The sequence below is a fragment of the Canis lupus genome, chromosome 19 (assembly GCF_011100685.1).
Source record: "Canis lupus familiaris isolate Mischka breed German Shepherd chromosome 19, alternate assembly UU_Cfam_GSD_1.0, whole genome shotgun sequence".
Classification (NCBI taxonomy): Eukaryota; Metazoa; Chordata; class Mammalia; order Carnivora; family Canidae; genus Canis; species Canis lupus.
In genome coordinates, this window is record NC_049240.1 from 36,561,059 (window position 1) to 36,705,237 (window position 144,179).

Consider the following 144,179-nt stretch of genomic DNA (forward strand, 5'->3'; position numbering starts at 1 on the left):
CTTTGATACCAGCACTACCAGAGGACATATACTTTGTTCTTTAGTTCCACACTCAAAGTTTCACAGAAATGATTAATATAATTTTAAGTATCCTGTTTCATTCTAAATAAAATCTAAAGTTTACTTCCCAATTCTATCTTTATATTAAATACAACAAAGACACTTTGTTCTTTAACGTTTAGATAGAAGTATACTAATCCTATGTGTATTTTCATGGATAATGAAGTTTGAGTGTTCAATGGTATTAATGCTCAAGTTCTAAAAAGCCTATAAAACATCTTCTATTTTATTCTTCTATAAATAACTGGTAAAATTTCAAGTTCATAAGATATTTTCTACCATACACATTATAGAGATTTCAATGAATCCGACAGAAATAGAAATCATATAAAATACATAAACACAAAGTAGAATGACACTGCTTCTAAAAAGAAAAAAAAAAAAAAACATTAGGAAAGGTAATTCAGTTTTAATTTATTTTCATCACTTTTTCTTCATGATCCAGATATTTTAAAATGCAAAGAAAATTAACTTTCCATGATATGTCAGGGACTGGCACTAAAAAAATTTTCAGACTGCAAATGAGTTATACAAATGAAAATATCAAATGGAGATCCAGTTATCAAAATGAAAGCAGTCAACATATTAAAAGTTCACAATTATTTGTTTAGAGCACATAAAAAAGTCAGCTTGCTAACCAACTGTTGTGATTTTAAAGAACTATTGCAGAGGTTTGAAGAAAATAGATTAGTTAACTTATAAAGAGATTGAAGAGCTTGAAACAAGTATTAAAAAGAAATTTGTGCCTTTATTAGAATGGTGTTAGGCTTTAAATATACCAATTTTGGTAATCAAATTATTTATTTTTAATAAGAAATGACACTACAGAACTGCAGTATTGGTCCAACAGTCTTGTCTTTACTTTTCCTTTAAAGCAAGAAACAGGATTCGAGTAATCAGAAGCACTAGCGGGCATCAGTTAATCCAGGATACTAGCTTCTTAGTTCCAAAAGCACTTGCAAAGAAAACCATTGGGGGTACAGGGGGGTGGAAGCCATTTGTAATAACTGGAATCCCATGAGTGTGTGTGTACGCCAAGCCTCATGAGGCTGTTTTTTTTTTTTTTTTTAATTTATCCTTTACTTGGTCACTTGTTTTTCCTCAAATACTAGTTTTTCTTTGACTTTTTCCTCAAAGTATAAAAAGTATGAAATATAAACAAGCTCTTGCATTGCACACTTGGAAGTGTACAACTCAAGCATTATAGAGCTATCTACATACCGATAAATCCCATCAAATCTTGGATAATTCAATAATATACAAAATATTAGGGCACAGAAAGAACTAAAACCCACTTCTTTTTGTTACACATAAGTTTCAAATATTCAGTCTAAAGAAAAACACTTAAATCATTTTGGCTCTCCTCTACATTCACATGTTGATATACTTATTAAAATATTCCTGTATAATTATGTTTGGTCTTCTTATTTCAAGTCAGGTTTAAAACCTCAAAACCAGCCATCCAGACAAAACAGGTAATCAGAAAGATTATTTCTTCCCCACCTCCCTAACCCCAATAATTATGAAATCAATTTTACGACATGACTCCAAACACTGGATTGTGACGACAAATGCTAGGTCCAATTTCTTCATAATCCTTTTTGGTGTGGCACACTTGGTAGAACTCAGGCTGAAAATAAAAACATGTATTTTTATAAAGGTCAAAAACATGCCACCTCTTGATATGCTTTAAAAAATAGATTTGCTAAATCTAAAATGTATATTATTAGCCCACCTCAGTATTTGAACAAAGCTTAAAAATTCTAGCAACCACGACTTAAATCAGCTGTAAATCTTTATCAGAAATTAAAAATAGCATTTAACACATGTCCTAACACACATCACCCTACTTCAGCATGATTCTGAGGATTGAAAACTGATTCTCAGCACCTCAGACTATTCTGCTGAGGTTTTCCCAACCACACTGTATAATAAATCAATACTTCAAAAAAGTAGCAGTAATCTAAAATATAGATAAGGGGCACCTGAGTGGTGGAGTCACTTAAGTGTCCAATTCTTTAGGCTCAGGTCAATGATTTCAGGGTCATGGGATCAAGCCCATGTCAGACACTCTGCTGAGTGCTGAGAAGTCTGCTTCAGAGTCTCTCTCCTTTTACCTCTGCTCCCTCACTCCCTCCCCATGTGCACTCTCTAATAAATAAAATTCTTAAAATAAAATATAAACTCCTCTTAGTCATATACAAAAACTTCTAAATTAACTTGCCTTCCTCACTCAAGGTATAGACATAGGCTTGCTCTCTCTGTTAACTTCTCTCTCAAGAAGCAAATTTACAAACTCATTAGGTTATTTGGCACAAATGGAAGATGAAAACTAAGGAAGAAAATAGCTTTTACCTCCTATTTTTCAATGGTTTTAAAAATATAAGTTTGTACAATTTTCAACAATTCAGATAAAAGCTCCTTCATCTTATTTCCAGGATAAAGCACTGATATTTAATAGGTTTAATACTCTTTTTAAAGGGTTTTAAGATGTTCTGGTTTGGGGAGAGGGCTCTTAGAACAATTCACTTTACTAAACTTTGAACATCAAACTCCCTATGCAATGATCTTAATGTTTTTAAATATTTGCACAGAAAAAACTATGACTTTCTGATATCTGTATCATCACAAGATTGAAAGAATTTTCCCTACAGATAAATTTTAAAACTCTAAATGCTCACTCTAAACTGTCCAGCAATCAAAAAATAAATAAAATTGAAATAACTTCTACTTTTTAAAATACTATGCACATATATACGTATCCAATTTTAAAACTTTCTCATGGTAAATACAGATACAATTTAAAGAAATTTCCCTTGTTCTTCTAAATGGTAGAAGTACTGGTGAATTATTTTATCTGGGAAGAAAAAAATCAAATTTTAAATGTAAGCTTTATCTCACCGTGGAAGCCAGCATCGATCCTCCAAACCAAACTGCATATCGCTGCATGTGATGTGTAATGACTTGTACATCAATAGGTTTTGGCTAAAAATAACATAGTAAGAGCATTTCAACAGTAAATTCAAATAACAATTTCTGTATCATTTAACTTAAATGTATATACTTGAAAATGGAATGTTTCACATATTCAAAAAAAAGTAAATTAGAACTTTAAAAGAGGCAGGATGCACATAAAGAAAACAAGAGAAACAAATTAAGCTAATTTTATTTAAAAAAAAAAAAAAAAGGAACCACCACACTGAGGTGGGAAAAAGGACTAACCCAAGTAACTTGTAAACACAGTACTTACTAGACTATACCCCCGGTCTTAAGATAAAAGCTAAGTAGGGGCATGTAGGTGGTGCAGTGGGTTAAGCCTCTGACTCTTGATTTCTGCTCAGGTCATGATATCTAGCCACACCTCAGCCTCCGTGCTCATTGTAGAGTCCATTTAGGACTCTCTCTCGCTCTCCCCCTGCCCCACCCCAACTTCTCTATCTGCCTCTAAAATAAATAACTATTTTTTAATTTTTTTTAAAAGATAAAAATTAAGTAAATATTGAACTCCAGTTAGTATATTTCTCACAGTGGTATGGATTAACAATTCAGAAAGTACTATATACATATTCCAGTTCAAGAAAAACAGAAATATACTGTAGATAATGGAAGTCAAATTTCTGTCACAGAATAGCATTACAAATATGGAAAAGTGGAAGGCTACAATGAACTGGTATTCTGGAACCAGTAGTATCACTATTAAGAGTCTTTAATTTATGTATATACAAAACTAGATATAGAGGAGTGTGTCTATGCATGCATACAAAAACATCCTAGTTCTGACTCTCAAGAAGGCCTGAGGCGGTAAGCCTCAGTAATAATGAACATACCTAGTGCCCAAAATTTTGTTCCTTAATAGCATTTTCCACTAAAAGGAACAAGGGTGCCTCAGGGGGAAAAAAAATAGCTGATTCTAATATTGGAGAATGGAAAGTACAAGATGAATCTGAATTATTTTGCCATGTCAAAGAGTAGCAAAGAGCCTAAAGATTCCTAGGGCCACATCAAAAGGACAAAAAGTCACTTTTAATGGCTCTCAGTAGACAAATCTGAGAAATTCTAAGCATCAAAATTGAATATATTAATAGTATTAATGATTATGTTGACACAATATCACAAAGATATTAATGAATCTAAAGAATTAATGAGCCTAAAGAATAATATGAGAAATCAGGTTTTTACAGAGGTATTACTGAATGAATAAGAAAGGAAAACTCTTCCTTAAAGTAAAATAACACTAAAGAAATAGAAGGAATAAACAGCATTTGCAAAATACCAGTTGGCAACTATCACATAATGGTAACTATTTTAGGAAAAAAAAAGTGCCTGTTAAAAACAGTGGTTGAACCATTTGCTTCAACGTGGATGGAACTGGAGGGTATTATGCTGAGTGAAATAAGTCAATCGGAGAAGGACAAACATTATATGGTCTCATTCATTTGGGGAATATAAATAATAGTGAAAGGGAATAGAAGGGAAGGGAGAAGAAGTGGGTGGGAAATATCAGAAAGGGAGACAGAACATAAAGACTCCTAACTCTGGGATCAAACTGGGGGTGGTGGAAGGGGAGGAGGGCGGGGGGTGGGGGTGAGTGGGTGGCAGGCACTTAGGGGGGCACTTGACGGGATGAGCACTGGGTGTTGTTCTGTATGGGCAAATTGAACACCAATAAAAAATAAATTTATTATTAAAAGAACAGTGGTTGAAAGTTTGATAAGAAACAAGATAGATGCATAGTTTGAAAGTTATCTTCCCATAGAATTCTTATTACACATAAAGATCTTTTTCTCTTATCATTAATGTCAGTATGGTGCTGACATCACTGAGCAAAAAAAAAATTTTATTTCTTATTTTGAAATGTACAAGAATCCTAAAAATGTTAAATTTTTACTTTACTAAAATACTACATTCAAAAACAGTGTGTTTCATTTCATGTATCTATAAATGAGTCCACTACAAACTAAGCAACTACTTAAACATACTTTTTTACTGCACTCCAAGGGATAAGTTTAAGATAATCAAAATTTAGAAGCTGAAAACAGTCAGCTGTCATGCAATTTCTAAACAAGCAGCAAACTCTAGAGGATGTATTTTACTTTTAAGTAATTTTGAATGACTAACAGTCTCAGATGAAACCCTCATTCTTGATAATTTTCCAAGTTGAATAAAATGTGTTTTTATTTAGCAACGTATCCTCTAAATCAATGTTTTGCTTCAACATTCTGCATTGAATAAGGATGAAACATAACATTTACTTAAAATCTGTCTCATAAATATAGACAGCAGACATTTAAGAATTTAAAATTAATTTTTATTTTGACAGCATATCTGAATTCCAGGACATGTAAAAGAAAAGTTATTTCTGCTAAACCACCAATCTGATTTCACACTATGAGGCTGTTGTGGGGGAGGCTAGAGTGAGTCTATGCAAGCAGGCTTGACCCCACAAGATCAGCTTCTCTCTCAACTCGATTTTGTTGTACTACTATAGGAGTATTTAAAATTGTGTGGATGTCTAATACTATTCCTGAAGAAATATTAGGAATAATACAGATATATAATATATAATAATAATAATAGGAATTCTTCTCTATATATTGTATCTGTGAAAGAGGTATGAAAAACTGTCATTCACACAGACTAAGAATATTTTCCAGAAATACTGATAAGATCCTAAAGGAATCAGATGACCAAGAATATCATAGATAGGGATCCCTGGGTGGCGCAGCGGTTTGGCGCCTGCCTTTGGCCCAGGGCGCGATCCTGGAGACCCAGGATCGAATCCCACGTTGGGCTCCTGGTGCATGGAGCCTGCTTCTCCCTCTGCCTGTGTCTCTGCCTCTCTCTCTCTGTGTGTGACTATCATAAATAAATAAAAATTTTAAAAAAAAAAAAAAAAAAAAAAGAATATCATAGATATTCTTAAATGATTACATATATGTAAGTCCTTTAAAACTATATGTGTTTGTGAATACATGCACAGTTAAAAAACATGAACCAGATGTACATTAAATTTATGACAGCAACTACCCTCAGGAGGAAAAAGAAAGGATGGAAACCAAACAGAGAAAGGAAATGGTCTGAGGAAGATAAGGTACTATTTTTGTAATATTTCATTTCTTAAAATAAGATCTTAATAATCAATTACTTTCCTTTAGAAAGCCTGATAGAAGTCCTCTTACTTTCCTAAATAAAAGAGCAAAAGTTGGCACACATTTCCCACCCCCATTACAATAATCAAAGCACCCTCAACCTTCCACCAATAACAGAAAACCAACCTTCAATCTGCCACCACTCAATTCCTCACTTAATTTCAGTCTGGCATCTACGGTTCTTTTCAAATCTCGTTGTAAGCGACGTCCAAAGTCCCTGAACATGGTTGAACCTCCAGAGAGGACAATATTCTACATTGGTGGAGAAAAATAAGTAAGTATGACTTTTATTTTTAAAGAAAGAGAAAATTTTCAAAGACATAAGAAACAGTACTAAAATCCTATCATAACCTTTTGAAGAGAGCATTTTTAAATTTAATACTCAACAATGGACAGAAAAAAGAAGTTTTTTAGAGATGACCTTCAACAATGTTGATGTAAATACTGACCTTGTAGAGAGGACGTCTGACATCAATAGGACAATTCTGAATTACTTCATCTACAACTTCTGAGATAGGTTGAGTAAAGTCTGGATTAGCAAACTGAAAGGTAAGTAAAGGTGGATATATGATAGAGATTAGGTCACTACTAACGTAATATCACAATAAAAAACTAAAAAAGTTTTCAATTTAAAAACAAAAACAAATTCTGGTCTCTAACTCAGAATTAAAGACTAAATTCAGAGATTTCAGAAGAAATCAAATTACAGTAATGATGATATATAACATTTCATAAACATCAGATAGCAAAGGTAAAACCACACATATACTATAAGATGGTAAAAATCTGTAGGCATGCACATAAGCAAAGCTCTGAAAATCTGAGTGGATCAACACATTCGTAGTTGAGGTCAAATAAGGAAATGTTCATTCTTCTCATTTCAGCTTTTATACTCTATTCTTCTCATGATCTGTTTAGTGCCACAGTTTCCATATTTTTGACGGTGACTCTGCTATTTAAATGGTCCTTAACCATAGTAGTCCCAAAGTGCTATTTATGATTCCTAAGCTTAAGGCTGTGATATAGGGCATGGAGAAAATATAGTTTTGGATAAGCTTCATTCAGGCATGAGTTACAGTGCTGCTATTGGCCTTGGGATCAATGCTAATGAATAAACAATATATATTAAATAGTGTATTTTTAGACAGAAACACAAAACGGTTCTTTGATAAGAAACTTTTGTATGTTGACAGAAGTGCTATAATGTAAGACTCACAGAACCTAACCTTGCATTTCCCCCTATCAACAATGGTTCAACATTCACTAATTCAGCATTCACAGCAACTTCATAGAACATCTACACTGTGAATATTGAGAATAAATTGTATATTTTCATGATGATATGTCATAAATTATTTCTAAATAGCTGACACTCAAAAGCAAAATTCATTTTTTAAAAAGGAACTTCAAAAAAACTTGAATGACCCCAAGTATGTAAATCCTTTAAAAATATGTTTTTGTGAATACATGCACAGTTAAAAACACGAGCTGGGTATACACTAAATTTATGACAGCAACTACCTTCAGAAGGGAAAAAAAACGGATGGAAACCAAGAGAAAGGAAAAGGTCTGAGGAAGGTTAAGGTACTCTTTTTGTAATATTTTATTCCTCAAAATAAGATTTCAATATGATAAATATTAAATTATTAGTATGTATTTGTCTGCAATGGAAGGTACATGTGATTACACAAAACTTTTCAGAATTTTTTACAGATTGGATAGGTAGGTTTGAGATGGAAAGCAGTTTAGCAATTTATTACGGAAAAAGAATGAGTTTAATAAATTTTTAGAAACTTAATTTTTATATACAACAGACAAAGGAGAAATATACAAGGAGATATAATATTGAGGAAGGTTTACTTTCTTCCCCATCATTTATTTTTATATGCATGCCCGTGGCCCCCCAAAATCATACTGTATATTTCCTGAGAGGAACTATAAAATACAAACAGTTTTTAAATACTAGATCTCATTAAACTTGTATTCTGAAACAAAGGTCTGATTTTCAAAAGTGGCCATGTATTACTCTTTAAAATTGGAAAGGAAATGGTAGGTGGTATTTTTCCTAGCTAAAAATAAAAGGTCAAAATTTAGCTCTAATTTGTCAAAATAAACAAGTCTAATTTTATTGAAATGTATAAAATTTAAAGTAACTGTCTAGAAAATGAGTTGCCAACCATGTCTCCTGGCCTCCCATATTCACCATTAGATTGTTTAATGGGAGAGACAACATTCCTTTCTTGGTTAAACTGATTCTATAACTTGACTGATAACTATTAGGCAAGTGTTAATTTTTTCCAGTTTTTAAAATTAGTTTGAAGTTATTTAGAGTCTGGGCGTACAATGAAAAGAGATTTAAAGTTACTTAAATGATGAAACATAATGACAGAATATTTTAATTCAGATAAGGTAAAATATCCATAACAAAGATTCTACTCACTTCTATGATCATAGTAAGAGAAAAAAAATGGCAGTCAACATCTATCTTTTTGAAACATGCTGATGAGTATACATACATAAGAAACCTTCACAGGGTTACAGAATCCCTAGGAACAATGAATACCTAAGAGTGAGTATAGAAATGTGGTTCATACTGAACCTTGAGAACCCAACCTATAGACTATTTGTTCTACCCATCAGAGATATTCCATATGTTGTATTTCTGTGGAAAAATGGGAGAGTATATCTCAATTTGGCTGGCTCTGTATGCCATTTATAGACAAACTTAGTTTACAGGCAGGGATAGCTCAGTCTACAATTAACTAAAATGAGCAACAGAATTGGAATACTGAAAATTTTGTGATCTGTAGAAACTCTCTAGGTTTTAGACTATGAAATTTCTTTTTTTTTTTTTAAAGACTTTTATTTATTTATTCACGAGAGACAGCAAGAGAGAGAGGCAGAGTCAGGCTGAGGGAGAAACAGGCTCCCTAAAGGAGCCTGTTGTGGGATCTGGGATCACGCCGTGGGACAAAGGCAGATGCTCAACAACCGCTGAGCCACCCAGGTGTCCCTCGACTATGAAATTTCTAAGGAAACTTAAGTTCTCAAAACTTGCTTCTATGATCCTATAATGATACTTCAACCTGAGACCCTGTCATGAGATCTAATCCCCAAAATACAGACGGAGAACACTAACAATTTGATAGAAAGTATGTTCTATAATATCTTAATATCTTACCAACTTATTAATACAGAACTTACAAATTCTCTACATTGTCCTTATAAACCTTCAGTATTTACCTGAACAATAAACACACAGACAGAGGAGTGGGTATGCTCAAGAGAGTAACCCTCCCGTAATTCTTTCTCTAAACTTTAAAAGCAGTTTATCACTATAACAAGAGCAAGTAAAAGGCAGGAATATGGTCATTCATTCAATCTTGTGCCATGCCCTTCTCACAGCAATTTTTAATCAAGAACATACAAAAGAAAGAATTTATACAACTTTAAATATTCACATCACATTATCTGGATCTACCCACAGATATACTAGTTTAGAAACAAACGAAGTCGCATTTGAATACATCTTTACAAAAAGCTCAGGGACTATTGTGCTATATAGAATCCCAGGTGAGATAAGTAAATAATATGTAGTGAAGAAGCAAATAATGGATATTTAGTAACAAACAAATGAAAGAAATGAGTAAAAATTGTTGTAGGTTATTTAATATTTGACTATGCTTAACTTAGGGTCCCACTAAAAATATTTTGGGGCCTTTTGTTTTCATTTTCAGCAAAAGGATTAATCCTGCCTCAACTGTTCTCTGATCATGTCTTAATACTACCACAAGTGGCTATCAAGGGAGGAGGATCTTTTCTCTTCCAAAAAATGTATAGAGACTACACTACACCTAAGTAAACAAAGCAGTTCAAATAGCTTTGTCAAAAAATTTTTAATTTCCTTAAAAAAAAAAATTTCAAAGTGCCAAGCTCATTCCTAAAAATTTCTTTCAAGCATTTGTGATAAATTTAGCAATTCAAAAAATAAATATCCTTGCTCTTTCATACAATTTATCTTCAGTGTCCAAGTTTAGATACCTACGCTTTCATCAAGCCAAAACAAAAGAATGCATCTTTTCAAATGACAGAGGAACTCTGACATAGAAATATCTAGAACTACAGAAAAGAGAATCTTAAGATTCACTTGGGAAGTGACACAGTTCATATGATACAAAAAAAAAAGCTATTCTGGAAAAACATAGTGAACTGAGCACACATAACTCATCTCGTTCTCTCTACTAAAAGCACCAATGAAGAGAATTTTTTAAAAAGGCATAATCCCAAATGTATGGAGAGAACAGAACAAGAAGAAACAGCACCAAAATTTGGCAAACCAGAATCTGAAAAGCAGATGGACAAGACCATGCACTCCCTCCAAAACACTTAGTAAGTCATCACTAGGGAAAGCCAAGAATAAGGCTATTTTCTATCACCAGCAAATCGTGCCCCCCACCCCCACCTCACAAAGAACTGGCTGTACCTATTAGCACTCAAAGTGAGGCAGAAGAAGGACAGGAAAGAACACTGGTTGAAAGACTGTGAAAAAAGCTCTCAGAGTCACAGATCCCAACTAAAGAAGTCTATAGCAGATGTAAGGGAAACCCATGAAAATTAGATACATTACCAGAAATGAATTCATTAGAAGGTTCAGAAGGTAAAACTGAAGAAATCACCTAGAGAGTAGAACCAAAGGACCAAGTGCAACTAGAAGAGAAAATAGCGTATCATAATGTTGAGGGAACAAAGGGACAATCTATCAATATCTGGAAAGAAAAAAAGTAGGTCCTATATAAAATTTAGAAATCAGAACAGTTTTTACTTCAAGTGATAGAGGGAAGCAACTGAGCTAAGGCTTCAAAATGCTGACAAAAAATTATTTACAATCTAGAATTCTATACCCAAATTATCAGACAAGTATGAAGATAAAATGAATACATTTTCAGGCATGCAAGATCTTGAAATTTTCATCCTTTATTGCCCTTTTTATAAGGAACCCCAATGGGAAATGATCTCCACCAAAATAAAGAAAGAGAAGATATGGGATAGAGGAAAGAGGGTGTTAAGTGAGAGACAATAGGAATCCTCACAATGATGGTGAAGGAATATGACAACTCTGTACCAAGTGCTGAAGGAAACAGGTTCAGATTGGGATGTAATACATGCTCTGGAAAAGTAAATTGATGATAAAGCCCTTTGCATCTGAATATCCTTGAGAAGGCAGTTCAAAACTGGTGGGTAGAGTTCAGAGGTGAATTAAGGATCATTATTTTAAAACTAAACAAACAAGTTATTGTTTTCCATGGAAAACAAAATATAGGATAGGAAAATATTTCACAGTAAACTGCATGACTTAGATCTGTTTAAAATTTGTGTTCACAAAAATTAAGAACTGAAATGTTTACCTAACTGAATTTATAATGTAACTATTGGGACAAAAAGGTATGGAAGGGTACTATTTGTCATGGCAAAAAAGGAAAAGAAGAAAAAGCAATCCTCTTCTTCTATTGCTGGAAATTGATAGAAAATGCCTAAAATTGAAAAAACTTGAAATTGTAATGCAACCAAAGCAATTTGTAGCTATGGAGGCAATCACCAAAAGAATAAACTTAAAAAAGGTTGAAGTGCTTACCTCTGGGGAAAAAAGAGAGAGAGAGAGAGAGAGAGAGAGGGAGGGAGGGAGGGAGGGAGGGAGAGGGGTATGCAGGACACTTCTAGTTTTTGTTAGAATTTCAATAACGAGGACTTTTACAATGTGCATATGCATAACTGATTTTAAAAAACAACTCTGAAGAAGAGAAAAACATGGATTTCTCACAGAAAAAATCATTTACAAAGAAAAGATGCTACAGAGAGTAAAAGACGTTCCAAAGTTTTAAAAAATGAAGAAAACTTGGTGTATCAAATAATAAAGATTACTTAAGAGAAAAAAATTGTATATGAAATATTAGCAACAAGGTAAACTGACATTCAGACAACTATCCCTTTCCTAAGCAACACGACACAACCAAAACACCCCAGTCTACGCATCTAATGTGTCAAGGTTTGAAGACTGTCACATCAGCTGAGGATTTCTGTAAAGAGTACTCCACTCAAATGCTCTCTTTAAAAATCAAGATTATCTCTTATCTCTCATGCTATTACCTATCTTGTAGTAATGATCCTATTCATCTAAGACTCTGGTTCTGGATCTTCTGCAATTCTCTAATTCCAATCTTCCACTTGGAGGTTTAATATCTCTCTCCAGTATTTTAACTTCAATTGATGTTCCTTAACCAGTGACCTTTAATTCATTCTACTTCAGCAGCTCACATAAACATGGCCCCAGAGGAAAATGTGACCTGACTTCCAGCTACCTGGTTACCTTTCTATCTTCTTAAATCACTACTGAAAAGACAAAGGAAAATTACAAGGAAGGATAAATGTCCAAGGATAAAAAGGGGAGATGAGTAAACAATGAATAAAATACTTCAATCTTGTTTAGAAAACAAACAAACAAAAGGAATGTTACATCCTAAGTGTTTCCAGAGGGGTATATTAGTAAGAAGTCAATCTGTTCACCCTCTAGAACCTTCAAAAGTCCCAAATGTGAAAGTATAAGAAACCACCCAAGGAACAGTAAAACAAGGGTTTTTTAAAAATTGTTACATTTATCTATACAGAAATAGTGAGACTCCAAGATCCCTTCCAGATCTTGTAAAAAAAAAAAAATAGACTGTTAATTACAACCTTAATGAATTACTAAAATAAATGAACATAGAGAAAATGACACAAATGAAGAAATAAGGCGGAAATTTAGGAAAAGCTCAATTTTAAAAGAAAAAATAATACTGCCTCAAAAACAAAAAATATTAACAGGTATAACATCATATACCTGTTATACACACATATACTGTAAAACTAATGATTAAGTTAATAGCTGTAACATAACACACAGGCTGAGGGAAGAGAGCCTAAGAAAAATATCAACTAAACTAAAAACAAGTTAGTAGATAAATTACTTACATTGATAGGTCAAGAAATAGGACAAATATTTGGAAATGTGGAGGTAATTACCAAGAGTGCTAAGTAAGAGCTAATGAATGCTCTGCAGAACACAAAAGGAGTGGGAAAGTAGGGGTGGGGGTTGAGGAGCTACTGTTTTGTTTTAAGCCTATTAGTGTTATCTGACTTTTAAAACTATGTGCCTATATCCTTTTTATTAATTTCTATTTTAAAAACTGCAAAGAATGTGCTGTCTAAAGTATTAAAACGCTCATATACCTGTTTGACCACAATGCCTTATCTTTCAGGTGCTCACTCCTTTGCTCCCAATTTACAACTAACTATATGCAATTCATTACGACCTCCAATCCCTGCCCCTATTCCTCACTATCCCCTAAGTAGATCATGCCTTTCAGATTCCGATTCTTCTCTATGCTCCAACACTAACCTCTGCCTGGTTAAAATGCTTTGCTCCTTTCCCACAACTGTCTGAGAGGAAACACAGTTAGAGGACTGAAAGTTCTGGGTCTCTAACTTCTATAGTGTCCACACATTAATACAGTCACCCTCTCAATTCTCCTCAGTACTGCTAATAGAAGTTACGGTTTTCTCCCAGCCCTCAAGTTTATATTCAACTCATTCTCCCAACACAGCAACTTAATTCTCCTTCATGAAAAATAAAATTATGCACTATGACAACAAACTCCTGAAATACCTGCTTGCTCCTCTACCCTTTCCCAACTCCACATCTTCCTGTACCCATACTTAACTCTTTACCACTGGAGTAACACCTCTTAAAGACAAAACTTCTGCCTTATTCTTGCAATTGACTTCTTAACAGTTCTGAGTAGCCATGCTGCTTTTCTTTCAGAGTCACCTCCCAGGATGTCCACACTGTCAATTCTCAAATGCAACAAACTGCCAATAATCTGGATGCTAAAAACCCATGAGTACTTCTAAGTTTCCCCTATTACCTCAATGTGGCAACTCCCACCATTTAACCTCCCTCCTTAAGCATTCACTTCTCTCAGTGTGAGCACGCTCCCTTGGCTTGGCTTCTCCCCTTCTGTATCCTTCAATCATCTTTGTGGGTTCCTCCTCCTCTATCCACAGTGTTGGTGTTCAACAGGACTCAATTCTTCCTCTTCTCATCCCACATCTTCTCCCTGGCCAATCTCTTCCTTTAGCCTATATATGGTGATGACTTCACATCTATGCTCACTCCAGTACGCACAATCCAATACAAAACCCTTAGAAGCTAAGTGTTCATTTTTGAACTTTTTAATTTTTATTTATTTCTTTTTTTAAGGTGGGGGGCAAGAAGAAGAGAGAGAATCTTAAACAAGTTCCAAACACAGTGTGGAGACCAATACAGTGCTCGATCTTACCACCTGAGATCATAACCTGAGCCGAACTCAAGAGGTGGGATGCTTAACTGACTGAGCCACCCAGGTGCTCCTATTTTTTGAACTTTTTAAAAGATGCATAATAAACTCATCTATTTCTATCTCCCTCATTCTTCCCCTTCAGAATTCCTAATTTCAGTGGACAGCACAACATCCAGTTGTTCAAGTTACACATATGGTAATCATCACAGATGCTTCATATTCTTTCTTTATCTCTCACATCTAACTAATCAGGAAGTCATGTTGATTCCACTGCTTTTCTCTTACCTCTTTCTCATTCTAATTGACCTGCTGACATTACTTATCCTTCATCTGGAAACTGCAATAAACTCACCTGTTTATTTTTTTTTTTAAGATTTTATTTATTTATTCATGAGAGAGAGAGAGAGAGGCAGAGACACAGGCAGAGGGAGAAGCAGGCTCCACACAGGGAGCGCAACGTGGGACTCAATCCCGAGACTCCAGGATCACGCCCTGGGCCGAAGGCAGGCACTAAACCACTGAGCCACCCAGGGATCCCCAACTCACCTGTTTCCAACATAATTCATACCTGTTTCAAACCATCCAAGCCAGTAAAGTGAGAGTGACCTTTTTAATACTGTACATAATTGTCATTTACAATAAAGATTTCTGCACAACTACAGAATCCAGTAAACTCCTTTCTCTAGCATAGTAGTCCCTCATGAATACCTATCTGACCCATTTCCCATCGCTCCCTTCCTTTACAATTTTATTACTTAGCTCTCTCCTATTCCAGATTTCTACCCAGCCTATCTGCTCTGCCAGAAATATACTCCCCTAACATACCTGACAAATACCTATTCACCCTTGAAGTCTCTGGTCAACTGTCACCTTCTCTAAGAAATATTCCTAGTTCTCCCAAGCAGATTTAGATGCTCTTTGTTCCTATGCCCTTCGCAAACCCATGCATTTATTAAAGCAACTATACTTGTTTAGAAACTCATCTCCCTTATTCTCTGAGCTCAGTAAGAGCAATATAAAATAGTTTTTCATCTTTAAATATTCCACGCTTAAACTCAGACCATGAAAATTGTATTCACTTACTATTTGCTAAATGATTTTTTTTTTAATTCTTATTTATTTATGATAGTCACAGAGAGAGAGAGAGAGAGAGAGAGAGAGAGAGGCAGAGACATAGGCAGAGGGAGAAGCAGGCTCCATGCACCGGGAGCCCGACGTGGGATTCGATCCCGGGTCTCCAGGATCGCGCCCTGGGCCAAAGACAGGCGCTAAACCGCTGCGCCACCCAGGGATCCCTATTTGCTAAATGATTAAATAATACTGTAAAATAACTATTTTTAATGCCAAAGAATCAAATAGGCATTTAGTAATTCTATTAATAAATTTCTTATACTAAGTTATTGGAAGAATTTTTCATTATTAAAAGTACATATTTGTTATATAATAAAACCTGTATGTTACTAACATTTCAAAGAGACAGAAAACTATTTTACTAGTAAATATTTTGTTATGATAGTCAACTAATGGTTCTTGGTTTAATGGTCATTTTATATGGGGGCACTGGTAGTTCTAAAACTTTTCCCAAAATATTTTATTTTAATGGTCATAAGTTTTAAAGGTTCTCCTCTTTCCAAGACCCACATAAGCCACAAATATTAAAAATACAAGTTTTAGTTTTCTAAATGTATTAAAAACAGTAACTTGTTTAGCCTATTTCAACATAGGCAAAATTTCCTCTTAAAAATGATAACTCACTACAGCATTTTAGTATACAAAAGAAAGGCCCTAAGATTAACTCTTTACTAAATTTCTTCTAGATGACTGATAATTTCTGCTGAATATTTCAAAAGAATTCCATCTTTAAAAAAAAATATTTTACCTCTGGATGAAAAAAGATTTCGGGTCCCAAGAATCTCTCATAACCAACATCAATAGAAAATTCTTTCTTTGAGATAGCATTGATTCCAGTATATTGCTTAATCCACTTTGATCCATCTGTGTCATATTTGTTAAATTCTTTTACTAAATCTGGGCAGACATAACTATAGCGCTCCTAGGAAAACAAAGAAATGAGTTATTATTTCCTCATTTTATGAACAGTAAAAAAGAATGATACATTTTCTTTCAAAAGAATCAAAAGAACAAATATCTTTGTAAAGAAATTAAGTTCAAGAAAATTTTTTGTTAGGATATTAGCATATGGTTAGTACAACTCAACAACTCATCTCCTACACTTAATTCCTGGCTTCATATATAAATTAAGACTTGACCAACTAAAGAGACAATCTATATCTCAAGGTTATTTCATGAAAACATTCATTAACATCATTCAGCATTTTATACTGTTTAAGTAATGGAGTTTGCATTCTAGAGAGGAGAAAATATAACATACATACAGGATTGGAGAATAAATAATAGTCAATATAACCTACAAATTAATATAGATCTTTATTCCTTAAAACTTTTCTAGAACAAAACTGAATATGGTCTATGTAAATTAGAAAAAAAAAAAAGACTGAAAATAAAAACTTGTTCTTTACTGTATCACCTACAATGCTAAATTGTTGCATATCTGGTTATAAGTCCTAAATAAAAGTTTTCATCAAAATTCAATTCAAAAATGTCACGGGTTATAACATTCTATTTGCAACTTATGAACTCCTGAATCCAAGTCTCATTTTTTTTAAAAGAAAAACACACATTTCACAGATTTTTGTATATCAAGAATTCTAATCCAAATAGATGCAAATATTACTTATAATCAAAAGACATAAAAGAAAAAAATGTGGAAAACAAAGGACAATTTGTATGTTATTGTAGGTCCTTTTTCTCCAAACCTTGGAAGTAGGAATTCATGGAAATAATTCTTAAAAGACATTCAGCCTGAGTATCAGTATTCTCTAAAACAGATTCGAAACCTTGGTGCTTTTGTTTTTTAAACTCCACAGGCTTCCCAAAGATGTTGAAACAGTAACGTTCATGTTAATTTTTTACAGATTTAATTTTGATGCCACCCCTTGGGTGGGTTTTGGCAGCCATTTTGTAATCCCTTTACTATTAGGAAGTTGTGAGTTCCTTTTCATTCCTAATCTTTAAGAGGGAAAGAAACTCTATAATCAGGCAAAGATAGACAAATAAATAAAGTTATTTTTGCTGGGGCAGTTTTGCTTTCACATACTGAAAACATATTGAGAAACCCACTGAAATTTTTTTAGGTATGTTGGTAAATGATAAATTTAAAAAGTAATGCTAAGTATTTTGACAGCTTACATGAAGCGCTGATCTAACAGAGACTTTTATACAAATTATTAAATTATCTTAAATAGCTTTCACATTTTTCTTCTATTTACCATATCACTTGAGCCAAACACAGCACTTCTATTCTACAGTGAAATGAAATAATTATATATATTAAGAAATTTTAACAGATTTTTTTTTTAAGATTTTATTTATTTATTCATGAGAGACACAGAGAGAGAGATAGGCAGAGACACAGGAGGAGGGAGAAACAGACTCCAGGCAGGGAGCCCAACGTGGGATTCAATCCTGGGTCTCCAGGATCATACCCTGGGCTGAAGGCGGCGCTGAACCGCTGAGCCACCCAGGCTGCCCAATTGTTACAGATTTAAAAACGTTAGGATTACTATAAAGAATCCAATGAAGAAATCGAGATACAAGGACTCTGAAGTGAACTAATTATTTGTACTATAGGGAAAAAAAATCACAAAAATATAAGTTAAACTCAGTTGGTATCATTTCTTGATTCAAATGTGAAATGTGGAGATAACAGACACAGGGTTGATAATCCTGGAAAACTTCCTTATAAGAAATACAGAGAAAACATATATATAACTAAGAGTAATAATCTATAACTGGCTAAACAAAGGGTTTAAGTACTATTGTTAACCTGAGAGTTTTTCATGTTAATGTTGTAAATTTGATTTTAATTTCTAACTGAGTTACTCTCTCATTACTTTTTACCTTTACAGCCTTAGCAGTTTCCAAGGATTGTTCTGGAGGGATTCCTACTTCTCGGTCTCTCAGCAACTGCTGAATAAAATATGTTATATCTCGTCCTGCAATCGGAATGTGCTTAATACAGCTGCCAATCACATACCCTTCAGCCTAGATAAAAAAAAAAAAGAAAATTGGTAAATTAACTTTCAAGGATTTCAAAATTAACCTAAATAGCTATTAATTTCTCATTAGTGTGTTTATGTTTCCAAGTATTGCTTTATCCCAGGAAAATTCTTCTAGTCTTTATTCCTCAAAATACTGTATTGTAGAATTTGTAATACTGTACAGATATTATGAACAAGAATGGCCAGCAACTTATTCTTTTACTGGTAAGAGTTTCTAAGTAAGCCTGAAATGACTGAACATGGAAATAATGAGTTTCAGAAGTTTTAAATGTTTTGACAGCAGACCAGATAGGAAATTATTTTAAAATCTTTTATTACTTCAGTAAACAATTTAGGTAGCATTGGAGGAAATTTGACCATTAATCCACCAACTCATTTTTCCTAATGAAGTAGGCAGCAATTTCACAAGAATGAAGCATTCTATGCAGTACCATAATGTCAAATAATTAAATTCTATACAATGAATTCATAAAAGTACTGACAGGAGTCAGAAGTACAAAATACAATGTAACAAAATTAAATTTCATTAACGAAGAATATTAAGAATGTCCTCATCCATCCATGACAGAGTATTAGGGATTGGATATATATCCTCTCACCTTAAATTTAAAAACAGGACAAAGTAAATGAAATAGTTTTCAGACTCTAAACAGGCAGACAGACTAGGGCAAAGTTCCCAATGAGAAGGGAAAACAAATAAGATGAGTGCTATAAACATCCCATCTCATTTGCCTAGGAAGAGTTCCCAGACAGTGATAACAGGAGAGTGAGCCCAAGAAGAGTCAAATAGTTTCATTAAGTTGAGGGTACAGAATTTAGATTTCAGGGAAGTCAAAATGGCTGAAAGAGCTGCAGTTGACACAGAGCTCTGAGATGTACAAAGTAACACCTTAGCTGACTAGTAATCATACATTCATGTTAGGAAACCATCAAGGCCAGAGGAAGAACCTCTGGAAAGGTAGGAACAAAAATAATCCCCAAGCTTACACACAGCTGGGAATAGTTTACGTTCTCATTTAGCCAGAGTTTAAAGACCTCAAACACATGGCACTGAGTAAAATCCCCAGAAGAGTATTTCCTCAAGAGTGGATACAAAGTAGAACCAAACAGAAGATTGTTCTGGATTTGTTCAATAACAGTTAAAAGGAGCCCCTGAAAGGATCAAATGGACTCCTAATAACTATGTCCCGGGGGGGGGGCGGGGGGGACCCTCAGAAAAGATTTTTAAAAGTCCCCACATCTAGGACATAACAATGTGAACATATAGTACCCAATGAAAAATTATAAGCAAGCAAAGAAACTAGAAAATAACCCTTGACTGGGGGGAAAAATCAAGAGAAAGAAACAGAAATATCAAAGATAATAGCATTAGTAGACAAGGACATTAAAACAACTACTATATGTTCCACATGATGAAGATCAATGGAAATGTGAGCCAGAGAGAAAGGAAGACATAAAAAAGACCCAAAGAAAACTTCTCTAGAGAAAAATAAAATATCTGAAATAAAAAATACCGTAAATGTCATTATAGAATAAAGAAAAAAGTGAACTTGAAGACAAAGAACTATTCAAAATGATACAGAAAAAGAAAAGATCAGGAAAAAAATGAACAGAGCATTAGTAAAACTGTAAGACAACTTCATGCAGCTTAAGAGACATGTAACTGGAGTACCTAAGGATAAGGAGGAAAAGAAGGGAAAAAAATGTTTAGAAATAATACAGGAAAAACTTTTCAGGTATGATAAAAACTACAAAGCTATAAATTCAAGAAGCTCAACAAATCCAAGAAGAAATGGAAGGGGGAAGGAAAGAACACATTTAGGTACATCACAATCTTGAAAACAGCTAGACAAGAAATAGCACAAAGAAACAAGCATAGCACTGGCAACAGACTTATTTTCAGAAACAATGTAGGCCAAAAGACAGTAGAAGTCCATCTTTAAAATACTAACAGGAAAAAACTATCAACATATAAAATTCTACACCAAGTAAAAATACCTTTCAAAAATGAACGTAAAATACCTTTTCAAAGAATGAAAATAAGATCCAAGAGTTCACAATCAGTAGACCAGTACACTAATATATGCTAAAGGCCAGGGGCACCTGGGTGGCTCAGGATTTCAGCTCAGGTCATGGTCTCAGGGTTGCAGGACTGGTCCCATACGGATGGCTCCAGGCTCAGTGGGAGTCTGCTTGGCCATCTCTCTCCCTCCCCCTCAACCCCCACATGCTCTCTAAAATTAATTAATTAATTAATTAATTAATTGAATCCACCACTCCCCCCCCCTTTTTTAAGGCAGTGCTCAAGGCCATCATTCTGGCAGAAAGAAAATGATGCTAGATGGAAATCTGGACCTTCCAAAGGAAATAAGCACTGGAAATGTTAAGTGTATATATACAAAAAAATTTATCTTTTTCAAAATCTCTTTAAATGATGATGATTTGGTCTCAGTTGACAAGTCCTACCTCTCCCAAAATTCTTATGTTGAAGTGCTATCCCCCAATACTTCACAATGTGATTGTATTTGGAGACAGAAACTTTAAAGAGGTAAGTTAAAATGAGATGATTAGAGTGGGTCCTAATCTGATATGACTTATGTTCTTAAAAGAAAAGATTGGGACACAGACACACAAGACGACTATGTGCAGACAAATGGAAAAAATTAGACCATCTAGATAATCAACCCTGCCAACACCTTCATCTCAGATTTTATTGCCTCCATCTGTGAAAAAATTAATTTTCTATTGTTTGAGCCACTCAGTCTGCAGTATTTTGTTATACCAGCCCTAAGAGAACTAAAACCACTTAAAATGAAACAAATTAATAACATACTATAAAGTTTATAACATGTAGAAGTAAAATAGTGACAACTACAGTGCAGAAGTACGTTGTACAATTCCTATTCATAAAATAGAACATTATTTGTGATTAGATAAGTTAGAGATGTTTATTATATAGACCCTAAAGCAACCACCAAAAAATAAGCAAATGACAGTAACAAAGAAGTAGAACATAGCTAATAAGTCTACTAAAGTAGAATTGTAAAAAAATACTCCATTAATTTAAAAGAAAGTAGAGAAGGAAAAGAAAACAAAACATAGGAATATCCAATTCACCGATTTGTTATATGTTAGGATTGTGTGGTAATTTTAAAATATCCTTACCACAGGAATGACATGAGTGACACCATCTCCACTGTCTATTACTGTACCGGTCAATGTCCGTTCTCCTACTTGTCTTGAGGTCCAAGATGCAGCTAAGGCAAGAACAGCCTTAGACAAAAAGAAATATGACAGGCAAGAAAATAAAAACAAGCACAAAAAGTTAATAGAAAAAAATTTCAATGGAGTATTTAAATTTTAACACCAACAGGGTTAGGGGCACTGATCCCTCCAACACAAGCAATTAAAAATCCAAGTATAACTTCTAACTCCCCAAAACTGTAGTGTACTGTTGACCAGAAGCCATACCAATAAACAAATGACACAGATTTTTTTTTAGGTTGCATCATATACTGTATTCTTACAATAAAATAAGTTAGAGAAAAAAAAATGTTAAGAAAATGGTAAGGAAGATAAACACTTACAGTACTGTATTTATTTTCAAAACTCCACATATAAGAGGACCTAAGCAGTTCAAACCTGTGTTGTTCAAGGGTCAACTACAGTAATCTTTGGCAAGAGAATACACAATTATTTTACATTATGCAATAAAATTATTCACATCGTTTTAAGACAAACTTACAAGCTTGTATTTACTTTTAGGGGCATATTTGTATATTTTCCATGTTTTTACGAGGGCAAGAATGGGGAAGACTAATATGAAGTATGACAATACTAAGAATGCCAGGACTCTATGCTAATATGGGCTAGGCTGTATACAAACCACAAAATAAAGTGTAAGTAAGGTAAAGAAATACAAACACCCAATCACCAGTTACTCTATAGACAGATAGCTATAAACAAGTATCTCTATCATGAGATTAGTTCCAAATTTTCTCAATGCGACATGCATTCAGGAATATATAACAAGTTATTTAACCACCAAAAAAGCCATTATACACTTCTAAATATTACTATTTAGTTGGGAAACGAAGTTGGTGAAATTATATTTTTCTATGAAAAATATTGGCATGGGCAATAAAGTATAATTCTTTTAAATTTACAACTTAACACAGCTAGCCCATTTTTTAAAAACTGAATTTCATACAATCCAAGCATCAAACAAGATACATAGCCAATAATTAAAAACAGAGCTAAACTGGCTTTATTTTACCTACTTGCAATATAATAGCTGAAAGGGACCTAGAAAGTTATCTAGGCCATCCTCCTTTTTTTAACACAGAATCACACACCATAATCATTGTTACCTAAGAGAACTATACAATAGTTTACAAACATATTAAGCATTTGTGAGATGCTAGGCATCACATTCCCTACAGGTTGAAAAAATAAGAGCTGAGTTGTGATCCTGGGAAGTGGCAGAGAAGCCAGTCCATGAAGATACATTTACAAAGTAAATGTTCGAAAAACAGTACAGGGAATTATGATATACAGAATACAGAGAGGCACAAAGGAGAAGGTGGTCAAATATACCTAGTAGTAAGTCAATCAAAACAAACTATGAAATAAGGACACAACGAATGTTTCAAGGATAAATGAATATGTATATAAAATTCTTGACCTAGAAGAAACACTCGATAAATCTTACTTTCCTATTTCTGTCCCATGAGAAGCCTTGAATTATCTAAAGATCATTAATTTACTTCCTTCAACATTTCTCTTTTGCTGACTAACTCTATTTCTTATGATTTCTAAATTATTGATTCAGGAGAGAGCTATGATATGCCACAAGGTTATAAAAAATATATGTATTTTTAAGAGTGAATTAAACCAGATAAAAATTCAAGAGTCAAGCTTATCTTGACTTATGAACTTGCTTACCTGCACAGCAATGTACAAGCCTGGAACATTGAAGGACTCAAACATTATTTCAGCAGTATATTCCCTGTTTTCTGGAGTATTCAGTGGAGGTTCAGTCTATTAAATTGAATATAGACAAGACCAGATTATTTTGACAATTTTATAGGCAATTTTTAAATAAGATAATTTATGTCAAATATTTTATTTAAAAATCTTAAACTTAGAGGTACAAAAATAGACATATAGACCAAAGAGAAACTATATAAAGAATTCAAACAGATGTATTGCATATATGGAAACAATATAGTTATTCACACAAAAAAAGAAATGGAATCCCTATGTTACCCCATTAAACACTGATAAAAGGAATAAAAGACTTGGTCAAATCATCTTATAAAAGGGTAATGACAGATCCCCAGGGAGAAATACCAATGGTGTTTGCTAGTGGCAGAGTTCTCATCTATGAAAGGTTTTTTAGCAGGATGTACCTAGTCTGTTTACAACTAAAGTAAATAAGCTAAGATTCTACAAATTTATGCCATGGCTTTTTGGAAAATGTTATTTAAGTTATATAACTGTTAAGAGTATTAACATGGAGATATTTACACAGTTCTCTTCAGTTCACATACATCATTTAGAAACCTGCAGATTAAGTCTGGGCCAGAATACATTCTAATGAGGCAAGAGAACACTGAGCTGAAACAGTACTTACAATCCCACACTTCATGTTTCACCTATGCCTCATGATTAGTTAAACCATTTAAATTATTAAACCATGAAACAGGGCAAGACTTCTGATTCTTATGAATCAGATTTGACAATCTTTTTTGTTATCTCAAATATTTAAACTGAAAGGCAAACCTTTTAAACTTTAGAAAATATAAAAGAATAATGTTTTTGACCTTGAGGTAAGAATGATTCCTTAAATTTTAAGGGCACAAATTACAGAAAGAAACATGGATAACACTTGAATATATTGCCAATTAAAACATTTTTTGTTAATTTAAAAAATACTATAAAGTTTTAAAGACAATGGTCAACTTAGAGTAGACTCTGTATGTACGTAAAACCTTTTTAAAAAAAAAAGATTTTATTTATTCACTCATGAGAGACACAGAGAGAGAGGGGGAGAAGGAAAAGCAGGCTACACGCAGGGAGCCTGATGTGGGACTCAATCCCGGGACCGTGGGATCATGCCCTAAGCCAAAAGCAGATGCTCAACCGCTGAGCCACCTAGGCATCTCCATAAAACCTTTTAATAGCTAAACTACCTGATGTGTTTAAACTTATTTGAAAGAGTTTTGGAACTATGTTCAAAGCTTTGGAGATAACTTAGTGATAGGTACATATAAGATAAAAGCAAACTGAAAAAGCCAAGCCAGTTAAATTATAAACTCCAAGAAAAACAGAAGCTCTATATAAAATAAAATATAATCAGAAACCCTCCCAATAAAGAAAAAGAAACCCTCCCAATGAAAATATACAAAAAGCTAATAAGCACATGAAAAAGTGCTCAACATCATTAGTCATCAGGAAAATGCAAATTAAAACCAAAATGAAAAATCTTACACACCCACCAGAATGGCTAAAATTAAAAAGACTGACACACCAATGTTGGATAGAACATAGAGCAACCAGATTGCTAACACATTGTTGGTGGGTGTGCAAAAAGGTACAACCCCTTGGAAAAAGTTCTGAATGTTACCTATAAAACCAACCACACACCTATCCTATAATAGAGTAATTTGATATCCAGGTACTTATACAAGACAAATCAAAGTATGTCCACAAAAAGATTTAAGAATGTTTGTAGTAACCAAAATATTCTTAATAGTCAAAAACTGGAAACAGTCCAGGTAATCACCAACAAGAAAATGGATAGTGAGGCATATTCATACCATAGAATTTGACCCAGCAAATTACTGGTATATGAAACAATGTGGATGAGTCTCAAAGATTACGCTGAATGAAGTCTTACCAAAGAGCACATCTTGTATAATTTCATTTATATAAATTTCAAATATAAGCAAAACCAATCTACGCTGGAAAAAATCAGAACAGTGGTTGCCTCTAGCACATAGGAGCAGGAATTAATCAGGAAAGGACATCAGAAAACTTTCTAGGCTGATAGTAATGTTCTCTATCTTTTTTTTTTTTTTTAGATATTTTTGTTTATTTTTTTAATTTATTTTTTATTGGTGTTACTGTTCTCTATCTTGACAAGAGTTTTGTTTACACAAATGTATGCATCTGTTAAAATCAGGAGATGGCAAACAACATCATGCATCCTGTAAGACAAATCCATCTCATCACTTGTTTTTGTAGATACAATTTTATTGGAACACACTGAAGTACTGTCTAAGGCAGCTTTTCCTGTTACAATAGCAGAGCTCAATAGCTGCAACAGAGACCATATGGCATTCAAAGCCAAAAATATTTGCTATCTGGTCCTTCAGAGAAAGTTTGCCAATGCCTGCTCAATACTCATAGAATGCTAGCGTTAAGATTTGTACATTTTATAGCATGTGAATTTGTGAACTTTATATACATAAAAGAACTATAAATAATGAACTCTAGTTGGTGATATGCATGCTAGTGTACTTAGGGGTGAAATTACCCCATCTGCAACTCATTCTGAAGTAATTAAAAATATAAAATGGAGTGATGGATGGATAACCTGCTAGACGTCATAAAGTAATTATAATAAAATTAATATTTGCATCTAGGTTATGTATATGTGGGTATCTACCATAAAGTTCTTTCAACTTTATGTTTATGGTCTATAAACAATATTCACGAATTACAGTAAAATAAAATCAATGGAATATTGATTCCATGTCTATTCTATAGGGAGGGGGGAAGATAGGGATTCTATGTTGAGAAGGAGGATAAAAGGAACAAAATATCCTCACCTTTCCTACTAGAAAGCATTAGTGTCTAATATTTAAATAAATAAGAAATAGAAAACATGTTTAAATTTATGAGATAATGATCATAAAAAGCTCTTTAAAAATTTAAAGTGTTTGTCTCTAGAGACTATGAATCAAAGGCTGGGAAAGGTGAGAAAGCAGAGTGCTATTTTTTTGTTTTAAATCTTACAGCATTGGATTTTTGTAAACTATATATTGTATTTCTGTTGCCAAGAATTACCAATAAAATAAATAATCAGATGAGTTATTTAAAAAAGCAAAGAGCCATATTCCCAAATATTTTTTGAACCTTACTGTTCCTATCATAAAGATTACATATTAATTATGAAAAGAACTTTCTAAGTGCCTAAACCTTGGTGCTTCAATGTATCGTAACTATTGGAACCCAGAAGTGGATGATCTTAAAGACAATACAGCATTATAATGAAGTCTTTTAGACACAGAACAATTTAATAAACAACAAAGTATGCCCTAGTGAGTATAAATGTGATGAAAACATTCTCATTATGTTTTTTTCAAAAACGTCCTTGGTGAAATTATAATTTGTACTTACCAAAAGAAAATAATGATCTTCTGGTTCTGCCCTTAAATATTTAAAGATCACTTGTTCCATAAACCTTTCCATCAAGTCCCAATCTTCAACTATACCATGGCGAATTGGCCACTATCAAAACAAAACACAAATGAGATCTTAATATCAAAAGTAAATAAAACTACCAAAAAAGGAGAATATTAAACCAGGACAGCATTTTTCATGTGTGATTTAATGATGTAGATTATCCTTAGGAGACGCATACTTTACTATTTAGAGATCAATTAAATTATTCCAACAACATTTTCAGATGATTCAATTAAAATACATAATGTAAATGTTAAGAGAATCATCAGAGCAATCCTGTGATAGACAATCAAGAAGGATGAAGATTATCATATATGCAATTGCATTTAACAAAGAGCTTAATCTGTATTAAAATAATCTGACTAAATAAAACGTTACTGGCGGGGGGGATTGAAGATTTTATTTATTTGATAAGAGAGGGACAGAGAGCACAGGGGTGAGCAGGGGGAGAGGGAGAGGGAGAAAAGAATCTCAAGCCAACTGAACCCAACCTCAGGACCCTGAAATCATGAGCTGATCAAAAATCAAAAGCAGATGCTTAACCCACTGAGCCATCCTGGTGCCCCAAGAAGTATGGTTTTAAAAGAAAGAGGAAAACAATAGCTAAGAGACTGAGGAAAAGATTAGGAATAAAGATTGAAAGAAGCTTTATTGTTCTGGTTTGTTTGCAGCATTTAAGTCTTCCAAAGACTTAAAAATGTGTTTAAAAGAACAGATTCACTGCAGAAAAACTCTGGCCTCTTAGCTTACTGACTTCATCATCTTTAAAGATGTCTTTTTCATTCTGGCCGCAGTTTATATCTTAGTATCACTATCACATCTCTAAATTCCTGAAATCCAAATATACCCCTCTTGGATCACAACCTCCTCTTCTAGCATATTCTAGCAGCCCACAATACTCTTGATCATAATTAAACTTGCAGTTCACTGGTTCTTGTAAAATTATTCCCTAGCCATCAAACCTGAAAACACAGACACACACACATGCACACGTACACAGTTTAGATTTTATGCTCCATCACTTCATCTATACATATTTCCTTTTCTCATTCCACCTATCAAAACCCAACCTAGCATGACCCTACGTTAAATTTGCCTATATCCAGAATGTGATTACACTGAAGTCACATACATTACATAACGAGGTGGATAAAACTAAATTGCTATTCTCAAGTGAACCTAACTTTGCCTGACAACCGTTTCCCTTACTCTGTTCATCTTCACTCTTTACAATGATAATTTTAAATGTTCTCCCTATTACTTGTATTTTACCTCCTAACCCGACAACCTGGGCAGCAGAGATTATGTCACCTGTATTTCACAGAGAAAGCAGAGGCCAAAAGTCAGGAATCTAACATCCCTTCACCAAATCTATAAAACTGATTCCATACTTAATGGTTTCACTTTTTTAAAATGTAAGAGACCCTCCATATATCAATTAAATCTTTTATGCTCTGGATCCCATCCCTCTAGCTTTCTTAGGACCTGGATTGGACTCCATCTTTTTCTTGTTACTTAAATCTAATGGCTCTTTCACATTAGCATTTAAACATCTCTTCCATCTTAACTGCACAACTTGTCTATTCAACAATCTTTGCTTCCCAATCACAGCCAAAAGCTTCACTGAATATTACTGTCATTTTTTCCTAGCCTAACATTTCCAACCTACCTCTACCCAGCCTCAATGGTTCTCACTCTTCTAAAATTATTATTAAGGTCACAAATGACATCCTTGTAACTAAAGACAGTAAATAATATATGGGCGCTAGCTTATTTGATAGCTTAGCACCATTCTACAGTTTACATTCCTTCTTGTTTAGCCCAGTCTCTCTAACCCCAGCTTCTCAGTCTCCTTTCTAGGTTTTTCCCTTCTATCCAATTCTATCCAAACCTAAATGGTATGTTGAACAGGCTCCATCCTGGGCCTCTTTCCAAATACATTTCCCTAAATAATCTCATCCTTTCTAGAGGTTAATTGACACCTTCCAAATATTTGTCTCCAGCTGTCTTGTTTCTGAGCTCCAAAGCCAAATATTGCCTAGCAATGTAAAAGACAACTCTCAGGTATCTCAAACATAACACATTCCAAACTAAACTTATCATAACTTTTCTCCCTAAACCACCCCAGTCAAAAGTGTTTCTTCTCAAATGTTCTCAATCCCAACAAATAAGAGGCAAGATGACTATCAAGGAGCTGGAAACTGTCCTCAAGTACTATTTACCACCAATATCTTGTTAGCCATTCCCTGTTACTCTTTAAATATCCATTTTTTCATTCGTGGCAAAAAGTAAGATTTAAAAAAAAAATTTTAAGCCATAACTCATATACATCTAATCAGTCTTCTAGATTTAATACCATTCTACAGCAAAGAAGTAAATATAGAAAGTAGAGGATCACGTTAAAGGACAAAAGAATGCAATCATCAGAATCCAGAAAATGGGACAATTAACAAGACAAATAATAATTTTTTCCATAAGTAACAGAAAAAAGAAACACACACACAGGGTAAAGAACCTTTAGAGAGACCTAAGTAAGCAACTTGTCAATCAAATCCAAGGAGTACACTTCAATGAAATCTTGATTCAAACAAATTAACCAATATAAGAAATAATCAGAGAAATGTATTGACTGAATTGCAGATATTAAGAAAGCACACACCGTATTTAAGTGTTGTATTTATATTTTTAAGTCTTTAGCTTTTTTTTTTAAGATTTTATTTATTATTTGACAGTGAGAGAGAGCACAAGCAGAGAGGGAATGGCAGAGGGAGAGGGAGAGACAAACTCCTCGCTGAGCTAAAGCCAGATGTGGGGCTCAATCCCAGGACCTTGGGATCATGACCTAAGCCAAAGGCAGACATTCAACCAGCTGAATGTTCAGACACCCAGATGCCCCTAAAGCTCTTTATCTTTAAGAGATAAAATATTTGTAGATGAAATATATGTTGGATTCACCTTAAAATATTCAGGGAAAGGGGGGCAGTTACAGATAAAAAACAAAGGTTCGCCACAGGTTGATAACTGCCAAAGCTATACAGTTGCTATATTACACTCCTTTCTGTACTTTTATATATACGAAGTTGTCCATGATAAAAGTTAAGTGTGTGTGTGTGTGAGATATACAAACACCTAATTTCTGTTTCTAAGTATCCTCACTGCCATCACTATTATCCAAGTCACTAATATTCTTTGCCTCAGCTATAATATGGTCTCCCTGGAATCATACTGTGTTCCCAAAAAATAAAAACAGCTAACACATATTGCTCATTCATTAGGAACAAAGCACCATTAACAACTGCTTTATATGCATTACTTTATTCAAACCTCCCAACAATCCTGAAATACTAGAAATATCTCCATTTTACAGATAAAGTAAATGAATGAAACTCAGAAAGGTCAAGTTGCTGAATAATATCACAAAGCTAGAAGGTAACACAGTCAGCTTTCCAGCCCAAGTACAGAGACTCTGACTTTGATATTTGTGCTTTTAGTCACTAACATTATTCCTCTAGTGAAAACCATTAATGTTGCCCATAGAGCAGAGTTCAAATCCTTTCACATGGCCTAACAGTACTTCCAACCACCTTGTCCTGCCCTACATACCCAACCTCCTCACTTCTTTCCACCTCATTCTCTACACTTCAAGCACGTCAGTTGTTTATTTCCAGTTTCCCTTACACTTTGAAGGCTTCTTGAATATTAGAGTCTCTGCCTAAAACAACCTTGCCTACAGAATTCATTCAGCTAACTCCTGTCTTATTCAAGCCTCAGCTTAAAAGATATTCCTCAAAGACTCACCTGAATTCACAAACTAAGTTAGCCACTCCTGATATATATTCCCAGAACATCCTACATTTTCCTTTCCCTAATCCCATAATTCCTGTAATTATTTCTTCGATGTTTTCCTTTCCACCTCATTATACTAGCCTTGAAGTCAGTGAAGCCATTTTTCTTATTTGCCACTGTATTCTCAGCACTTAGTGATGTTGTTCTACACACAGTAGTTGTTCATTAATTAATAAATTATGAGAAGGGAATAAAAGAGGTACAAAGGAGAAAACGTACAAATCAGGCAAACTCAATATCTAAAAATAAGATGATGAAGGTCACAATGGGGTTTGCCTTTTAGAGTGGCTAGGGGTGCTAATGCTGGGAGTAGGCATAAAGAGAACTTCAGGGTTACAAGATATGCTCTAGATGCCGAGCTTTTATGATTAAGATCACAAACATTTTTAAACTACAAAATGGAAGACTTATGTACTTTTACTATATAGCAATTATACCTCAATAAAAAGGGAAAGAGAGGAAAGGGTCAGGAACAAGAAAAGGGAAAAAAAAGAGAGGAAGAGAGGCATTTCCAGGTGACATAAGCTTCAAAAGAGAGAAACTGTATAAGCCTGAATAGAAATGGGAGAGACATGTCTCTAGATGTGGCAATGTGGAGATCAAAGAAAGCGACTCACATTGATGGCTCTGAGATCTAATGACTAAGGAAAAGTAAATAATGCTCGTTTGAATGGGTGAAAATTTTTCTCTAGAGGAAAAAAACAGAGTTAAAGCAAGGTTGGGAGAAACCATGGAGGGAAAAAATTTCTATTGTGAAGAGATTAAGGGTATTAGGCCTGTAACTGAGAAAAATTCCAGATGGCACAACCATTGAACAAGCTGATTTTTAAAAGAAAATATTTATACAAATCATAAAAACATACCTTTGTTGCATACGTAGGTTTTTCTATTGCTTCATCACCAATAAAGAAGTCTAGGTCATCAACACCTTTCATCACCCGCCTTTGAGCTTGATCACCCACTTTTGCGGACTCCTTAATAGCAATACCTTGAAAGTAAGTTATTTATACATATCAAAGTTTGCTTTTTTTAAATGAGATAAAAATTTTAACTTAGATTTCTTCCATTGAAAAGTACTATTAAAACATGATCTAACATACTTAAATTGTTAAAGTAAATCACAGAAGTAATTTACGAAATTGATGACAAAACTTGCTTTAACACAATGAAATCTCAACTTCCATTCAGAGACAAAGGCTTCAAGTGTAAAAAGCCAAAAAAAGAAATACTGCTGTGGGAATGTTTCAATTATATTTTTTAAAACTATGTAAGATCTATTTTGATTTGAGTAAAATTACAATCCACCAAGTCAATATATGCTTGATGGACGATCAGAAAGAAAAAACTGAAAACACTAACAAATGAAAATAGGAAAACTGGAAGAAGAATTTTTTTTTTTAAAAGCTTTCTTCCTATTTGCACTATTATGGACTGGCAATTTAAAAATAACACTGGCATACGGTTCTGTTAAACTTTAATCACACATACAAAGGCAAATTTCAAATCATTTAGATAAAACCCACAATAATCCCCTTAATTAATTTTAGAAACCCAACACAGTTTTTTTTTAATTGATTATTTATTCATTCATTCATTCATTCATTCATGAGAGAGACACACAGAGGGAGAAGCATGCTCCCTGCAGGGAGCCCAATGTGAGTCTCAATCCCAGGACCCTGAGCCCAATGTGAGTCTCAATCCCAGGACTCTGGGATCACGTCTTAAACCAAGGCAGACACTCAATCACTGAGCCACCCAGGCAACCCGAACCAGCACAGTTCTCAACCTAAAACTTGCTATATATTTTTTAAGTTATAAATTTCTGAATGTGTTGAGTTAAGCAGTCATTCATTCAAAATAATTACCTGCATGCACTTAAGTTGATCTAGCATTCAACTGTTACACTTTCACTTAATTATATCCTAAATAAGATGGTTAGAAAATACTGAAGGAATGACATTCTAAATCCAATCTACTCCTTCAAAATGTTAGAAAGCTTTTCTGGTAATTTATTTGTAATGTACATATACACCCAGATGGCTCACTATACCTTTCCTGAAAAATAAAGATGTATGCAAATAACCTTGAACCACATAAACAAGCTTTTCAAATCAAGTATCTGTGCTTATCAGTGGCAATCAACTGTATCTGCTGATTCTAAGCACCGGACTTGCAGCATTAAGATTGGTTGAAAAACTCCAAAATCAAAACTCTTCTTTCAGTAGACAAATGTATTTTTTAACACGATGCAACTTCTCCTAAGACAATGATAACTAAAATTGCATATTTTGGCAAAGAGATGAAAATAGAGACTAGATACAAGGGTGATGTGCTCCTAAGCTTCAAAAGATCAAGATTTTATGGGTCTCCAACAAAGACAACACAGCCACTTAAGAACATAAAACATCAGTAATCTCATGAAATACATGTTTAATCACAACATAACACTTTATAATAGATTATAAATCATGAAAGAACAAAAGCAGCATTTTATGGGTTGAATTTTCTCCCCCAAAGGTATGATGGAAGTCCTAACCCCAGTACCTCAGAATGTGACCTTATCTGGAAATAGGGTCTTTGAATTAAAATGAGATTATTAGGGTGGGCCCTCATCCATGATGACTGTTGTCCTTATAGAAAAACGAAATCTTGACTCAGCCACATAGAGAAGCCAATGTAAAGACAGAGAAAAGATAGCCACGTGACTGGGACGATGCATACACAAGTACAGTAACACCAAGCATTGTCGGCAAGCATCAGAAGCTAGGAGAGGAAGGAGGGTTTTTCCTCTAGAGCTGTGAGCAAGATCATGGCTCTGCTGACACCTGATTTTGAACTTCTAGCCACCAGAACTTTAAGTTTCTAATGTTTTAAGACACCTAGTTTTTGGCTTTTATTATGATGGCCTTAGGAAACTAACATATACATTAGGGTCTAACACTAAACTCAAATGTAACCAAAGTCAACTATAGGTCCACAAGAGTACTTCCATATTAGTCAGCAAAAAAGCCAGTATTTGTCACCAAATTCTTAAAATAAACATCAATATATTCATACATAAATGTGGGAGAAAAGTAAAACAAAACAAAACAGCAAACCTGTCCTTCAGAATGGAAAACAAAACATGCATAAATAAAACATAAGGAAAGGACAAAAGTACCATCAAACTAAGACCACTATCATCACGTGAATGAGCTATTTCATCAGTATCACCTAAAATCTATTCTATGAATTAGATTTAGGTAGTAGCTTAAATTCTTTTTTCCTCTTCTTTTTAAATTGAAGTATAATGGACATAAAATGTTATATTAGTTTCATATATATAATGTACTCATTCGACAATTCTACACATTATTCAACATTCACCATGGTAAGTGTAGTCACCTGATCTGTCACTGTACAATGCTTTCACAGGATTACTGACTATATTCCCTATGCTGTACTTTTCATCTCCATGACTTACTTATTTTATAACTGAAAGTTTGTACCACGTGGTAGTAGCCTAAGTTCTACATCAATTCATAATTAAGTATACCAAAAGCGTATCAGAAGTATAAAGTCCAACAGGCTACTAGAGAGTTAAATTTTTTAAAAAATACATACACATATGTGTATATGTGTGTGTATATAAACAAAAGTTCCCCTTTTAAATACAATTTTGACCGTGTATTTCTATTTCATGTTTAATTTTGTTCTTGCTGTATTGATACAAAATCACTGGCCTACTTATGTCCAACGAGTGTCCATTTGAGACTAAAGATCTGCAGTTTTGGACAAGCTTAATAATTTCTAACTGGTTCTCAACTTCACTGACTTGAAACCTAAGCTGTTCTCACTACTTTGCATGTTTATTTTTCCACTTTCTTATTTTCATTAAGAAGAATACAATACACAAAAATACTCAGTTGCATAACTACTGTGTAAAAATGGTGACACTAAGAATTAGCATCACTGAGCAATGGCTCCAAAAGTTTTTCATCCACTATGTTCAAGTCTTCACACAGCAGTAGGACAAGCAGATCAGAAGTTTTGCCATATAACATACAAAAGGTAAACCACTTGAAAGTTGAAAGTACAGAAGTATGTCCATCAAGAACCAGACGCATAATCCATGCTAACAAATGAGAACACTAACAAACCAAGTGTGAGAATATTTTTTAAAAACTACTAACTACTGAAAGTCAATGGTCAGCCTAAAGGGTAGTCAACCACAATAGGACAAAACAAAAACAGTGAAAGTCTAAGTTACAAGACATTAAAAAACAGCTGAAGTCAACCTCTCCAAAATGAGATGGCATCCTTATTTTGAAACATGGACTCTCATCAGGGTTGTCAATAAGCTCAGGCCTGGCAAATGGTAATCATGTCCACACATTAAAGAATAGTCTTAATAGGTGTGGGATGGAGAATGCACTACTTAATATTTATATCCGCACAGTGTTTGTTAACAGCAGTATCCTCAGCAGAAAACTGTTTAATTATCAGCTCATTTATTTTTGTCTTTAAAAAGAGACGATTGGTAAATTTGATAAAACAGCTAAAATGAATGTTGACAGGTGTGGAAATGAGGTCACACTCATCAAACTATGTTTTTAAAACATAAAGTCTCATACAGTGTCAGAAACAATTATCTTTTTACTTTATTACAAAAATGATATTTAAATCAACTTATTTGTGACTTAAAAAAAGAATACTTACAGGAAGGGATGATAAACTGTGGTTCTGTGTTTCCAGCATATCCTAGTTTTGTATATCTACAAAACAAAAAGGAAAATTTTAAGGATTTCCCTATAAAAAAAATAAAATAAAAAAAAAGGATTTCCCTAGTATCTTAGCAATTATGAATTTATTTCTCACATTTCCATTTGCTATGAAGATTCCTCTGTGAGTAAATATACAAAATCCCATAGCTTCAATGCATTTAAACTTCCCTACTTTCCAAAGTCATACCAAAAGTATACCCAAAGCTTTTTTTTTTTTTAAGATTTATTTATTTACTCATGAAAGACACACAGAGAGAGAAGCAGAGACACAGGCAGAAGGAGAAGTAGACCCCCTGCAAGGAGCCCAATGCAGGACTCCAGTCCCAAATCCTGGGATCACACCCTGAGCCAAAGGCATAGGCTCAAGTGCTGAGCCACCAAGCAGTCCCTACCCACAGCTTTTAATAAGAAATTCCACTTCTAGAAACTGATCCTGAGGGAAAATTCACTCATATGTGAAATAACATAACAAAACTATTTGCTACAATCTTACTTATAACAGCAAGAGACTTAAAGTAACTTAATAAAAATGAAATGAGAAACCAAATATGCTAAATTTATACTGTTGTATGATGTAGCTATTAAAAAGATTGAAAAAACTCTTTATGGACTAATGCAGAACTATCTCCAAAGTGTGTTAACTGAACAAAGTAAGGAACAGAACAATGTTTCAAGTATGCTATATTTGTACAAAAGTAAGGGAGAGGGATAAGGACATATAAAATATATTTGACTGTACAGAGCATCTCTGGAAGAATATAAAGCTATCAGTAATTCTGCTGGTCTCCAAGGAGGGAACTAGGTAGGTGACAGGAAGGGGTAACACGGAGTTTTTTTATTGCTTATTTTTTCATACCATTTGAATGAATTACTACTATTCAAATTAAGTAATTTTTAAAGGTTTTGCCACAGTGGATTCAGCCTATATTCTTACAATAACAAAATAATGGCAACAATGATGATCAGGAACTATAAAAGCTAATAAGCTTTTTAGTAAGTTCCATGTTGTGGGCTGTATAGAAGATAGGTGGACTTTTTCTATGGCTATGCATGAAAACCTATTAAATATGAGCAGGCTTTAAAGAGAAAGTAACAACATTTTATATTATTCCATATTCAAACTCACTGCTAAACAGCAGGCAGGTGAACTGCTGTGAAATTCTTAGATTCTAATAATATCTGCAAATTTTTTACTAATTAAAAAAAAAAAGCTCTCTTTAGGAGATATTTTAGTCCCAAAACTAAGTTCAAAAACTAAGAATGCCAAATATGCTAAATTGTTAAAAATAAGGAGAAAACATAAACGGATCCAAATGTGATATGCTCTGACTAAACCTCTTCCAAGATTCCCCACTGCCCACATTTAAAAAATAAACAAACAAAACTTTGCAAGGCATACAAAAGAGCTCCTTTAATATTTGGCTTCTGACCACCCTTCCCAGAAGCCTTGACACACTACAGGAGTCTCCCTAACCATAGAACTGCTCACAGTTTCTGGACAGACCAACTCATTTCATGCCAGGAGCCAATATTAACACTGTTAATATTACCACTGTTCCAACTACAGAAGATGTTCTCCTCCCAATGCTGAATGCATTACCCACCCTGAAAAATTCAAGTATCAATGTCTCTATATGAAAACCTTTTTTAACCTTCCAACAGTATACTTTGGAACTGACATATCTTATTACAACAAAGACTTAAAAAGCAAGACAATCTAAAACTGAGCCACATCACCCTAAAAGTCTACTCTAACACTTACTGGAAGGATGAATACCTAATTATTTCATCTAATCCCTCCACTTTTTTTTTGTTTGTTTACCATTAGTCACCATAGCAGTTCAAGTCATTATACACAATACCTAACAGAATGCCTTATTCTATGACCCCTACAAATAGAATAATCTCTCGAAAAATTACTGCCTAACTCAGAAATCTTGAAATGAAGCTGTACTGCCTACAAGATTAAGTACAAACTTGTTCCCGTTTCTATAAAATGATTCGTTGTAATTCCTAAAGTCCCTTTCAGATAAAAAAAAAAAAACATATATATATATATATATATATATTATTCTGATGCCTTCAGCTGAATATTAAGGTTACTTCACAATAAGCCCCAATTAAAGTTTTTAAGTGTCTTCCATCACTTGCTTCCATGAACTCAGCTCAAAGCACTTTTATTACTCACTTTCCTCTAAATGACTTGCATTTTCCCCATCACATGTTATCTGTGCTTACATTGCACCCTCTCAAAAAGCTCTCACCACAACTTAGAGGACTCCTCCATGAAGTCCTTCCTGATCTTTTTAACTATTTGCCATTCAATAAACTCTATTTCAATAACCACTCTATACAAGCCTGTGGTTATTTTCATGCACATACACACCATCTCCCAAATATGGCAGTCAGATATTTGAAGTAGAAACCGTATTACAGTAGAAATTCCCTCAATGAAACTTCCATTTATCAAGTTCACCAGATTAATCAATACTCCATTCCTGATCAAAATCAAATTTCATAGGTAGAGTATATTCAGCAAACACTTCCAGAACAAACACCAAAATTAGAATCTAATGAATACAGAACAGTCATATATCAAAACAAATGAAAAAAACAAAAAAACAAAAAACAAATGTGCTTTCCCCAAAACACAAAAATAACTACCTAGAGTATATAGATTATATGAATATACCACAACATTTCATCATTTCTACTATAAATATAGTAGAAATAGCCAAACAATTTTCTAATTTTGGGAGGGAAACAGCCAAATATATTTACCAATGTTCTACTGCCCTGGATTTAAAATTTAATTAAGATTTGGAGCATTTAGGTGGCTCAGTCAGTTGAGCAGCTGCCTTCAGGTCGGGTCATGATCCCAAGGTACTGGGATTAAGTCCCACATGGGTGTGGGGGGTGTCCCTGCTTCGCAGGGAGCCAGCTTATCCCAATATCTATCTATCTATCTATCTATCTATCTATCTATCTATCTATATATATATCTGTCAAATACATAAAATCTTTAAAATTAAAAAGTTTTTTAAAAATAAAATTTAAATAAGATCTCAAAGAAACAAAATCATCTGGATACACTGGATACAAACTGCTAAACTGTAGTATTTGATGATTTTCCAATTTTAAGAACTATGAAGGGAAATGTCCCACTTTATTGACCCTTAAAAATGGTGGTTAGCCTCTAAAAATTAACTTGGCTCCTAGCTTGAACAGAAATGCTTGTGGTATAGAATACAATCTTAAAAAAAGAGAACGTCGTATCCTAAAATCTAGAAATGATTTCTTGAGTTGGATTGAACTAAAAAAAAGTCACATTTTCTCTAGTGGAGTGAGAACCAAATGATAATAAAGGATATGACTCTTCAAAATCATTCTCTTGGGGTGCCTGGGTGGCTCAGTCAGTTAAGGGCCCGACTCTTGGTTTCATCTCAGGTCATGATATTATGGTCAAGGGATCAAGTCCCACGCTGGGCTCTGTGTTCAGCAGGGAGTCTGCTTGAAGATTCTCTCTCCCTCTCTGCCCCCACCCTCACGTGTACATGCTCTCTCTCTAAAAATAAATAAATCTTTAAAACCACTCTCTTATACTATTAGCAAACTTTAAAAACTGTTTTTGAAAACTGAGCTTTGAAAATACTCAAAAAAATTAACAAAATCAAAGTTCAGAAAGTATATAGAAAAAAGTAACAAAAATTTTAGAAAATAAGGACTACAGAACTCTGAAACTTAAAAAAGATATTGTAATATTCATATAAAAAACATTTTAATGTTTCTATGTGAGTAGAGAAGTATTTAGATAGGGAAAGGAGAGATGAGAGATATAGAGTCTAGGAAGACCTAAAGAAACTATTGAGCTGAGTTATAGGAAGAGCTAAAACAGTACATTAAACGTACACAAAAAATGGTAATTCTGAAGAACATGTAAGAATAAACAGGGAAAGATTTGGGTATAGCTATAAGAAATTTGCTTTTATTAAACTTCACTTAAACTTTCTTTATATAAGAAAAACGACAAATGATTAAAGATACTAAGTACCAAATTTGTTTAAAACTTTCAAATTAAAGTTTTTCAAATATAAAGTAGCTTCCATTAACCTAATTCTGTCAGATTTTACACCTGAAATGGCTAATTTGATTAATACATTTTTATACTGCAGTCTCAAAATTCTTGATAGTTATCACAGAGAAGAAGCTGTACAAGTATATGAGAGAAGAGTTTCTCTCACTTTTTCTGACTTAACTCCTTTTTCTCAATTAGTTGGCATTTGATACCTTGAACTCTCTATAACTTAAGGATGTGTTCACTGTATTTAAACTAAAAGTTCTTTGTTTTCATTGACACACACAAATTCAGATTTTATAATAATGCAAATACATTTCAAATCAATCTAACTTTTTCATACTAAGACTTTCTTAAACTATACATACAAAACAAAACAAACAAACAAAAAAAAACATACATACAAGTTCCATTTCAGGAACTGAAATGAAAAAGTTCTTAAGATGGAGGTGACAGTTGTAATACAACGTGAATATAATTATGCCATTAAGCTGTATACCTAACAATGTTCTTATGTTGTGTATATTTTATCACAATTTTTTAAAAAACTAAACTGTAGCTACCTGGAAAAAATTCAACTGGGTATATATCATATATGGTAAAGTAATATAAATCTAAATGCATCAAAGATTAAAAAGGAAGAAATGTTAAACATAAACTTTAAAAGAAAATATAGGGTAATTTATTTATAACCCTGGAGTAGAAGAGGCTTTCTAATTATAATTTAAAATCCAGACATTAAACACTGAAGATATTTCAACTATGTAAAAATTAAAAACTTCTTCACAAAAGCATACCAAAGTAGCCAAAAGAAAAACAAACTGTCTTGTTCTCAAAGATAAAGAATTAGTCCCCCTAATATATATATATATATATATATATATATATGATACTCAAATGGCGATGATAAGGAGAAGAGGGAAATAAAGAGGAAAAGGAAGGAAGAAAAGGAAAAGACAAAAGACAGTAGCCATTTGAAGAAAGAAATAAAAATGGCTATAAATGAAAAGGTGCTTAACTTCTTGGGGTTACAAAAAATACAGATTAAAAGTACATGGAGGTAATATTCATAACGTTCACAGTTGGAATGCAAAATGATAGTTATTTTGGAAAACGCTCAAACATTAACTTACCATATGACCCAGCAATTCTACTTCTAGGTACATATCCAAAAATAAAAAAAATAGAAACATATGTCTACATAAAGATGTGTGCACATTTGTTCAAAACAGCATTATTCATAATGGCCCAAAACTGTGAGCAAAACATGTTCATCAACAAGAAAATAGATAAACAAGGGTGATATATTCACATAAACCAAAATTATTCCACACATGAAAAAATTTAAAATGTAAACCATTCTCCAAGGAAAAGTATTCAATAGAAGACAAAATGACCCAAATATTATAATTATCATAGAATGGAAAGCAGCTCTATCACAATGAAATAAAGAAAAGTGCACTTGTAATGACTAATAACATAATAAACATCACCAGAAACTCTAAAACTATATAAAGAACAAATGGAATTCTAAAACCAAACAATGGGGATCCCTGGGTGGCGCAGTGGTTTGGCGCCTGCCTTTGGCCCAGGGCGCGATTCTGGAGACCCAGGATCGAATCCCACATCGGGCTCCCGGTGCATGGAGCCTGCTTCTCCCTCTGCCTGTGTCTCTGCCTCTCTCTCTCTCTCTCTGTGACTATCATAAATAAATAAATAATTAAAAATAAATAAATAAATAAAACCAAACAATGCAATATTAGATATAAAAAAAATAAATGGATGAACTAAACAACATTACACAGGTAACAGCAGAAATACTCAGTGAACCTGAAGACAGATCAGCAGAAATTATCTAATCTGAAAAAAGAGGGAAAACAAAACCAAGAGACATGAAGAAAAACTTTATGTCAATCGTAAACAAATTTACATTTATATGTAAAATAAAAATAAAAATTATACATCAAGAACAATTCTATTGCACAATGCTAGAACATGAATACATTTTTTTCTTCTGGAAAGTGACAAAAGAAACAATAAATTGTGACTGTCTCCAGATAGCAAAATGAAGAAAAGGGAAAATTTTGTTTTCTAAATTTACACTATTTTGTCTTAAATGATCTAACCATACATGTTACTTTAGGTAAAAGAATTTTTGAATAACATTTGCCCATTATTAAAATTTTAATAAATAACACGGAAAAAATACTAATATAAACTTCCCAGCATGCCTATATCCCCTAGCCACCTAGTTGCCATCCCAAGAGTAAATCACTTACATATACCAGAGATAATTCATGCATCAACATACATATGTATTAGTCTGATTTAAAACATGTCACTGAGTTATCTGAGTAGTCGAATTATGAATCTACTTAACTTTATACTTCCCTATATTTAAAAAGAAAGTATCATTTTCTAAATAGTTTTTAGAAAGCCATCATAAAATGAAAAAGGCAAAGCTATCCTACCTAAGGTTTATGAAACTCATAAGCACAATACAGTATTTTGGAAAACTAAAGCAAAATTTTCCTTTGTGACCCAAGGCACCACTATACAGTACTAAACAGGGAGGAAAACCTTCCCTGCACAATGCAGCAATGAAAAAACTCTCCAATGCTGATTTTGGCCAGCAAGGATAGAAAGGGAATCAGAAATGGCATAGAGAAGGGAATATAGAAGAGAATTCAAAAAGCACTTTTGAAGTTATCAAAGACTTGGTGACTAAGAAGAATAGTAGTGGAAATATAATAAAGTTACAAGACAGTAATCACCTGCACTGGGAGAAATGAATGGCAAAAAACAAATGAGATTTATGTAAGAAATGGTTGGTCTATCATGGTCCTAACTGCCTCTAGGGTAGGCGAAAGCAGATTTAGGAATAGTTATCAGTAACACACTCTCACTCTTAAAAAGTAATGAAACAAATATGATAAAATGTTAGCAGGCAATAATTCTGATAAATTAGGACTATCTATTCTATGATTCATTTTACTTTTCTAAAAGGAAAGAATTCTTTTAAGGAAAGAATGTTTTCAAGTAGTAAAACCAGTTACGCTAGTTAAAAACATTAGCATCCCTTATGTTGAATATTATTTTTAACTCTGCTGGGTATTTTTTTAATTCTGCGAATTCAAGTTTTACTTATTAAAAGCATGTAGTTGGGCAGCCCCGGTGGCTCAGTGGTTTAGCGCCACCTGCAGCCGAGGGCCTGGTCCTGGAGTCCTGGGATCGAGTCCCATGTCAGGCTCTCTGCATGGAGCCTGCTTCTCCCTCTGCCTGTGTCTCTGCCTCTCTCTCTCTCTCTGTCTATTATGAATAAATAAAATAAAATTTAAAAAAATAAAAAATAAATGCATGTAGTTGATGGAGTACTTTTACTTAATATAATGGTTCATATTTCTTTTTCTTTTGAGGAACATCTCATAGCAAAAAGTTACTTGAGTATTCCCATACATTGATACTGAAACACTAAATAGGAACAAAATCTTAAAAAAAAAAATACAGTTCATAATGAACTGGAATAAAAAGCTACAAAAAAATCATTCTAGAAAAGAACAAACATATATTGAAGTTATTACAGTAAATACGGTTAATAACCCTACAGCCTATGTAAGGGATAAACAGCACTAGAATTTTAACTTTCCATATTTCTACAATCTTAAACTATGGTTTAATGAACATATAAGACCCTCAAACTTTAGGATGGAAAGAACCTTAATAATCTAGTCCAATCCATTTTTGAAAATTTCTTGGCATTCACAACTGCTAAAGCTTAAAGAATTCTACCTCAATATGACCAACTTCCACCTTTACTGTATCATCAAAGTATAGATTAAGCCTAATTATCAAATTTTAAATGGAAATGGAATTTGTAAACTTCCACTAGTTTACAAATGAATCCCACTGTTTAATAACTTCTACAACACCCCAATTTTCAGCTTAGGTAGTACAGTTTTCTTTGTACTTCTAGTGTTAGAAACTTTTAGAATAATACCGTGGCGAATTCACAGAGAATATTGGCTATAAAGATAATTAGCAATTATTTGAAGAGCATTTCCAATGCTCTTCTCGTTAAAGTCAGTGTTTAAAGTGACACAAAAAAATACTAAAACTGTTGTGTGGAAGAAACTGGACTCCTTTGTGTCAATAGAAATGACATTCTACCAGTCCTTTTAGGTCTAAATCTTAAAAGCTAACTCCTTTTCACTAATGGGGAAGAAAGAATATGGACCTTTAGGATCAAAAAGTCATGAGTGAAATATTTGTTCCACCATTTACTAAAAATGATCAGAGACTTCATTCCTAATTCATAAGGAATAAAACTGACTTCACAAGACTGTTACGAGGATTAAGAAAAGATAACAGTAGATGACACTAAGTATTCAGTAAACCCCTTCACCTGCAGGCCATTTGCCTTTATCCAGGAGCCAGCCTCCTTTTACTCCTCTACCCATCCCTATAATTATTCTTTCAAAGACTCAGGTTTTCCCGACCTCTTTGCTAGTACAGAAGTCTTACTATCCATCACCTGAAGATGTAGATTTCCATTTATATGAAATGACCACAACAGCCAAATCCATAAAGACAGGAAGTCAATTAGTAGCTCTCAGGGCTGAAGGCAGGGAGAATGGAGCACTGTTAGTGGGTATGAGATTCTTTTGGGGTTGATGAAAATATTCTACAGTTGCATGAACTTGCAAATTATACACTTTAAAAACGAAATTTTACCGTATGTGAATCATCTCAATAGACAGAATAAAACACGAAACTCAGACTTATACTGCCTAAGTTTAATTTTTATGAATCTCCTACTTAACGATCTACACAACGTACTGCTAATCAAATCAATTCTAAATGAGTGTTTCCCATCTAAAATCCTTCCAAAATAACGCAAGATATAAATAAATAAAATTAACTACCTGCTGTCCCACAGCTCCAATAGGGTCAATTCCAAGTAGGGCAATCTCCTAACTGGTAGCCTTCCTCAAATATTTTGAAATTCCTGCCTGACTTCCCTTCACCAATAAAATATTTATTGAGCATTATTAAATACTATGCATAAGGCCATAACTTGGAGAGAGAGTGAACAAAAAAGACATCTTGCCATCATAAAGCTTCCAATTTAGCTTCCGTTAACAAAGTTTCCCTTCTCTGCCATCTATCATATCCTACTTATGCTTTTCCAAGAGTCTGAACAAGTTCAGCTCCTTCATAAATCATCCTCCAAATACAACAGCCTTTATTTATCTCCCAAATTAAATACTAATATGCCATCTTTAGTTACTTCACATAGTTTCATCTCTGGAACTAAATTGTGAGCCTAAACAATAAAATATGCCATAGCTTTCTGTATATGCCATAGGATTCAGCATAGAACTGAGAATTCAAACAGTGAACTAAGTAGTTAATTACTTGCAGTACCTTTTTATAGTCATTTTAACTATAGCTGCCATTGTTACTGTATGTCAATTATTTTGCTATGTGCTTTATATTATCCCTAATTAACAAAACCATGCAAAACAGATGTTTACATTTTAGAAAACAGCACCTCACAGAAGAAACCACTGCAAAGAAATACTGAAGCTAGATATAAACTCAAGTTAATCTATCAGCTTGCAAAGTCAAGGTCTTTTGTACTTTACCGTCTCCTTTAAAAATAAGTAGGGTTTTTTTGTTTGTTTCTGTTTTTTTTTTTTTTTTTTTTTTTACAAAACAAGGTTTATTTAGAAGCAGGAGTGCTGTCCAGTATACAGTACAAACTCCGGGGATCAACAAGCCTGGGAACCGCGGTCCCCCCCAGGGAGGGTCTCCTTCGGGGTCAGAGCTGCCCTGGGAGAGCGGCGAGACCTGAGGTCGTCCCGGGGCGGCCCACCAGGGGGCAGACACGCTCCACCGCCTCGGAGGCCGGGGGCAGGGCCTGGGCAGGGGCAGGGCCTGGGCAGGGGCAGGGGCAGGGCCCGGGGCAGCCGGACATCAGACTCCAAGGGAATCCTGGTTTCTGGGAAGCTCTTTCTCTTCATGGTACTGGCTGGACTCGCCTACCATCCAGGTGCTCAGATCCAAGTCCAGCCCCGAGTCCAGTGGAATTTTCAACAAGGGATCCAAGTACCCGGGACCCGGCTGGCTTGTCCAGGAGCACCCCACCACCCCACCCCACCCCCGTTCCTTCCAGAATTCGGTCAAGGCCGCACAAGTCCATCCGTCTATACGTGTTCTCCAGGGCTCCGGGTGCGTGTCTGGGGGAAGCGGGCTGACCCTTTAACGGGAAACTACTACTTATTCCAAAACAAACCAGAGAAAAAACTAACAGTATAGTTTATCATGCTAGTTATGTGATCTGTGGCAAGTAATTTACACTGTGTCAGTTTCATTTATAAGAGACAATAACCTTACCCACCTCACACAATTTAGGTATCGAATGAACACATGTAAAGCAATTAGAACAGTGCCTGGCACACAGTATGCACTAGATAACTGTTGGTTATTATTTTTATCTCATAAATTACCATAATGAGGTCACCAAATATACTTCCTACTCTCAAAAACTTGGTTTATGATAGATTATGGCTTCATACTACCTACAACATAAATACCAAAGTAGTACAGAATTCAAGGACTTTCAGACCTCCATAATCCAGCTCCAACATATCTTTTTAATTCAACTCAAGAAGGATTTACTGAGCACCTATCATACATCAGACACTTTCACTACTTTTTTATACCATATCAAACATTTGACTACTTTTCTATACCATATTAAACATTACTATTTCCTTGTTCCATAAAAACCTAACATATCCAAATTTAACCTATACTTTTCCAACTCATTTTGTTTCCTCCCACTGTTCTCTGACCTGGTATACTAGTCTTATTTCTGCCTATTAATCCTTGAGTCATCCTTAAAGACCTAATTCAGTTATTATCTCTACCAGGAAGCCTTTTTTCATCATCCCAGGTGAAATTAAGTTTTCCTTCACCTATTGTTCCAAAAAGTTTCATTTATACCTGCCAGAGCATTTACCATATTGTTATTATTATGTACATGTGATCTTCCTAAAGGCAAGCAGCATTTCCTAATCACCCTTATGTTCCCCACAACAAAAGTATGCATTCCCACAGATACCTACTAGAGTTACTGAAAACCAATTTTTCCAACTACCAACAAAAGAGATGCAAAAGCTACTCCTTGCCTACTACCTTTTGGTTAATAACTAAATATAGACAGTCCATCACCTTCTGAAAAAGAGGGAAAAAATGAGTGCAGCTCAAATTCTGGTTTACTGTGAGAAAAAAAAAAGCTTAAAGAAATAGCCTATCGTATCACTGCATTTATCAAGTAGGTCCTACTTTCCAAATATTACATAATCCCAATATTACTAGACTGTTAATGCCTCTGTTCAAATGAAAAATCCCATACTATTCACACCATCATTAATTACTCCTTTAAAAAAATGTTCTTAATTCACACATTTAGATTGAACATTATGTGGAACTCACAGGGTTTTTGCACTTTTGGAAAAGAATGTGTTAATTCAAACAACTAGCTATTAAAGAAAGATCAAGCAGTTATCAAAACAAATTAAGGAATTAAAGGTGACATAAAGAAAAATGGGCAACATACTCGCCCACCTTCGTCCTTCTTCTGACAGTGGACATTCACTTTTTTTGCCAGATCAAATTCCCACTCCCACTCTGATGAAAATCTACCAAGGATTAAGTCTTTGCAGGACACAAAAACCTTACATCCCTTTATAGAAGGAGGGACCGGATACTGACACATTCTACTCCTGCCAACTCCTACATATGACATGATTTATATCTAACCAATCTGAGCTCAGGTCAGATTTTTGAATCCTGACTAACTACAAGACGAAGATATATTTTAGAACTCATATTGCTACCATCTAGTTGCAGCATCCTGCAGACTTCCTGCAACATGACTTTGAAAGCAGACTGTTGCTGCCTGGTCTCTCCTTTTCTCCGCTTTTCTGGTTTCTGGTTTCTCTGCTTTTTTCTGGAGCCTGGTTCTCCAGCCTTCCCATCAATTTTGTGATCACACCATATTCTTTTTTTTTTAAGATTTTATTTATTTATTCATGAGAGAGACAGAGAGAGAGAGGCAGAGACACAGGCAGAGGGAGAAGCAGGCTCCATGCAGGGAGCCTGACGTGGGACTCGATCCCAGGTCTCCAGGATCACACCCTGGGCTGCAGGCGGCGCTAAACCGCTGCACCACCCGGGCTGCCCCACACCATATTCTTTCAATGGTTCATATTAGTTATTTCTGTTGTTTGCATCCAAAATTTCTCACTTATATAACCACAAGATACATTTCTCTGGTTTCTACTTCTAATAGAATCTTCCTATCAATTTAAAATTGTTTCACTATGAAACAAAGTTTTGTTTTGCTTTTAAAATAACTTTCCTGACAAGGCAACCTGAAACAGGTAAAGCAGGCCCCTTTGAAATGCATTTTGGAAGCACTAAAATTCTCAACTAGTCTATTATCTGAATAACAATTTAATCAAGAAAAGAAAAAAAAAGGTCTCTTTGCTTTGCGACTTCCACCCTTTTTGATTAGTATGAAGCAAAATTTTAAATACTCTGAAACAGAAAACATGAGCTTCTAAAACTGTGTACTTTTTAGATAAAATGCATCAAAATTCATCCTATACTCTAGAGATAACAATCTGTTTAATACTATTTTAGAAAAAAAAAAACTACTTTCTGGTAACCCATGTGTTTGGGTTCTCTTAACTATTTTCTGACTCAAATACCAAATATTAAGTACTCAGCCTTAATAAAAATTTTTTTATATTCCATTTTCTAAGTTCAAATATTTCATTTCTGTGTCTTATGCAGGCATTAATGACAAGTAACTTTCATAATGCATCAATTATTCATCTTTAAACTGGAGCTTCAGAAATATGTATTATCTTTATTCTGAAGCTATTTGTAATTAAACATCATGTCCTTAATTAAGCTATCTTGAATTAGCCAGCAACTGACAGCTTTATCACGTTTGCTATAATGCCTATCCTTGCAATATTCAGTTAATAAATATTCTATAAAATAAATAATTCTATGTCGATTAACTTGCTTATGTTTGGAGTTAATCAAATCAATGAGTTGCTCACTAAGACCTCCCTATATATCTCATATTTGTAATAAAACTTAACATTTCTAATAAGATTTTTTTTAATGTTTAAATTTGAATACACTTCAAAAATTCAGTTAACCATTTAACCACTGATAGAGAATATCTCAACTGAGGGCAGTGTCACAGTGGTCTCTGGGATCAAACTGCCTAAGGGCTCAGATGCTAGCTCTACTACTTAACTGTAGCCACTATACTTGAGCAAGTTACTTAAGTTCTCTATACCTCAATCTTCTCGCCTTTATTTTCTTTTTGTAATTTTTTAATTGGAGTTCGATCTGCCAACATATAGTGTAACACTCAGTGCTCATCCCATCTTTAAAACAGTTATTGTATCACAGTACCTACACTTCATAGGGTTTCTGAAAGGGTTATAATTAATCATCTCAAAAACATACCTCCTTAAAGGGCTTTGAAAGGCTGATTTGTACACATTCCACATAATGTCTTTAACTGAAATTTTTTAAAAAAAGTATTTTTCTAAGATTTAAGTGCCTGAAACAATAAAAAAGCATATTTCCTTTAAAAAAAAAAAAAAGCATTCATTTTGGGGCATCTGAGTGGCTCAGTGGTTGAACATCTGCCTTTGGCTCAGGACATGATTTAGGGATCATGAGATCAAGTTCAGCATCAGGCTCCCTACAGGGAGCCTGTTTCTCCCTCTGCCTGTGTCTCCACTTCTCTCCCTGTCTCTCATATAGAAAATAAAATAAAAAGTATTCATTTTATGGAAATAGTTTCTGAACCTGTGTTAAAATGTTACGATGGGAAACAAAATTAGTTTTGCATCTGTGCCATCTAGCATACACTTTTATTACAACAAAAACTCTAAAAAAAAAAAAAAAAAAAAAAAAACACACTAAAGATTTCTGAAACATGTATTGCACCAGGCCTCAAACTACAAAAAATATGCTGTTATTTCAACTGGTAAGAAGAAACTTCAACTACTGTAAGTCATAAATGTGAACTCTTAAGAAAATGTAAGAGAATTCAACAATGCTATCAATTGATAACTAGGAACCTTGAAAAACATTTCTCAACTCTGGACCAGTCTCATTTATGAAGCATGAGTGAAGTTATTTCTCAAAGTGTTTTTCATCTCCATAAGTCTATGTGAGTTATTAGGCATTTCCCTTAATTCACTTAAGTTTCATATATATAGAGAGATATATAAATATACACACATATATATACACACACACACTTATGAATAGCATATATATATATATACACACACACACACATATATGCACTATTTTGGTGGTCTTGAAGTAACTAAACTTAAAAATGCTTAAAGAAAAACACACCATACTTAAATATACTAAGCTCTATGACTTTAAGTAAGCAAACAATTGAGTTTTATCATAGACCAATACTAAAAACATAGTTTATGATTTTATACAGTTTCAAAACCAACCCTAAACTATAAGGCATTTTGCACCCTAATTCCCTATTTGAGACTTTCATTGTCCTTGTAGCAACCCCTCATTCACACTAAGTACTGTAACTGAAAAAGTCTTAAAGATATCCTTCTCAAGGCAATTGCAGTTTCACAATGGGCAAGGCTTAAAGGAGAGAATATTTAAAGATGTAATGTTCAGCATCAGAACACAGATGAAGAAAATACTCTTGTGAGGTACGTTAGGGGTAGAAAAGAGTTAGGAAAATATGCCAGCCCACACAAATTCAAAGTTGTTCCTTTCCTGATTATAAGGAGTATGTAAGAGTGACTCGAGTTTAAAAGTCAATAGTTTGGAAAGGTTTTGAAAAAAATCTTGAAAGAAAAATTAGTAAAATTCCATGAAATGGTCCTTTGGAAAAAGGACATAATTTGTCTTTTTTTCTGGTATTAATCAATTATTGAGATATCTTTTATACATTGTATGATATAAAGGTCTACATAAAGATATAAAACCACCATCACACAAAGTAGTATTAGTCACTATCCTATTTTGGAGAACCAAATTTAAAACATCAATCCAATAACATCACCTTATCTTGTACTGTTACTTAATAATAAATGAATTTATAAGTGCCTGGTAAACTAAAAAGCATATTAATGTAGTGTTATTATTACTGAACTGCTTTGCTCTTGCCTCTTCTTTATGCCAGCGGCTATTATAGATGAGTCATGTCATTAAAGAGCCTACAAATGCCAACAGAATTACAGATAAATATCCAAATGCCTTTATTACAGGGGAATTTTGTTTCAGAAAACAAACTGCTAGAAGGTACATTTTAACCAATCCACAGTCCTGCTCCTACTCCCATTCAGCTGTTTCACTTGTTGAAGGTGGGGGAGCACAATGTATAAGGGAGACCACTGGAGGGAAATTTAGCCCTATGTTGAGCTGAAGTCTCCTCCTAAGGATTCTACCTCTTAAAAAGTGGGATGAAACAGAAGCCTGGCTGTCAGCACAGCTGATCATTCATCATTTCAAGCCTGCGCGCCCACTCATTCTTCTCATTATGATGCTCAAGAAGCTAGATTATATATTTAAGACTTGTAAAAGAAACATTAATATTCAATCTTTTTTTTCTTTTTATTTTATTAGTTTCAATTTGTAAACTGTAATGATGACTGCCACATCTCCACCTTCATTTCTGAAGTTCCTGTATCTTTAACTTCCTCTAGAATATTTCCAATTATGATCATCATCCAAATTCAATAACAAATTCAAATAATTATTTTACTTAGCTTCTTAAAACCAAACTCAAAATCTTAAAATCTTCACTGATGACTACAATCCACCCCAATCAATTGTCAAGCCCTAGCTATACCTCCATCTCTCAAATAAGCAAAAACATTTGGACTGTGCAAAGAACTGCATTAAGCCAAGCACTGAATAAGCATAAGACACCGTGTTCCTTTCCTTAAAAAATTTCAATTCAATAAAAGAGAGCTAACTGATAATGGTAATTATAACTATGATGTATCAAGTTCTTACTATGTGTCAACCACTGTGACTAACCATTTTCATGCATTATCTCAAAAACCAAACAAACAAACAAAAAAAAAAAATCCCACCCATAAGGTAGATACTATGATCCCAAATTACACATGGGAAAAATGTGACCTGCAGAGTTTGAAGTGTACAAAGTCATACAGCTAGAAAAGCCTGAACACAAAAACAGCTATAACCACAAATAAAACAATACTACTGCAGAAGTACAAACAAAAAAGAGGCAACCTTTCCCAAATATATCTCTTCTGCTCTATTCCTACTGCCAATATCCTACTTCAGAATTTCTGCAAAGCTGATGCTGAGACGGCTGTTTAAAAATCATCTAGGAAGACCATTTAAATGAATATTCCTAGGCCCAATCCTTCAGATTCTGAGTCACTGGGTATGGGGTGTTTCCCAGGCAGTTTTTTTAAGCCATACCCCTAACTCTTGTTCCATCTTCATTTGCCAGCTCATTCAACAAAGACGTGAGTTCATATCATGTGTCAAGCCCCATAACTTCATCCCAAATACCTTCTCTACATCTGATCCAACTGCATTCCATTCTGCAAATATTCTAAAAGCCCTGACAACATTTAACTCCTCTTGCAAAGGATTTTTATTTCTTATCAAGTAAAATATTTTGAATCAAAGCTCTGCCGACACACAATGAATACCTGATACAGAAAGTGCACAATAAATGTTAGTTCCCCTTCACATTACATAATCAAGATTTGCATTATGTTATTATGTGGTCCTCAATTCAAAGGGAAGGAAGTGGTGCAACATATGCTAATAGGGCTAAACACAAGAAACAGCTACTCTCCCCTTTCTGCTGTATATGCTTTCCTTCCCCTGTATATCCAAATCCTTAAAAGGAGAGCACATATCCTACCTTCACTACAACTTCCTTGACTCTTCCTGACCACATTAATCTTACTATCTACAGAACAACTATTACTACCACAAAAGTAAATATTTTGGGGTGCCTGAGTGGCTCAGTCAGGCATCTGCCTTAGGCTCCCTCAGCAGGTAAACTCCTTCTCCCTCTCCTGATCCCCCTGCTTGTGTGCTCTCTCCCTCTCAGTCAAATAAACAAATAAAATCTTAAAAAAAAAAAAAAGTATCTTAAGATTTAAGTGCAGAATCTTACCATCCTAATTTTTAAAAATAATTTTTAGCTCTTATCTCATTAAGAGATAAGATTCTCGAGAGCATATTGTATTACATATTTTCATTATAATTCTGAGCGCGTCTAACCTGCTAAGTATATAGTTAGCTTTAAGCTGACTTGGCAAGTAATCAGCAAGTAATACCTACTTTTCTACCTTTGCAAGTAATCGTTAAGTAATATTCACTAATACTGCATTCTCCCTTTACAACATAAATGAACTATCTCTCAAAAAAAAAAATCTAAATGATTCAAAACTGTCAAAGGCTCATCCTCTGTGTAAGGAGATTATTTTATAGAGGAGGGTCTCTAACACATTTATTTGCTACAATATCTTGGGCAAGTAGTTTAATTTCTCTAAACCCTAAACTTTTCTGTTCATAAAAGAGGTAATTCTCAGGCTGATGTGAAAAGTAAATGAGATAATATAAAGCATATAGCACTGGGCCTGAACGTAATTCTTAATAAATATTAGCTTTTAGCATTTCCTGATAAACAAAACATAGAGAGTAAATTTTTTCTAGAAGTTCAATTTAAGCAAATTGACAAGGAAATAAGCTAGGAATTCACATATCCACTAAATACACACACACACACACGCACGCACACACACGGACACATACATATATACTTGATATATATAGATACATATCACGTAAAAAAGATATGCACAGGAATCATTTCTCTAATTCATTAAATCAAATGCTTAAGACTAGGATTTATAATATTTTAAGAAGAGAATTAACTTTGCTAATAAAAAGCAACATGCATAGTTCTGATAAGGGGCTCAGGAGTTTCCACAGTGTATTATAAAGAACACAGGGCTTCGACACAGAAAAGCTTAAGTCCAAATAGCAACTCTTATCACCATTAAAAAAAGTGTTTCTCTAATCCTGTTTCCTCACTTGTAAAATAAGGTAAAAATGACTGTCACAAAACTAAGTAACATACATAAAATCCTGGTCAGCAGGCCCTCCACTAGTGGAGCTTTCCATTCTGTGCTTAAAAATAAATTTCTGAACTGTGTTTTACAATTAGGCTGAAAGTTCATTAGATACTATATACACACACACACACACACACACACACACAACCCAAAGTCAGTATTTCAACACAAGATGTGCATGCAGGGAAAGAGACCAGTGGGAGAGGAGAGGAGGAAGATTGTATTTAAGTAAGAAACTGACTTCTCAACAGAAGACTGTTATACTTACTTCACACAGCATGTAAAACATGACCCATGAAGGAATAAGAATTTCAGTGTTTTTTGGTAATAACAAGATACTGTGAATGTTTCTGCTCTTGAAGATGGCTTGGAGAAATAGTGTTATTATCAAATATCATGTACAGAATTCATATAGGAAATATGAACTTCCCACTTATTTCCCCCCCACACACACTCAGTTCTTCCTCATTGGTTCTCAGGGAAGATTGGTTCCCAAATTATCTGCACTAATTGCTAGAATGTGGCCACAGTATGAATTATATAAACTCCTCATCCACTGACTCCAACAAAATACTTATGCTTACATTTTAAAATTACGCTAAGAAACTTGAGTCAGTTACGGAAATTCACTCTAAATCTGAGTATATCTAGACACCAACACACAGCTCTACAATAAGGTCATATTAACTTCTGCTATCATAATGGAAATAATTTACCAAAGCAGAACGGATCAGGTAGAAAAGACATAAAGGGGAAAAGGAAATGTCACAATGTAAAGTTCTGTAATCAAGCTGAGGCATTAAAAAAAAAAAAAAAAAAAGTGTGTAAGGAGTTAGTTCCTTCATTTGAACGTTGAAGAAATGAGTGAAAATATGCGAAAAATAATTTAGGATCTTCTAAAACTTTCCAAGTGTTACAATGTTATAAGAATGCTTTAAAAAAAAAAAAAAAAAGTTTCCCTCACCAAGGTAGCAGATTGGAGGTCTGTAATTTAGTTCTTAAGCAACCAGCTAGCTCTACAATGAGAATCTCTACCCAAATTTTTTTCTACAGTACTGTTCCAATGCAGACAAAAAGTGTGTAGATATGATATCAATGCGAAAAAAAAAAACAGTTATTTCTAAATTCTTATCAAAAGGAGTTATTTTCTTATACGATCTGAGCTTAGGTGATTATCTTATGTTGAGATAAAGGATCTTTGCTGCAGGATTTCTAACTTTAAGCCTGGGGATTAAGCTTCATGTTTCCTAAGGCTTACAGCTTTTCTTGTGGGAGAACACCAAGTTTCATAGCCGGCCACTTTTTCCTGTCATCTTTTTCCTAACTTATATAATGAAATGGAATGATCATCCAGATTCAGGTTATAACTCTTCATTTATATTAAGTGGGTAATTGTAATTACAGACCAAATAGATGAATGCATTCTCTAAAGCACAAAGGAACACACAAATTATAGGTGAACAATTTGCATCTGGGGACCACAGTACTCTGAAACATAAAACTCCCATGAAGGCCTTACTTAAATATGCTTATCGCAGGCCCAAGCTCAATGAGCCATCCTCTATGTGCTAATAAAGCTGCAGGTATAACTTTCCAGGAGTTGCATTAGATAGCCACCACAAAGGACCATGAAACCTTTAGAAGACCAAAATAAATGGAGCTCTGACAGATGGTAAAAAAGGTGGGAGACAATGGGGACTCCTAATCAGTTCCATTTAAACCATGAGTGCCCATTAAACCACCTCACCTTGTGAAGTAAAACTAATGCAATAAGGTAAAATATAGTAACGTAATAATTGAAATACTAAAACAAAAATAATCCTAAATGTAGACTGAAGCCCTTGGGGACCTCCCGGACACTCAGCCTGTCTTAAATTCAGGGTTGCCCTAGCAGGAGGAGGTCAGCTAAGGACAGTCAACCTCAATGATTAATACCCGAATACTAACTCAAAAATAACCAGAATTTATTTCAAAAGGGGAAAAATGGGGGAAAAGTAACATTCTAGTTACCATTAGCACTACAATTATCCACACTAATTTTATTAACCCAATAATTTCTAAAGCATAAAATATTAATTATATAACAGTATTTCTCACTTTAACAAAACACACTTGAGGGACACCTGGGTGGCTCAGTGGTTGAGCGCCTGCCTTCAGCGCAGGGCGTGATCCTGGGGTCCCAGATAGAGTCCCACGTCGGGCTCCCTGCATGGAGCATGCTTCTCCCTCTGCCTGTGTCTCTGCCTCTCTGTGTATCTCTTATGAATAAATAAATAAAATCTAAAAAAACAAAACAAAACACCCCACACTTGAAAATTCCTTCTCACTCAGGACAAATCTAATTTTAAAACTGACCCTAAGCATGAAACTACTCCTCAACTGGATCGGGGGGGGGGGGGGGGGGGGGGGGGGGGGACCTGAGTCAAGAAAATTAGGATTAAAAAAAACAATAAAAAAAATATATATATACAAAAAATAAAAATAAAAAAACAATAACTTTAATAAGCTGTCCATCAAAACAATACATTTAGAAGTTCCACGGCTAAAAGTAGGCTGGTATTTTCCAAAGGAGAATAGGAGAATGTTAATAAATCGGCTGTTTCCACATGCATGGCTGGGATTTTTGAAACTGTTACACTAACAAAGTCGTGAGTATGAAGATTAGAGCTTTAAAAAAAAAAATAGAGCCGTTTTACGGGGAGTAAATGGAAAGAGGGGCATACACAATCCTTGATGCAACGAAGGTCTGCTGGATGATAGAAGGCAGGGAGCAAGGGCTGACACTCTACCTCTCATAACCGACTCCCCCTCGGTGTATTATTTTGCGAATTAGGAATGAAACAATGTATCAGCACAGGACGGACACACACACCCTCCCAGCGCTGCAAGGGAAACAAGTCGTTCCACGTTAAAGTACAGACTATTTCCTATGAAAACAACAGTGTGCCAAAATCCCAAAACGCCTATTCATACACTTCAACGCCGTTCTACACGTCTACACGCGACCCTGCGCACTGGAACCCCCCGAAAAGCAAGCGCACCCCGCGGCCCCACAGCCTCCGAGGCCCCCCCACCCCCCCCACCCCCCCCCGGCGAGCGCGCGGCCTCAAGGACTTTCCTGGGGCTTCCCTTCTCCCCCCCTTCCCGGAAAACACTCGCACGTCTGTGTTCAAGTCCCTACAAACTGATGTCGAGGGCCCGTAATTCAATCCATTTCAAATATGCTCAATCCTAAAAGTTCTAATACGAGGTGTTCAGGTTGGAAATGAAAAACTACCTTATAAGGGTATAAAGGGCTGAAAGCAGGAAGCGGCTTTGAGAAAACTAAGGAAGTTGCGGCGCGCTTGCTCACTAGGGGACTTTTTTTTTTTTTCCTTTTTTTTTTTTTTTTTTTTTTCTGTCCGAGGCAAGACGAGTTAACACATGACATCCTTCTCTCTCAAATTAAAATGTGCCCGTGGCTCACCGGTGCGAGCGCAGGAGGCGGGGAAGCCCGGGGGTCGGACGAGGGGCGCGCGGCCCGCCCGGTGGAAGCCGCGGCCCCGGCTCGCAGGTTCGGCGCCCGGGCGCCCCCTTCCCCGCCCTCGGCCCGAGCCGCGCGGGGTCCCCGCGACCCGGAGCACCCGCCCGGCGTCCCCCGCCCGTCCGCTCGGCCCCGGCGCGCCGGCAGCAGGAGGAGCCGAGGGGCCGGAGGCTGAGCGCCGGGCCCCGCAGCGCCCACCCGCCCGCGGCTCCGGGGGCACCTCCGGGGGGACCCCGCCGGGACCCCCGCCCCCGCCCCCGCCCCCGCGGGTGACGCCCGGCCGCACCGCGGCCCCGGCCCCGCGCCCCACCCCCGGCAGCCCGACGCCCGGCGGCCGCACCCCGCCGCGGCGCATCCCCGCGCCCGCACCCTCGCCGCCATCTTCCCAGCTCCGCCTCAGTTTCCCCACCCTCCTTACCCCGTGCCACAGTCCACCACACAGGCCGGCAGCCGTCCCGCCATCTTCCTCCTCGCCTGCCGCCGCCGCCGCCGCCGCCGCCGTCTGCTCCGTGCGGATTGGGGCCGGAGCTATCTGACCATCCACAGCCGGGCCGGCCTCTCCGTCCGGGGGGAGCCGGGAAGCCGAGGCAGCAGCGAGCAAGCAGCAGGCTCGGCCAGCGGCTACCACTTCCGCAACCCGGGCGGGCAGGCAGTCCCCGCCCTGCCCCGCCGCGGCCTCCTCCCCCTCTCTCTCCCCTCCTCCTCCCTCCGGCCCCCACCCTACAACTTCTTCCCCCCGCGCCGCCTGGCCCCGGGAAGCCAAGATGGCCGCCGGCGCCGCCGCCCCGGCCAGGCCAGGCCCAGGCCGCCCGCGCTCCCCCTTCCGGCTCCGAGCGGGAGGGGCGAGGGAGCATGCGCAGTGACGTGGCCCCGCCGGCCGCGGCGCCCGTCCCGACGTGAGCGGAGTCCGCTCCGGGCTTTCCCGGACGGGAGGGGCGGGGCGGGGCGGGGCGAGCGCCCGGGGCTCCTGGAGCTGCGGGAGCGCCGCGGCGTCCGTGCCTCCTGCGCTCGCCGCCCGGCGCCTGCCCCCGCAGCCCCCCGCAGCCCCCCGCGTCTTCTCCGGGGCCCCGGGGAAGACTGGCCCAGTAGAAAACGTCCTGAGCGGCACGACACATTCTCGTCGCTTGGAGACGCTGCTTTTCTGGGTGGAGGAGCGCGCGGGCAGACGGAGGGCGAGCGGTCGGGAGGGTTGGGGCGAACAAAGGCTTGCAGCCGGCTGCTCCGCCTTCCTGCCGGTTTCTAGGCTTTTGCACCTGTGCGTGGGGACATTGTCTGGGTCGCAGACGCCCGGGGGCAGGCCTGTCCCCGCGAGGAACACACCCCCCCCGGGAGCACCTTCCACATCACGCACTCTGCGCGGATAGTCGGTTATTCGCCGCTTTCGAATGATGACAAAGATGCCCTCAGCAGTTTAAGATTCTGCTGTTTTGCCGGCAGGATTATGCCGATGATCAAGGAGCGAAAATAATGATAATAATAAGGGGGAAAAAGGTCACATACTGGACAGCCTAGAACAATGGTTTTCAAATTTAAGTGTGCATCAGAATTACCGAGAATGCTCGTTAAAACCTTGATTGCTAAAAACAAAACACACAAAAAAAAACCTTGATTGCTGGGCCGCATCCGCAGAGTTTTTGTGTAGGAGAAGGGCCTGGTAACTTGCATTTCCAAGACGTTCTCAGGTGATGGTCTGGGACCCCACCTGGGGAACCTAGAAGTTTAACAGCTTTCCACCAGGCTTGTCTTCTGATAAATCTTCCATTTGCTTATATGGCTGAAATAAAAATATTTTCCCTAAGAAAGGATGTCTTATGCACAATGGTAAGTTGTTAGACTGGGCAGTGGGATGGAAAGTGGGTTTTTCATCCGTTTGACATGTTAAGTATCGCTCACATCCTCCATTATGGCAGGGATCCTGCTGCCTCTGAATAGTCTTTGGGCACAAAATACAGAAGGTCCCTGCTCTCAAGAGTTCACAGTTTAATGGGAACATATAAATTGTGTTAAAAGCATTAGAAGAGAGCAACAGGCTACAAGATACAGAGATGAGGGTGGGAGAATGTGAGGGAAGTAGAATATAGGGAAGGCTTCTCGACAAAGTGACATTTTAAAGGTGAAGTAGAAGATAGGGGAAAGGGTGAGGAGGAAGGGGAGCCGTCCAGAAGGGGGAACAGCAAGGGTCAAGGGCCTGAGGTGGCAAAGAGCTTGGCCTCTTTCACAAATTCAAAGACCTAAACGGTCCAAGTGAAGTGAGCTAAGGAAAATGCAATGGGAGGTGGAGGCCGGGAGTTAAGGAAGAATCACACCACAAGGATTTGCAGACTTCTCCACCAATCTTAAAGTTTAGCCTAAAAGCAGCCTGGAAGGCATCAAAGAGATTTAAGCAAGGAAACGTGGCTGCTTTGTAGGGAATGGACCCCACAAAGTAAAGAGTGAAGTGAAAGGTCTGATAATACATTGTGTGCTATAATTCAGGGATAGAATTATGTGAGCAGTAACACCCAGATGGGATCAGACATGTGCAGAAGACCAACGTAGGGGAATCATCATGACCAACTAGTGCCCAGCAATCCACAGCTACTCCTAGAAAATAGATAAATAATCCTCCAGGGAAGCTTTTCTCAGCAATTGTCTTCCAAGGAGTCCAGCAGAAATGGTTCTCTGTTCAGATGCATAGTTGTCTTTTCTTCCCCCCATTTTAGAAGATCCTAAATGGGGATTCTTTGCTGCCTTTTCCAACATCAGATATTTAAGGTCATTTGGGAGAATAGATGCCTGAAGATCTGCTGTGACAGAACAGAGACATGTGGGTCAGTTGGGGTAAACAGTTTTTTTCAGCATTAACGGTAGTAAGTCAGGAGTGAAAGGTTCTTACCAAAGGGGTCCCAAGAACAGAGGTCGCTCAGGGAAACCCACACTGGTGGATCCTCAAGATGGGTGCTCACACACAGGCCTTGTGTGGGTTGTCACAGAAACAGTTACATCAAGGCTCGAAAACTGGAGCATTCACACGATCCAAGCAGGTGCCATTATGACTGAAGAGGACCATGACGAGGTGTGACAATAGGGAGACTCCACATCCACACCAAAGGCAGTAGAAAACTTACTATGCAGAGATGTAGACTCAGTATTGCCAGAGCGTCCCTTTGTTCCAGAAAAAATGGAAAATCTGGATTTTTATCTGTTGGTAACTAATTCTCTGCAGGCTCTTTCTGACCTGTGGGAAACCAGTTTTCAACTTTTGATTTGGGAAGCTGGTTAACATTTATATGTATGTTGCATTCAAATATGCAGCTCATGTCAGCGCTAGATACTGTATCTCATCCACATGAGGAGACCTTCTACAGTGGTCTCTTTCAAGTAGTCAAGTCAGCCTTTTATAAAGGAGGTGACCCTTAGAAATCTTTGGAAGCTTCTAACTCTCGTTGGAAGCATTATTTGCACTGGTGCCTCATAATTTGTCCACCCAAACACTTTGCTTGCTTAACACCCCTCCTACTTCCTACTTGCTAGTGCCAAAATTGGTCAAACTCTAGCGCTGCTGCGGTTCAGCCTTCCTCAGCGGCACCCAGCCCTCAGATGCAAGTCCAGCCAGAGCATGTCTGACCACTTTGCATAGGCACCCTTCCTCCTCCAAATACAGAGAAGCAGAGGAGGTCAGAGCTCAAAGAGCTCACAGAAATGATCTTGTTAGACATGAAAAAGGAAAGCAGTGGTGCGTGGGTGGAGTTTTCCCCATACCCATTCTCACCTAATAGCACCCTGATTTCCTTTTAGTTCAGATCAACCGGTGCGAGTCACTTTCTAAGCCTGGTCCCCAACATTTCAAGCATTTGTGAGTCTTGTAATATCCTTCCATGAAAGCCCCTTTTTGGTTAAATTGGTGGTAATTAGCTTTCATTACTTACATCAAATTTAAGAATACTAAGTAATAAACAAGCCCAGAGAATGTAAGTGACTTTCCTAGTATCTTAGAGAAAATAGGAAACAGGACCCAGACCAAAGCCCAGCTCTTTTCTGGGCTCATTAGTTGTAACACCACAGCGTTGTTTAATTTTGACTGATATACTAGCTACCAGCTACTATGAGGTTTCCTAGAATATTTGTGCTTTAAGGCCAATGTAGCAAATGTCTCTAGACCTTAAATGTCCAAAAAATTCACATATCACTCAATCTCCAATATTTTAAAATGGCAAATGTTATTATTATTTTTAAATCAACATAAGTACTTGCTGCAATAACTATTTGCAAATTAGCGGACCAATCAAATCAAATCCACAGAGAGTATTAAGGACAAATAATAGATAAATAGTCAAGATATCCATGCAGCCCAGTGGTCAGAGGCCCTACTCCAGGCAGCAAGTTAACTAAGTTAGTTAACTTAGTCAACTAACTTAGTGTGTAGAGTGAGACCTGAACGTAGAATCAAGAGACTTGAGGGGGGGCGGGGAACACCTGGGTAGTTCAGTTGGTTAAACATCTGACTCTTGGTTTTGGCTCAGGTCATGATCTCAGGGTCATGAGTTTAAGCCCCACATCAGGCTCAGCGCTCAACACTGCTTGAGATTCTCTCTCCCTCTCACTCTGCCCCTCTTGCTTATGCACTTGAGCGTGTACGCACTCTCTCTCTCTCTCAAATATATAAATAAAATCTTTTTTTAAAAAAGAGACTTGAGTGTGAATTCCTTAATCTATTTTAATCTAAATTTGCAGAAATAACTAACCTATGGGGTTGTTGTAAAGCTTGAATTTTAAGAAAACATATTATAAATTATAGAATGATCTTATGGACAGATCAAGATGACTGTGGTTTAATTATAAAGCAATGACTCTTTTACTTATTAAATAAACATACAGATTTAAATATCCAAAACTGTGTCCTCCTTATCACAGAAGTCTTGGGGCTTAATGCTACCACTGTGCAGAATATTTTTAGAAGATCTCCTATAGACTTGCCTTCAGAACCCATGGCACGTTCTTTTAAATATCTCCATTGGTAGCAAATCTTGGCCTTTTGTGAGTAGATTGATTTTTGGAATTGGTCAAAAGTCATTTTTTTCAGCACCAAGTCCAAAGAATAAGATGGCTGAACAACTAGAGCTATGGTTTTTAGTGAACAGCTTTGTGTGACTATAAAATAATAATACTGGTTTTCATAAGTGATTTATCACCTGCTGCTGCCCATGAACTTCTAAAAAGAAGTTCTGGAAAGATTTTACTCATTGGCCACATCCCTAGGATAAAAATAAATGTTATAGTTATTATATGTTTAATTTCAAATGAAAATATATTTCATATGGTAATAATATCTGTACAGTGTTTGAAATGAGGTGAGATTCTGTGGGATTTTTCACTATCCTGTCTCCCTCACTACTGCAAAAAGTGAACAATTTATTTAAAATATAAATTAATTTGAAAGAAGATGTGGGTTAGAATCCCTTGGCCACCCCCTACACACACATACCGTATTACACACAAACCAAGTTCCAAATGGACTACAAATCTTTAATATAGAGTAAAATCCATATTCCTCACTGGGGTTTGCTAAGCCCATTGTATTCTGGTGCCTGCCTCTCTTTCCAATTTCTCCTGTCCCTCATGAGTTAGCCACTTCAGCCTTCTTGGACTTCTTCATACACACCAAGGCCATTTCTACCTGCATCTTCTCCCTGGACTTCCCCTCTAATCATTAGTTATTTCAGAATCAATTTAAATCTCACTTGCTCAGGACAGCCTTTCCTGACCACCTATTCCAAGGGAGCCTGGCCCATTCCCCCATGTTACCATGTTTTAATTTCCTAGTGAAATGCCTTGTTTATATATTGGTTTATTTGCTTATTATCTATCTCTCCAATGGGAAAAACATGCCCACTAGAATTTGAAAAGGACTCAGCTCATAATAAGTGCACAACAAATATAAATGGAATTAATGAGTTGAATAACAAAAAAAAGACAGAATATATTAGAATAAAATTCAGGAAAATATTTGTATAATCTTAAAGTGGGGGAGAACTCCTTAAGTAGAGATCCATAACCATTAATTGAAATATTTGGTTACATAAACAATTGGATTTTCATTGGCTAAAGGTTTGTCTAGAAATTATAGATTAGAAGAAAATATTTACATTACATATAACAAAGGTTAATATTCTAAGAGTTAAAGACAATTTTAAAAAGTGCAAATAAAAAATTTTTTTAAAAAGTGCAAATAATCCAACAGAAACATTGGGAAAGGCTATTAACACAAGGTCCCTACAGAGGAGTAGGACAATTAAAATGGACACATGGCACAGAAAAAGAGGCTCTTCATTGCTGATAGTAAGGGAAATACAAATTAAACAATGATACCATTTTTAACCCATCATTCACAACATCTAAAATGAGAAGAAAGGGGCTCCTGGGTGGTTCAGTCAGTTAAGTAGCTGCCTTCAGCTCAGGTCATGATCTCAGAGTCTGGGAATCAAGGCAGGCTCCTTGCTTAGTGGAAGTCCGCTTCTCCCTCTGCCCCTCATCATACATGCACTCAGGCATGTGCATTCTCTCTCCCTCAAATAAATAAATAAATAAAATCTTCTTTAAAAATGAGAAAAGAATATCCAGTGCTGATAAATGTATAGAAAAACGTACATCCATTATACACTATTCCTGAGAATGTGAATTGCCACACCTCCTATGAAGTTAGCCATCAATATCACTTTATTTATTTCTATGTATTTGTACACATTAGTCTTAGGAATCGCATTTTGGTGAATCCTAAAAAAAAAAAAAAATACTGTAAGAGGAGGGAGAGAAGATTATGATCATGAAGAATTCTTTTTTTTTTTTTTTTTTTTTTTTTTTTTTTTTTTTTTTTAATTTTTATTTATTTATGATAGTCACAGAGAGAGAGAAAGAGAGGCAGAGACACAGGCAGAGGGAGAAGCAGGCTCCATGCACCGGGAGCCTGACGTGGGATTCGATCCCGGGTCTCCAGGATCGCGCCCTGGGCCAAAGGCAGGCGCTAAACCACTGCGCCACCCAGGGATCCCATGAAGAATTCTTTTAAAAGACCTAGAAATACATTCTTCAAGTGCCTCTGTGATCAGGTATATCTGAGGTTTCTTTTATTTTTTTTTAAGATTTTATTTATTTATTCATGAGAGACACAGAGAGAGAGGCAGAGGGAGAAGCAGGCTGTATGCAGGACTCGATCCCGGGTCTCCAGGATCATACCTTGGGCTGAAGGCGGTGCAAAAACCACTGAGCCGCCCAGGCTGCCCTCAGGTTTCTTTTAACTCAGTAGAAGGGGAACTTGGGTCTTGAGAGGAACTCACAATCTCTCCCATATGTCAGTAATAACCTACAGGGAAATGTACCTGAGATTGATATTTATGTTTTCTCCTTAGTAACAACACCCGGATTTTACTCAGGTGCCTATGTGCCTCCCTCCCCCAAAAAGACTACATTCTCAATCTCATTTGCAGCTGGTTGTGGCAGTGCTATTAAGTTATGCCAGTGAGATATAAGTAGAAGTAGTTAAGTGGAGTTTCTAGAAAATGTCTTTAAAAAAGGCTTACTCAGAATACCAATCTTTTTCCCTCCACTTTTCTTCTGGGATAAAATACAACATGAATAAAGTACCTTAAGCTTTAGGAGCTCTTCAGCCACTATGAATGATTCACTGATGTTGATACTAGAAGCCATGTCCTAAGGAAAATGGAGCAGAAAAAAATGGAAGGAACTCAGGTCCCATATGACCCTGAAGTGCCATATTAGCCCTTGACCACCCACCTTCAGACTTATTTTTCATAAAAGAAAAATAAGTCCTTAGTGGTTAAGCCACCGTAATTTGGTATTTTTAGTTGTATCCAGCTGCATCTAATTCTGATTGATAATGCCATGTAATAATGTTAAATACAAAACGCAAGTTGCTACTAAGAAACTGGTAGTAATATCAGAAGGATATAAACTCAAATGCTTATGGGTGATTAGTGGGTGATACAGAAAAGCAGACTAGTGAAAGTATACATAATAGGGAATGGAGAGGACCATGTTAAATTGGAAAGTATCAGTAATATTTTTGCCACGTAGGCATGTAGAGCCAGATCTTTCAGTTTTTCATATTAAATTTTCCCCAATGTTCTGCAAACAAAATATTTTCTTTGCTGTATCTAGACTGTAGGCCACCAGTTTGTGACCTTTGATTTGTAGTGTGATCTAATATTTGGAAAAATACAAAAAAAAAAAAAAAAAGGAGCGAATAAGAGAGGAGGAAGGCCCTATGGTTAACACAAAATGAGCAAACCTTTTGGAATCTCTAAAAGTAAGAAAGAGAGCTTAATTCAAGCCCAAGTTAGGATAGCTGCCCAGGAAACACGATCTTCACAGGGAAGACAGTGCCTGGGAGAATGAACAATTTTTAACAGAGTTAAATACTTTTCACATCTTGTAAAAGCTCAACAGATTATAGATTCGCGTATAGGTAAGAATCACAAATTTTATCATAAAGGAATGCACCTAGTGGGAGCACTGATGGATATCTCAAGGACAAGATGGTTTTCTGTTAGGCTACTCATTCACAAAGCAGATATACAATGGATGCATGGTGGCCATAAATCAGGCTTTGGGTTTGAATGAAGTTTATGTATTATCACGCTGAGTTAGAAAGTTAAAATGGCTTCCCCTATATATTATTAGGACTCATCACTATATATTTCTTACTCCCCCCCTTTTCTGTGGTTTTGCTTTCTGTAGTTTCAGTTACCCAGGGACAGCCATAGTCTGCAAGCAGATGAAGCTCCTAAGGTAGTTTCAAAGGTCAGTGGTAGCCTAACACTACATCAGAACACCTGTGTCATTCACCCACTTCATCTCACCGCGTAGGCATTTTTATCACACCACATCATCACAAGACAATAAGATATCTTGAGAGAGAGACATTACATAACTTTTATTACAGTGTATTGTTATAATTGTTCTATTTTATTGTTAGTCATTGTTGACCTCTGACTGTGCCTAATTTATAAATTAACTTTATCATAGGCATGAATAGGACAAACATATAGAAGGATCAGTACTACCCACAGTTTTGGGAATCCACCAGGAGTCTTTGAATTTATCGCCCAAAGATGGGGGCGGGAAACCTGATCTCTATGGTATAAGCATAGAGATGTTACAGAAGATTGCACCTGAAACAATAGAAACCTAAGAGGGATGAGATTGAAGAGGAAGCTTATTAACTTTTTCCTTTAACTCTGTATTTTCTGTCTTGTTATAATGGATACATATTAATTTTGTAACTTAAAAAGTCTAATAAAAAAGAAGGAAAATTGCTGAAGTTAGACTGAAATTCCAATGCAAATGCCACAACATACTCCTAGAAAGCTTTCAGGATAATCCAGTCAGAGAAAGTTCAATTTGTCTTAGAAACAAGTAATTGATTTAAGTATATCTCAACTAGAAAACTAGAAAATACAGATTTGAGAGGGAAAACACACATGTTGTAGGTTACAGTGATTTTTGTTAGGTGTAGATGAACTGGACGTCACATATAAACATATACACTTGATAACTGGAGAAAAAAATGTTCCAGGAAATTATTTTCTTGATTATCTTGAATTATTTTGATTACTTTCTAAATGAAAGATAAAAAGAAGTACCTTCTTAGTTCTTTAAAATTACATCATGGCCCAATGTGTACATTGCATTTAGTTTAAGACATTATGCTATTTTATTAAAGCTAGTTCTAGTTTTTGAGCAATTCAAATTCCTAAATATTTATTGCTTTTTTTTTTTCTGCTTGTCTCTCAGGCATTACAATGCTCTTGAAAACACATATTTAAAAATGTTAGGGCTTCTTATTCAAATCTAAAACTTCATTTGGTTCCAGTTTGATGAGAAGAAACCAAATTGTGAATACATTTTTTTCAGACACATTTATTTTCATCCTTTGGTAAATCTGACAACCTGTGACAGTTCTCACATTTCTGGAACAAGTTTACCAATTACAGAAGAACCTAATAATGGCAATATGGTAAGTTATAAATCATTTAATTTGGGGGGGTTTATCCAAAATGAAGTTATCAAACTTTCTCCTTGAGCTTTCTTCCCCTGACCCCAAACCACCCTGACGTATATACCATTGCAGCATTTATGCCTAGGGAATTATGATTCTTAAATAGTAGCCAACTGCTCTAATGTCAAGTCAGTGTTTTATTCATAGAATAATAATTTTACCTGAGAGGTTTGGTATACATCCCCAGTTTGGCAAATGAGGAAACTGGAGCACAGAATTAAGGGATTTACTTAAAATCTCACAACAAACTGGTACTGAGTACCTCCACTTAAATATATCTCTAGAGATTCATAGTGATGAAAGCTACATTGAAAATCCAAACAATTATAGTGTAATATAACAAATTCAATGATGCTATAAAATCTTGGTATACAGACTGTGGAAGGAGCCTCAGTGTCCATCGGAAGATGAATGGATAAAGAAGCTGTGGTCTATGGATACAATGGAATATTACTCAGCCATTAGAAATGACAAATACCCACCATTTGCTTCAACGTGGATGGAACTGGAGGGTATTACGCTGAGTGAAATAAGTCAATCGGAGAAGGACAAACATTATATGGTCTCATTCATTTGGGGAATATAAAAAATAGTGAAAGGGAATAAAGGGGAAAGGAGAAAAAAATGAGTGAGAAATATCAGAGAGGGAGACAGAACATGAGAGACTCCTAACTCTGGGAAACGGAAAAGGGGTGGTGGAAAGGGAGGTGGGCAGGGGGTGGGGGTGACTGGGTGATGGGCACTGAGGGGGGCACTTGATGGGATGAGCACTGAGTGTTATGCTATATGTTGGCAAATACTCTAATAAAAAATATGCATATTAAAAAAAATCTTGGCATAATTTCCAGTGGGTCAAGACATTTATGGTGGTACATAAGAGAAGCCAAACTCAAATCAGCTCAAAAATAAAAATGACTTTTTTCTTTAGAATGAGCATGTTTCAAATAAGTGTGAATACCAAGAGGTAAATGGATTCAGGTATAGCTGGATGCAAAGCTAAAAAATATCAGAATTAACCTCTTTTTTCTTTTGGCTTTACCTGCCACTGTGTTGGCTTCATTCTCAGGCAGCTTTAGCTACACGGTGGCAAAAAATGGCTTATGTTCTAACAGTTCATCAACAGCAGGGCAGAGAGTATGCCTTTCTCAATGGCCCCAACAAAGGAACTGGGAGTGATTCTCATTGGCTGGTTTGGATCAGGTGTCCTTCTTGGTCACTTCACTGTGACTAGTTGGCTAAGCCTGGGTCACATACTCTACCCTTTCCCTACCAATCCCACCAAAAGAAGCACGTGGATAGAAAGTGGAGGAGGCGTAGTCACACAGGGGAAAAAGTATTTATTACCCAAAGAGAAGTAATGAATATAAGGCAAGCAAAACCAAAGTCCATTAAATTTACATTGAATTGTAAACTGATAAATGAAGCACTAACTTCTTGCTTAGTGGTTGGGGGTTTGTGGCATTTCATTTAAAAAAATACTACCAACCATCTAGAATAAGAAACTATAAAACCAGAAAGAAAAAAAAAAAAAAACAGAAATACTGAAAAATACTGTTGAGTTTGAAAAAAAAAAAAGATGCATGGCATGTATATTGTCAGTCTGTAAATGAACACAAAGCCAATTGAAAAATTAAAATGTTGGACATCTTCTAAGCATTACATTAATTTAGATGCTTAATTATTCCCTCAATCCTGCACTGGGAAAGCAATCATTATGTTTTCACAGTAGCATTTGTTTATTTTGGTTTCCATTTCACCTCTAATGCTGATGAGCTTCTGCTAACTTCACTTAATAGTATTCCATTGGAAAAAAAAAAAAGTATTCCATTGGAAGGCATATAATTATTCAGTTTATAAAGAGTAATGGCCTCATACACAGCTAATTTTTATCATAGTGTAACTAGAACTCTGCTCACTCATTTATCCATTCATTCATTTGCTCATGTGCCAGTTATGAACCAGGAACAAGGCTGGACACTAAGATTAAAGAGATGACTAATTTGCAGCCTCACCCCTTGATGAAGTCAAAGTGCAGTAAGGGAAACAGCTATATAAAAGCTAAAGTACACCATGAGAAAAGGATTTGCATAGGACTTTAGAGGAGGACCCACAACTAACACAGCTGAGAGATCAGGCAAGGCTTCAAAGAAGAAGACAGAGGGCATTCTTTCCAGAGTAAAGCAGAGGCAGGTGACAACAGTTTTGTACAGAATGACACATGCAGTGACACAAGAGCTTAAAAGAACTGTGGGAGTTTCCGAAATGGGATATAATTGTGGCTACGGTATAGGCTGTGTACAGAGTAAGAGTCAATGTGAATGGCTTTGTACATTAAGTTTGGACTTTATCTTGCAGTTCCAAAACCTTGGTACCCACACTACGATCCAGCTGACAGTAAAGAGCCATCTGGAGAGCTTGTTTAAAAAAAAAATACAGATTGCTCAGGCACTACTTCTGGAAATTTGGGTCCGGGAAGAATCTGTGTTTTAAAGAAAGTTTTCTGTATGATTCTGGAACACATCCAAGTTTGAAGACCACTGTGTATAGACAATGGGGATCCTTCAGGGGAAACTGGGGAGAATAACATGTTTTGGAAAGATAGCTCCTTGCCAGTGGAAAGTTGCAGTAAAGCAGGTCAAAACAAGAGATGGAGAGACCTGATAGGAGACCATTGTAACAGAACAAATTAAGAAATGGCTAGCACCCACACTGTAGCAGAGGCAGAGGGAGTGCAGAGGAGGTACAAGCTCAGAGATATTTCTGAGAAATGTAACCCACAGGACTAAATGATCTGTTTGATGTGGGAAGTGGTGTGCGTGGGGGTGGGTTGGGGGTGGAATCTAGTTTGTGAGGGGTGCCCTTGAGAACAGGGAGTTTAAGCAGGAGGCGTGGCTGTGTGTACAGCAGTGTGATGTTGGCTCGAGGTGGGAGACCAGGCTGGAGCTTGCTGTGGGCAGGAGGACAAGGCTTGGGACTGGGCCATCCAAGATCCAGAGGCTCAGATCAAAGTTTGAAAATTTGTTGACGATCTTCACCCAGGGATACCTCCCTTCTTTGTGTCATATGGTGTCTCTGCTAGTAGTTGTCCCTCACAGGCCCCATAGTAGCTACTTAGGCTTTCTCTCTGGTTTATAAACTCTCTGAAACCAGGGATTATGTGACTATATGTTCTCAGAGCCTAGCCCACTGCTCGCACATACTTGATGCTTATGTTTCTAGGTAAATGAATTTTATTATTTATTATTACATAATTACAGCTACTGCAGCCTCATTATATCAGTATAGGCTTAGGGTCTTGTGTGTGTGTGGGGGGGGGTATATAAACCTATATTTCTATAATTCTACATGCTTCCTTTATTGCTTTCCAAAATGCACATTTTTATGATGAATAAGAGTATGCCAAATACAGTGCTTTCTTCCAAGCATTAATTATTGCAAGATGCGTGTGTAATTACTGAACCAGGCATCTGCTGCAGATATTTAAATTCCACCAAAAAGAGCTTGATTAATAAAAAATTACTTTTTAAAAATTTGAAGCTAATTAATTAAAGACAAGGAGTAATTTTCAATTATCATGATAAGTGCATATGTATCTACAGAGATTATTTTTAAGTAGAATGGTCTGATCACTTTAAAGTATCAATCTTTTTTTCATATGGTGCTACAGAGAATAAATAAGAGAGACTCAAGCCCCAAAGAGTCACTGGCATGCAAAATAAATAATAGGATAGGAAATATAAGGCTAACTGGAAAGCATATGCTTTCATTCTGTTCATTGATTAAATCATTCCTTTTTTGTTTGTTCCCCATTATTTTTGCCTTCCTTATTGCGGATAAGTGCCTTCTGGGTACTGAAGAGGAACATCCTACTTACAGGGTTTCAAATTGACTGAAAACTCAAATAGTTACAACTTTTCTTTATAATCTGCTCTCATGAGAAAAAGCAATGACAAGTAAGCAAGTTAATATCAGCAATTCCCAAGCAGATGTGGGAATTAAAACTTCAGATAATCAAAAACTGTAAAATGGCAAAGATATCAGCGAAAATTGAGGGAAGTATTTTTCTAGATTCTAATGTCTACATTTCAAACTGGTTATTTGTACTAAATTTTTACATAGAGGTATGGAGTTGTACCTCTCTAAGCCTATTTAACCCTTTGTTACTTTCCAGTGTGTGTAAATGTTCTTGATATAGCCTAATAGTCATGAAAATCTGTAAGTTCCTATTTCCCCTGATCTCCAAGAAGATGTTTTGTGCTTTTCAACTTAGAACTTACCATATGGATGTGCTAGGTCCTTGCCCTTCTCTTGCTCTGTCTGCACTGAAGGAAGTTGGTTCCTACCAACTCCATTTGCTAGATTCAGTTGCCTATGCCCCCAAAGAAATTTGGACGATGAAAGGTAAAAAGACAAAGTAGGAGAACTGGCAGAGGAAGAGGAAAAACCAAGGTATTTTTCCTCCTTTGATTCAGGGAGTTTCTCCCACAGCAGCTGCGCTCTAAAATTCCCATTCCAGGCCCAGCCAGGATCAATAGCTCCAGGGCTCTGTTAACCCTAGGGATGGAAACGAGAGGCTTTCCTGCTATGACTGTTTGCTGGAGTGCCTATCCTTCCCCAAGTTGGCTTTCCAGTCCTTCCAATGCCTTTGTAACTAATTCCTGGTGTTAAATTCCCTCAACTGAACTACCTCCCTTGGACTCTGATTTCTAGTTGGGCCCCATCTCATACACTGAGGTCACAATACCTAGAAAGTGGTTGAGCAAAGAACAAAATGTTCATCATCACAGAAGAATTTATGTAGGTACCACAATGTTCACATCCCAAAATGTCCAGCAGAGATATAAAAAAAAAACTAATGAATGTGGTTGAAAATATATAATACAATGGAAAGTTATTTCATTTTTTTTTAAAGTCACTTTCATTTAGTTCTCTTCGTTCATTAGTAATCTCCCGTCAATAGTGAAACCGTAGGGAATGGAGCAGGGTGAACAAAAAGAATCATGCCCACGCCGAGCCCAAAATAATTCCAAGTAGATTTGCCTGCACAAAAGAAAGAAAGGGGTAATCAGCACCTAGGGTAGGTAACAAGAGGCATTTAGCACTGTTACTGCTAAATAACAATGAAGACCTCTCTGAAATCCCCAGCAGCTTTCTCCCCAGACACTCTTTTCTCTCTCTGCATTAATTTGACCTTCCCACGACACAAAAGCAGTCAAGCTTAATTGGATGGGAGATTCTAAGATAGTTGTCAGTGGCCTAAAAGGCCTGGGGGTTGAGCCACCCTTTGAAATAGGTTTTGAAATCAGATTTTGTGCTCTTTGCAAGGTTGAGGCTGTGGTTTCACCATCTTGGGCAGGATTCAGTTCATAATATCAAGCTTCCAAGCAAATCCGTTTCTGGTTTTGTTGAGATGAAGCCCAGCTGGAAGCCACATAAGGGACTAGTTTTATTCTCCAAGGAGCGATGGGCCATGTGTTATTTTCCTGGGACTGCTGTAGCCAAGTACACAAACCAGGGGGGAGGAAGGGAGCTTAAACAACAGAAATTTACTGTCTCACAGCTCTGGAGGCTGCAAGACCAAGACCAAGCTGTGGGCAGGGTGGCTCCCTTCTGAGGGCCACGGGGGAGAATGTGTTCTGTGCCTCTCTCCTCACTTTTGGTGGCTTGCTGGCGATCTTCTGTGTCCCTTGGTTTGCAGAAATATCATCCTTGTCCCTTCCTAGCATTCTCCTCGTGTGTGCAGGTCCATCTCTACCCAAATTTCCCTCTAATAGGGACATAAGTCACTTTGGATTAGTGCTTACTCTGATGATCTCATTTTAACTTGATTACCTCTGCACACGACCGTATCTGTAAATAAAGTCATATTCTAAGGTACTAGGTGTTAAGATGTCAGCAAATCTTGTTGAGAGGAATCCAATTCAACCCCTAACTCATCACGTACACAGATTAGATCATTGTCTCTTGCTGAACTTTTCTTCCCACACCCACCTACCCATTTCTTTCCACCACAGCCTTCTGGCAGAAGTTAGTGGTCAGGAGCCCATTTGGTAAACTCATTCACACTGAAGCATAATTCATTAGAATTGCTTTTATCTACTCATATAGTGTAACAGTCCAAAAGGATATGAAGCAGCAATAAGAAACCAATAAAGTTCAATATATTGTCCCTCCTGGAAATATGTACCTTTTATCAAATCACAAGGAATCATACCCATTTTTCACTGTAATGTGAATGGTAGCAACACTTGGGATTATAAGTAAAAACTTGGCTAAGCAGCTCTTGGTCTTCATTGGAATTAACATAAAAATGGCATTTTCTATTGATGGCAAAATAAGGTTATATACCATGTTGTGGATACAATGATATGGACTTGTAATTTCTTACTGAAGATTACTATAAACTTCTTCTTTAACACTAACAAAAAACATACACACTGCTGAAGGAACTGTAAACTTGGTAGATATTGCCACATTATTTACTTCATAAGTGGTACAAAATCTACAAAATTGGGAAGATATTTGAACCCCTGAAACCAGAATGGCTTTCTTTTAAGTCTGTGCGCTCCTATTATGCCTCTACCCATGCAAAAGCCACGTTTGCACTCAATGAAAGATTTGATTTTTTAAACCGAAAAATGTGGGATATGATGGCACAGCTATCACATTTAAGAAAAACTTAAACTGACACTAAGAACTAAAAGGTAAGGTAGGAAAACTTCATGTGTTGTGCTCTGAAAGAAGCTGATTCTTAATTTTCACATGCAGGATCGATCTTCTATAGTCTCTGCCAACATGGAATTAGCAAATATGGAGCCATCGTTCCTAAGGGAAACACAGGGTAAGGTACCTGTGAGGCTCAGGTCACATTTTTGTCAACCCAATACAAAACTTTGTTTTATATGTGTTTCTATCTAAAGGCACATTCCTTAATATACATTGTTGATTAGTGAATATCGAGCTCATGGCCAACAACACTATAACTCCTTCCTGAATGAAGCTTATCTGTTTTTTTCTCCTTCAGGGACATTACAGCCTTCTTGCACTTAGGAACAGTAAGCAGCATTTCAGCACTCTGCTTGGGGCCATTTTAAATGGCAAAGTTAACAACGAAAACACAAAAATGTGAAAAATTAGCACTAGATAAACCACAAAAGGGATATTTATTTTCAGTATCAGATCCAAAATAAGAAGGCAAAGTATCCCCATGCTGGACCTTAGCTGGGAACATGCACTATCAGCAACTCAAATATTTTGTCGCTCTGTTCATACCTAGGAATGACCATGAGAGTGTCTTGAGTATTGATTTTGGGGGTTATAAAAATTTTTTTTAGCGAGTAGGAGAATCCCCAAACATGGGAGTCATGGACAGTGAGGTCCTTTAATCTGGCTTGCATTACCCATAAATTAAAAAAAAAAAAAAATGACTCTATTTATCTAATAAAATAGCTATTTAAATTTGAGGTTCATATTTGTAATGTGAGACTTTGTAATGTGGTGGATAAGTATAATTAATATTCAAGCCCTATTACTGATTCTCTAAGTGACCTTGGGCAAAAAGGCTGGATTTCTGTGGACCCTGTGGGCCTAGGCGTCTTATTCCTTAGCTGATAGGCTGCGACTAGAGTTAAAAACATGTGTATGTATACACATGCATACATTCATATGGAAATAAATACAGATACTTTTTAAAGCTGTCTTAAAATTCTAATACACACAGCAATGCTCATCTTTAAACGTGTTTACCATCAGGAAAACATATAAGAAATAGTACCCTGTATTAGTATAGATGGAGAACAGTAATGTGATGGGAGATGTTTCGCTGTATTTCTTATGGTGTTTGAACCGTGAAAACCTATTAACTATTTAAAAAATTAAACTGTATAAAGAAGAAAGAGAAGAAGAATTAGACTTTAAAAAGAAGGAAGGGAAAAAAGAAAAAGAAGAAGAGAAGGAGGAGGAGGAGAAAACGGAGGAGGAAATAGTGAAGTCGTTATTACGTTGAATTACACAAAATTGCTGATTTTTAAAGATTCTGACCTACCAAAATGTCTGTTGCTTACATTCAATCTAATATTAACATCCTCATTTTAATGATAAGGAACTCAAGGTTTCCAAAAGCCGAGTAACTGCCCAGTGGCGCACACAGCTTCAGGAGACTCTTGTCCTGAACAGAGACCTGTTCCCACTGAGCAGTGTGTACGAATTTCAGGCCATAAAAATAAATGTACAAGGACTGTTTAACTCTCTTTTTTCTATATGTGACCTTAAATGCCACCAAGTGATAGTGATATGATATCAGTTGAATCAGGATTTTCTCCTCTCACCACTTCCCACTCACTCCCTAGGATTGTGCTAGCACCAGACTCAGGGGCTCTGGTACTCTCCCAGTCATTCCTTCTGCTTTCTGCTCCTTATTGGCGGGGGAAGAGATCTCTGGGATCCCACTGCCTGTACGTTGGCCTGGGGGGCACATGGCCCCTCTGCTCTCAGGAAGTATACTCACAGACCACTCCTTCTGAAACCACCACTGGCTTTCTTACTGGCTCTGCTGGATCCAAACCCTTACTAGGCTTAAGAAACAGAAAAGTCTAGCTCTGACCCATTGTACACAACCCAAGCCCTGAGTCCTTCAAGTCATTGGCTTTGAAATTTCAAAAGCTTTATCTTACCTTCAACAGACTCTTCCCTTTTTTTTTTTCAGACTTCTCTTAAATTCTTTCTTACTTGTAGTTTCAAAGTCTATTTTTCTAACTAAAAACAAACAAAAAAAAAATCAAGAGTTTGTGTTTTCTTTCATTCTTTTCTCGAGGCAATAAAGGCAAAAGAATTAGGAGCCTAAAGGGTGAGTGTCAGGGAAGGGATAGGTAATAAGAAAGAATGAATGGGAAAAGAGGAAAACATAATTTTCAAAATACCATCCTGCCACATCTATGTGTTATTCTTCTTTCAACACAACTTCTCAGGTAGTTCTCAAACACGAAAAAGTGGCACCTGAGTGGCTTAGTTGGTTAAGCATTCGACTCTTTTTCAGTTCAGGTCATGATTTCAGGGTCATGAGATCAAGCCCCGCATAGAGCTCTGTGCTGGGTATGGAGCCTGCTTAAGATTCTCTCTGTCCCTTGCCCTCTGCCCCTACCCCTGCTCTCTAAATAAATAAGTCCAAGAATTGTCTAAGAAAGTTACACAGACCCTGCTTTATTTGAAGAATACTAGTCTGGACCCATGGAAATGAGTTAACCCATATTGTTACAGTAATTTTCATTTGTGACCATGTCCATATTAAAACAAGAACTTGCCAACTTTACTAAACAGAAGGGAATTTTTTAGGCAAATAAAACCCAAATTTACTTTCCAACCGAGGGTTGAATAGCAACCTGGCACTGATTAAATAGGAAAACCCATTGTGGCTGCAGCTCTGTGGCCCTTTTGCTTTGCCTGTGAAGTAGTTCTTTTAGACACAGATGGGGTGCTGGGCCATTATCTAAGCAAGAATTTGCATAAAATGAAATCCATCAACATGATACGACAAATCAGAGAGGAGAGTCAAGCAAATGCAATTTAGACGTTATGCTGCATCTAAATCACAGAAGAGAAGAATGAGGCAAACAGTGCAATCAGAGGCATTACGCTCTCTTGTAGAAGGAACAGCAAAATATACTATATATTTCAAGTTGTAGTGGGAACTTGGAGTTTTAAAGAGATAAGGATAGGAAAAAAGGAAGAAAGAGAAGCGTAGAATAGAAGAAGGCACAATATGCACTCAGAATCACAGGAAAAGTATTTAACCAGACACTTCGAAGAAGCAAAGAAGGAACAGCAAAAAAAAAAAAAAAAAACCCACATTTCTCTGACAGTGAGAGATGTAAAGTTGGAGAGGAAAAGAATGAGAGGTAGCAGGGAGGATTTGACAGGGCACTAAGAAATTTAATGGAAGAAGAGTGAATATTTACAAGGGATAAAATAAAAATTGATTTTTTAAGTAAAAATATTTCACAGTACAAAGTCCCTAGGCATGCCATTAATGTTTAATTGAGATCATACAACTTTATCGCACTCACTATGTATTTTTCTAAAAATAGTTTAAAAGGTGCTACCCAATCTTGGCCACAGTTCAGAATACAGTTATGGAGTATCATATAGTCCCAGAGAGTTTCTTCTCCTGAAGGCTAATTCTGTTCTCTACCTGCCAAACTGAGAAAAGAAACACGCCAAGGAGCAACTGTTAAATCTGCTCTAGTTCCTGAAGGAGAGGCAAACATAACGTTTCAAGTTTCTCTTAGAAAGATTTCTCCTTGAGGCGTCTGGGTGGCTTAGTAGTTGAACATCTGCTTTCAGCTCCCTGGGTCCTGGGATCGAGTCCCACATCAGGCTCCTTGCATGGAGCCTGCTTCTCCCTCTGCCTGTGTCTCTGCCTCTCTATGCGTCTCTCATGAATAAATAAATAAAATCATAAAAAAGAGAAAAGTTTCTCCTTGCACAAACTACCTCTAATAATTGTGGGGTGCTTTATGCTTTTAGAACACTTTCGGAGGACCTCATTTGAATTTCAGTGAATTCTATCATAAAAGGCATTTCCTATATCACGTGTTTTTACATACTGCTTTTCCACTATCAAAACCAATAAAACATTAGACCTGGTTAATTCATTAGTTTCTTATACTCTAAATACTCTCAACCTTTCACTGTTTTCACTCAATTTTTCCTTTTTCTTTCCTTCTGACTACAGTTATTTTTATGCCTCTGGTCAGTTCTGTTGATGCCTCAAATTTCTAGTCTTTCACTTAGCAAAGTAACACACAAAACCTACAAGGCTTTAGAAAAAGTTCACAAATATCATAGCCAACTGTTCGGCCATTTATTAGTGCTCTGAGAGCCACTGTGGCCTTTTGAGGTAGTGGAAGGGCATCAGGGACTATCTATTAAAGTTTTAAAGCCAGGCTAGACCTGACTTTGAACCCTGGATTTACCGCTCAATAGCTAAGTGACATCCTACATAAAGTGGTGATATCCCCTTGATATCATTTATAAGGTTTCTAAGTGCACCACAATTCCTGCCATATAGTAGACATTGAATGAATATTCCTTCCTCTCCCTTACCTCCTAGAAGGACTGTTGAATTGCTGAGTCACACACAGTTTACGTGACAATGGCTGGGGTTTGATCTTCCTGACAGAAGTAGAGGTGTAACTCAAACCTCAGTGTAACCGTGTGTGCTGCTGAACTCTGACCAGCCAGTTATTTTTGTGAAACCAGGGCATCTGCTGACACTCAAGGGGATGACATAATCTCCTTCGGGCAGGTCATGAGGCACCTGCATACCATAATTCTGAAATAGCCCAAATGCATCACATAATTCCAAAGAAAACCATGCTAATTAGCCCCATAACTACATAGCAAATGCAGATACCACCGGCCAAACAACATCACTCAGACCTTCTAACTTGTTAATATGGGCCAGATACTGTTTAAGTTTTGGGGTCTAGAAGACCTACCCCCTTTCTCCTTTCCTTTTTTTTTTTTTTTTAAGATTTCATTTATTTATTCATAAGAGACACAGAGAGAGAGAGTCAGAGACATAAGCAGAGGGAAAAGCAGGCTCCCGGCTGGGGAGCCCCATAAGGGACTCCCCAGCCCAGGATAGTGGGATCACTCTTTGAGCCTAAGGCAGACGCTCAACCACTGAGCCGCCCAGGCGTTCCCCTTTCTCCTTCCCTAAATCTCATCTGTGAGGGGCTCCTACACCTCTGCCTCAGTCTGGACAGAATTCCCTTCTTTCCCACTACAGCACTTAATCTTAGGTCTCTCAGTCTTATTTTTTCTTAGCACATAAGAAAAATTAGTGTTCACCTTTGTGGAAAAAATTTGGCCTTTTTTCCCCTATAGAAGAAAGTAGAAGAAAGCCCCTGTGAACATAACACAACAGGTGTTGATTCTCTGCATAAACAGGAGAACAAAGCTGGGAGAACTGAACTAAAAGGTAGGAAGAAGTTGCTTTGACAGTGCAACTGACCTCTGAGACAGTGGCTCAGTTTCCCAGAGGATGCAGTGTGCATATATTGGCCAAATACTGCACAAGCTACCAGAAATAAGAAGATAAATAGAACACGGTCCTTGTCCTAAGGACTTCAAAGCTTAGTGGGGAAGGACAGATGAAGCACACAGTAACACATCATGATTGCGACAGAAACTAGAAAAGACTCAAAGTGAAAGTATTCTAGGGTTATAGACAGGGGTAGTCAACTGTGATGGGGGGCACAGAGGGGAAGAGGGGACAAGAGATTTCATACAAAGGGTAATACTGATACTAATTAGGATCACCGTGTTGGTTCTAGCCAGCAGTTATTTTTGTGAAAATGAAAACATTACAGTTTATTGATATTTCTGGTCTGTCCTAATTCTTGTATTTTTTCTTAAGGAGTTTTTCACTTTATTCATAAATTTATATTTTAGAAATATATATATTTCTGTCTATGTGTTTGTGTGTGCTTTATATATTGTATGGATATGCATATATGTGTTTGTACATACGTGTATTAAAAATATTGTGCTTTCTTTTATGACTCTTGCTTGCTCCAATTTCTCTAACGTATGTTAAAAGTATTTACATATGCTCGAACCGATGCTTCTCCATTGTAAATATTAATGGTGATTTCTTCTAAATAAGTTGAAATTGGAGTCAGTATGCATATATATGTATGTGTACCCCTATTCACATTAATCCCCCCAAACCTTCCTTCTTTTCTTTTTAAAACTTGCATCTTTGTTTTCTGTTCTGTATTTTCTTCACCATGTTTGTTGTCAGTATCATCCAGCCTGTAACTCAGCAACATGCCTCAGGATTCCTTACAAGAAACACCTGGAGAGGCTCAGTATTGTGATCTGAGCATGCAGCCTCTGTTCCTGCTTTCACACCTGCATGGATGCTGCAACTTCCAAATAGGTGTGCACTTTGCAAAGTGTCACTGTCTTTAGTGTGAGGAGATGCCCTACATCCCTCATTGTTCTCTTGATAGCTCTCAAGAGTTTTCCTGTTGATAGTATATTTGCTGGAGCTTTCAGTTTCGACCTGTCGAAAGCTGTTTCCCTTGATCTCTCTCTGAGTCACACTGACCTAAGGAGAAGGGATTTATCATGTTCACATTTTAATAGAGAGAGAGCTTGAAGTAGTATAACCTGATAAGTATTCCTTAAGTGGACCAAAGACTACTTTCTCTACAGCTGAGTAAGCCCTCCCTTGCTGCTGTTACTTCATTCCATACCCACCCCTGGGGAGTGGGGCAGCCTGAGTTGAAGCTTGCCTCACAGCTCCCTATTCTATAGGCCATAAAAGCACTTTGCAAACTCTAATACATTATGCAAACATACTCTATTATGGTGATTACATTAGAAACAGCAGCCCATTAAAGACTGTCTTTTATTGTAGGTCACACCCACCCCTCATTTCTTTTTTTTTTTTTTTTTTTTTTTTTTCCACCCCTCATTTCTTTATCACCATTTACATGAACTGCTTTGGAACTAAGTTGTCTTATTTTTCCTTGGAGTCATTAAGAGGATACCCAGGTGACTGCAGAGGACCCAAAGAAGACTTCAACTTTTCAGGAATATTTCTTTATGAAAACATATGATGAACATTAATTCTGGATACATTATATTTTCATATCACCTGCATTTTTTCTGCATTTATACTTGTCTTCAAAATAAAAAAAATTAAAGTACCCTTGACCAGAACTGCATACGTATGTACTCAAACACACACAACTAATGTCCAAGATCAGGGACCCAATGCTGCTAAATCAACTGGCTTCTAACTCTGCCACATTTACCTTTCTCCTTCTAAAAATACTCATTTCCTAATTTTTCTTAGTATCCCCTCCCCTATTTATGGTGAGAATACCAGCTGTGCTTATAGGAGCATATTTAAAATAGGCAGCTGGAAATAAGGTGCTAGATGCAGACATTAAGAAGACTAAATTGGGGTTCCTAGCTGGCTTTAGTCATTGGAGCACGTGACTCTTGATCTTGGGGTTGTGAGCTCAAGCCCCACACTGGGCCTAGAGCCTACTTTAAAAAATAAAATAAAACAAAATAAAATAAATAATTAAATAAACAGATGTTAAAAAAAAAAAACAAGAAGGGTAGATCTAATAACAAACTGTTAATGCAAACATGAGATTTTAATACTGGCATATCGAATTGTATATTATATTAGGATTAAAACCAGGTAAATACTGCATACATACTGTGTGTGTGCATGCGTGTGTGTGTGTAGAGGAAGTTGGATAAAATTATGAAGGAATCTGAAGAATCAAAGCGTTACTGTACAGTAATATGGGAGTATAGGTGGCTTAAAAAAATCCCTTGTAGGGATGCCTGGATGGCTTAGTTGGTTAAGGGTCTGACTCTTGATTTTGGCTCAGGTCATGATCTCAGAGTCCTAAAATGGAGCCCTACATGGAGCGTCCCCCTCCACCATAGAACCCCCCACCATGGAACCCTGCATTGAGCCTCTTGGGTGGGTTCTTTGCCAGCAGGCCGGAAGTCTGCTTAAGATTCTTTCTTCCTCTCCCTCTGCCCCTCCTCCCCTAAAATAAATAAATAAATCTTTTAAAAAATCCTTTTAACAATTTTAAATTTGTTTAGTAATAAAGAAACATGAATGTCCTTATATTTATACCTTTATGGCATTGAGTTTTCCTTTCTCTCCCCTTCTTTTAACTTTGTACCTTGTTCTGTGACAGTTGCTTCTGCTTTTCTGGCATGTGCTCAAGTGTTCAAATGCTAGATGGTATGCTTCTTCTGTTATACATTCTAGCTATAATGGATGATTTCTTCTGCAGAAGCTGAAAATGGGGTCAGTACACAGATCCCTGGCCCTTCCTTAAATTTCGTGTCTCTGAAGTGTGATCTGTACTGTTAAGCACCATAAAGATAAGTCTTGCCTTATGTTCCCTGGCACTCCCTTGCTACCTACTCAGTGTGTGCAGTGAGAAAACTCTGCTAGGAAATGTCCTCTCCAATGTCAGCTCTTCGTTTAATTCATGGATCGCCCAAACTTATGTCTGCATTGGTGCAAAATTAAAAATCAGTTTCCCAATTTTCTCCTTTGGTATATCCCATAACCGCTCTTAAGTCACCAAACTATTCCTTTTTACTCTTTTGTGGTATACTTTGTCCCTTGTGAGTCATGCTCTGGGAAATTTCTCCTTGCTTAGCAATAAAATATGACCAAAAATCTGAGAATTTAGAATTACTGGTGCTTCCCAATTCCCAGCAGTTTCCATGTTACTTTTGCAAATGTCCCTGTTAATATAAAATGTGTATATGTGTATACAATATATATGGATGCCAAAGTTTGTGTCAAAAATATAAAATCGTGTTAGAATGACAAACACTGAGTTAATGAGACAGATTTTGAAGCAATGATAAGCACTGAGGTAGAAGAGAAATAGGGGCAGTATTAGTATAGGGGCCCTCAATGAGTTGGTAATGTTTTCTCTTTTAAAAAAGGGGAAGAGGGCAGCCCCGGTGGCGCAGCGGTTTAGCGCCGCCTGCAGCCCAGGGGGTGATTCTGGAGATCCTGGATCGAGTCCCGCGTTGGGCTCTCTGCATGGGACCTGCTTCTCCCTCTGCCTGTGTCTCTGCTACTCTCTCTCTGCATCTCTATGAATGAATGAATAAATAAATAAAATCTTAAAAAAAAGGGGGGGGGGGGAAGAAACTATGTTACAATGTTAAGATCTGATAAAGCTGAAAGGTGAATCTGTTTTCTCTGTATCTATGCTTGTGTTCCCAAATTAGTCTCTATTTTGCCTATGTGCATGAACTATTTCAGAATTTTAAGAATGTCATTAAAAATTTTTATTACATTGTGCTGGTCATTTAATCTTCTTTACTGACATGTTACAGAAAACATCAGTAAGAGAATTTTGGAAGGGGAGGGGACTCATACAAAATAAAGAGTTGAGAGATGTAGGTTATAGTTACTAGAACAGGAAACAAGGGTACGTATGTTGAGAAAGGTACAGAGAGGAAGTAAAGTAAGGGCATTACCTATAATTACACAAGAGGAATTAAAAATAGTGAGACATTCATATTGTGGGGGACGGTGTAAGTGAACTCTGCACTCATTTATCAGAAGGAAGTCCACAGATAGAGTCAGTCTGATAAATGAAGAAGTGGCAATTTAACTATATTACTGAGAGATAACAGAAGTAATCATGCAGAGGAATTAAGAATGCTCTTAAAAAGTTAAACTTGGTTGCTTCTCAAGTGTGGGTCCAGTGTCTGGGTGGAAAGCAAAGAGGGCGTAGGGCTGGGATGTAGCAGCAAAGTGTTCTGGCCTTTTGCAATAAGCTCTTCAGCACCATTGACTTTTTTTTTTTTTTTATAAATGTGCCCACGTACTGCTTTGCTTTAACAAATAGCACAATGTTAAGACCATAGAACCCAAGAAAATGTTCCTCACTTCAGTCATCTGATCGAGTTAGTATTTACTTAAGTTATGTTGCCTGCAAGCTAATGAATTATTTACATCTTCATCCTTCAATTGGTATCCTAGAATGATGCTTTGGTTTTTTTTTCTGTTTCTTTTCTTTCTTTTAATCTGTACTCTGCAAACGTTTTAGAAATGGTTTCTCTATACAAAAACTTAAAAACTATTTATCCATTTATAGAAAGCTTGTTTCTGATAGACTATTAAGTGAAACAAGGAAGCCTCCTCCAATTCAACTGGCTTAAAACATGCCTATGACAACAGTGGTGATGGTTGCATGTCTTTGTGAATATACTAAAAGGACTGAATTGCACACTTTACAGGAGTTAATTTTATGGTATGTGAAATATAGCTCAAAAAATATGCCTATGAAAAAATACTACCAGGGAATAAACTGAAATGATAGCCATTGTGTTATATGTAGGGGGTGTTTTTGCTTTTACTTCCCTTAAGCTTTAGTAATGCAATATAACTTCCATCATTTCAGAAATATTTTAAAGTAGCATCATTAACATTAGTGTGTGGCATCATCTCTATGTGTAACTTTTCCTCTTAATTCCATAACACTTTTTATTTTCTTGTGCACTCTTAAGTGCATAATCATTTGCATTTTAGTCTATTTTCTTTATAGCTTGGGACTTGGTGTTACTCTCATTTTTGTTTGATTTTTTTCTTTTCGTCACCTTGATGCTGCCAAATCTTTACTTGTCATTTGCTTTTTCTGCTCTGTTTTCTTTACTCACTGTAACACTTTGCTGCTTTTCTTGAGAACTCTCCCTGAAATACATATAAATGCTTTAACCAAACTGTGACTTCATGAAAGAAGAACTGGACTTGCCTGCCTTGAATCTTTCTTCAGTCCAATCAAAGCTTGCAGGCAATCTGAAGGAGGGGGTAAGAAGAACAAGGAGAGTAAGAGGAGGAAAAACATATTTACTGAACCCCTTCCATGTACCAGGCTTGGAACATTCATTTCCTTGATACTCCCCCTCAAGCCGGGGCGGGGGAAGGGGGGCACTGTTTTTCTCTTCTTTTATTATTATTTTTTAAAGTTAAATTCAATTTGCTAACATATAGTATAACACACAGTGCTCATCTCATCATGTCCCCTCCTTAATGTCCAGGGCCCAATTACTCCATCCTCCCACCCACCTCCCCTTCCACAACCCTTTGTTTCTCAGAGTTGGGAGTCTCCCATGGTTTGTCTTCCTCTCTAATTTTTTCCCACTCAGTTTCTCTCCTTTCCCTTATGATCCCTTTCACTATTTCTTATATTCCACATATGAATCATACTGTCTTCTTTTAAGTTCAGACTCTGTGACTCTGATCACCTAAGCAACTTGCTCAAGGTCATACAGCCGGTAAATAGCAGAAGCAAGTGTCAGACCTGATTCTGGCCTAACTTCAAAACCAGCACTCCCTTGCCCTACACCTTCACGTTTAGTTAGGTCAATTCTGTCGAGACATATTGCCAAGATGGCCTCCAAAGGTTGTGCCAACTTAGACTAATGATTAGTGAATTTTCATGTTTATTGGCCACATATATAGTTGCCATTAGTAGATTTTCTGATGTATATCAGCCATTTATACAATTCCTTCTCTGAATTTCCTCCTTATTCCCTTTTCCTGTTCTCCTACCATGTTATACATTATTTATAATTCTTATTGATTTGTTGCACTTGATCTGTATCATGGCTAAGGATTTTTTATTTTCTGTATACCTGTGATTCCTAGATTGCCATTCACCTCCTGACTTTGTTTATAGCACTTTCAAATATAAATTATAAAATACATAATTGTTCACATCTTACCTTGTTCCCTGTATAATTATGTGTCTAATGTTACTCCCAAAATGATTTTACCACCCCTAGGTTATAAAAACATTTCTGTAAATTTTGGTTTTAGTAATTTTATAATTTTCTTTTCATTAAACAGTGTTCGGGTCCTTAATCTATCAGGAATTTAGCAGATGATATGAAAGGAAATGAACATTATTCTCTTTGTCTTAAACAACAATCAGATATCCCAAATCAATTCATTTCACTTTATATTCTGAATCTGTATGTCCCCTTTGTGATTTCTAAATATATACACACAGCATACATAGACTAAATTGAGATACACACAGACACACGCACACACACACACACGTCTGTCTTTAAATTTTCTAGTCCATTCTGTTGACTTACTGCCTATTCTTAAACCAGTAGCATGCTGTTAATTTTGAAATTCAGTAGAACAAATTCTATCTTCTTATAGTATCGATTTTATTTATTTACTCATGAGAGACAGAATCTTAATTATTATTTCAGCATTATATTAAAGAGTCTTGCACTTCATATTTCATAGCCTCTTTTTCTTGCATATAAAATTTTCAAACTTTACAGTTTCATTTCTCTTTTTTAATGCAAAATAGTATCTCTTCTATATCCAAGTTTAGTTTTTAAAAACCTCTTTAAAGAGAATTCATTGTTAAGGAGCTTAAGGCTTTGTGAGGAAAACAAGGTTTAGGGAAATCAGGTCATAATTCAACTAGAAAATATATATATATATAGTTTTCTTAAATGTTTATTAAAATAAAATAATACATCCATTCTGAATTAATTACTAAATTCATCTTTTTTTTTTTTTTTTTTTGCTTTAGGGGGACTTTCCAAGACTTCTCTTTTATGAAATTTCAGCAAGATGCATGACTATTTTATCACACATGATATTCATGAGTCTTTTCCTATTAGTTTTGATCACTACATTTCCAATTTTATCACTTGGAGTAGTGGACTCCCACTCGCTAGTCTAAAATGACCCTAAAGAAAGTCATTTGATAGGAGTTAAATATAACTATATATTTGGGATCTGAAGTTGTACAGGTCTAGAATCAGAATCAGCTTTGCCTCAGAATCTCTATGTGACTTTGGGCAAGTGAGGTAACCTCTCTACATTAGGTTTCTCCATCTATAAATGGGTGAGAAATAATAATAGTGCTTCATAGATTGTTGAGAAAAGTAAACTGGAATATGTAAAGTTAACAGCCAGTACTTTCCATGTGATATGTGTTAAATAAATGTTAGCAATATTTTTATTGAGATGGTTGTCAGTATCCTTACACTACAAAAAACAATGGTTCATTTGGGTGATAGAAGCAGGGATATTGTGAGGATATTCATGGAAACAGGGCTTTCAGAACCTCCCTGGAATTCAGAGAGAAGCTATGGGGTTAGGCAGGATTGTGGATATTGGCATTCATTCAGACACCAGAGGCATCCTAGGAAGAGTCACTGACCTGAGTCATTTTGGCGAGTTCAGGGATCCCATAACTGCCCTGACTCAGCAGCCCTCCATCTGCACTGCTTCATCTCTGTTCCTACTCACCAATTTCTCATCTCCCCTGTGAATACCTTTTGATTTCAGCTTACTGTAGTTTCTGCTTGTTCATAACTACTTGCTCACCTTTCCTAATAATGCAAAGCTTCAACTTATTCACAATTTGTCAGCCCCATGTCAGATTTCCAGGAGATAGAGTCTGCTTGACCTGATGATGCCCCTGTTTGGATACACTTTCTATGCCAAACCATTTCATAGGCCTCAGACACATCTAAAAATCGTTTGGGGGCTAACGCTGAGGTGGGAGAACTGGGGGTTAGGGATTAGGCAGGGGTAGGAGTGGTCATGTGGTATGGAAGATGCCCTACCCCCTCAGTAGGAGCACAGGCCTTGTGGTTCCCCCATGGGGCTATGTGGTGACCAGTTTGTTCATAGCAATACCTTGAATAAATTACATCTAATCTATTCAACATAGCCCAAAAGGAATCTATCACTCTCCTTCCTTCCATCCATAGGATTATTATTATTTAGGTTGGTTTCCAACTTGGTGTAAAATGGGGAAATTTTTGGCTCAGAGGATCTAGCAAGAATTAAAACGTAGATGCCCAACCTAGCCTTTCTTCCTGTATTACTTTGTTCTTGTTTTAAAATTATTCCCTGGGGAAAAAAATAAAATAATTCCCTAGGGGAAGCTGGGTGGCTCAGTCGGTTAAGCCTCTGAATCTTAATTTCAGCTCATGTCATGATCTCGGGGTCCTGGGATCGAGCCCCATATCAGGCTCTGTGCTAAGCTCAGAATCTGCTTGGGATTCTCTCTCTCCCTCTCTCTCTCTCTGTTCCCCCCTTTTGGTACTCAAACATAAATAAATAAATCTTTAAAAAAATAAATAAAATTAGTTCCTGTCTCTTTCCTTTCTGACCTCCATAAACTATAACTCTAAATTTGAGGGATCTAATACTACCAGAATGACCTGCTTCTGGTTTATATAACACTTGGCCCTTATGTGTATGGTTTATTTTTAGCTCTTCCAGGCTTCCTTTGAACTCCTTTTCCTTCCTTTGATTCTTAATTTTTTACTACCTTTAATCTCAGAGCTTGTGTTACTTCCCCTTCCTCTATTCTTCTGTCTTTTATAGCTTAGGCACCCTCCACAGTGCCTCTCATCTCCTTTGGGCTTCACCTCAATGGATTTCCCTGGGACCACTTTCTTCCCACTTCTTCCTGCCTCTTGTCATTGAGCTCATGAAGTTTTCTCCTCTATTGACTGAAAACAAAGGAATCTCTAGTGGTCTTGCTACTCTTCCTCAGCAAAGGTTCATCTTGGCAATCACTGTCCACTTTTTCTTATTCATTTAGTTTTATTTCCAGCATTTCCTGAAATTTATCTTCTTGTTTTTATCCAGCCCTCTTCTATTGCCCCTATATATCCTTTTTCTCTTATGAAATCAGTTAATTCCCCTGCATTCAAGGGCAAGTGAAACCAGACATTGCCTGTATTAATTTTCTAGGGCTGTTATAATAAAGTATTATGACCCACAGTTCTGGTGGTTGAAAGTCCAACAACAACATTGGTTTCTTCTGAGACATCTCCTTGGCTTGCTGTTGGCCTCCTCCCTGTGTCCTCACATGGTCTTCACTCTGTGTGTCTATGTCCTAATTTTCTTTTCTTATAGGGACAGCAGTTACATTGGATTATGGCCCATCTGAATGACCTCATTTAAAAATTACCTTTTTAAAGATCCTATCTTCAAATACTATGATATTCTGAGGTACAGGAGGGTGAGCACTTCAACATATGAATTTGGGGAACAGGGACATGATTCAGCCCTTGATATTGCCTATTCTTTAAAATACAGATCTACATTTTTCTCCTCCTCCATGTTTTCTGATCCCAAAAGTCCATAGTGACACTGTCCTTATAGAACTTGTGTGGAAGTCATTATCCCTACCATCCATCTGGTAATCAGTCGTGAGCTGTCTTGTACCATCTCTTGTTTTGCTATATTATTATGTACGATTTGTGTTGTTAATTTCTTATGTTTTATTTCCCCAAATGGGCTAAATGAAGCTGAACCATACCTCTCACTCTTTGAATCAACTGTGATATCAGGTCCAGTACTTTACATGTCATTTGTTTTCAGTAAGCAAGTGTGATAATTTTCGTCAATGTTCTCCTAAATTCAAACCACCTTAAAGCTTGTCATTAATTAATTGTTATCAGTCAACTCCAAAAAATATGTTGTCAGGATGCCTGGGTGGCTCAGCGGTTGAGCATCTGCCTTTGACTCAGGGCGTGATCCCGGAGTCCTGGGATGAAGTTCCACATTGGGCTTCTTGCATGGGGCCTGATTCTCACTCTGCCTATGTCTCTGCCTCTCTCTCTGGGTCTCTCATGTATAAAAATAAAAAAAAAAAAAAAGTTTTCTTTGAAAAAGGGCCCTGTTTGCCCAAATTAGTCAGAACTCAGTCAAGTAGGACCAGGGCAGTGATGAGACATGTTTGAGACTGATTTTATAAGGGTCAAAACCAACTGAGATTACTGGTAAGGTTTGGATAGGGTCAGTTTGGAGCAAGGTCCTTTTTTTTTTTTTTTTTTTTTTTTGCAAGGTCCTTTTTAAAGAAAATATATTTTATTTTAAATTCAATTTGTCAATATATAGTATAACACCCAGTGCTCATCTCATTGCGGGCAATGTCCTTAATAAGACTGTGGTCAGGGAGGGCTGGGTGGCTCAGTGGTTGAGCATCTGCCTTTAGCTCTGGTCATGATCCCGAGGCCCTGGGATTGAGTCCCACATCATGCTCCCCACAGGGAGCCGGCTTCTCCCTTTTCCTATGTCTCTGCCTCTCTCTCTGTGTCTCTCATGAATAAATAAATAAAATCTTAAAAAAAAAAAAAGACTGTGGTCAGAGGGTGGGTGATGGGGTTCCATTTGATTGGCAAGGTGAGTATGGAACAAAGGACATGCCTAAGTTGCAAGTCAGGCTTTTATTGGTGAAGCAGGGAGAAATCATCACTAAGGGAACAGCACCCAAGGTGAGTTTGAGAGAGAAATTCTGTCTCAATGCTCAACTAGTCAAGAATTCCTTCACTAACAGGGTGCATGGTTGGAATAATGACCCATGTATAAGATTTCATCTCTCTAGATGGCCCAGTGAGTGTAGCCTTCCAGAGACCCTTAGCTTCTATCTTACTGGAGTCTTATTCTACTGGTGCCTCACTTTCCCTCCCACCAGGCCTTGACACATCATCTCTCTGATATTTCCAAATGGCCACCAAAGACCAGAGGGCTTGATGCCTTCTCCCATCTTGCCACATCTTCATCACAAATCCTCTCCAAGCAACATGTAACTTCTTTCTCAACAGAACCCTCCCCTCTAAGTAACCCTGGGCTTACTTTCTCAAATCTGGTCATCCAAAATCATTTCTAATGCTTTTAAGTTTATTAAGCATTTACTAAATGGTAAGCACTATGGTAAATACTTTAGAAGCATCTTTTCATTACAACCCTCTGAGATAGCATATTGGTTTTCTATTGCTGATATTCTACAACAAATCATCACAAACTTATGGCTTAAAACAGCACTAATTTATTTTCTCACATTTTCTGTGGGTCAGGAGTCTGGGTACAGGTTAACTGGATCCTCTGTTCAGGGTCTTAGAGGCTAAAACAATGTGTCTGCTGGGGCTGTGATCTCATCTGGGGATCTGGTCCTTTTCCAAATTTACTGATTTTTGGAGGAGTTCATTCCTTGCAGCATGATGACGAAGGTCCCGATTTTTCTGCTATCTTCCAGCAGGGGACTATTTTCAGCTCCAATTGGTCACCCTCAGATTCTTGCCATATAGCTTCTCTACTCATGGGTTGTTAGATTTCTTCTATGTCAGTAGGAGAGTCTGTCTGAGGCCTTATCTTCTTCTAAAAGCTTATCTGATTAGGTCAGGCTCACCCAGGATTATCTCTCTTTGATTAATTCCAAGGCAACAAATTAATAACCTACTCACAGGAGTGATATTTCATGAGATTCACTGGTGCCACCCAATATTCAAGGGGGATGGGCATGCACACCATGGGGCAGAAATCTTGAGGCCATATTTAGAATGCTGCTCATCACATGGAGGTACCACTGTGACGCCCCATATTACAGATGCAAAGAACAGTCACACAGCTTATAAGTGGCACAACTGTAGTGGAATTCCAGGCATTTGGATTCCCAAAACACTGTTCTAAATGAGTGTATAAGACCACTTTTATTAGCTCAACTTCTGCCTGCAACACTGTCCTTATCCCTATTTCTCCCTGTAAAATTACATTTGTTCTGTCAATGTTCAACTGAATTCTCATGTCCCTGATAAAGTCTTTTTGATTTACCAAGCTTGATGCTGACCACAGTTTACTATCACATCTCTCATATGTTTTCAAAATAATCTGCCAATTAAGTATTTACAGGGCACACTAAGTATCAAGAACTAATGCTCCGTGTTTATGCTAGAAACCTATTGACTGCTTTCTATAACTGACCGTGGTTATCAAACTTACCGTAAAGAACACTTTATCCCTAGGCATACTTAGAAATAAAAAAATAATAAAAGATTTATTTGTTTCCACCCCCTCAAAAATACAATAAATGTTATGCCCTTAGGCTAAGAGATAAACTATATTGGAAAGAGTAAAATGTCTTTTTGAGAATTGGACCAACATGTTGTAGTATCAATGCAACTAAAAATTCAATTCCAGCTAAGTGTGTCCAGGAAAGTGGGTCCAAGAGTTTTGTTTTTTTAATGCAGCAGTTCTCAAACTTGAGTATATCAGAATCACCTGAAAGCTCATTAAAATGTAGATTGCTGAGCCCCCTTCCCAGAAGTTTTGTTTAGCAGGTCAGTAGCAGGGCCTGAGGATTTGTGTTCCTAGCAAGTTACCAGTGGGGTCTGGGGACCACACTGAGAAACACTATTCTGGAGGGAAAAACAAATAGGCAAAAACTAGAGAATAGCTAATTTTAGCTAAAGATTTAGAAGAATCTTTTCTTTTAAGCGTTGTTACTCTCCCCCAAAGGGCACTCTTTCACAAAGAAGGGAATTTTCCTTGAGTAGAAATAAGCAGACATTGGATGATTGCTCAGAGGGGAAATTGTAAGACTGACTGCTGCAGTAAGAAACGGTGTCCTGGGTCCGATCCATGAGGCCAGGACTGATCTGGGGGCATTGGTAGGGCAGAGGGAGAGGGGTATGGGATTTTTGCCAGGACACAGCTAGCAGGAAGAGAAGCCTAGGGGCTGAATCAAATGACTTTGGCACTACCTGGAAGAGAGTTTTAATTCACCAACAAGAATGGGAAATTAAAACAATGTAACTAGGAAGCAAATATTAGACTGAGCAAGGAATATCAGACCCGCACCAATCTAGAAAGGATTATGTGGCTCATAACTGAAGGGTGGGTAGAAATGCAAAAGGTATTTCAGGATGGTAATCCACAAATGCTGGGCATCCCACACAGTGATCCTATTGCACAGGTCTGGTCAAATATTTTGAGATTGAGACAACAGGTGGAAGACTGGGAGGTGGAGAGCAATCACTGCACAGAGCAGAGTTGCTCTGGAGTTTCTCCTCAGACTCACCTGATCGTCAGTCACCAAGGGGAACTTTTAACAATGCCAGACCTCAGAGTCCCAGTGGGTGTAGGGTCGGCAATGGAGGGTCACATGTGGTGGGAGAGAGACAGGAACCTGCCATTCCCAGACATCTTCAGGTTTGTAATTCATTAGCCCTGATGATCTCTATCAACATTAGTGTTTGGTAGTCGTCCTGGAAGCTCTTTCACAACAGGAGACTTGGCTCTGTGAGTTATTAATCCTTAAGCAATTCCATCCAGTTCTCTTGCTAAGAACACACTTATTTTTACAAGCAGGACACTGAAGGAAATCATAGTGCTTCTAGTTTTACCTTTTTTTTTTTTTTTTTGCATTGAGCTGTGATGTGATAATTCTATTTTCATTAAAAAAAGGCTTCTGCTTTTAATAAAATGAACGGTTTGGAAACAACTGGGTAATAGTGGAGGAGGGAATGTCAAACTTTGAAGACACACAGATCAGGTTTGAATCCCAGCATTGTCACCTTGAGGGAATTGCTTAATCTCTCAGAGTTTTGCTTTTCTTATCAGTACACGGAGAAAAATAGGCCAAGTCGGTGGTGGTTCCGAACTCTGAGGTCACTGTTGTATTTCTAGTTCTTGGCACGTACGAGTTGTTCACAAAAACATTTGCTGAATGAGCTAATAATTTATATGTAGGCAGTCTAGCACAGCACCTACTTACTAAAAGGGAGTTAGTGTTATTATTGCAAGCTACCCCAACGCCCCCTCCTTTTTTCAGACTCATGCTCAAATACTACAAGTGCTTACACTTCATATTTCAGAAAAATATCATTTAAGGAGGTGTTGAGATTTGGATGTGGTACAGTTGAGATGTGGCCAAAAGAGACTTTATTTTGACCCATAATTTTTGTAATTTTGGAAAAAATATATCCGTGTATTATTTGTTCAATTAGAGAAAACATGGAAACATTTCAAAAGTAAAACTAAGAATCTCCTTCACATTACTCCGTATATGGTCTGCCAGCCAGCTTAGGGGATCTTGGATATTTTTACTTACCGCCCGCGTGTGCACGTGCACGTTCGCGCGCACACACACACACACACACACACAAATGTGCACACATGTGCACAAACACAACCACACACAACCTCAACTTTCCATCTAATCAACATATTTTCCTTTTCATTGAACAAATTGCTTTGAACGTGTCTTCTACTGGAGAGACTTGTATATCTCTTCCTATTCAATAGTTTCCTCACCCTCTGCCATCTGAAGTTCCTTATCATGTTCAGAACAATTCTGATCAATTTATTTAAGTCTTTTATCTTAAGAAGGACTCTAGTTAACTAGTCTCTCTCTCAGTGCTGTACGCTATTGTATGCAACCTGGGCTGAGAGTGGTCTCTTAATCCTTTGTTGTCTGCCCCCAAATTCTCCATTTGACAGCCATCGGTCCTGGCAGGGCCATCCAGGTTGGGTCTCACTTGACCTACTGGTCTCTTTCTGTCATGCATTGACTCCTCAACTTCTCCAGCAGATGATGAATTCCTTGGGAGTAGAGCCTAAGCCTGTAACCTGCTTACATCTCTTTTGCCCAACAGTGCTTTAGTCACGTAGGAAGTGCTCCTTTGGATGGCAACTGGAGTTTTGCTCTTGTATTTTTTTTTTTTAATAATTGATTTAGTCACTACTTTTAATCTACAATAAATAGAAGTTGTGCCCAAGGAGCAACTTTCCATTTTTATAACAAGTAACTTCTGTCTACTGTTTTTCAAGATCATTTCTGATCAAATTTTAAAAATGTGAACATTGTAACTTCTATTGGCCATGTACTTAAACCTGTCCTGGGTTTTATTTGAAGACTCTTTTTTGTTTTTTTCTCTCCCTCTATTAATTTGGTTAAAGACTATCCTTAACTTCTGATTTGTTCTTGCAGAATATGCTGATTTTGTAGCTTATTTTTCATGACAACTAAGTCATTGGATGACTTGGAAAAGTATGTATATTGGAGAAATTTCAACATCTTCTCATCCACAGTGTTTTTTGTTTGCTTGCTTGGTTTTTGGTTTTTCTTAGTAAAGAAAGAAAGAAGGGAGACTTCTTTAAGAAGAAAGACTTCTTCTTTCTAAAGAAAGAAAGACTTTGGGAAGTCCCGGGTTTGAATTCTAGGTCTGCCATTTAGTAGTTGTGTGGCTGTGGACTACTTATTTCACTTTTCTAAGTCTTAATTCCTTGTTTGTAATAGTAAAAGAAAAAAAAACACTGCCTATTTTTAATTATTGTGAGGATTAAATGAGAAAATGACATTAAAGACTTAGCTCAGTGGCCAGTCCACAGATAATGCTTAATAAATAGCACCTATGATTATTAACCAGTTGGATATTGTGGACTTTACTCACTCATTTATTCATCCATTAATCCATTATTATAGTGTACCTGTTATACCAAAGCCATTTCCCTAGGTATTCAGAGAAAGAATTTTTCTTTCTCAATCAAGACATTCTTCCTGGTATTACTAAATGAACATACATTTGTGTGTGTATATATGTAATGTCTTTTACTACGTCCACATATTTATGCAAACAATGGTGATATAAGTACTGGCAGTAAACATGCTTTTTTAAAAATTTAAGTATAATTAACATACAATGTTATATTAGTATTAGTTTCAGGTATATTCATGCAACAAGTCTCTATACTCAATACTCAATACTCTGAGGAACTCAGAGGTGCTACATATATAGCATTTCTTATAAGACATTTCTATGAGCCTGTAGAGATAAATATAACAAAGAAGGACTGCATATAATTAGGATATCAAGACACAAAATTGCAGATTAGTGGCTCTCAGCCTGCTCTTAGCCAGGACACATCCGAGGGATTGTGATTCACACTCTCCAGTTAATCATGGTTGTGCCAACATCTGTTCTGTCCCCTATTACTCTTGCTCAACAGGATTGAATGAGTAAGTGCAGTGCAGAGATACGCATAGTTCTGAACTAAATCTTTGGAGCTAACCGGTACAAATTATTTTGCTTAGGTTGAGAAACAGTCAGAAAAGGACCATAAACTGAAATGGCTGCAGTAAGTGGAATGAGCTGAATGTGAGAACCCACAGAAAGCTGTTGGGAAAACCATGGTGCATAGGATTACATGCCTTCTAAACAGGACTGTGCTCATGTGGCTCTATGAATCACAGGACTGATACAGACAGCAATTCTGGTGTCTCAAAAAACTCAGACATCTGGAATCCTAGGTGAAGTTTTTGGACCTGAATGTTGTTTGTTGTTTCAAACAATTTTAAAACACTGTGAGACAAATAAAATATGTCAGTTTGTGGCCAAATTTACAGACCAAATTCTATTGATTTTATACCCTCAGTAAAAAAAAAAAAAAAAAAAAAAAGAATATGCAATTCAGAATGTAATTTATAAATTATTTACATGTACTCAAAAATCTACAAATTCAATGTGAATAATGCCTCCTTTCTTTTAGGAAAAAAGTAAATCTAAATAAATGTTCTCACATTTCCCTTTTGCACCAAGGTACTTGTATACCTTGGTAAGTGGTCCTGAGGAGACCACTGCCTGAACCCTGGCTGCTGGAGGAGTTTGAAGGTTGTGAGACATAGGGAAGTGAAAAGTAAGTCTCTCTTGCTCTCTCACGCCTGACACCCAAGTTCCCAATTTCCTTCCCCAAAGCAGCTACTATAAATAGTTGGGGTTTTTTTTTGTGTGTGTATTTTTCTTCATTTATTAATTTATTCAAAAGAGATGTATTAATAGCTGTCATGTACTAGATCCTTCTTTAGGAGCTTGGGGATAAGTGCAATAAATAAAACAGACAAATATAGCTTCTGTCATGGGATTGTAGTGTAGCGTTCCTCATGAGACACTTATTACATTCTGTTGGGGGAGACAGCTAATAAACAACTAAATATTAAGTATATAATTAAATGTCAAGTGGTGCTAAGTGCTATAAAGAAAAATAGAGGAGGGTGGGGTGATAGCTAATGATAGGTAGGTGGTGTGTAGGGAGGGAGGGTCCAGAGACAGGAACTAAGAAAGTTTCCTCTGGAGAGATGAGATTTGAGCACAGATCTGAGTGAGTAGCCAGCCTCATAGTATCTGGGAAAAGCACTCTAGGCAAAGTGGAAATGAGTTGCAAAGACCCTGAGGTGAGAATGAACTAGAACAAGAAAAGCATGAGGTCAGAACCAGATCACATGATGCTAGGAGCTCCGGTGAGGAGTCCAGTTTTATTTGGTGGATTGAAAAAATGCTTTAAGGATTTTGAATAGGGGGAGAGTATGATTTAATTTCTCTTTTAATTGGATTCCTTGGGCTGCTGTGTGGAGACTAGACCAAAGGATGGAAGCAGGGAGGCCAGTCAAACAATGAGAGGCTGCTAACCTAGTGTAGGTATTGGATGATGGCTTTCTGAAGGATAAGCACAATGCAGGGGAGAGATATGGCTGGAATTGGGGTTTATTTTGAAGGTAGACTCAACAGAGATTTTGATGAATTATTCTAGGCATATAAAAACATATTTATATTTGCCACACTCTCCATTTCTAAAACACAGATAATTCTTTAGTATACAAGCTTTCTCTACTGTTGATTGTGAAATACAGCAGGTCCTCTTCCCCTCACTTACCATTTCTTCCTTCCCAGAGGCAGCAGCTTCATATTCAACCCAAGCTTGGATTCTCTCAGTGACTTCCAGAGAAAAGGTATATGAGAAATAATTTTTTAAGATCTTGCATGCCCTTTAAGTCAGCTTGTGAGCCAGCACAGAGGCCTCTCCCTCAGAATACTGACATAACTCCAGCATATTCCAAGTCCATTGATTAAATAAAGCTCCAAAATATCAGGTTCTGGCTTAATTTCACAAACAAATAAAAGCATTCCTACTTAAGGGAACAAACTTTCCCACTATCAGCAAGGAGGAACTCTGTAGAGGAAGGACCAATGGGAAAGAGCAGATAAAACACAACAGCAAACTGTATGCAGCATATACCAGAATCACTCCCTAAAGATGTTGTTGTTGTTATTATTATTGCTGTTTTGCTGGGGGGGGGGTTCCTTTTTTTTTTTTTTTTTCTTTCTCATTCTTTCCCCCTTCCTTTTCTGGACCAAATGACTAGAAGGGGTAATTCATATCAAAAGAAAGAACCAGGGATCCCTGGGTGGCGCAGCAGTTTGACGCCTGCCTTTGACCCAGGGCGCGATCCTGGAGACCCGGGATCGAATCCCACGTCGGGCTCCCGGTGCATGGAGCCTGCTTCTCCCTCTGCCTGTGTCTCTGCCTCTCTCTCTCTGTGTCTATCATGAATAAATAAATAAAATCTTAAAAAAAAAAAAAAGAACCAGAGATAATACTCTCTGCCATAGATTTAATCAATATGGATATAAATAAAATGTCAGAAATGGAATTCAAAACAATGATTAGAAACATACTAGTGGGTGGAAAAGCATAAAAGACACTAGAGAATCCCTTAGTTCAGAAATAAAAGAATTAAGATCTAATCAGACCAAAATAAAAAAATGCTATTACTGAGATGCCATCAAAATTGGAGTTTTTGGGATCCCTGGGTGGCGCAGCGGTTTAGCGCCTGCCTTTGGCCCAGGGCGCGATCCTGGGGAACCAGGATCGAATCTCACGTCGGGCTTCCGGTGCAGGGAGCCTGCTTCTCCCTCTGCCTGTGTCTCTGCCTCTCTCTCTCTCTCTCTCTCTCTCTCTCTCTGTGTGACTATCATAAATAAATAATAAATAAAAAAAAAGTTAAAAAAAAAAGAAGTTTCTTTAAAAAAAAAAAAATTGGAGTCTTTAACTGCTAGGGTAAACGAGGCAGAAGAGAGAGTCCATGGGGCCCTGTCCAGTAAGATGGCGCTGCCCACATTGTTGCACCTGTTCTCCAAGCTCCTGTCTCCTACCATTCTCCCAGGTGGCTCTTCAGCGAGATCAAAGTTCTATGTTCAGGAGCTGCCACAGGACAGACTTGACTGGCTGAAAGTTGGACTGACCTTGGGCACCTCTGTATTCTTGTGGATCTACCTCATCAAACAACATAATGAAGATGTTTTAGAGTATAAAAGAAGAAATGGGTTGGAATAAACTATTGAAATACTAATACAAGATGATCCATGTTGTAATTATACCAGTTCCTTTGGATTCACCAACCTGTTGAGTTGTAAATGTGAGAGAAAAAGTTATATGTGAATATGTGAATGTATGTCAAATGAACATTTGTGTTTTGCATCTTTAAATGAAAAAATAAAAATACTTCTGTATTCTTCAAAAAGAGTGAGAGAATCCATGATGTAGAAGACAAAATGATAGAAAGTAAGGAAGCTGAGAAAAACAGAGAAAAACAACAACTGGATCATGAGGAGAGGCTTTGAAAAATCGGTGATACCATAATATTTGAATAACAGGTGTTCTGTAATATGAGAAAAGAGAGAGAGAGAGAGAGAGAGAGGCAGAAAATTTATTTGAACATATTATAACTGAGAACTTCCCTAATCTGGGGAAGGAAACAAGCATTTAAGTCCAGGAATCACAGAGAACCTCTGTAAAATCAATAAAATAGATCAACACTCCAACATATAATAGTGAAACTTGCCAATTTCAGAGATAAAGAGAATATCGTGAGGGCAGCTCAAGGGAAGAGGTCCATAACCCACAAGGGTAGAAATATAAGGCTGGCAGCAGGCCTGTCCACAGAGACCAGGTAGGCCAGAAAGGACTGGCATGATATATTCAAGGTGCTAAATTAGAAAAACATGCAACCAGGAACACTTTATCCAGGAAGGCTATCATTCAGGATGAAAGGAGAGATAAAGAGCTTCCAGAACAAATAGAAACCAAAATAATTTGTGATCACTAAACCAACACTGCAAGAACTATTAAAGGGGATCCTTTAAGCAAAGAGAGCCCAAAAGTAACACAGACCAGGAAGTAACAGAGACAATATACAGAAACAGGGACATTACAGGTAATACATGGCATTACATTCATATCTTTCAATAATTACTCTGAATGTAAATGGGCTAAATGCCCCAATCAAAAGACACAGGGAACAAAATTGGGTAAAAAGTAAGACCCATCCATATGCTGTCTACGAGATTCGTTTTAGACCCAAAGACACCTCCAGACTGAAAGTGACAGGGGTGGAGAACCATTTATCATGATAATGAACATCAAAAGAAAACTGGCATAGCAATCATTATTTCAGACAAATTCGATTTTAAACCAAAAACTGTAATAAGAAGGCCATCATGTCATACTTAAAGGGTCTATCTAACAAGAATATCTAACTATTGTAAATATTTATGCCCCTAACTTGAGAGCCACCAATTATATAAACCAATTAATAACAAAATTAAAGGAATACATTGATAATACAATAATAGTAGGGAATTTTAACACCCCACTCACAGCAATGGACAGATCATCTAGGCAGAGGATCAACAAGGAAATAAGGACATTGACACACTGGACCAAATGGACTTCACAGATATATTCAGAGCATTTCATCCTAAAGCAACAGAATACACATTCTCCATGAGTGAACATGGAACATTCTCCAAAATAGATCACATACTGGTCACAAAATTAAGTCTCAACCAGTACCAAAAGACTGGGGTTATTCCCCATGTATTCTCAGACCTCAATGCTTTGAAACTTGAACTCAATTCCAGGAGGAAATTTGGAAGAAACTCAAGTATTTGGAGGCTAAAGAGCATCCTACTAAAGAATTAATAGAACCACCAGGAAATTTAAAAAGAATTTAAATAATTAATGGAAGCAAATGAAAATAAAAGCACAACAGTTCAGAACCTTTGGGATATAGGAAAGGTGGTCCTAAGAGAGAAGTGTATAGCGATACAAGCCTTTCTCAAGAAACAAGAAAAATCTCAAATACACAAGCTAATCCTACACCTAAAGGAGCTGGAAAAAGAACAGCAAATAAAGCCTAAACCCAGCAGGAGAAGAGAATTAATAAAGATTAGAGCAGAAATCAATGGAATAGAAACTAAAAGAAGAGTAGAACAGATCAACAAAACTAGGAGCTGATTCTCTGAAAGACTTAATAAGATAAAAAAAATCCTAGCCAGATTTCTCACAAAGAAAAGAGAAAGGACCCGAATTAATAAAATCATGAATGAAAATGGAGAGATAAAAAAAAAAGAAAAGAAAAGAAAAAGAAGAGATCACAACCAACACTGAAGAAATGCAATTATAAGAACATATTATGACCAACTATAGGTTAACAAATTAGGCAATCTGCAAGAAATGGATGGATTTCTAGGAACATAAAAACTACCAAAACTGAAACAGGAAGAAATATAAAACTGAAATAGACCCATAACCAGAAAGGAAACTAAAGCAGTAATCAAAAACTTTCCAATAAGCAAGAATTCAGGGCCTGATGACTTCCCAGGGAAATTTTACCAAACATTTAGAGAAGAATTTAATACCTATTCTTCTGAAGCTGTTTTTAAAAAAAAGAAAAGAAAAGAAATGGAAGGAAAACTTCCAAACTCATTCTATGAGGCCAGCATTACCTTGATCCCAAAACTAAAGACCTCACCAAAAAAAGAGAATTATAGACCAATATCACTGATGAACATGGATGCCAAAATTCTCACCAATATACTGGCCAATAGGATCCAACATTACATTAAAAGGATTATTCAAAAAAAATAAAATAAAAGGATTATTCAAAAAAAAAAAAAAAGGATTATTCACCATGACCAAGTGGGATTTATTCCTAGGCTATAGTTCAACATCTGCAAATCAATCAATGTGATACATCATATTAATAAAATAAAAGACAATACCATATGATCCTCTCAATTGATACAGAAAAGGCATTTGACAAAAAAAAAAAAAAAAAACCAGCATCTTTTCTTGATTAAAACTCTTCACAATATAGGGATAGAGGGAACATATCTCAATATCATAAAAGCCATCTATGAAAAGCCCACAGTGAGTATCATTTTCAATGGGGAAAAACTAAGACCTTTTCCCCTACGTAGAGGAACACAACAGGGATGTCCACTCTCACCACTGTCATTCAATATAGTACTAGAAGTTCTAGCCTCAGCCATAAGACAATAAAAAATAAAAGGCATCAAAATCAGCAAAGAAGGAGTCAAACTCTCACTTTTTCTATATGCCATGATACTTTACACGGAAAACCCAAAAGATTCCATCAAAAAATTCTTAGATCTCATATAAGAATTCAGCAACACGGAAGGATATAAAATCAATGCACAGCAATCAGTTGCATTTCTATACACTGAGACAGAAGAAACAGAGATTAAGTAATTGATCCCATTTACAATTGCACCAAAAACCAAGATAACTAGGAATAAACCTAATCAAAGAGGTAAAGGATATGTATTCTGAAAATTATACATCATATTACAGAAATTGAGTAAGACACAATGAAATGGAAAAACATCTCATGCTCATAGATGGGAGGAACAAATATTGTTAAAATGTCTATGCTGGGGAACCCTGGGTGGCGCAGCGGTTTGGCGCCTGCCTTTGGCCCAGGGCGCGATCCTGGAGACCCAGGATCGAATCCCACATCGGGCTCCCGGTGCATGGAGCCTGCTTCTCCCTCTGCCTGTGTCTCTGCCTCTCTCTCTCTCTCTCTCTCTCTCTCTCTCTGTATGACTATCATAAATTAAAAAAAAAAATGTCTATGCTACCCACAGCAATCTACATATTCAATGCAAATCCCTATTCAAATACTATCAACGTTTTTCACACAGGAGGAACAAATAATCCTAAAATTTGTATGGAATCAGAAAAGGCCCTGAATTGCCAGAGGAATGTTGAAAAAGAAAAACAAAGCTGGTGGCATCACAATTCCATACTTCAAGCTATATGACAAAGCTGTAATCATCAAGACAGTATGATAGTGGCACAAAAACACATAGATCAATGGAAGAGAAGAGATAGCCCAGAAATGGACCCTCAGCTCTATGGTCAAATAATCTTCGACAAAGCAGGAAAGAATAGCCAATGGAAAAAAGACAGTCTCTTCAACAAATGGTGTTGGATAGCCACTGCAGAAGAATGGAACTGGACCACTTTCTTACGCCATACACAAAATAAATTCAAAATGGATGAAAGACTTTACTATGAGAGAAGAAACCATCAAAATCTTAGAGAACAGTGACAGAAACTTCTTTGACCTCAGTCATACCAACTTCTTACTAGATACATCACCACAGGCAAAGGAAACAAAAGCAAAAATGAACTATTGAGACTTCATGAAGATAAACAGCTTTTGCACAGCAAAGAGAACAGTTGAAAGAATCAAAAAACAACTGACAGAATGGCAGAACATATTCGCAAATGACATATCAGATAAATGGCTAGTATCTAAGATCTATAAAGAACTTATCAAATTCAACACCCAAAGAACAAATAATCCAGTCAAGAAATGGGCAGAGGGCATGAACAGACATTTCTCCGAAGAAGACATACAAGGGGCCAACAAACACATAAAAAATGCTTGACATCACTTGGCATCAGGGAAATACAAGTCAAAACCACAATGAGATACTACTTCACAGGGGTCAGAATGGCTAAAATTAACAAGTCAGGAAACAACAAATGCTGGCGAGGATACAGAGAAAGGAAAACCCTCTTACACTGTTGTTGGGAATGCAAGCTGGTGCATTCTCTGGAAAACAGTATGAAGGTTCCTCAAGAAGTTAAAAATATAGCTACTCTATGACCTAGAAATTACACTACTCAATATTTATTCCAAAGATTCAAATGCAGTAATCCAAAGGGTACCTGAACCCCAATGTTTATAGCAGCAATGTCCAGGATAGCCTAACTATGGAAAGAGCCCAGATTTCCCTTGACAGATAAATGGATAAGGAGGATGATATAGGGAATCCCTGGGTGGCTCAGTGGTTAAGCACCTGCCTTTGGCCCAGGGCACGAACCTGGGGTCCCGGGATCAAGTCCCACAAGAGGCTTCCTGAATGGAGGCTGCTTCCCCTTTGCCTGTGCCTTTGCCTCTCTCTCTGTGTGTTTCTCATGAATAAATAAATAAAATCTTTAAAAAAAAAAGATGTGATACACACACACACACAATGGAGTATTACTCAGCCATCAAAAGTATGAAATCTTACCATTTACAACAATGTGGAAAGAACTGGAGGGTATTATGCTAAGTGAAATAAGTCAATTGATCAGAGAAGGACAATTATCATATTGTTTCCTTCTGATGTGGAATTTAAGAAACAAAACGGGATCATAGGGGAAGAGAGGGAAAAATAAAATATGAAATCAGAGAGGGAGACAAACAGTAAGAGACTCTTAAGTATAGGAAACAAACTGAGAGTTTGTTGGGGGGTGGGGGGGATAACTGGGTGATAGGAATTAAGTAGGGCAAGTGATATAATGAGCACTGGGTTTTATATGGAATGGATGAATAACTGAACTTTACATTGGAAACTAATGATACACTATTTGTTAACTAATTGAATTTAAATAAATAAGTTAAAAAAGATCTTGCATGCCCTTTTAAAAACTGTTGTATTTAAATGCTAGTTTGGTTGGGTGTGCCATTCTAGGTTGTTAATTATTTTCCTCAGAATTTTCAAAGCCGTTCATCATTGCTTTATAGCTTTCTTTTATTTTTTCAAAGATTATTTATTTAAATATTTATTTTTTGAGAGGGAGAAAGAATCTGAAGCAGACTCTGCTGAGCTCCGAACCCAATGTGGGGCTTGATCCCATGACTGCAAGACAATGGCCTGAACTGAAATAAAGAGTTAACTGAGTCAATCAAGAGTCAATCAAGAGTCATCAACTGAGCCATCCTGTCTCCTTACTTTGGAGCTTTCAATGCTCCTGTTCAGGAGTTAAAATTCAATCTATGTCAAAGGTTGAAGAGACTCAATATCAGAAATAAAAGGAGAAAGCTGAAGTAATTGCTTGCTATAGTAAGGAAAAGCCATGCTGACCAGGCACATCTCTCCGAGCAGAGTAGACTGCCAAGCTTGTCTAGGTTTCGGGGGAAACATGGGGTTCAGAGACTGGTGGGCCTTGAAGGCTTCAGTTGCTATCATTTGTAGTGGTTGTCCTAGTTCTTTGGGTGTGCTTACTGGAGCGAATCAATCCCTGAGTGGTCAAAGGTAAAAAATGAAGGATTCATCTGATTTGTTGGCTGGGAAAGACATGTTCACTGGAAGGAGTGGACTTGGATCAATTAAATGAGGTTAAAATCAGTTTTAAGGGCCACTTGTTACCATGACTACAGAACAATAGCCTTTATTGTCTTTGCCTTTAGTATTTGACAACGTAGTTACACTAGATTGATTTATTTTTACTTGCTAAATGTTTCAGTCTGGAAACTCAGATCATTAACTATCTCCTCCTCTCTATTTTCTCTTTCTGGCCTTTTACTTTTAAATGCCACTATTCCCTGATCAATTTCCTAATTGTCTTAGTTTTTTTTTCTCGTATTTTCCATTTCCTGTTCTTTTTTTCTGGTAAAATTTCTCAGCTTTATGTTCCAATCTTTCTATTAAAAATTTTCATTTCAGGACGCCTGGGTGGCTCAGTAGTTGAGCATCTGCCTTTGGCTCAGGGCATGATCCCAGTTCGGGGATCGAGTCCCACAATGGGCTCCCTGTGAGGAGCCTGCTTCTCCCTTTACCTATGTCTCTGTCTCTCTTGTGTCTCTCATGAATAAATAAATAAAATCTTTAAAAGAATTTTCATTTTTATTCTTGTATTTAATTTTTAAGACCTTCTTTATGTTTTTGGAACATTCCATTTATTTACCTATTTATTTTTGGGTAGAATTCTGTTCTTTTTTTTCATAATTATGGTAGCTTCTCTTTGTGAGGTTTTTGACATTTGGTTTTTCTTCAAAACCCCTTTTTTTTTTCGGGGATCCCTAGGTGGCTCAGCAGTTTAGTGCCTGCCTTTGGCCCAGGGCGTGATCCTGGAGTCCCAGGATCGAGTCCCGCATTGGGCTCCCTGCATGGAGCCTGCTTCTCCCTCTGCCTCTCTCTGTGTGTCTCTCATGAATAAATAAATAAAATCTTAAAAACAACAACAACAACCTTTTTTTCTCTTTATTTTATTTTCTATCTTCTACTTTAAAGGTTTTCCTTGGATATCTCACAGTATTTGTACCTGATAATGTTTAAGACTGAGATACTAAAATAGTATCTGGAAACTCTGAGGATATGAAGAAGGGATTGGTCTGATGTGAGATTTACTGTAGGAGCATCAAGGTGGGCTTATTGAAAGAGAAACCTTCCAATGTCAGTATCTTTCCAATGTTTCTTCATGGGCTAGCCATATTTCCCAGAAAAGGCTCTTTCAGTGTCTTGCTGGAACAGTGAAAGTTTAGCTTCTGGTGTCTTAGAGCAGAGAAAGACAGATGTGGCATGTTCTGTCTCTGAAGTTTATCTGTATACATTCATTTAATCCCCTATTGTTAGTACAGTTGGTTCACCCTCCACCGTGCTGGTATTCTTCTACACAAGCCAACTACTTTACTTCATTCTGAAAATAAACCATCCTTCTTTGGCAGTTAGGGAGGGGCAGTTTCTGCGATGCTGCAAAGATTATTGATGTCTAGGGATCCAATTCATCCTAAAACACATTTTCTAACAATCCTCCTTATTAAGACCATACTTAGTCTACTATCCTCACTTCCACAAGGTCCTGCTGCCATTAGTGCCTAGGTCTTTGGATACTCTATCAATCATACTAGTTCTTAGTGTTCTCTGTTGCATGATTAGATTCAGTTTCTCAGTTCTGCTTATTCTATTACTATGTATTCATCTGCTTCCAGGCTACCAAAAATTAGCTCTTCTCCAGTTCTCTCCTTTCATGAAGTTTAAGCCTTAAAATATCCTGTCACTGGTTGTGTTAGTGGGGCTTTAGGAAGATGAGAGAGTAGAAGTGCGTATTAAATCTCCTATCTTCCTACAGAACTTGCTTTGCATTTTCTATTCATGTGAAGTATGTTAATGGCTTCATAATTGAATCTAGCTTATAATTTATTTGTGATAGATCAAAAACTGGTTTATGAAAGATAGCTCCAATTACAGTAAGCTTAAAGCAATGCTTTCCTCCTTAACAATACAGAAGAGAAAAAGTAATGCACTAACCCAGGGAGGGGAGACACAATTTTAAATCAAGATTAATATGCCTGGGAATATTCATTCTACGCATTTGTATGCCCTTGCTAAAATGCATATTGCATAACCACCTTAATAAAAAAAAAAATCCCTAAGCCTGTACAAACTTGCAGGAGAGATGTAGTCATGCATAATCTCACACTAAAATCTGCCAAGGCAGTGTATACTATAGAATTTATAATTTCAGTTTTCATTCCACACAGTAGCTCAAAGCTGGAAACATATGTGCTCATGAATCTTTGTCAAGTTAATCACTTTCCCCTGCTGCACCAAAAGTTTAATACAGCCTTCCTCACAACCTGTCACTAGAGTAATCTGCTTGCTAATCATAGGATAAATCACACACAAGGTAAGTTAATGTTTTTCTCTAAGTAAATGTTGCTCTGTTAATTGCAGTCATTTTTTCCAGAACTCTGCTCTTCAGCAGCCTTTGGGGGATGACTGACTTCCTTACCCAGAGCCAAGCCAGAGAACAACACACTGTTAACACTGTACAACAAAAATAAACAAGAAGGTACGTGTAGGCAATTGTTCCTTCTCCCTCTGAAATAATAGTTCCTTATGCTCTGGCTGAGATCGTGATCCAGTCTCCCCACCTCAAGAAAATCTTCCCTGGTTGCTGCCACCTCCTGAAAGTTGCCTCTGACCTCCCAGATGTCCTTTTTTCCCTGTTTACTTCCATTATCTTTCATCCCTAAGCAGTATTTTCCAAGAACACTTAGACCCTCTTTGTTAAAAGATAACTTCCAAAACAACTCAAACATAATTAGCCTCAGTAAGACGTCTTGCTTTCCCACCTCAAATCCAAACCTTCCTTCCTTTAACCATATCCCAGGTGGTGGTAATAAAAGCTATTATTGAACAGTTTTTTTGTTATGGTGCTAATTACTTTATACCATCATAATAATACAATGAAATACAATCTAGTATTATTACATGCAATTTTATAAATATGGTAACTGAGTCCAGAGAGTTCTGTAATTTGCTGCAAGAAAAACACTGGTCAATGGCATGCATGTATGGACACACGAGTGTCCAAGCACGTGAATGGTACTTTCATTCATCCAGTTACCCAAGCCAGAAACCTAGGAATCAGTATCAATTTCTTTCTTTTCCTTACTGTCCACATTCTTACCATCTTAGGCCAGGTTGCCACCATTTCTCACCTGAACCAGCTTTCCAACTATTTCTATTCATGTTCCTTATAGACTATTGTCCATATAGCCAACATGTGAATTTGATAAATTCACAATCATAATAAGAGATTCTTAACAAATTTCTTTCAAAAATTGATTCCATGCAGTCAAAGTAGTCAGATGGATAAAGATGTATCTTTATTGTGTAGCTAATACAATTAACCAACCTAATGTGTTGAACATACTTGGCAATAACACTGTCGTACCCCATGCCTGCCTCAGGCATTAACTTTATGCTGGTTGGAATACTCTAGAACTTATATCCCTTGCCCTGGCTTCTCTCCTGAACTCCAGTCCCATGTTTATAGTTGTGTACAGGACATTTCTACTTTACATTTTGAGAATACCAAATTTAGCATGGCTGAAACTAAATTCATCATCTTGCCTCCCACCTTCTAGAATTTGCTGTTCTTAATCGTCTGCCTGACCCACTCACTTAAAACACCCATCCTTAAAAAGTCAGATAACTTTGGGGGCAGAGGCTGCATCTCTTTCATAGTAACGACTTTTTGGTCCATGCACAGAGCCTGATGCATAATAGGTATGCGGTAAATATTTTCAGAATCATTGGAAGATTCTACCCTCTTACTAATTCCATATCCTTTTCTATTTTTTTGTAACTGTAATTTCCTCTGAAATCCATTTTTTTTTTAGATTTTACTTATTTGAGAGAGAGAGAGTGAGAATGAACAGAGAGAGTGGCAGGAGAGGGAGAAGCAGGCTCCCTGCTGAGCAGGGAGCCTAACGTGGGGCTTGATCCCAGGACCCTGGCATCATGAGTCAGGGGCAGATGCTTAACCCGGGTGCCCCAAATCTGTTCTCTTTCTATTTTTATTGCGACTAGTCCTCTTGACCACTCACCTGCAGAGGCAGGAGGACAGACTGAAACTCCAAGAGTTAAAATTATAAGGAATCCCAGAGTAGTGTTTAACAAAAGCCACATTAAAGGCAAAATGCTTCCTAGTCAGCAGGAAGAGTGAGACCTGGCTGCAAGGTTCTGAAAGCTGTTAACATAATTGGGAAAGAAGATGGTGATCAGAAGAGGAGCTGGTGTAAGGAAAATACTGCATAAGTTAATAATGCCAGCAGAGCCCTGTCAAGCTGTGTTCAGGATACTTCCCAGTCCCAAGGTCAGTGCTTCCTCTGGGGGCGGATATTGCCCAGTTGTTTGCAATTGTTGTTGTTGTTGTATTTAACTTTTCTAGAGCCAAATCTAACCAAGCTAAATTTCTGAAAATCCCACAACTATTCCATTACCCAAGCTCAGATTATAAAAATCATTGCTGACTCTTGTTCCCCTCTTATTCTTCATATCGACGTGATTGATCCTTTTTGATTCTCTTTCCTTTCACTCTTTTTTTTTTTTACTCTTGCCTCCTTCTTACCAACCATAATTTATCAGGTGCTTGCTAAAACACAGCCAGATTAGCCCTTCATTTGTTCCTTTCCACTCATCCTGAGAATGCTGCCCATGGAGCCAGATTCCTCATCCTGGAATTACCTTTCATTATGTAATGACATAAGAGCCAGGAGCATACAAAGATACCCAGGGGCCTCTCCATCCTGGTATTTAAAGCAGGCACAACTTTCATCAGCAAACCCAGTGCTTGCTCTCTTGCTGGTATCACTAAAACTCATAGCAGTGGGTTTCAGTCAAGTGGAATTCTCTACCATTCCCTGAACAGATTATGCTCATACCTGCACACACACACACACACACACACACACACACACACACACCACTTACCGCTCCTGCCAGGCATTGCACACTGGGTGGCAAGATGAGAGCCATTCTTCAAAGTCCCATTTCCTTTTTCAAACCTTTGTCGATATATCTGCCTTACCCTGATTCCTTCCTCCTCTGGTCTTCTTTTGGCCCAAGGGCATCTGGGTAAGGTTATTTACCTTGAAGTTCATTAAAGCTTACATTTGAGTGCCCTCTGCTTGGAATAGCTCCCTCCAAGACTGTGCACCTAATTTTTACTTATAATTTGTATTTTTCTCTTAAAAAAGATTCTTCAAGTTGCAAAAGCCTAGGGTCCCACGTAATCTGGATCTACCCCTGCATTTAGGCATTTAATTGTATTCTTTCCTTGAGATATTTTCTAATTGGCTAATGTATGACAAACTTGTTTTCTTAACTTGACTGAAGCTTCTTGCCCTGCAATGTTATATAGTGTATAGTGTGGCAGTTAAAAGGGTCATGGGTAGAAGCCCACAGATCTATATCCACAAATCACCTCTGCCACTTCCTAGGTGTGTGGCAAATTTTATTTCTTAACTTTATTGGCTTCATTTTGATTTGTTAAGTGGGAATGATTATGGTAAGGGCTGCTTTATGACTTCTAGAGACCTAACTGGAAGCACTTTGCCTGGTACAGATTTGGCATCCAATAAATATTAAGTATTATCGCTAGGGAAAGTGCTTAACTCAGTACGTGGCATGTAATAATTGTTCAAAATATGGTGGATAGTCAAAACTCCCCGCCAAAACCCAAACTATGGTAGGTATTGTTACTAACCATATTTTAAATTTCATTTTGCTTATTTTTTATACCTATAAAGTTTTCCTTGTTATTTGCCTGAAATTATTTGCAAGTATTTCTGTGTTTTAAAGAAAAGATAATCCCAAATTGAAGGGTAGTCTTCAAAATTCCTGGCTTAGACTCTTCAAAAGTGTTACTGTCTTGAAAACAAAGAAAGATTGAGACCTACTAATGCTAGTTTTGTTTTCTGATGTTGATAATCAAATATTCCTTAGTCTGAAATCATATTAAAATAATTAGTTACTAAATAAATATAGGTAATTTAGAAACACCGTGATCCATTTCTAATAGCATATAAATTGATATGACTTCCCTGACGGATAATTAGGCAATCCCCTTCAAACACAGAAATGCATGTACCCTTTGATCCAGAAATTCTGCTTCTAAGTAATTATCCTACATAGATGGTTCCATATGTGTGAAATGATTCAAATAAAATGGTATATTAGTTGTAGGTATTCATTACAAGAGAAAGGTTTTTTTAACATTTTTTTAATTTTTAATTTTCATTTATTTATGATAATTTTTATTATTTATGATAGTAACAGAGAGAGAGAGAGGCAGAGACACAGGCAGAGGGAGAAGCAGGCTCCATGCACCGGGAGCCCGACGTGGGATTCGATCCCGGGTCTCGAGGATCACGCCCTGGGCCAAAGGCCCGCGCCAAACCACTGCGCCACCCAGGGATCCCAAGAGAAAGGTTTTAATAGAGCATATGTGCCTATCAGTAATGGAATGCTTAGGTAAACTGATATACTCATGCCGCAGAGTAAAATGAACATAATAGACTGTTCTATAGGTACTTTTTGGAAAGAAGCTCAAGAGAAGAAGGGGAGTTGAGAGAATAAAGTTTAGAAAATTGGGCAGACTATGCCCCCTGCATGTGGGGCAAATGTATGTGCGTATGTATGTGTATTGATTTTATATGCTTCTATTTGTATTTTGTGTGTATAGCACATATATTTTTATACTTCTATATGTTTACATACATATTTTAAAATATAATCATATATGCGTACATTTATAATGCATACATTTATATGCATTTATAAATGATAGAAAGGCTTTGCAATATGCTTAAGAAAGTTGAGAAAATTGTTGGCTCTAAAGAGAGGACTGCATTGCTTAGAGACAGAGAATGAGATAGACTTTCTAACATTGGTATGCCATTTTGTTTTTTTGTGTTTTGTGAAATATTCAGGCATTACCTATCAAAAAAAATCAAAGATAAAAGAAAATGTAGTGTTGGAGAGCTAATCTGAAATCGTTGAAAGGAGTGAACATTTGTTAATAACATGAGTACAAGCAGATGGAGAAGGATCTTGTACCGAACAATACTCCAAATATAGAAATAGTGTACTTTTTCCCCCCAAAGGCAGAGGAACAATGGGACAGGAAACCAAAGAAAATTGGACAAATATGGCATGTTCAAAAATCTGTTTCCAGCTTAAAGGTTATCTTTGTATGGGGTGAAGATTATCATAGAACGCATTTCTCTTTTTTGCAAAACTTAAAGTGATTAATTTTATTGGTATGTGAATTAAATCTCAATTAAAAAATAAGTTAACTTTCAAGAAGTTAATGGTAATGACACATCCATACCATGGAATACTACTCAGCAATTGAAAAAAGGAAGTATTGATGCATACAAGAACTGGATGAGTCATAAAGACATGGCCCTAATTGAAAGAAGCCAGTCTCAAGAGGTTACATGCTGTAAGATTCCATTTACATGACATTCTCAAAAATACCACTGTAGGGAGGAAGAACAGATCAGTGGTTTTCAAGGGCGAGGCATGAGTGACTCTACAGGGATAACAAGATAGAGTTATAGGGGATGATGGAATTGTTCTCTAATCGAATCATGGTGGTAGTTGTGAATATCTATCCATGTGTTAAAATTCATAGGAAAACAATTTAAAAATGTACTGTATAATCATTTTTTAAATAGAGTTTAAAATGTTGGAAAACAAAAACACTCTAAAGCGTGGGGGCTTTTGCAAGAGAATAGTCCCAAAGTAGAGTTTATAATTTTTGAATTTAAATTTTCCTTCTATACCAAAGGTCATCGAGGTTTTGATGGTGATTTGATTTTGTGGCCCTCATTATCCTGTCCCCTTCCCATGATAACCCTCTCCATGACTCTCAGAGGGAGTTAGGGAGTAATTCTAGCCCTATGTTTATAGAAGCGTAGCGGCTGCATACAGTTAATTGTCATCCCCTGTGAATGAGCCAGCCAAGTAGACACTGGTGGATGGTCACAACACATGCAGTAATATCCTTTTACAATTCACTGTCACAGCACATCATAGATGCTGATATGAGGATGGCACAAAAAATAATGACCCAGGGATTCTCAGAGTGTCAGATCTAGAAAAGCAATGCTAGTGCAAGTTCCTTTCCCCAGAGCAGCTTTGCAAGGAAAATCAAGTCAAACAAGCCTTCCTGAAGAGAAAGTGTGAATACCAGGGGCCATCTTTGTTCCTGGTGATGCTACTAAATAAGTACGTTTTGATAGGAACTATTATACAACCTCCCCACATCTCACCTAAGCAATCAAAAGTTATTATCTTCTTGGAGATGTAGATAGAGCAAAATACCGACCTATCATTTTTTTTTATTTCCCCTGCTGGTATCTTTTTCATGTCCTACTTATTTCACACATTTACCTCAGACTTCATCCCAAATAACGCTAGAAGAAGCCACTTGTATAAAGCAAGATGGGCCGATGTTTGAATCATTCTTCCATGGGGGGGGAGGGGGGAAGAAATCATCCTGAAGAGGAGGCTGTGGAAGGAACTTTTTGAGGTTGAAAGGGAGGGCTCTGGAGTTAGAAGTCTTGAATCCTAACTCTAAAATGTATCAGCTGTGTGACTTTAAGTTAGTAGCTGAACTTATGTGGCTTTAGTTTCCTTTCTGTTAGTTGTAGGTGCTAAGAATGACTCCTTGAACTGTCAGAAGATTAAAATGGAAAATATATGTAATGCACCTAGGGCCAGGTCTGAATCTTAATGTGTATTCAGGGAGTAGGAACCATTTTCATCATGCTAAGTCATTTTCGCGTGTGTGAACATGAAGGGGTGGGAAGTTCTAGGAAGGTGTTTAAATCCCTTTTGGTGCTCAGTGCCTTTACTCTGCTTAGGGTGACCTACAACATTCTCTGGGCAACTCCACCTGCTTCCCTGCCTGGCTGGTATCCCATTCCCTTGCGGCCTTTGCTGATCTGTCAATCAATCTGGTAAATTAATCATTGCAGAGATACTAGTGACTTGGACTTTTTAGAAACTGATGATCTAAGAAGTATACTTCAGGCTAGGGGCAGCTGGATCCATTCAGCAGCTTTCAGGTAACACCTCTTCCCACACAGAGCCTGGGTTGTGGCCTCTGTGGGAGTTGGCCACCTTATACTAGTGGTTGTTTGGGTGTGTGGGTGAGGTCCTTCTTTTCATACTCCAGGTACCTTATGCACGTTCATGACACCCATATTTCTGTTTCCCTGCCTTTCCTCTCCCTTTTCTCCCAGATCAGAGTGGAATAAGGCTCATTAAGGATTTATGGAGTAGGGCCAATAAAGAACGTCAGGAGCTGGGCTTGGTCTGGAGAAGAAGCATTAGTAAAGATCAACTGTATGCTCTGGGAGCCTTTGGACAGCCACTGCTTCCATTGGTGTTTCATATTTATTGCTTCCTCATCTTTCAGCTGTTCTGTTGTTGATTTTAGGAAGACTGGGGGAAAGTCTTATGAATATTTATTTTCTGCCCTACAATATATTTACTATTTGGCTTGAAAGTTTAAGTCTTGCATTTCCTACATAAATTATGAATAAAAAATAAAAATCATCACCATGGCTTTCAGGCCAAATATATATTATCATGGGATGATGTATTATGTACAAGGATATCACAATAATTGCGAAGGTGGGTCTTAGAAGAATTTGACACAACACAATGATAACAGTATTAACGTGTAGCTATGGATGAAAAAAAGAATCCTTACAGCCCCAGAACCCATGAATATATTAGACTACCTGGCAAAGGGGAATTAAGGCTGCAGACGGAAGTAAGGTTGTCGATGAGTTGACTTTAAGATATGATGATGGTCCTGAATTCTCTGGGTAAGCCAGAGAATGACAAAAAATTCCTTCAAGTGGAGGAGAGAGGCAGAAAAAGAGGTCAGGGAGAAATTTGAAGATACTGTACCCATGGGAACTACTGCTTTCCTATTCTCTCTCCTTTCATAGCTTAACTTCTTGAAAGGGTTTCTGAAACCCTTCTTGAAAGTTCTCTGACAGGACTTTCTTACTTCTCATTCATGACTTAGTCCATGATGCCTGACTTTCTCTCCATGGTCTACTGAAATTGTACCCCGCAGGTCACCAGTTACCTCTCAACAGCTAAGTCCAGTGACCGTTGTTTCAGCTTGTCTCTACAGACCCCTGAGAACCCCACTGTCCTGAGATACTTGCACCCATGTTTAGCTTCTCTGGTCCCACATTCCACTGCTTCTCCTCCTACCCCTCTAGCTCTTTCTTACCAGTTTTTTTGAGGCCAACAGTTTTTCTGGCGTTTCCCTAGATGATATTTGTTATGATGGATCCTCGTCTTCTTCTGCATACTCATTTAAAAATCATCTACATCCAAAAGCTCATTGAGAAAGCATATACTGATGATGCCCAACACACAACCTTTACTCCTGAGCACTAGACCTCTGGAAGCTGTACATGGTGGTTTCACAGTCACTTTTTTTTTTTTTAAGATTTTATTTATTTATTCATGAGAGACACACAGGGAGAGGCAGAGACATAGGCAGAGGGAGAGGGAGAAGCAGGCTCCATGCAGGGAGCCTGATGTGGGACTGGATTCCAGGACTCCAGGAACATGCTCTGGGCTAAAGGCAGGTGCTAAACCACTGAACCACCCAGATATCCCCACAGTCACTTTTATCTTAGGCTCTGGCACTCTGATTTGGGAGCATGCAGTTTATTTTGGAGGGAGGTGACCCCAGGAGGCATTCTAAGGGTGTGGGAAATAAGGCAGAGAATGGAGGAAAGCCAATAGGCAGTGTGTTAATGAGCAGGTTATCCCTGTTGGCCACTGGGGCTCAGTCTCCTTGGGGACCCTCTGAGACACTGGATGGAAGACACCTCAGAACTAATGTATAGAGGGACAGGAAAGCTGAAGTATTCATTCTTCAGTTCCCAACCCCTACTGTTGAAGGTCACTCCCTGGACATTAACTCCCTGGAATTGCATGCCTGACTGTATGTGTGCTATGGCCAAGCTTACTCTAGTGGCCAAAGAATGACCTCAGACAGAAAGATGAGGAGGCTGTCTTCATCTGTAGGAACTATGTGCAAACTTGCCTGCTAAAAAAAACTATTCATCCACACTGTCCATGGAGATACAGGCCACACTTCCTAACACATTTTGCTAGACTGTCCATGACCTTGCATTTGTTTGCCACTTTTTGTTTCTCTCCCTTATCTGTGCAATTACTTTCTACTCAATCCTTTAAATATGTCATGTTCTCTCCAACCTCAGGGCCTTTGCTCATTCATCTTCTTCTGGTTAAGACCAAGTGCTACTGAGGTCACAATTACAAGCCGTTTCTTTCCGGAAGTCTTCCCTCATCTCCTCTGTTATAAGATTCCCATACTACCCTATGTGTTCTTGTTATGGTATTTCTCACACGAAACTATAGGCTATTTACCCATGTAGACCCATCTCCTGTCCCCAAGACTGAGAACTCTATTAGGCAAGGAGCTTACATCAGTCTTGATCATGGCTCTATCATTGGCACATAATACATATCTGTCAAAACAGGTCTTTCCTTCCTATGGCAAAAGCAATAAATATGTAAATTTGGCTAGCTGTTGACTCTTTTCCAAATACGCGAAATCTGAGAGCCCAAAGCAGTTTCTATATTTGAATACCACATAGCAAAGAAAGGCCTGTCTTTGAAGTCAGTGGGCCAGGAGAAAGTGTGAGATCAATAGACTTACCTCCCACCTGCTGCTGGAGGAATTTATCATAACTCTGAAGAGTATCCAAGAAGATATGTTTCCCAGAAAAATCAAACCAATGATCTTTCCAGAGCCACTACTTTTAGTAACCCAGTACAATCAGTCTATTCATCTTTCTGGTAATGATTTTTTTCTCCTCAAAGCACTCAATTCATTTTCCATTGCTGACATGTAATCCAGAAATAATAGAGGTCGGTTTAGTATAACTCATATCCAAAAGGGGAAAGTGCCAACACCCTGAAAGAAAAGCTCTGAATTAAGTATTCCCGAAAATAATTCTCAGCAATTCAAGGGATATAAAAAGGCCTATTCAGTTGTAGATGATATTTCTCTTTGTTATTTATTATAAATATGGTTCCCCCATAGAAAATTATGTTTGAAAATACCACTTTGGCACAATCTTTATAATTACATCCTAAGTTTCAAATGTGAATATTTTTTTCTGGTTCTGTTTATTAACAAAGTCCTACCCAGAGGTGCTAAAATTTGAACCAGTCTTTATAAACTGTAAATATTCGGGTGCGTAGTCAAAGCCAATGACCAGAGCCCCAGTGAATGTATAACATGAACAAGAAATAAACCTTTGTTGTTTCAACCGCTAGGATGTGGGGCTTATTTGTGTCTATAGAAGAAGTGATAATTTCCTGTCCACTCTCTGAGTTCAAAAGCAGCTGAAAGTGAACACAAGAATCAATTTGAGAACAAAATACCCAGTCTTCTGACTCCGAGGGACAGTTTGGAGAACAGACACAGATAACAGCCACAAATGGGTTCTTTAATAACTTTCTCTCAGAATTGACCCTACCCATCCCAAATTTCAGCCTGCCCATTACAAGGCCAGATCCTGATGTAGAAAGCTCACTTCATGGAGAAACTGAGTGAGAAATTCTTGACAAGAGGTAGAGAACCATAAAGCACAGGGGCTAAACTGAGCATGTTCAGTTCCTTCCTCTATTCACCACAGAGATAAGGCACATCTCCAAGGGAAGCGTTCCCACACTTCCCTGTCCTGAGGAGAGGAACTTCTTTCCCCAGGATGGAAAAACTCACAGTTGAAATAATGAGATGTTAATCCAATAAATCCCAAGAGCAAACGCTAAAAAGGGACTTAACAGAGTCTTCTTTTACCTCAAATTCATTTTAAAAATGACCAGCATTGTAGATACTAGATTTGTGCAATGTGGCATCTGTCCTGGGACAGAGAGAGTGCAAGACCATCTATCTTCAGGGAAAGCAGGATCCTATACTTCCGGGGATTGTGAGATGCTAAGTCAAATAAGACCATATCTGGGTGATAATAGGTTCACCTGAGCTCCAAGACCAGATCTGAAGGAAAAAAAGTCCTAAGGGACAACCTAGATAGAAGAATGTGGAAGACAGTCCTATTATTTTTACTTAATTTAGACAAAGGGCTCCAGGTCTGATTACAGGCATATCAGCCTCAAAAATTATAGTAGCTGATGATAGAAGCTCATTTTACTCCATTTGCCTTCCTCAGTGGCCTCCTTCCTCATTTACCAAATGAATGATGTTTAAAACTATTCATTTAAATCTGGGATTTTATTGTAGATTTCATTATAGGAGTAATATGGATTTTGCCTTAGTTTCTGGCAAAGAAGTGTCTTACTGAGGAAATGGGCAAGACTGAAACTGAGCAGTTTTAAGCTAGGGGAAAAGAAGCAATGATGTAGTGACACCTTGGAAAAAACAACCAACTAATCCTATGATTGTCATGTGGGATTTATCAATTGAGTAACAAACATGTGTTTGACTTCCAAAACAACAGAATGACGTTGGTATCTGCCAAGTTGTAAAGCACATTCAAACACACACACACACACACACACACACACACACACACACACACGCTTGTAGAAAGTCAAGATGGTAGATATAGATTAATAGATAAATAAATAGGAAGGAAGAGGAAAAAAGAAAGAAAAAAGGGGGAGTGTTTCTCCTCCTTTTAACAAATTTGTAAACCATTTAACAAATTGAGTCATTTTTGGTCAGATGCCTTTTTTATGTGTAACAACTAAGAAACCACGAGGTCATCATGTGAAAAGGAAAAGGAAGACTCTGGCATTACATCTTCAATTGTAATTATCTTCTTTGCATGAATAGTGGAGAAAAGTTTTTCTTATTAGTTTATTTTTGTAAAACAGTCTGCTTCAACTGATCCTAAGACATCACTTGGATGAACTACACTGAAGCTAAGAAACTGTCAGGGTAGGCCTACATCATTGCTATTGCTCTTGAAACTTACTCTTTCTTTTGTGTAAAACTTTTCTACTCTTTGTTCATTTCCTTTACAGTTTTCTTGTTTAGTACGTGGGGGTCTGAATAAAGTTCCCCAAAAAAGGTTGTTTTGTACCTATTTTCAGACCACTAGGTTTTTTCTTCTGAGGCTTCACAAACTCAAAACATTAATGTTTCTCATTGTAAAAGAAACTATATGTTTTATTAAGTGCTGGTTGCTGATTATGAATGGATGTTTATTTCCTGGAGAATATAAATAGATTAATTTTGATAGATAAAATGGCAATCATTTAATGTTATATTGCCTCATTCTGTAGGTCAGATTTGGGTTTAGGTAGCATTCATAAATTCTGTTAAAAGGATGCTTCACAGAGCTCTGATTAGCTTCTGGGAAATTTTTAGCCAGAAAACAGCAGCTTGGAAGTCTCCTTCATTAGAATACCTTCTATCAATAGTTTTGATTTCAGGTTAGAATTTGTGGTATATTTGGTTTCTGCTTGTTGGCAAGCATTCTATTTATACTACAAATTTCCCTGTGGATTTCTAGCATGGCTCTGATATGTGAGTGACACAGAATCCTACCAGTGGTTTCTGGTGCTTTTAAACCTGAACTATGATTTGCTGTCTTGGATCATTTCTGTGCTTTGGCCATTCTCTCAAGGTGGGTAAGGGCAGCAGTGAGCCCCAGGACTCCAGGGAAAAAGAAGGGAGTCCATTTTCTGTAGCAAAAGAGATTATAACATTTTCTTGCCCCTGTTTATTATAAGAATTAATACAGATAGCCGCTTTCCATGGGCCATTTGCTCTAGATGGTGGTCCTAATTTACCTGGCACTGACTAGGTTGACATGAGGATTTCAGTGTTAAAATCTATAAAAACCAGAACAAGCTGATCACTGTACGTAGTCCCAAATTCTGAAAGATTGCAATCCCTAATTTGGAGAATTTAGAGGTCTACCATAAGGGAAATGCTGTGGCTATGCAAATTCAGCTCATTGGCTCCAGGTTTGCCTTAAAAGGACACAGGGAGACCATATCTATTCATGGCTCAGAGAGGGTTGGGGTCTTCTCTCAAAGGTATTTTCATGTCCTAACTGCTGCCACAAAACTAAGAGGTTCATTCTTGATGTTAGGAGTCTGCCCCTACACACCATGCAGGTCGCCTTTTGCTCTTTAAGGTTTTCATGGGTTTCTGTGGTAAATAATAACATTCTCAGCAATCTAATATTTACATAAGCAGCTTTCTTTTTAATTTGTAAATGGCTTTCCTAAGACATAATTCATATACTGTACAATTTACTCATTTAAGAAATACAAATCAAGTTTCAATATATTCACACTTTTGCAACCATTATTACAATCTAAGATTAGAATATTTTCATCACCCCACCCCCACAAAAAAACTCTATACCTATGAACAGTCACTCCCCACTCCTCCCCCAACCCAGCCCCTGGCAACCAGTAATCTGTATTCTGTTTCTGTGGATTTGCCTGTTCTGGACATTTCATATAAATGGAATCATACAATATGAAGTCTTTTTGAGTCTGGCTTCTTCCAATTAGCATAAGTTTTCAAGTTTTATTCATTTATTAGTATTTCATTCCTTTTCATAGCTGAACTGTATTTCATTGTATGCATTGTTACATTTTGTCTATCTATTCACATCCATTGATAGATATTTCATTTGTTTTCACTTTTTGACTATTATGAATAATGGTGCTGTGAACATTCATGTAAAGGTTTTTGTGTGTATTCAATCCTTTTGAATACACACTTCTAAGTAGAATTTCTGGTCATATAATAATTCAATGTTTAAACTTTTGAGGAACTTCCAGACTTATTTTTCAAAGTGGCTGCATCATATTACATTATTATCAAGCAGTGTATAAGGGGTCTGATTTCTTCACTCTCAAAATAACTCTGGTTATTTTCTTATTTTTTATTTTAGGAATCCTAGAGTATAAAGTGGTACCTCATTATGGTTTTAATTTGCATTTCCCTGATAACTAATGGTTTTGAGCATCCCTTCACATGCTTTTGGCCATTTGTATATCTGTTTTAGAGAAATATCTATTCAAGCTGTCTTCTTCTGAGCAAATCTAATCAAAGAGAAATCAAAAAATATAACACATAAGGTGAGCTAAGTTTCTAGGTACAAGATGGATAGATTTAGGTCCCCTGAGTATCTCCTTTTCTGTTACTTCTGAGATAAGTTAATCTTCTGACAATAGCACAAGTATCATGGATTTTACCTCTGGCAAAGGAGATATACAGTGAAATGATAAGCAAAAAAAAGTCCTTCACCCAGCAACTCCACCCCACTTCTAGGCAGGGTGACATTAAGAATTCTTGCAGAACTAGTAGGATTCAATTAACTTGGCCCTTGACCCCTCACTCATTGGTCAATCCAAACATGTAATGCAATCATTCCTCCAATGGCAAGTCATCAAGAAAGGATTGGGGATGTCAGCTATATGCTAGATATTAGAAAGCAGAAGATGCCTATTGTTCATCCTTACAACCTTAGTTGGTTGCATTTGGACCTGGTAGGAATAGAGAGGCAATATTGTTACTGGGGAGAGGCAATATACTAAACCATTCTTGTCCATCCATTCTTGTGATTTAGTTTTTCAGCTTGGTAGCAAGCGTTATGAATACTAAGCCAAAAATTTATAAGGTGCAGTGAGGGATTAAGAAAAGTCCTAGAATACCGACTGGTTGATGAACCCTACTGGGGAAAACTTTAGGTGCCTCAAGGTGGCTTAAAATTATTGGGACACATTTCAAGGGAGACAGAAGATGTAAGGTAATTGTAGCCATTGTTGATTTAGTCAGTGACCCAGAATGTAGACTAATAGAGGTCTTGTCAGATGTTCTCTTACCATTCTGTTCTTGCTCAGAAAAAGGCAGGAAGAAGCTGCTTCTAGAGGAAGGGGATGTCTGGGATTCATATATCAATAGTATACAAAGGCCTCTTTTGGGGCACATCAATCCTGGAGTCCTCAGTTTGTAGTAGCCTGGAGGTTAATAAGTAAGGGTCCTTCAAGAATTTCCCCCGAAGTTGAATTCTTCTGGACCAAGACAGCCTGAGCCTTGGGACAGCTCAGAAACCTCTTATAAGAGATGGATGGCTTTAATCAGTATTTGTTTCCTCCCTCTTATATAGAGAGTACAAGAGTACCATGAAAACAAAACTCTTTAACTATAACAACGATTAACAATTGGTTGAAATTTTATAACATTCCAAATATCCCTAGTTTTCCTAGAATTCTTCCCTAGTTTGCTTTCCATTTCTCTGTTGATATTTTGAAATCCTTAAGGAAAAGCCACCTGCACACCAGACAGTAGGATTTGGTTTCCATCTGTATAGGACTTTCAGATGGTGAACTAAAAACAAATAGAATACCGGGATCTATGACATAGGATCTCATTCCTTCTCTTTTTAAATGTCAATTTGCAGTGTTTCTCCCTGTTTTCTGCCCCAAACAAAATGTTTGTTATATATTCTGTGGTTTTTTACTTACATAATATTAACTTTGTTAGCTATAATTCTATGGTTTAAAGCAGAAAAAGGTCATGGGCAATAAAAGTACCTGAGTTAATCTGAAACCTTAATCTATTATAATGATTCTTTTGGCATAACACTTCAACTTAATGACCTGTAGTAAAATTTTTTTTTTTTTTTTTTTATTTATGATAGTCACAGAGAGAGAAAGAGAGGCAGAGACACAGGCAGAGAGAGAAGCAGGCTCCATGCACCGGGAGCCTGACGTGGGAATCGATCCCTGGTCTCCAGGATCGCGCCCTGGGCCAAAGGCAGGCGCCAAACCGCTGCGCCACCCAGGGATCCCTGTAGTAAAATTTTTAAATGAAGAGTACTTTTATTCCAACAATCTACCTTTATTCCATGAATCTATTTTATTCCAAGAATTTAGTAGATTCTTATTAATTTATTTTAAAAATTTTAAAAATTTACTGAACACCTAATATATGCCAGGTATTTTTCTAATTGTTGGAGATACAGCAGGAAAACAAACAAACAATGAACAAAATGGTCACCACATTAGCAAGCTAATGGACAAAAATCACATGGTTATATTAATAGATACAGAAAAAGCATTAGACAAAATCAACATTGATTCATTAGAAACAAAATTCTCAACAATCTAGAAATAGAGGGAAATTGCCTCAACTTGATTATGAACATTAACAAAAAACCTCAGCTAACATCATACTTGATAGTGAGAAACTTGAAACTTTCTCTCCAAGATCACGAACAAGGCAAGGATGTTCCCTTTGACCATTACTTTTCAATATCATATTGAAAGTCCTAGCTAACACAATAAGACAAGGGAAAACAAAGATATATAATTTGGGAAGGAAGAAATAAAGCTTTCTATGTCCACAAATGATATGATTATTTATGTAGAAAATTTGAAAGAATTGGCTAAAAAACTTCAAGAACTAATAAGCAATGATAGGAAGATCACAGGATTCAAGGTTAATATACCAAAGTCAATCACTTTCCTATATGCCAGCAATAAACAAATGGAAATTAAAATTAAAACATTTCAATTTACATTAACGTCCTCCAAAAGCAAATACTTAGGTATAAATTTAACTATATATATATATATATATATATAACTATATATATACACACACACACATATATATATATAACTATATATAACTATATAAATATATATATGGCTATATGAGGGAGATTAAAGATTCTGATGAATTAAATCAAAGAATTTAATTAATGGAAAAATATTCTATGTTCATGGATAGGAAGACAGTATTGTCAAGATGTCAGTTCATTCCACCTTGACCTATAGATTTGGTGCAATTGCAGCAAAATCCCAGCAAGATGTTTTAGGAGTATCAGAAAACTGATTCTAAGGTTTACATAGAAAGCAAAAGACCCAGCCAAAGTCCTGCACTTAGAGCCTAAGTGCAGGACTGACATTACCTATATTCAAGGTTTCCTATAGGCAGTATAGGTGAAAGAACAATTAGATGAATGAAATAGAATAGAGGGGCCAGAAGTAGATCCACAAAAAGTATAGTCCACTTTTCTCTGACAAAGGAACAGAGACAATATGATAGACAAAAGGCAATCTTTTCACAAGGGTGCTGGAACAACTGGACATCCACATGGAAAACAATGAATCAGACACAGAACTTATACCCTTTACAAAAATTAACTCAAAACAGATTACAGATCTAAATGTAAAATGTGAAACTATAAAACTCTACAAGATAATATAAGAGAAAATCTTGGTGATGAATTTTTAAATGTGACACCAAAAGATGATCCATGAAAGAAATAATTGATAAGCTGGACTTCATTAAAATTTAAAACCTCTGCTTTGTGACAGACACTGTTAAGGAAAAGAAAAGACAAGCCACAGACTGAGAGAAAATTTTGTAAAAGACACATCTGACATTTTGTCCAAAATACACAAAGAACTCGTCCAATTCAACAATAAGAAAACAAACAAGTTGATGAATAAATTAGCCTTAGGAGATACCTCAGTAAAGAATATTTACAGATGGCAAATAAGCATATGAAAAGATGCTTTTGGGACGCCTGGGTGGCTCCATGTTGAGAATCTGCCTTTGGCTCAGGGCGTGGTTCCCGATTCCCAGGATCAAGTCCCACTTCGGGCTCCCTGCTTGGAGCCTGCTTCTCTTCCCTCTGCTTGTGTCTCTGCCTCTCTTTATGTGTCTCTCATGAATAAATAAATAAAATCTTAAAAAAAAAAAAAAGATGCTTCACATTGTATGTCATCAGGGAAATACAAATTAAAATAAGAAGATATCACTGCATACCTATTAGAATGGCCAAAATTTGGAACACTGGCAACACCAAATGCAGGTGAGGATGTGGAGCAATATTTATTGCTGGTGGGAATGCAAAAATTGTAGTCACTTTGGAAGACAGTTTGGTGGTTTCTTATAAAATTAAATATACACTTACCATTTGATCCAGCAACCATGCTCCTTGGTATTTACTCAAAGGAATTGAAAATTTATGTCTACACAAAAACCTGCACGTTTTTTGGCAGCTTTATTCATAATTGTCAAAACTTAGAGCAACCAGGATCCTTCAGAAGGTTAATAGATAAATAAACTGTGGTACATCCAGACAATAGAATATTATTCAGCACTGCAAAGAAATGAACTTCCAAACCATGAAAAGGGAGAAACCTTAAATACATATTACTACTTGAAAGAAGATGATCTGAAAAGTCTATGTTCTATATGATTCTAACGATTTGACATTCTGGAAAAGGCAAAACTATGGAACAATAAAAAGTTCTCAAAAAAAAAAAAAAAAAGTTCTCTTATTGCCAAGGGCTGAGAGGAGGAAGGGACAAATAGGCTCAGCATAGAGGATTTTTAGGGCAGTGAAACTACTCTATGCTACTACAGTGGTGAATACATGTCATTATAAACTTGTCCAAATGCATAGAATGAACAACACCAAGAGTGAACCCTAAGGGAAACTATGGGCTCCACTGGTGAGGAATATTGACAAAGGGGAAGGCTCACATGAGTGGAGGCTCAATTTTGCTATGAACCTAAAACTGCTCTGAAAAATAAGGTGTATTAAAAACAAAAAAGAGAAAAACGAAGGCTAAACCCTTGCCCTTGTGATACTGTTGGGAGCTCTGTTGAGCTGGGAGAGAAAGAAAGGTCAGTCTAGCTTTTTAAAGCAACAAGCCAAAAATCAGAGTTAAGTCTTTAAATCCCTTACTGTAATAGAGTAAGCAAGAACCTAAAGCTAGAGAAAATACAGACTCACTCCTGTTTCCTTTCCCTCACTAAATGGCATACCATTTAGGGTCTTTAGCAGGTTAATGGATTCTGGGATTGAGGTGAGAGCAGGGGGATGGGGAGAAGATGGTTAGGTAGGGGAAGGAGGAGTGAAACAATACTAGGTATTGAGTCAGAGAGGGGAAAAGTGTCTTCAAGTTTCACCCTCCCTTACCCCCCCCCCCCCATCAGGGGGACTCAGCAGAAACCCCTTGAAGCTCTGTGCCCATGTTCTTAATAAAGAGAAATTCAAGAATGAAGACCCCGGACTAGTAGTGCAGATCTGTGAAAGAGCATGTCTGGCCAGGGTCTCTGGGTCCCTGATGGCACCTCCCTTCAGAGACCCCCAATGCACTGGTTGTGAATCAAGTCTGCTGTAGATATAGCAACTTTTCCCAGTGAGCCTGCCAGGTTGGAGCCTTTGGCCAGGCCTGAAAAATCACCCGTGGTTTTGAAACAAGAGCTGGACTCTTCAATCACCTTCTCGTTAAGGGGATGAGCATGTACAATAGTTGCTATATTACATAGTGGTAAGTGCTAACTTACTAAATAAATAAAGCAGAGGGGCAGATAGGGAATAGATGAGAGTTTGGGGATGGGAATGAGATAGCAGTTTTAGACAAGGGAAGGCAAACAAGGTCTCATGAAATGGTGATTGTGTCAAAGACTTCAGAATGAGCCTTGCGGATACCAGGGAGAAGAGCAGGTCGTGCAGAGGAAGCAGCAGGTACCAACTGCCTGGGCTGGAAGACTGTGTGGTGGTATTGGAGGAGGCCATTTATCTCAGTGGAGGGAGCAAAGCAAGAGAAGCTGGAGATGGGGTTATGAGAGTGAGAGCTAAGGAGGAACCAGTCCCGTGGGGCCTTGTAGCTGGTCTGGGGGTTTGGGTTTTTTCTCTAAGTGAGAGGAGAAGCCACAGGGGATCTTGTTTTTTTTAAAGTAGTCTCTACACCCAACATGGGGCTCAAATTCACAACCCAGAGATTAAGAATTGTACCCGGAGACCACATGCTCCAGCAATTGAGCCAGCCAGGCTCCCTTCACTGGGGATCTTATACAGAGGAATGACATGTTTTGGCTCTATGTACCTGTTGAGAATGGCTTTAGGAGAGAGGAGGTGGAGATGTTAAGGGCAGAAGCAAGGGGACCTATTAGAAGGTTATACTATCATCATCTGAGAAAGAGATGATTGATGGCATGGACCAGAGTGGAGGACTAGAAGGAAGAAGTGGTTGGATATGGGATGTGTTTTTAATACAACGCTCCCTTTGCATCCATTCTAAACACACATTTTAACATACCTGAAATCAGAATGCATCTTTGATGGGGTAGCATCTCATGATTGCTATCAGCCAAGTGGCAGTCATGATGTAGTGGCTCAGTTAGATAAAACCTTCCAGTGACACGGTATGGTAATTGCCAGCATCAATCTGTAGGTATAGATATGTGGCAACAATTTCTGATTTTAGGTGACTAAATATCAAAGTTCAGTATCTTTGCTCAGAAACACATCATAAGTGTGGATTCTCCACTTTATTTATGGTCCTCATCCTTTTGTACCTGGACATTCACTTCCTCCAGTTTTCTCCAAGCTTCCAGTCTCTCACATCCAATAAGCATCATAGACTGGTGCTAGAGTTATCTTCCTAAAAATCAGGGCTGGTCATGTCTCTCAGTGCCCGTGTCTCTGAGGCTGTAAGGTGCTTACAGAATCCATTCCAAACTTTGTGTTCATGCAGGACCCTCACAATCTTCTACCTATTTCTCCAACTTTATTTCCTACCATTCTCTAACTTGTAGTGCCTCCATAAACTATGCTGGACTCTGTTTCCTGTGCAGCCAGAGCCTTGCCTAATTGTACTGCTTGCACCTGTTTTTCTAACCTTTCTCCCAACTGCTGCTCATCCTTCAAGCTCCAGCTCCAAGCAGACTTAATTATTCATCTTCTCCCACAACATGCCACATTGAAGTTCTAGTCATCTGTCCATCTATTTCCTCCAGGAGGTTGTGAGTTGGGGACCTCATTCATTTATTGCCGCACAAAATCCCCTAAACACAGCAATACACTTGGAAGAGAACAAGTATGCAATATTTGTAAGAGTCTGCTTGTATCTGACAATCCACAGTTTTCTCTTTTGTAAGATGAAGAAAACAGTAGAACCTAAGATGTTTTAGGACTTTTGAAGATTATATAAGATAATGCATACCCCAGGAACAAAGAACAGTGCTTGGTACATAGGTGCTCAATAAATATTTGCTCTTTTCAAAATGTGTATTGCATTGTGAATATTACTATTATGTTTAAATTATCATAATGCACTTTTTTTTAATTTATGATAGTCACAGAGAGAGAAAGAGAGAGGCAGAGACATAGGCAGAGGGAGAAGCAGGCTCCATGCACCTGGAGCCCGATGTGGGACTCGATCCCGAGGCTCCAGGATCGCGCCCTGGGCCAAAGACAGGCGCCAAACCGCTGCGCCACCCAGGGATCCCCTCATAATGCACTTTTAACCTCATCTGAAAAGTCCATTTTTAAGCCTCATAGTGAGATTTGTCCCGTCACAGAAACTTCTGGTGTGTGCGATGAAAAAGAAAAAAAAAAAAAAACAGTGAAAAGAGGAGGTAACCCCATTTTATTTCTCTCTTGGTGACAAAGTGCTAGAATCTATGATTATTTGAAGATTCTAAATATAGAGCACTGATGACCCAAAAGCTCTTCTCAAATTTCATTTTTTTTCTAATAGCTTCTGAAAAAACACTCCCAGGAGTGTCAACTCATCATAATGTCAATTTAGGTAGTTGATGTGATTTATAGCAGCGTATTGCATTTTATCGCATTGACTAGATCTCACAAGAGTCTATTCATGTCCAGTCTGCTTTGGTCATGATACATGCATCATCCAATTGCTCCTTTAGTCTGTTTGCTAACATGGAAATAAGCAATTTGATGCACTGGTAAAGTCACCAAGCAGACGTCATCGAGCCTCTGTTAACTCTAACTAATATGCAGGACTCTGATCAATACTTTAATGTGCACTTCCCTCTATGACTTAGGAATTTTCCTGATGGCTAAATTGACACTGATGAATTTCAATACATGATTATTAAATTCTTCTAAGGCTTTTAAGTAAGAGTCTTCAGTAAATTCATCTTGATTGGTGCACAATTGTTCCTGATATTCATAATGGCTCCTGCTTTGCTCTTTTTTCATGTTTGAGATGTCGAGAAACTGTAGAGTTTATTGAGTGAGAGTCTACATGTGCATAAATTTCAAATTAGTGTGATCAACATGAGATGTAAAGAACACTTGGGGAATATGTTTTTAATCTCTTCTTCCCTTCCTGCTTATAGATGACCTTGATTCAGTGCTTCATGTGCAATAAAAGCAAACAGGTACTTTCTCCTCTTCCTCCCACTGCATCTCTGCAGCCTCTTGAATCAGGACCCACTCTCCATCTTTCATCTGCTACTATAGGAGGAATGTCCCTGCTCCTAGCTAAAATCAACCCTTTCCTTGAGTTCTGGATCTCATTCTCTTTCACCTTCTCTAGGACTTTTCTCCTACAAATAGACCACTCTCTTCTGCATTATTGATTTCTTCCTCTAGGGGTTTATGTCCATCAGACAACAAACCTACATTTGACCCCTTTTTCCTCTCTAGCTGCTGCCCCATTCTCCTGGTCCCTCATGGCAAAATTTCTCAAATGAAGGCTTCCCCATTATGTTACCTACTTTCTTTTCTCAATCTATTTCAGCTAGATCTTTGTCCTCCCCTCTAAGTCTGAAATTTCACCAGTGACCTCCATGTCACCAAATGTAATGGTCACTTTTTGCCTTCATCCTACTCAGCGTTTTAGCATTTCTTCCAAGCAGCTACAATCTTCTTGAAACTCTCTATTTTGGCTTTGATGATAGCCCACTCCCCTGATATTCTTCTTATTTTACTATTAATTATAGGCTGATAATTCCCAGTATATATATTCATATCTAACTTTTCTCAGGATCCCAACCTACATATATAGATACAATTTGGCATCTCCACTTGAGCGTTGATAAGCGTCTCATACCTGTTTATTATGATCACCTTTCCATGTAAATATATATACTTAGAATCCTTCTGCTGTTCACTTTTCCCAATATTCTCTACCCTCCTCTTTCCCTTTATTTCCAGCCCTTTCTCCTAAACCAGCCTCCAGTAGAATTGATCCCTTGGTGATTCCATAGCACTCAATAGTTCTCTTTTATAATAATTAGCACACTTACAGTCAATTACTCAAATGTATTGTTACCTGCTTAATGTGAATATTTCCCCTTTACACTCTAAGATTCTTGAAACCAGAGATTTTCTGTGTTGTTTAGTATATTCTAAGGGCTCAACATAATGTCTTGAGTATATCAGGAGCTCAATAAATATATTTATTTACCTTTGCATCTATGTTGTTTCCTATTTTTGACCATTATATACAATTCTACCGTCAAAATTCATATTCCTAAACATTTGGTATGTCTTTAATCACATTTTCAGAATAATCCCTAAAAATAGAATTACCGGTAACACTGATACACATTTTCTTTTTTTTTTTAATTTTTATTTATTTATGATAGTCACACAGAGAGAGAGAGAGAGAGGCAGAGACATAGGCAGAGGGAGAAGCAGGCTCCATGCACCGGGAGCCCGACGTGGGATTCGATCCCGGGTCTCCAGGATCACGCCCTGGGCCAAAGGCAGGCGCTAAACCGCGGCACCACCCAGGGATCCCTGATACACATTTTCAAGTCTTTGTTATAGTGCAGTAGTCTGCAAAGTGGCCACCACTAACTTCCTCCCTCCCTTTATGAGCAAGTCACTCATTCATTAACAGGTGATGTCTCCTTATCTTATTCCTTGAATGACCTACTTTGACCTTCAGAATGTAATAAAAATAGGATCATCAGAAAAAAAAATAAAAGATGCCCAGTAAAATTAGAATGTCAACACACAGAAAAAAATGGGATATACTTATACTAAAAATGATTTGTTATGTATCTGACACTCAAATTTAACTCAGCATCCTGTTTTTTGTTTGTGAAATCTGGCAACACTAGGTAAGTATGATGATACTATGTTAGATTGGTATGATGATACTATTCCAGTTTCAGGCCTAGCCTTTAAGAAACCTGGAACTTTCTACTTTTCCCCTCTGGAAGTCAACTACCATACTATAAAGAACTTTGGGCTGGACTTCTAAATGAAGAGAAGTCACCCAGAAAACTCTAGGAGGATGAGATGTCATTTTGAATGTCCTAGCCTTAGTTGGACTCCCAGTCCTGGGAAAGGAGGATCTAACAGCATGAGTACAAGGTAGATTTCAGGACTACTACCTTCCTGTTGTTGAATGAGTGTATCTATTTTAGGTTTCCTGTTCCTTCCTCACTGTTGCATGCCTGGTAGAGGGGGAAAGAGTGAGAGGGAGTTGGGGAGGGGCAGAAAGCAGTTCACAGTTCTCCAGATCCAAAGTTACTGCACCCATATCTGGACATGATGCAGATCATGAAATATTGAACTTTGTGTATGAGGCTTTCATGGGATAAGATTTTGAGGGATCTTGGGAGGTAGTGAGTTGTTTCTCTTTTGTTTTTGCTTGTAGAAAGGATATAATTTGTGACCAGAGGGCAGACTGTGATGGATTAAATATAACCACAGATTCTTTCCCACTTTTATGATCAAGAGATGGAGTCTATTTCCCTTCCATAGGGACCCTGGGATGGTCTTGTGATTTAACTGAAAAAACAGAATGGAGCAAGTATTAAGCTACATGACTTTCAGGAAATAGTGTTCTGGAAAATCAGCTTTGACACCTTTTTTTTTGTTTTTTTTTTTTTTAAGCCCTGCTTTATAGCATTTGCCAGTTTCTGTGGTGTAAATTCTGTCATCCTGACTGATTTCAAGCTACCAATGGAAGATCACTGAAGATGGGAGTTGGAAAGAGATATTGTATCATTGGCTCTTAGGAGCCTGTGCAAGTGGGCTCTTATGTCAGCTTCCCTTTTTGCTTTCCTGGCATCTGGCTGACATGAAGATCTGTGGGCTAGTGTCCTGAATGAGGGGAGCACATGGAGAAGAAGGGAAGCTTGGACCATTCCAGCTGAATGCAGCTACACGAGTAGCCCTGGACAGCATTACATAGTGATTGGGACCATGTAGCCAACTCAGAGAAATGTGAGGAAAAATACATTATTGTGGATTTAGGAAACTATATTTTGGAAAGATTTATTAGTCAGCAGCAGGTAACTGAACACAAATATTGCCAAGTTGGCATAAAAAAGTTATTTCAAGTTTTAGTGCCACTAGCAATGTATACGAGTGCCTTGCTCTGTACACATTCGTCCACTCTCCTCATGACTATTACTAGGCTTATAAGTTAGAAAAAGGTACATTGCCGTTCAATTTGCATTCTTTGAAAATGAGTTTGAACATCTTTCAAATGCTTATTGGCCATAAATTGATTCTGTCCATTTTTCTCTTAATTTTTAAGGGCTCTTTATATTTTAATAATAGTAAAGCAAATGGGGAATATTTTGCAGTATATTGTGGCTACACAGTTTGCTCAGAGGCTCTTTGAAGTAAAAGTTTAACCTATTTATATAAAAAATAGTGACTGGACAATTTTCTGAGTGTTTCTTGTAACAGGAGCATATCTAATTTTTGCCTTGCTTGCTTGTTTTTGGTATTCCTTAAATTATTCTAATATTTTCTCTGGATCTTCTACTAGTGATTTTCTTCAAATGAAAATTTCAGCTGAAACCCAGTACAACACATTCCCCCCTTCTTGTCGCCATTCCAGTATGAACAACACTGACTTAGGCTAGTGCAATAGGTCAAGTCTTCAGCCATCCTTGGGTTAAACCTTGTGAAAAGTCTTTGGATAAACTGAAGTTATATTTCATACCAATTTTAATCTTGCAAATTTGAAAGAGCATGATGCAAAAATGTTATTAGGTTTTTAAAAAAGATTTTATTTATTTATTTGAGGGAGAGAGGAAGGGAGCACGAGCAGAGGGTAGAGAGGCAGAAGGAGAAGGAGACTCCCTGGTGAGCAGGGAACCCCACTCTGGCCGATCCCAGGACTCTGGGATCATGATTAGAGCAGAAGACTGATGCTTAACTGGCTGAGCCACCCAGACATCCCAAAAGTGTTACTAGTGTGCACAAATTTCAAATACAGTTCGTTCTTGAACTGTATTTGTTGACTCCAATCCCTGCAGTTGAAAACTCCCCTTATAAATTGAGTCCTCTAAAACTTAATAATAGCCTACTGTTGACCAGAAGCTTTATTACTGGTAACATAAACAGTCAACTAACACAGATTTCACATGTAATATGTATTATATGCTGTATTACTACAATAAGTAAGCTAGAGAAATGTTAATAAGAAAATCGTAAGAGAAAATACATTTCCAATACCATATTGTATTTATTTTTAAAAATTTACATATAGGGGCACTTGGGTGGCTCTGTTGGTTGAGCTCTGACTCGATTTTGTCTCAGATTGTGATCTCAGGGTCCTGGAATCGAGCCCAATATCAGGCTCTGCCTGGGTGTGGTGGAGCCTGCTTGGGATTCCTCTTTCCCTCTCCCTCTGCACCCAGCCCCCCTTCCCTGCTCTCCCTTTCTCTCTCTCTTACTCTGTAAAAAAATAATAATAAAAAAGAAAAATCTGTGTATAAGTGGACCCATCCAGTTCAAACCTGTGTTGTTCAAGGGCCAGCTGTAATGTGAATCCTTCTAAAACTAAAAAGCACTTAAAATTGGATTGGATTTTGGAATAAAAAAAAGGAGCAATGGAAACTAATATTTAATGGAAAAACTGGTTGAAATATGAATAAAGTCTTGAGTTCAGTTAATAGTACTCATGCTCATTTCTAAGCTTAGGCAAATATAACATGGTAACATTTAACAATCAGGGAAATTGAGTGAAGTTAATACAGAAAGTCTATACATTATCCTTATAAACCTTTTTTGTACATTTTTTGAATTATTTTTTTAAGTGCCTAAAAATTCGCTCTAAGAAATACCGTATAATGTTATAAGCTTATGTTTTCTGAGAATGCCAATTCTTACATTATATTGATTTCTCTGGGCTAATAATCCTTCTAGAATGATGCAAAATTTGAATTTTGTGAAGTTTTTAGGATCTTATCCCATGAATATAATTCACTACCATGTGAATTATATATTTACATCCTATTTTGTAAGCTGAAATAGGAAAAACTGAAGATTTATTCCTGAATCATAAGCTGAAGGAAATCCCTCCTCCCAATAAAAAACCAGAAACCAAAACTAAAATTCTGTATCTTCCAGTTTTTCACATCAGAATTGTGGCAATAAAGTCTTACCACTTCATGTGACCTTTGGATAAGTATGGGATCAAAGACCTGGCTTTAAGTGTGGAATCTGGTAACCAGGTCCCAGATAGGGCTCCATCTGACTGCATCAGGTAGAAATGTGAATGTAGGAATCCAAATCTTGTAGGCACAATCGTAAATCTTTATGAGAAATTTATCTTTTGCCCATGTAGTTGGTAGGATCCACTCTCTTTCCCCACACTCACTTTGTGTTTTTCATCACAGCATGTTTTCATCACAGCATGTCTTTGGAGTGATGGTAGTTGTGGGGGGGGATGTTTGTCATCATTTCACATTCCTTTGTAGGTTTCTTTGCAGATAAAATGTGTCTTTTTATAGACTCACACTTGTAAAAGAAATTCCAAACATTTAAATTCAAGATGTTTCAGGGTTTACAGTTTCTACTTTTTGCCTCTCTATTTAGAGTCTTTATCTTGAAACCATGTAACACATTCCCTATGCCTCATTTCTTATAATAGCATCTCTCTGATTTTGAGTGGCCTTTGGAAAAACAGTGTAGTCAAATTTCACACTAATTTGAATTAACAAATTTGAAACAGCAATAAAATATTACTAAAGTCTTACTTTAGCATGTATGTTGAAATAATGAGTACCCCCACACTAATACTTGTTTATTATATATTAAAGAGTAACTTTGATGTAAGGAATGCATTACAATGGCCTAGGTTTATGTGTACTGGGGCTGTTATTTCTTTCTTTCTTTCTTTTTTTCTTTTTGGACACTGCATTTATTCTTAAGGGAGATATTTGGATGTCTTATGAATATTTTGAGTTATGTGAAGTTTTCAGGAGCTATTCCTAGAGTGGCTCTCCAGCGGCTTGGATGATCCAACTCCCTACTGTGAATCTGTTTTATTATAGTTGCTGATGAGATTGCTAATGATAAAAGTTATCGATTGCTTAATACTGTGCCACGTGTATTAATCCATTATCTATGAGACAGACGGTTTACTATAATTTACCATCATTTCTATTTTGTAAATGAAAAAAAATCTCATGTTTGGCAGATTTAAGGAACTAGTGTCCAAAGGAGTATCTTTGGATTTAGGGCTGGAATCAAGATTTCTTTTTCTGTCAGTTCCAAGATTTTTGTTAACCAATCTAGTATAAAATATTTACCACACTTGCCTCCGTTAGTTCAGTCCTATGGAAAGGTAGGTAGGTCTTTGTTATTATCTTACAACTTTAAGTTTGAACCTGCTTCTTTATTCTTAGGTCACTTATCTGCCTTTTTGGAAGGCAGCCCTATTCCACTGAGGTGGGGATGGGACAAATAGAGTACCACTTTACCTCTGGAATTGTTCAAGACTGAAGAAGCTGTTTCACCTATTTTGTTTACTTAACTTCTTTTTGCCTGGTTCTTTTCATGTGTAACCTTTTTTTTTCACATCAGTTAAAATCGCCCAAAGTTTTGTTCTTTTCTAACGGGTGATACCCCTTATTGCTTCTTTAAACAACAGTGTCTGGAATCACTGTTTTCCTGCTTCTTAGGAGTAGCTGATATTGTTGATTATAAAATGGTAGTAAATAGCATTTCCCCCCTAAAACCTTTTAGGTTTCTTTTAGGATTAAAAAACAAAACAAAACAAAAACGGGACACCTGGGTGGATCAGATCATGATCCCAGGGTCCTGGGATTGTGCTCTGCATCAGACTCCCTGCTCAGTCTGCTTCTCCCTCTCTCTCTGCCCTTCCTCTCTGTGTGCTCTCTCTCTCTCTCTCTCTAATATAAAATCTTAAGAAAAAAAAAGTAAATCTACTCATCTTGAACTGAGACAATTTGGCTCCAGTGCATCTGAGGCATTCCATGGCCTATGATATAATTTCCTCCCCTAAATCTTTCAATTCAGGAAGACAGAGTAACCCCAGGACAGGGAAGAAGCTACATTTTTTTCCCGTGCTAATTTTGGTGTATGGTTAAATATCTGGAGTAAAGGAATGTGAGTTGAGCTGGAATTGGGGCTTTCACACTCCCTGCAGTTTTATATTTTCTATTTAGAAAGGTGTAATCACTTTTGTAAATTCCTCTAACCAGAGAACTAAAGTGATACTCCATTAGTGTAATAATCTCTGCAGAATCCTCATTATCATTTCATTTTCTGTCACTTATATGTGAACTTCATGAAGGCAAGGACTTTGTCATAGAAGACTGCCTGACACATAGTAGGAGTTAAGTTCATTTTCAATGAATGAGTCATGGTTCAGTAACTGAGATCTCATTAGAGAACCTCATGAAACAAAGGAAATATGTAGAGAACAGCAAAATAGAAGGAGCTGGAAAAGGAGGCAGGTGGGCTGGGTTCCTCTTTCATCTTTGCTTTCAACTGATGAAATGTATAACCTTGGTTAAGTCCCTGAACCACTCTAAAAATCGAAAAATTAAACCCTTTGTATAATGAGCTATGCTTTGCTTTAGTTTACTTTCTGAGTATTAGTTCTGATTCAAGATTTTTACAGATATGGTTTTAAGATATGGTACACTTAAACAGTCTGTATTTGAATGGCATAGATTATACATTAGCATATTTCTTTCTTTTTCTAAAGATTTTATTTCTTTATTCATGAGAGACACAGAGAGAGGGAGTGAGGCAGAGACACAGGCAGAGGGAGAAGCAGACTCCATGCAGGGAGCCCAATGTGGGACTCCATCCCGGGTCTCCAGTATCACGCCCTGGGTGGAAGGTGGCGCTAAACCCCTGAGCCACGCAGGGATCCCCATTAGCATATTTCTTAACTAACATATTAAGGTCTGTGACTTATAGACTTAGTAAACAATGAGTTTAAAATTTTTAAAATTTATGTCATATTAAATAGCAGCTGTTAAATAGAATCTAATATCTTTTTTTTCCCAATATCTTTTTTAAAAAATACATTTTCCAGGGTCTTCTATATTTGTGAGTATAACTATGTACTTTAAAAGATTTCACATTGTTCCTTTGCTAATTTAAAGGCTGCTCATCTTTGTGGAGGTTCCTTGTTGTTGGAAGGCCATGCCCAGTGGGAAAGTGTTGGCTAGATTCACCTTACAGATAAAGAAGCCAAGCCTGTGATTCAGACAACCTATCTACACTTGTCAAGCAGCCAGAGGAGAGACAATGTCCCCATTGGAACACAGCATCTTCTTATCTTCACGGTCCAATCTCCTGAAAATGCCAAAGGCAAAGGGCAAGTTGAATCCTGCTGCTAGACAGACACAACAGTGTCTATTCTGCTCTAAACTTAGAAAAGGAGGTAACAGGGACTCTTGATATCTGGCACTCCAGCTACCTTTATCCAACAAGCACATTCCTAAGAAAGGCAGGTCATCTAAAGGAAAAAAGAAAGCAGTCTTTGATGGTTCTTTTTATTTATTTATTTATTTATTTATTTATTTATTTATTTATTTATTTATTTATTTATTTTTCATTTATTACCTATTTTGAGGGAGACGCTGTATTTTCAAGTCAATGTTTTACAAATTTATTTGTACATTTATGAACTGTAGAATGTTAGAAATACACTTTCAATTTCAGCCTAGTACACCTGCATATATACCTGCATGCATACTTGCACACACATACACACATACACATGGACTTGAAAATGAAACTAAGTTTCTCCCAAACAATGTCTACCCTAACTACCTTTGAGCCATCTTATTTTTTAAAATATTATTTAGTGTCGTAAACTTTTACATTGGAAAAAACACTGTTCCATATGCTTTCAAGGGATTCAAAGAGAAATTATGGCCCTTGACCAACAGAGAATATATGGTTCACCAAACAATCAATGGAAAGCTAGACATAATGAATGCTAGCTATCCTGGGTGCTGGGATCAATGGATATCCACACACAAAAGAATCAAGTTGGATCATTACCTACACTTTATATAACTCAAAATGGGTCAAAGATATAAGAGGTGAAATTATTAAAGTTTTAGAAGAAAATGCAAATCTTTAAAACCCTCGACTGGGCAGTGGTTTTTCAGGAAAGGCACTTTAAAATACAAGAAACAACAAGAAAAATGGATAAATTAGTGTTCGGAGTACAAAAGTTTCTAAGTTTGATGAAGTCCAAGTTTTCTGTATCTTCTTCAGTTTTCCTGTGCTTCAGGTTCTCAAATCTAAGACCAGTGCTTAATTAAAGTTCATGAAGAGTTAAGCCTGTATTGTCTTTTAAGAGTTAAGTAGTTTTGCATCTTACATTTAGGTGTCAAATCATTTTGAGTTAAATTTTGTATGTGATGTTAAATTTTGTATGTGAGTTAAATTTTGTATGTGATGTTAAAATCTTCATTTTTTTTTTTGTATATGGATATGCAGTTGTTCAGATTTGTTGAAAGACTACTTTTCCCTCATCAAATTGTCTTGCCATCCTTGTCAAAAATCAATGGCCCATAGATATATGACTATAAATGTGAGGGCTTAATTTTGGACTTTCATTTCTATTCCATTGATTTATATGTCTATTTTTATGCTACTATTATACTGTCTTGATTATTGTGTCTTTGTAGTAAATTTTGAAATTGGGAATTACGAGTTCTCCAAACGTGTTATTTCTTTTTTTATATTTTATTTATTTCTTTTTTAAATTTTTATTTATGATAGTCACACAGAGAGAGAGAGAGAGGAGAGACATAGGCAGAGGGAGAAGCAGGCCCCATGCACTGGGAGCCCGACGTGGGATTCGATCCCGGGTCTCCAGGATTGTGCCCTGGGCCAAAGGCAGGCGCCAAACCGCTGCACCACCCCGGGATCCCAACGTGTTCTTATTTCTTGAGATCATTTTGGCTACTGGGATCCCTTGAATTTCCATATGAATTTAGGATCAGCTTATCAATTTTTGCAAAAAAAAAAAAAAAAAAAAGCTATGGAGATTTTGATAAAGATTATGTGAAATCTATATATGAATTTGGGAAGTACTGCCCTCTTGACCATATCAGGTTTTCCGATACATGAACATGATATTATTTTTCATTTATTTAGGTCTTCTTTAATCTCTTTGAACAATGTTTCATAGAGTTCAGTATGTAAGTTGTGCACTTATTTTGTTGGAATTTATTTTTAAGAGCTTTATTATTTTTTTAAGATTTTATTTATTTATTCATGAGAGACACAGAGAAAGGGAGAGAAGCAGAGACACAGGCAGAGGGAGAAGCAGGCTCCACACAAGGAACCCGATGTGGGACTCCATCCCGGGTCTCCAGGATCACGCCCTGGGCCAAAGGCAAGCACTAAACCGCTGAGCCATCTGGGCTGCCCAAGAGCTTTATTATTTTTGATGCTATTGTAAATGAGATTATTTTATTCATTTCATTTTTAGATTGTTCATTTATGGTGTTTAGACACACAATTAATTTTTACATATTTATCCTATATCCCGAAAATTTGCTGAACTTGTTAGCTCTAATAGTTTTTCTGAGGCTTCCTTTGAATTTCCTATAAATCAGGTCATCTGCAAACAGATAATTTTCTTTCTTTCATCCTAAACGCTTTTTTTTTTTTAAGATTTTATTTATTCATGAAAGACACAGAGAGAGAGGCAGAGACATAGGCAGAGGGAGAAGCAAGCTCCTGGGGATCCTGATGTGGGACTCAATCCTGGGACCCTGGGATCATGACTTGAGCTGAAGGCAGATGCTCAACCACTAAGTGTCCCTCATTCTGAATGCTTTTTATTTCATTATCTTGCTTAGGGACAATATTGAAAAGCAATGGCCAGAGTGGACAACCTGGTTTCATTCTTGACTACAGGGAAAGCTTTTAGTCTTTCACCACTAATAACACATTAGCCATGATTTTTTCATAAACACCCTTTTTGAAGTTTAGTGTGTGCTCATTGCTAGTTTGTTGTGTTTTTATCATGAAAGGATGTTGATTTTGTCAAATAATTTCTCTGCATTGACTGAGATGATCATATAGTTTTTATCTTTTACTTACAAGGTGCGTTATATTCATTGATTCTCTTATGTTGAACCAACCTTGCATTGCTGGGATACATTGCACCTGGTCATGGTATACAATCCTTTTTATATGTTGCTGGATTCAGTTTGCTACTAATTTGCTGGATCAGTAGCAAATTAGTAGCAAACTACTACTGGAAGGATTTTTGTGTCTACATTCTTAAGGAATATTAGTCTGTAGTTTTGGGGGGTTTTTTCCTGGGGTTTTCCTTGTTTGGTTTTGGAATCAGGTAATACTAGCACCACAGAATGAATTGGTCAGTGGCTCTTTCTCTTTTTTCTTTGAAAGAGCTATTGAAAAATTGGCATGAAGTCTTCTTTAAATGTTTAGTACAATCCATCAGTGAAGTTGTCTGGGTGTGGGCTTTTCTTTGTTGGTTGACTTTTTAAAAAGATTTTACTTTTTTGAGAAAGCAGGAGAGAGAGAGAGAGAGAGAGAGAGAGAGAGAGAGAGAGAGCGAGCTCAATTTGGGGAAGAGCAGAGGGAGAGGGAGAGAGGGAGAATCTCAAGCATACTCCCGGCTGAGTGCAGAGCCCAGAGTGAGGGTCTTGATCATGACCCTGAGATCATAAACTGAGCCAAAATCAAGAGTTGGATGCTTTAGCCGAGTGAGCCATCCAAGAGCCTTTGTTGGTAGATTTTTGATTATTTACTCTATTTCTTTTTTACTTGTTATAGGTCTAATTCAATATTCTATTTCTTGAATTTGTTTCAGCTGTTTGTGTTTTTCTAGAAATTTTAGTAAGTTGTCTTCCATCTTTCTTGGTCTGTCTAGAAAAGGGTTAACCCAATTTCTTGATTTTTTTTTCCCAAATAACCAACTTTTGTTGTTGTTTTTGACTTTTTCTATTATTTCTCTATTTTTTATTTTTTTCTACTGTAATTTTATTATTTCCTAACATCTACTTGCTTTGGTTTTAGTTTGATTTTTTCATCCCCAGTTTCTTAAGGTGCAGGATTAAGTTTTATTTGAGATCTCTCTTTTAAGCATTTATATATACATTTTATTCTGAGCATTCCTTTTGCTACATGAATTTATTTTAGCATGTTCTGTTTTCATTGTCATTCATATCAAAGTATTCTCTAATTTCCCTCATCAGTTAGATTTGGGGTGGGGGGTCATTGGTTAATTGAATTTCTTATTGTGTATCTATGAATTTTCCAAATTTCCTTGTGTTGTCAATTTCTAACTTTACTCCATTCAGTTGGAGAATATATTTTATGTTGTTTCAATCCTTTAAAATTTCTGGAAACTTATTTAGTGGTATATACATATGGCCTATCCTGGAAAATGTTCTGTGTGCACTTAAGAAGAATATATATTTTGGTGTTGTTGTGTGAAGTGTTCTATAAATGCCTGTTAAATTTCTTTGGTTAGGTCTTGTGGTGTTCGTTTCTTTGTTGATCTGCTGTCGTTTTACCGATTATAGAAACTGAGATATTGAAATATGCAACTATTATTTCTCCTTTTGATTCTGTCGTTTTTGCTTCATATATGTTAGGTCTGTATTTCTAGGTTCATATATGATCATAATTGTTATAACTTCTTATTGATTGATCCTTTTTCATTATAAAATGTGCATTTTTCTGTAACAATTTTTATCTTAAAGTCTATTTTGTTTGCCATTAGTATAGACACTTCAGCTCACTTGTGGTTACTATTTACATGATATCTACTTCCGTGCTTTTCCTTACAACTTATTTGACTTCTTAAATCTAAAGTATGCCTCTCATAGATAACATATAGTGAAATCATATGGGTTGGTTTTTATTCTGCCAAGTTTTGCATTTAAATTAGATGGTTTAGATCATTTATATGTAATGTAATTTCTGATAAGGTAGAATTTAGTCTGCTATTTTACAATTTGTTTTTTTACATCTTACGCAGTTTTTTTTCCTGTATTTCTCCATTGCTGCTTTCTTTCGTATTATTTTCTGGAGTACCATTTAATTCCCTCATTATTTTTTTTCTTTTTCTTCTTTTTTAAAGATTATTTATTTATTTATTTATTCATGACAGACACAGAGAGAGGTAGAAACATAGGTAGAGGGATAAGCAGACTCCCTGGAGGGAGCCCCAAGCGGGACTCAATCCCAGGACCCTGAGCCAAAGGCAGATGCTCAGCCACTGAGCCACCCAGTCATCCCCATCCCTCATTATTTTTTAATATGTATTTTTAGTCACTTTCTTAGTGGTTGCCCTGTTGATTACAATTAACATCTTAATTTAAAGCATCAAATTTAGATTAATACCAACTTAATTACAATGTTGTACAAAATATTGTCCTATAAAAATTCATTCCCTCCCACCTCTGCAGTTATTGTTATCTAAATTACATCTTTGCACCTTGTATACCCAGCAACACAGATTTATAGTTATTGTTCTATGCTCTTGCCTTTAAAATCAGATAGGAGAAAAAGGGAGTTATAAACAAAAAATACATTTATACTGTTTTTTATATTTACCTATATAGTTATCTTTATCTATGTCTTTATTTTCCAAGTGGCTTTGATCTACTTACTGTCTGGTATCCTTTTATCTCAGCCTGGAGGTCTCCCTTTATTATTTCTTATAGGACAGTTTTGCTGAAAACAGATTCTTTCACTTTCTGTTTCCCTGGGAATGTCTTAATTTCTTCTTCATTTTTGAAGGATAGTTTTCATGGAGATAGAATTCTTGGTTGATAGTCTTCTTTTTTCAGCACTTTGAATATATCATTCCACTAATTGTAGACTCTGTGGTTTATGATGAGAGATCAGTTTTTAATCTTATTTAAGATACCTTGTATGTAATGTATCACTTCTTTCTATTTTCAGTATTTTCTCTTTGTTTTTTCAGTTTGATCATGTGTCTTGGTATGTATCTCTTTTAATTCATCATACTTGGAGTCCATTGACCTTCGGGGATGTTTAAGAGTTTTATTTTACTAAATTTAGGATGTTTTTAGTCATTGTTTCCTCAAATATTCTTTCTGCCCCTTTCTCTTTCTCTTCTTCTGGACTCCTCATTATGCATATGTTGGAATGCTTGATGTTGTCCTACAGCTCTCCGAGGTTCTGTTCATTTTTCTTCATTCCTTCTATCTTCCTCAGATTGGATCATCTCAACTGATCTGTATTTAGCTGCTCTGAATCCTTGCTCTGCCTGCTTAAATCTGTTGTTGAGCTGATTCAACATGATGCTGTTCAATGTAATGATTTGATATTTGTGTATTTTATGAAGGGATCACCACAATAAGCCTAGTTAATATTCATCACTCTACATAGTTACAGAATTTTTTTCCTTGTGATGAAAAACTTTAAGATCTACCCTCAGCTATTTTCAAATATACAATACAGTATTAACTACTGTCATCATGATGTCCTTTACAGCCTGTTATTATAATTTGAATTTCATAGTTCCTACTTGATCTGCTTTCACAACTTTTATCTTTTTACTGATATTCTATATTTAGCAAGACATCATTTTTATACATTATTTCCTTATGCCTGGACTCCCTTAGTTCTTTGACTCTATGTAAAATAGCCGAGTTAAAATCTTTTGTCTAGTAAGTCTAACATTGGGGCTTTCCCAGGGACAGTTCCTATTGATTTCTTTTGCTCTGTGTATGGGCTATAATCTCTTGTTACATTTTTTTTCTTCTTGTTACTTTTTATAACCTGTAACTTTTTTTTAGCTTTTTTTAAAAATTGAA

The 144,179-nt window shown here is 37.0% G+C and overlaps 1 protein-coding gene and 1 long non-coding RNA gene across 3 annotated transcripts; both read right to left on the reverse strand.

The window, feature by feature from the left end:
• Nucleotides 1–453: 453 nt before the first annotated feature.
• On the reverse strand, nt 454–58,411 carry ACTR3 (actin related protein 3). The gene is made up of 12 exons (XM_038565017.1): nt 58,043–58,411; nt 35,740–35,795; nt 31,905–32,029; nt 27,130–27,240; nt 23,668–23,763; nt 21,889–21,996; nt 18,563–18,706; nt 16,461–16,634; nt 6,659–6,751; nt 6,336–6,461; nt 2,962–3,045; nt 454–1,690 (listed from the first exon to the last, which is right to left on the reverse strand). The coding sequence occupies exons 1-12, from the start codon at nt 58,084–58,086 to the stop codon at nt 1,595–1,597; spliced, it is 1,257 nt and encodes a 418-aa protein (XP_038420945.1). The 5' UTR covers nt 58,087–58,411; the 3' UTR covers nt 454–1,594.
• Nucleotides 58,412–58,625: 214 nt separating this feature from the next.
• LOC119864481 lies at nt 58,626–61,052 on the reverse strand. Of its 2 annotated transcripts, none has more exons than XR_005374192.1 (3): nt 60,500–61,052; nt 59,229–60,407; nt 58,626–58,877 (listed from the first exon to the last, which is right to left on the reverse strand). It is a non-coding gene; the product is annotated as an uncharacterized LOC119864481 (long non-coding RNA). The 2 variants fall into 2 exon arrangements; XR_005374191.1 differs by having other exon boundaries at nt 59,229–60,410.
• Nucleotides 61,053–144,179: the final 83,127 nt, after the last annotated feature.

Bases quoted from the DNA above. Each gene is read 5' to 3' on its own strand.
- ACTR3 (XM_038565017.1), bottom strand. From the start codon at position 58,086: ATGGCGGGACGGCTGCCGGCCTGTGTGGTGGACTGTGGCACGGG. The intron at 32,030-35,739 runs GTAAGTATTCTT...CTTACTTTCAAG, and splicing joins ACAGTTTATCATCCCTTCCT to GTATTGCTATTAAGGAGTCC. The intron at 6,462-6,658 runs GTCAGTATTTAC...CCACCAATGTAG, and splicing joins TCAGACGTCCTCTCTACAAG to AATATTGTCCTCTCTGGAGG.